The sequence below is a fragment of the Lynx canadensis genome, chromosome E1 (genome assembly GCF_007474595.2).
Source record: "Lynx canadensis isolate LIC74 chromosome E1, mLynCan4.pri.v2, whole genome shotgun sequence".
Taxonomy (NCBI): domain Eukaryota; kingdom Metazoa; phylum Chordata; class Mammalia; order Carnivora; family Felidae; genus Lynx; species Lynx canadensis.
In genome coordinates, this window is record NC_044316.2 from 39,221,706 (window position 1) to 39,355,282 (window position 133,577).

At 41.0% G+C, this 133,577-nt stretch overlaps 13 protein-coding genes across 16 annotated transcripts; all 13 read right to left on the minus strand.

Annotated features, from left to right (window-relative positions):
- Positions 1 to 10,528: 10,528 nt before the first annotated feature.
- Positions 10,529 to 10,825, minus strand: LOC115500802 (keratin-associated protein 3-3-like). The gene has a single exon (XM_030295513.1). The coding sequence runs from the start codon at positions 10,823 to 10,825 to the stop codon at positions 10,529 to 10,531; it is 297 nt and encodes a 98-aa protein (XP_030151373.1).
- A 6,072-nt stretch (positions 10,826 to 16,897) lies between these two features.
- Positions 16,898 to 17,276, minus strand: LOC115500801 (keratin-associated protein 3-3). Its single transcript, XM_030295512.1, has one exon. It carries the CDS (start codon positions 17,192 to 17,194, stop codon positions 16,898 to 16,900), a length of 297 nt encoding a protein of 98 aa, XP_030151372.1. The 5' UTR covers positions 17,195 to 17,276.
- A 10,835-nt stretch (positions 17,277 to 28,111) lies between these two features.
- LOC115500803 (keratin-associated protein 3-1) lies at positions 28,112 to 28,700 on the minus strand. The gene has a single exon (XM_030295514.2). It carries the CDS (start codon positions 28,647 to 28,649, stop codon positions 28,356 to 28,358), a length of 294 nt encoding a protein of 97 aa, XP_030151374.1. The 5' UTR covers positions 28,650 to 28,700; the 3' UTR covers positions 28,112 to 28,355.
- Positions 28,701 to 47,445: 18,745 nt separating this feature from the next.
- On the minus strand, positions 47,446 to 57,527 carry LOC115500792 (keratin-associated protein 4-6-like). The gene is made up of 4 exons (XM_032591133.1): positions 57,067 to 57,527; positions 50,598 to 50,738; positions 50,328 to 50,510; positions 47,446 to 47,836 (listed from the first exon to the last, which is right to left on the minus strand). Exons 1-4 carry the CDS (start codon positions 57,525 to 57,527, stop codon positions 47,446 to 47,448), a joined length of 1,176 nt encoding a protein of 391 aa, XP_032447024.1.
- Positions 57,528 to 62,582: 5,055 nt separating this feature from the next.
- On the minus strand, positions 62,583 to 62,996 carry LOC115500796 (keratin-associated protein 9-3-like). The gene has a single exon (XM_030295506.1). It carries the CDS (start codon positions 62,994 to 62,996, stop codon positions 62,583 to 62,585), a length of 414 nt encoding a protein of 137 aa, XP_030151366.1.
- A 3,741-nt stretch (positions 62,997 to 66,737) lies between these two features.
- LOC115500797 (keratin-associated protein 2-3-like) lies at positions 66,738 to 67,127 on the minus strand. The gene has a single exon (XM_030295508.1). It carries the CDS (start codon positions 67,125 to 67,127, stop codon positions 66,738 to 66,740), a length of 390 nt encoding a protein of 129 aa, XP_030151368.1.
- Positions 67,128 to 74,336: 7,209 nt separating this feature from the next.
- Positions 74,337 to 74,726, minus strand: LOC115500798 (keratin-associated protein 2-3-like). The gene has a single exon (XM_030295509.1). It carries the CDS (start codon positions 74,724 to 74,726, stop codon positions 74,337 to 74,339), a length of 390 nt encoding a protein of 129 aa, XP_030151369.1.
- A 4,258-nt stretch (positions 74,727 to 78,984) lies between these two features.
- Positions 78,985 to 79,371, minus strand: LOC115500800 (keratin-associated protein 2-3). Its single transcript, XM_030295511.1, has one exon. The coding sequence runs from the start codon at positions 79,369 to 79,371 to the stop codon at positions 78,985 to 78,987; it is 387 nt and encodes a 128-aa protein (XP_030151371.1).
- A 4,701-nt stretch (positions 79,372 to 84,072) lies between these two features.
- Positions 84,073 to 84,459, minus strand: LOC115500799 (keratin-associated protein 2-3). Its single transcript, XM_030295510.1, has one exon. It carries the CDS (start codon positions 84,457 to 84,459, stop codon positions 84,073 to 84,075), a length of 387 nt encoding a protein of 128 aa, XP_030151370.1.
- Positions 84,460 to 92,816: 8,357 nt separating this feature from the next.
- LOC115500304 (keratin-associated protein 4-12-like) lies at positions 92,817 to 101,417 on the minus strand. Its single transcript, XM_030294605.1, has 2 exons — positions 100,902 to 101,417; positions 92,817 to 93,365 (listed from the first exon to the last, which is right to left on the minus strand). Exons 1-2 carry the CDS (start codon positions 101,415 to 101,417, stop codon positions 92,817 to 92,819), a joined length of 1,065 nt encoding a protein of 354 aa, XP_030150465.1.
- Positions 101,418 to 107,418: 6,001 nt separating this feature from the next.
- LOC115500795 (keratin-associated protein 4-12-like) lies at positions 107,419 to 108,060 on the minus strand. Of its 3 annotated transcripts, none has more exons than XM_030295505.1 (2): positions 107,703 to 108,060; positions 107,419 to 107,540 (listed from the first exon to the last, which is right to left on the minus strand). In XM_030295505.1, the coding sequence occupies exons 1-2, from the start codon at positions 108,058 to 108,060 to the stop codon at positions 107,419 to 107,421; spliced, it is 480 nt and encodes a 159-aa protein (XP_030151365.1). The 3 variants fall into 3 exon arrangements, with proteins under 3 accessions (XP_030151365.1, XP_030151364.1, XP_030151363.1); XM_030295504.1 differs by having other exon boundaries at positions 107,419 to 107,525; positions 107,598 to 108,060; XM_030295503.1 differs by having other exon boundaries at positions 107,419 to 108,060.
- A 6,374-nt stretch (positions 108,061 to 114,434) lies between these two features.
- On the minus strand, positions 114,435 to 123,810 carry LOC115500793 (keratin-associated protein 4-7-like). 2 transcript variants are annotated; one of them, XM_030295502.1, is made up of 3 exons: positions 114,913 to 115,019; positions 114,628 to 114,852; positions 114,435 to 114,510 (listed from the first exon to the last, which is right to left on the minus strand). In XM_030295502.1, the coding sequence occupies exons 1-3, from the start codon at positions 115,017 to 115,019 to the stop codon at positions 114,435 to 114,437; spliced, it is 408 nt and encodes a 135-aa protein (XP_030151362.1). The 2 variants fall into 2 exon arrangements, with proteins under 2 accessions (XP_030151362.1, XP_030151361.1); XM_030295501.1 differs by adding an exon at positions 123,228 to 123,810 and having other exon boundaries at positions 114,435 to 114,967.
- Positions 123,811 to 131,465: 7,655 nt separating this feature from the next.
- Positions 131,466 to 132,361, minus strand: LOC115501237 (keratin-associated protein 4-3-like). Its single transcript, XM_030296213.2, has one exon. The coding sequence runs from the start codon at positions 132,308 to 132,310 to the stop codon at positions 131,831 to 131,833; it is 480 nt and encodes a 159-aa protein (XP_030152073.1). The 5' UTR covers positions 132,311 to 132,361; the 3' UTR covers positions 131,466 to 131,830.
- Positions 132,362 to 133,577: the final 1,216 nt, after the last annotated feature.

A 133,577-nucleotide genomic window follows, 5' to 3' on the forward strand; every position in this document is an offset into this window, starting at 1 on the left:
AGAGAGAGAGGGAGACACAGAATCTGAAGCAGGCTCCAGGCTCTGAGCTGTCAGCACAGAACCCAACACAGGGCTCCAGCTCATGAGCCTCGAGATCATGACATGAGCCAAAGTCAGTCACTTAGCCAACTGAGCCACCCAGGCGCCCCTTATTTACTTATTTTTTAAGGTCACAATTTCATAAAAATTTAAAATACTGGAACTGAGGAATAAAATTTTATAATGTGAGTTCCAGATCAGTGGTTCCATTGGGTGAAACCCCTGCTGCAATACCGAATGGATAGGGGTTTGAGATTTTTTGGATTCTGTCTTGAATTTCATCTCCGTTATGGAGCATAATCTCTTTCACTTTGCTTGGTGTAATTGTGGCATTTATTTCATTTTCAAAGGTGTGCAGAGCAAATTGCCTCCAGAATCGTTAACATTTTTATAAGAAAAAACCCCACTATCCTGACAAAGTGAAAATTTTCATGATCCAAAATAAACTTAATTTTTTTTTCTGTGAACACTAGGTAGCTGATAATGGAAAGACCAAAACCAAAAACAAACCAAGAGATCTTAAATAGATGGATTTAAATAGTGTCTTAGGATATATTATTCTCCCATCCAAGTACTAACCAGGCACGACCTTGCTTAGCTTCTGAGATCAGATAAGATGGGACACGTTCAAGGTGATGTGGTCATGGACTCTTAGGGTTTATTATTCATTGAGCAGAATTGGGTTTGATTTTAGGGATTCTCTTTACATTTCAATACTTAATGCTAAACGTTCTTAGAGTGCTGATGGTATGATGATGCTGTTCTGCAGAGGACATGAGCAGGGATTCAAAAACATATTTGAAAAATACAGACCTCTGAAGGAAAATTCTGATTTCCACAGTAACCTAATGAGTCAAAGGAAAAATGTGTTTGAAGAGAACCCATGTCTTGGTTGTCTGTCATTGGTTTCAGTTAATTAAAATGTAGCAATGTGCCTTTCTTTTAAAGTAACTGCAGGGGGGTGCCCTGGGTGGCTCAGCTGGTTAAGTGTCCAACTCTTGATTTCAGCTCAGGTCATGATTTCACGGTTCATGAGTTTGAGCCCCACATCGGGCTCTGTGCTGACCACACAGAGCCTGCTTGGGATTCTCACTCTCTGCATCTCTCTCTGCCCCTCCCCTGCTCATGCTCTCTCTCTCTCTCTCAAATAAACTTGAAAAAATAAAGTAACTGCAAGTAAAAATAAGTATTTCCTTTTATATTGACCTAGTTTCTATTTGTAAAATGTTGATTTCTGGTTATGGGATATATATATATATAGAGAGAGAGAGAGAGAGAGAGAGAAAGACAGAGACAGAGACAGAGACAGAGACAGAGAAAGAGACAGAGAGAGAGAGAGAGAGAGAGAGCGCATGCACAAACATGCAGGACTATTTATTTGGGGCTTGATTAATTAGATAATGTTGTATGACAATCAATAGCCTTAGTTCCCATCTTAGAATATTGAAATTGCCCAGAATTCATTTAAAAAAAATTTTTTTTAACGTTTATTTATTTTTGAGACAGAGAGAGACAGAGCATGAACGGGGGAGGGGCAGAGAGAGAGGGAGACACAGAATCGGAAGCAGGCTCCAGGCTCTGAGCCATCAGCCCAGAGCCTGACGCGGGGCTCGAACTCACGGACCGCGAGATCGTGACCTGAGCTGAAGTCGGACGCTTAACCGACTGAGCCACCCAGGCGCCCCCCAGAATTCATTTTTATGGCATATCATCCTCAAAAGAAGGGAACATTGGGAATAGAGAAAAATAAACAGATGCCATTAAAGGTCATGATACAATAGCATCATTGTTTCTTCTTGAAATATGCCCGTACCTCAGAACATCCACTTACTGCTGCCACACTCGCTGATGTAAAATACAGATCTATTTTTTTTGTCAGTCTCCACCTCTGAAATCCAAACTTCCTGCCTTGACAAATACGACCCCTTTCAGTCTGGTGCCAATTTACCCTTCTAGGCTAATTTCCTGATACTTTGTCTCACAACCCCAAACTGCAACCTTCCTTCCTGCTTTGTAGGTGGTGTTTCCTTGGTCCACTGTTCTTCTGTACCCCGCCCCCCACAAACCCACATGTTAAGACAGATGAAGTGCCACTCAACTGCCTCATGTTGAGATGGGGCTTTCCCCACAGCATTTGCACATACCTCCACTGTCACATGTGTTACATCCCTTTTAAAGGTTTCAGTATTTTTATGTTTCTTGGTCTTTTTTCCCTTTTTGGAAAATGTCTCTTTTTTTGAATATATATTTTTTAATGTTTATTTTATTTTGGAGAGAGAGAGAGAGAGCGGGAGAGAGAGAGAGAGAAAAAAAGAGAGAGCGAGCACTAGTGGGGGAGGAACAGAGAGAGAGGGAGACAGAGAATCCGAAGCTGTCAGCACAAAGCTCAACCTGGGGCTCAAACCCACAGAACACCGTGAGATCATGACCTGAGCCGAAGTCAGATGCTCAACTGACTGAGCCATCCAGGCACCCCAGAAAATGTCTAAGATAGGTATATCTTATTTGTCTTCTTCTTACCCTCAGCACTTGGGACATAATATAATAGGCCTTCAGTAAATGTTTGCTAAAAATATAAGCCTTTGGCTCAGTAGAGGTTTCTGTTTTGACACATAATTGCTTACAAAACAATTGAAAGCTAAAGGGCAAGGAAGGTTAGCAGAGGACAAAGAGCAATGTCCTGGTGGTCATAATGGTTACATTTTATTCCAGTTCCAGTGTTGTTACTAACTAGCTGTATTGTCTTCATCTAGACCTGTAACTCCTTTGAGTCTTAGTCCTTGCTGTAGGGAAAAATAGTAACCCGTCACTTCTTTTTTTTTTTTTTTAATGTTTTTATCTATTTTTGAGACAAAGAGAGACAGAGCATGAGCAGGGGAGGGGCAGAAAGAGAGGGAGACACAGAATCGGAAGCAGGCTCCAGGCTCTGAGCTGTCAGCACAGAGTCCGATGCGGCCCTCGAACTCACCGACTGTGAGATCATGACCTGAGCTGAAGTCGGACACCCAACCGACTGAGCCACCCAGGCACTCCTGTAATGTGTCACTTCTACATGGAATTGTCAAGGCATAAACAACCTGCATATCTTTCACTTTATAAAAGTAGTAAAATTTAATGTCAGTGTAAGGTCTCCAGCTGATCCATCTTGGTTCCCAATAACTCCATAATTGTTAAGTACCTATTCTTTTTGTTCCTCCAATTTTTTTCAGTTGAGATGAAATTTATATATATTGAAATGCAGTTTTGGCAAACACATGTACCTATGTAACCCTCACCCCAGTCAAGATATCTGACATTTCCAGGATACCAGAATGTTCCCGTGTGTCATTTTTCACTCAGTGCCCACCTCCCAAAGGGAAACAACGCTCTGATTCCTTTTACCAGAGATTGGTATTCACTATTCGTGGGTTTCATAAGTAAAATCACAGGGTGCATCCTTTTTGTATCTGGTTTCTTGGCTCAACATCATAGTTTTTATTTCATCCCTGTTGTCATGTGTACCAGAAGTACAGTATTTTATTTTTTTAAAGTTGCTGAGGAGTATTTCATTGTATGAATATGCTGCCATGTGTCCTTTCTCCTTTGGACAAACATTTGGAGTATTTCTTACTTGGGGCTGTCATGAATAAAACTCCCATAGATATTCTTGTATATATATTTTTGTGGATATATATTTCATTTCTTTCGGGTAAATATTTAGGAGAATCATTGTGTCATGGAATAGAAGTAGAGCTTCAAAATGTATTTACTTAGTATTTTTGTTTATATTATAAAGTGGTTTATTATTTAATTTAATTTAATTTAATTTAATTTTTTTATTTTAGATAGAGAACACAAGTAGGGGAAAGGGAGGGGGAGAGAGAGAGAGAGAGAGAGAGAGAGAGAGAGAGAGAGAGAGAGAGAGAGAGAATCCCAAGCAGGCTCCATGCTCAGTGTGGAATCCCAACACAGGGCTTGATCTCACAACTGTGAGATCACAACCTGAGCCGAAATCAAGAGTCAGACGCTTAACTGACTGAGACACCAGGCACCCCGATTTATTTATTTTTAAAGTTCAATTTATTTAAACTAAAGAACCAAAACAAAACAGTTCACCCATTTTTTTCTACTTCCCACCTCCCTACCTTTGGGAACGAATCTGTTCTCCATAACTATGAACTTGGTTTTATTTATTTATTTGTTTTTGATTCCACATATGACAGATCATATGGTATTTGTCTTTCTCCATCTGATTTTTTTTTACTTAGCATAATGCCCTCGAAGTTCATCCATGTTACTGCAATGGGAAGATTTCATTCTTTTCTTATGGCTGAATAATATGCCATATATATAGGTTGTTTCCATTTCTTGGCTATTGGAAATAACGCTGCAATTAACATGGGAGTGCATATATCTTTTTGAGTTGATGTTTTCATTTTCTTCAGACAAATACACAGAAGTGGAATTGCTGATAGTTCTGTTTTTAATTTTTTGGGGGGAACTTCCATAGTGTTTTCCAATTTACACCATTTTACATTCTCATCAAAAGTGCATGAGGTTCCCTTTTCTCCACATCTTACCACCACTTGTTATTTCTGATCTTTTTGATACCCGCCATTTTGATTGATGTGAGATGGTATCTCATTGTGGTATTGATTTGCATCTCCCACATGATTAATGATGTAAACATCTTTTCATGTACCTATTGTCCCTTTGTATGTCTTCTTTGGAAAAATATCTATTCAGATATTCTGCCCTTTTTTTTTTAATTGGATTGTGTCTTTGCCATTGAGCTGTATGAATTCTTTATACATTTTGGACATTTGCCCTTATCAGATATATGATTTGTAAATATTTTCTCCCATTCAGTAGATTGCCCTTTCATTTTGTTGCTGATTTCCTTTGCTGTGCAGAAGCTTTTTAGTTTGACGTGGTCCCACTTGTTTGCTTTTGTTCCTTTTGCTGTGGGGATCAGATTTAAAAGAAATCATAGTCAAGACCTATATCCAGGAGCTTACTGCCTATGTTTTCTTCTAGGAGTTTTGCGGTTTCAGATCTTATGTTCCAGTCTTTAATCCACTTTGTTTTATTTTATTCTTTCATTTGGAAGATATTCCTCTGTTTCTTCATCTTGCTCAACTCTCTTTGTTGGTTTCTATACAGTAGACGAAAGAACCACCTCTCCCAGTCTTGAAGGAGTGGCCTCATGTAGGAGCTGGGCCCTGTTGTTCAGCCCTGCCCAGGCTCTCGATTGTGTCTCCAACCTCTGTGCTTGTCCAAGTAGCCTATTATATTTTTAATAGCTCCCAGCAGTTGAGGATGTGCCAAGACCTGTCAGTGCCCCAAAGGGGAGGGCCTTAGCATCTAGATTCAGGCTGACTGGAACCAGACTCTTAGGCATTAGCTCTTTAAAGTATGCAAATGAATACAGTCCTGTGGGACTGTAAGCATAAGCCCCTCTGCCCACCAAAGCCAGGTGATCTGGAGGTTTCCTCTGGGTAGCGGTCACAAAAATAGGGGCTAGAGATGAGTGTATAAACCCTTTTCTGGGTCATACCACTAAGCCGAAGCAAGACAGAGGGAAACACCATGATGGTATTCATAGGCTATATTCCTGAGAGCTGCTCAGCACTAAATGTGTGACCAGCCTGGAGCCTTGCCCTCAGGCTGACGCTCCAGGATAAGCAAGCAGCCTCCTCTTCACAGAAAGACTTGGGGGTGTGCATTGTCTACGTAGTGTCCTTGGGGTGGCAACCTGCCGAGCAACATCTCCCCAGCCGCCACAGTCATGTGGGATGCAGGAACCCAACACCTCCCCCACAGCCAGGCAATCAAAGGATGTCCCTTGGACAGCAGCTACAGAAACAGGAAGGCACCAGGCAAAAACCAGGGCGCCAGACTCCCTTTCAGGAGACATTGGTGCTCTGAAGTGCAGCAGACGGTGAGGGTGAAGACAGTGCCCACCCTCTGAGGCGTCTAGACAGGATCACAGGTGTGCGTTTCATTAGAAGCCTCAGGCACAGCCATGATGATCAGCTATTAGGCCTCTTCACAGAAAGACCAAGCTCCTGGGTATGAACTCTTTCTGCTTTGTTTACAGCCCCGTGGGACACATGAGCGTTAGCCGCACTGGCTACACCAGGTGTCCTCTGGTAGCAGTCACAAAAATCGGGGTGCCAGACAGAGGTCTGAGCTCCTTCCGGGGTGACACGGATTATTACACTCCCACGTGACCAGGAACACAAATTCCCTTGGCCTCCAGAACCAGGCGATCAAAAGGCGTCCCCTAGAGGGCAGCGGCTGCAAAAACCCAGGCACCAGGTCAGTGTAAAGGCTCCCTTTTGGGAGATGCTCCTGCTCTGGAGCATGCGCGGAGGAGAGCGCCAAGATGGCGCCGGCAGCTTCGGCCTGGTGCTGCCCGGCAAGGGTGCTGGGTGTGTGTGGCAGGTCCTCGTGCCTGCCCCCCCGCCGCCCACGCTTCACTGTAAGCAGGTGAGCCCCCTTCGCCTGAAGTTTGAGCACTGTGCCAGCGCCGTTGGTTTTCGAGATTCGGTGTTTTGCAGGCTTCGTCGTTCAAGCGCGTGTCGGAACACTGGGATGCGTGAGGTGGGGGTGGAGCGCGCCACTACTGAGGCAGAGGCTCCGGGTTTTGAGTTCCCGCCTGGTTGCCGGTGGCTCCCAGGCTGGCGTTGATGGCAAGGTTGTGTCCCCGCCTCTCCTACCTGCCTCGGTGGCCTTGTGTATCACCTTTAGGTTTTTGTAAGAAGTTATTCCGAATGTCGCTGTAGGCCGGTTTTCTGTGGGTTGGAGGGGAGTTTGGGAGCCGCCCAGTCACCATCGGGGTTTGTTTTTTTTCGTTTCTTTGTTGTGTTTTGTTTTGTTTGTTTGTTATTTTATTGAGAGACAGCGAGCAAGACCATGCAGGAGCAAGGGAGGGGCAGGGGGGAGAGAGAGGGAGAACCTCGGGCAGGCTCCATGCCCAGCACAGAGCCTGACGTGGGGCTCCATATCAGGACTCTGAGGTCACCACATGAGCGGAAATCCAGACTCTGTCGCTTAACTGACTGAGCCACCCAGGCGCCCCTCAGCCACCGTCGTGAACCAAAGCTTGAAAGTGAACTTTCGTATGACACTTTTTAATCAACGTTGTTTATCCAAAAGTGTTTTCATTTTCCTTCAATTTTGGAGGTGGTTTTTGCAAACTATAGAACTCTGGGTTACTTTTTTTTTTTTTTTTTTTTTTTATTTCCAGGACGTTGAAAATGAGATTTGATTGTCCTCTGACGTCCATTTTATCTGAATAGAAGTCTGACAGTCTTTTTCTCTTTGCTGTCCTCTGTTGAATGTGTATTTACCTCTCATTTCTTTTAAGATATTCTATTTGATTTTTTTTAAGTTAATTTATTTGTCGAGAGAGAGAGACAGAGACAGAGAGAGAGAGAGAGAGAGAGAGAATCCCAAGCAGGCTCTGTGCTCACAGCCTGTGAGCCTGGGCTGTGAGCACAGAGCCTGACGGCAGGGCTCCATCCCACAAACCAGGAGATCATGACCTGAGCTGAGATCAAGAGTTGGAGGCTTATCCGACTGAGCCACCCAGGTGCTGCCCTATTAATCTTTTTTATTACATCAGTTTGATTATGATATATCTAGGTGGTGTGTGTGTGTGTGTGTGTGTGTGTGTGTGTGTGTGTATGTATGTAGGTTGTGTAACCTGCTTGGGATTTGTAGGTTAATAAAATATATCACTAAATTCAGACAGTTTTTAGCCTTTGTCTATCCCAGTTTTCTACCTCAGTTTCCTATCACTGTGGAACTTCTATTTCATAATTGTTGGGTCACTTGGTACCGTCCAACAGGAGGCTGCTCAGGTTCTGTTCATTTTTTTTCAATCCCTTTTTTTCTCTGTTTGAGTGTTGATAATTTTGATCTATTGTAACATTATTTAAGTTATCTTTATGCACTGACCTCACTTCTAGTTGGCAGTTTCCAATCTGATATTAAGGCCATCTATTGAATTCTTTATTTCAGACGGTACTCTGTAGTTCTAGAATTTTTATTTGCATCTCTGTAATTTAAATAATTAAAATTTAGTTTGTTATTATTAAATAAAAATTAAAAATTTGCTTTTCTGTTGAGTTTCTTCATCTTGTTCACTTAAAAGTTTTTTTAATGTTTGTTTATTTTTGAGAGAGAGAGAGAGAGAGCAAGTGCAGGATGAGCAGAGAGAGAGGAAGACACAGAATCTGAAGCAGGCTGCAGGCTCTGAGCTGTCAGCACAGAGCCTGATGTGGGGCTCGAACTCACAAATTATGAGATCATGACCTGAACTGAAGTCGCATGACTAACCGACTGAGCCACCCAGGCGCCCCATCTTGTTCACTTTTTCCTTTCACATTGTGTTCATCTTTCCCTATGTCCATGAAAATACTTATAATAACTGTTATAAAATTTTTGTCTGCTGATTCTAACATCTGTGTTATCTATGGACCTGTTTTTATTGGCTGCTTTTTCTCTTTATTATGGATGACATTTTCCTGTTTCTTCATGTGTCTGACAATTTTTAATTATATGTTTTTCAGTCTGGATGATGTATTTTAGGAAGTCTTGATATGTTGTAGAGTGCTGAGTGTTGAGTTTTGTTCTGACAGGAAGTTAAATCACTGGAAGATCCTCAATCCTTTAAGCCTTGGTTTTAGACTTTTTGAGAGAAAGTATAATTTGGTGTGTTCTTTACTCAAGGTTGTACTTTTTACTCTTTTGGTGTGTCCTTCTGGAACATCAGTTGAGTGCCAGAGGTACTCGGAGAGCTTTGTCATCTCTAGGTGTACTGGAATTTCAGTGTCTGTTAGAATTGACTGAATTTTGGTATCTCCATTCAGCTTTTTATCCCCCAGCAGCCACTCTGTTAGCCTCATGAAATTTCATCCTGTATGCATTCAACCAAGCTCTCTGCAAGTACTTGATAAGAACTTTTACATAGACTTCTGCACCTTCCCTTATACATCTTCTTCCTCTCTAGAACACTGTTGTGCAAATTCCAGCCATCTAAACTCTAGTTAGATATGCCACCTGTGACTCAAACTTGACATATCTAGAGCAGAATATAGTATTTCCTTTTTAAATTCTCTCTTCCTTCTCTGTTCCCATGCTCAGTTTGTGACATAATGCCACTGCCTAATCTGACAGCCTCTTCTCTTCCATATCCCTTTGACCACCCGCTTCAGTCATTTTGCCTTTGACTATGTCTTTTTCCTGTTTGTGACCATGGCAGCAATCTTAATTTCTTAATTGTTCTCAATTTTATGGTATCACAGCACTTTACTAACACTACTAATAGAGCACTTAATATTTTTATTACAATACAGTGCCTTGCTTCAATTAATAATTGTTAATTGCATGAAGGAATGAATGGGTATTGTGTTTGCATGTGCTTGACCTACTAGGCAGTCTGCTCATTTTGAGCAGGGACAATAAAATCCAAGGCACATCATTAAGTATTTAAAAATGTTTACTGAATGAATAATGACATTATGAGGTTACTAATTTTTTTTTAACATAAACAGATCAGGTCCCCTGGAGTTGATATGTTATATCTTCATATCATGTTCAGTATTTCCCAATATACCTTAAACCATTTTTGGGGAGGACAAGTCAGGGAAAGTCTATTTGCAAGTGTGCTGATATGGTGGACCATTGCGTATGTGAGGCCATTTAGTTTTTTTTTTTTTTTTTCCATTTAGTTTTTTTAAAACAACAAGAGGGGCGCCTGGGTGGCGCAGTCGGTTAAGCGTCTGACTTCAGCCAGGTCACGATCTCGCGGTCCGTGAGTTCGAGCCCCGCGTCAGGCTCTGGGCTGATGGCTCAGAGCCTGGAGCCTGTTTCCGATTCTGTATCTCCCTCTCTCTCTGCCCCTCCCCTGTTCATGCTCTGTCTCTCTCTGTCCCAAAAATAAATAAACGTTGAAAAAAAAAATTAAAAAAAAAATAAAACAACAAGAACAATGAAAGCAAGAAATATTTGTACTGTCACCATGTTTAGTTTTGCAGATTGTTCTTAGTTTTTCTTAAAATGCTGACTTTTGGAGTTAAGTACATTAATGAATTAATAAGAATAAACAAAAGTAATTGTAGACATTTGTGCTATGCCAGAGATGTAAAATTTATTAGCGTGATCATGAAGAAGCTCCTCTGTTTCCAGAAAGATGCTACCCAGCACTGGAAACAGAATTCCCGAAGCACCCAAAGAAAGAGAAACTTTAGTATGGAGGAGATGAAAAACTTTGGGAAGCCTGTAGCATCCACCTGTTCACATTGCCCTGGGTCACTGATATCTACCATATGGCCATCAAAAGTCTCTTGATTTCTTTTTGAGGGAGAGTTGTCAGTGATAACATCATCCTTGTTCCAACTTGGAAAGCAGAGTCAGTTAGTTGCAGGTAACGAGACAGGTGAACACGAAAGCTTCTGGGTTGACTCTTCCAGCATCAGGCACGGAGCAAAGCAGCCATCGCTCAGCAGCAGCTTGAGATGCAGGGCTCACAGCTGGGCTGGGTATAGGTTGTGAGGTTGATGGTCTCCAGGCACGGCGTGGGCTGGCAGGAGTTGAGCAGGAAGCAGGTGGGCACACAGGGCTGGGGAATGTGGCAGGGTGGGGGGCAGTTGTCACAGCAGGTTGGCTCCAGTAACCAAGTCGTGTGTGGGCAGGTGCTGGGCAGGCAGACTCCGCACCGGCAGCATCTGTCAGAGGAGCAGATGGTGGTGGCGGGGCCGGTGGGGATGCTGCAGCAGCAGGGGACACAGCAAGCCATGGCGCTGGGAATCTGTGTTTTTAATTGATTTGGTTGTAACGATAGATGAAACTTCTGAGTTGTGACTGTCTCTCCTTTCTTTGAGGCCCTTATATACCCTTCCCAGTGGGTGTTGGTCCAACCAGAAGGCTTCTTTCCTGGTTCTTGTTTATATTAGTGTACCCATTATCCTTTGATTGGTTTGACATTTAGATGCTTGTAAAGAGTCTGTATTCTCCTAATTAACATTTATTTGAGTTCCTTGCTAAATCGGCACTGATTACTCTTGCTATTTGTGACTGGAACACAAGCTTTATGATGTGTCACCAAAAACTTCTGCTATTATAATTCTGACACCAGCCTTGCTGGGAAATATTGCGTGATACTACACCCATAGTATGTAGGTCTTATCTCTGGTGCTAGTCTAGTGTTCATTCTCTTTACCTTTATCTGTATCAGTTGTTCTGATGATGTTTTAAAAAGTCGAACTTAAGTTAGTAACTTTTCTTTTTTTTTTTGCTTTGGGACTTTTAAGAAAATTACATAATTTTTTGTTGAGATGTAACTAGCACATAACATTGTGTTAGTTAAGCTTTGGGACTTTTGAAGATCAAACTTACATTAATATGAAGAAATATGCTATTGAGAAATATGGGCAGACTTTTAAAAAACACCTATTATTTCATTTTTGACTATACATATTTTATATTTATTTAAAAATTTGGACAGATAGTAAAGTATAAAGAAAACTCACTCATAATCTTATCATCAAGAGAAATTCTGTATTCATACTTGTGTATATCCCTCTAGTCATTTTTTTTTAATGTTTTTATTTATTTTTGAGACACAGAGAGACAGAGCATGAGCAGGAGAGGGGCAGAGATAGAGGGAGACACAGAATCTGAAGCAGGCTCCAGGCTCTGAGCTGTCAGCACAGAGCCGGAGGTGGGGCTCAAACTCACGGACTGTGAGATCATGACCTGAGCTGACGTCGGACGCTTAACTGACTGAGCCACCCAGGCACCCCTAGTCATTTTTTTTAATACATTTGTTTATCACTTTAGTACTGGAATCATTTTACCTATGGTTCTATAACTTGCCTTTTTTCTTAAACATACATATTTTCATTATCTTGTATTCTTAAATATATTTGATAATGTTATTTAAAAATTTTTTTAATGTTTATTTATTCTTAGAGAAAGAGAGAGAGAGACAGAGCATGAGCGAGGGAAGGGCAGAGCGAGAGAGGGACACAGAATCTGAAGCAGGCTCCAGGCTCTGAATTGTCAGCACAGAGCCCAATGCATCGTGACCTGAGCTGAAGTTGGATGCTTAACCGACTGAGCCACCCAGGTGCCCGATAATGTTATTTTTAATATTTCCTAGCATTCATTATATAATTCTACTTCAAAGTTACTTAAAATTTTTACATTATTAATCATTTAGGTTATTTTCAAGATGATAATTGTGGCAATAGTTAACAACTGTGGACCACATTAGGAGTCAGAAGAGCTCTTTACTGGATCCAGTCCTTCTCATTGCCTTCCTTGTTATGCCAAATCATTCATTTTTTTAAAACCTTGTCTTTCTCCTCTTCAAAGTAAGGATCATAATATCTATATTCTTCCATTCAGAAGATTTTTGTCCATAGACAATCATAAAGTGCTATACAGAGATAAATTATTACCATCATTATCCAAGTAAGTTGCAGATCAAACAAACTCAAGGTAAGGAATAGGGGAGAGAAGCAGTCTAAAGAAGAAAAAAATAGCTGCAGAAAAGCAAAAGAGCAACCTTACAGGAAGTAGCAAACATTTATCTGAAGGTTCACACCTACAGTTAGAGAAAACAGCTTGGATAGAAATTAATAACCTTCAAATTTTAACAAAGTTCTCTATGGCTCTGCTTGGAAGAAAGGATTTGTAATCTCTGTTGGTATCCCTGGACTTCACCCAGATTTATCTTTGAGTGAATACCTGCCAGATTTCTCACTCTTTTACTGAGGACTGATTTATATTTTCAGTATTTTTAAAATTTTGTTTTAAAACCTTTTTTTAAAGTTTATTTATTTATTTATTTATTTATTTATTTATTTAGAGCATGTGCGCTAGGGAGGGGCAGAGACAGAGGGAGAGAGAGAATCCCAAGCAGGCTCCACCTGTCAGTGCCGAGCCCGATGTGGGGCTTGATCTCACAAGCCATGAGGTCATGACCTGAGTGAAACCAAGAATTGGGTCCTTAACCAACTGAGCCACCCCGGCACCCTTATATTTTCAGTATTTTAAAAATAATTTAATAAACATATATCCAGCAGTTGCCATGTGCCAAACACTGTGATAAATGTTGGATATAAGAGAGTGAACAAAATAGACATCATTCTTGGTCTCATGGAACTTGGAGTCTGATGGAAGGTTTATTGTGAATATATTATTATAAGTTACTGTTATTGTATGTTATGATAGGAAGGGCTCTAAAATCATAAAAATTATAAGCAAAAGGAAATTATTTTGAGATTTTAAGAAAAACATTGCAGAGAGGTTTGCAGTTTCTCGCAGAAGTTCATGGCAAAAAGAGAGTGTTGTCTTACTTAGAATGCAATACTACTTTAAGTCAAGCTTATGAGGATAAAGAAATTGGTACTGTTCTGTGTAGAATGTTACGTTTCTATAATTATAAATAAGATTTAAAGTTATAGATTAGAAACTTATAAAATAAAAAGTTTATGATAAACTCATCTCTTTTATTGAAAAGACATACAGTACTTTAATAAAATTTCTTTTCTTTGCCAATGGTCTAAGTGACCTGGGGATAACTATCCTTTATTTGTAAATTATGACTGTGAATCCTAGAGAGGTGAGCTAATTTGCCTTAGATGGTCTGGTGACTGACTTGTTAAAAGACTAAATATAGGACTTAATTGAGATTGAGCTACCTTTTTTGTGGTTTAAGTTTAGTATGTGTCAGAGATACTAAACATTCTATTTTTAGAAATAAAGGGTACCCTTTTCCTTTGAGCGAATGCAGGAAAAACATGGTTATTCTTGATTAGATAGATTTTCAAATTGCTGAAAGTCTACACACACACACACACACACACACACACACACACACACACTTGCCCAGTTTTAATTATACCGTCTATAATCATAGGGGGTGTGGGGAAGGAAAAATTTTTCTACCCTTGACGGTCCTTCAACTGACCGAAGAATTAGAGTTACATGAGACAGATTAACAGGAAAAAACACCAAAGTTTATTATGTGCACACAGAAGCCCAATAATGGAATTGAGACCCAAAGAAATGACAAGGCAAGCAGTTTTTATACTTTTTAGACAAAGAGACAATATATGAGGAATTGACAGGTCAAAGAAAACTTAACTTTGGGAGCTTCAAATAGTAAGGAATTGTAAACAGACTTAGGGCTGTGGTAGTAAATTAGTAAAAGGTAGCAAGGTTTCTTTATACAGCCTTCTCAGCTCTAAATTTCCTCTCTGGTGATAATAAGGATGTCTCTACCTCATTGTGCAGGGAGGGTACCTTTCCCATGGGAAATTTATTTCCTGCTTTCTCATGGACAGAGGAGGATCTGAATGTGCTTGCATAGGCTGTTTCTTACGTAATTTTTAGTTACAATAATCAGTATGCCAAGGTGGCACATTTTGGGGTGGCTTTCCCTTGACCCCTACAGGGCTGTCTGTGATAGTGAAGACATAAACTAAAGGTTGATAATAAAAAGAAGCAAAATATGATTGTTAGTTTCTTGCTTCAGAACTCTTTGCTTGGAGGTTTCAGGCTTAAAACCCTTTGCTTAAGGAGCCCCAACCTCAGAAGTCTTTGTATTTCTTCTCTCCTTATCCTCTCCTCCTCTTCTCCCCATCTTCAGTGCATTCAATTCATGAGTTAGTAAGGTGCTGTTCTGTCTGGAGCAGCTGCTCCTCACCTCTCCTGCCTGGTCATCTTTTAACACTTAGCCTGGATAGCTTGGTGGCTTTCCATAACTATCCCTCACCTGACGCTGAATCACCAAATCTGGGTTTTAGTTACTCTTTCTGTGTGCTTGCATGCTGTGCTGCTCACATCTCAGTCACAGCAGGAACCACATGGCATCATAAATATACCCATCCGCCATATGTAGGCCACATGTATTGTGATTACAGTAACTTGTCTGTTTCCCTCACCAGATCTGAGAGAAACTTGAGAGCACTTGAGGTAATAACATTTCTTTTATCTTTACATCCTTAGCATGGACATGATGCCTGGCACAAGGGAAGCACTCATGAAATATTGGCCAAATGAATGAGTGAATGAACTAAATCACTTGTTGGCAGTATTCTAGGTTGTGCCCCATGTACCCCATGGCTGCTAAATTCTGTTCATTTAAACCACTAATGAGCCTATAAGATCCTGTGAGCAATCTCATTCTTGAGGGACTGACACGCACACTAAGGGTATTTAGAAACATGTTTATGTGTTTAAAAATGTTTTTTTAATGTTTGTTTATTTTTTGAGAGAGAGAGCATGAGCAAGGGAGGAGCAGAGGAAGAGGGAGAGAGAGAATCCCAAGCAGGCTCCACACTGTCAGCCTGGACCTGGATGCAGGGCTCAAACCCACAAACTGTGAGATCATGACCTGAGCTGAAGTTGGATGCTCAACTGACTGAGCCACCCAGTGCCCCTAGAAACTTGTATATTTATAGGCACTTGCTGCTTCCCTTCCCTGCCTTTTTCTTTTTCACAAATATTCTTTTGGTTTTAGCTCAATACTTTTCAGATTTTGACTTGTGCCTTTATATATTAATGATACTTACATACATTATACATGCATCATACATACATACATCGTAATATGTGTTGTATATGTATTCTATGTGTGTTATCTTTCTAAGGCAGGGCAAAGGATAATCTGCTTAAGATAAAATGAAGTAGGCTGGTAAAAAGAAGTACAGTTAAGTCATAGATTAAATCATGTTTAATCAAGTTTTTAGCTCCAGTTCTCAGCCCATTTCCTAAAGAGTTTTGGCATTCTGTTGATGGTGGCCAGTAGAAATATATTCCTAGTGCCCTGCTACTGGAGTTGACCACTTAAGTTTTCTCTAAGGGAAATGAAGTTGAAATTGATAGTCCTACTAAGTGACTCGGTCTTAGAACTGAATACCTGCCACTTTTAATCTGTGAGCCACTAGATCCTTTTCTATTAAAATTGGATGTGATGATTTTGTCAAAGATTCTTACATTTTATATTTCTCTTCCATGTTGTAAGTTGAGGCCATAACTGTCAGTTCAGCTTCTGGTCCTTAGAGTTGGAGGCTCTGTGATATGGCAGAAAGAATAGGGCTTTAAAGTCAGACATACGAGGAGCTGAATTCTGGCTTTCTTACTAAGTAACTTTGAGAATGTTGAGTAACTCTTACAGCTTCATTTTTCTCATCTATTAGTGATGTTTTAAGGATTGTGTGAGTTAATAATGTGATTTCTTCAGCAAAGTGTAGGTTAAGTAAATGTTGGCTCACTTCAAATTGCATTTGTCTGAGGAAAAGGGGAGAATGGAAAAGCTAACCAGTTTGAAGTTAGCAGCCTAGAAGCTAGCTAGTTCCAGTCATTCTTTTAGAAGGTTGTTCTGTTTTTTTTTGTTAAATACAATAATCATCTTATCTTTTACCTTTTTTTTTTTTAAATTAAGGAAATATACCAAAAACTCTAACATAAACAAGCAACATATCTTGCCAGAGAAATAAAGTTTATTGGAAAACCCATCAAGAATTTTTTTTTTTTTTTTACTCTGTGAAAATATCCACTATAAGAAATGGGATCCAAGAAGCAACATGACCAAGAAAATATAGTCTGGGTTCTTACAGATTTCAATAGAATTTCAATAATAGGTGATGTTCACCTGCCCAAATGAACCAAATGGTTATTCAGGCAAATAACCATAAAGAAATTCTTGATTTTCTTTCCATTAAAATCAAAGGTAGGTTTTCCATATCTGGGCCATCTGGTCTGCCTCAACATCATGATCAACTACTGAGGCAAATGAATACTGAGTAGACAGCTTCTGGGTTCTTCATTGTCAGGCACAGAGCAAAGCAGCCATCGCTCAGCAGCAGCTTGAGATGCAGGGCTCACAGCTGGGCTGGGTATAGGTTGTGAGGTTGATGGTCTCCAGGCACGGCGTGGGCTGGCAGGAGTTGAGCAGGAAGCAGGTGGGCACACAGGGCTGGGGAATGTGGCAGGGTGGGGGGCAGTTGTCACAGCAGGTTGGCTCCAGTAACCAAGTCGTGTGTGGGCAGGTGCTGGGCAGGCAGACTCCGCACCGGCAGCATCTGTCAGAGGAGCAGATGGTGGTGGCGGGGCCGGTGGGGACGCTGCAGCAGCAGGGGACACAGCAAGCCATGGCGCTGGGAATCTGGTTTGCTTTTGGTTTCTTGGAAAGATGAGGTTTCTGAGATACAAATGTCTCCTCTTGCTTTGGGGCTCTTATATATGGTCCTCAGTGGGTGTTGGTCCAACCAGAAGGCTTCCTGTCATTTTTGTTTATCCCACCCCTCTTCGCTAAGATTCTCTAATCAGTTTGGTATTTACTTGTCCATTAAGAGTCGTGCCCTTACTAAGATACATCATGTTTTTGACTCATTGACTTGTCATTTTTGTCATAAGATGATTGCATTTTATCTTCACAGGGTCTTGGAATGCCAAACCTTACATGAAATATGGATAATCAGTCTGAGTGACTGAATTCAGCTATAGTTTCAGAGGCTGTATTCTTTTCCTTGTTTTTCTCCCCCTTAATTTAAAATAATATGCATAACATACAATTTTTAATTACTAATATCAGAACATACAACTCAAATGGTTAATTGGACCATTTTCTCAGTGAAGTCAACAAGGACATGACACTTATAGATGAATGTTGCATATGACGATATGAATCTCAGACATAGTTACCTTGTTTATTGAGGATAGAATTCAGGTTCTATTGAGCAAGCAGGGTGACAGCCAAAATGGAATACGATGAAACCCCTTTAATCTACAATGAGTCTATTTTTAATCTATAATGAGTCTTAAAAGGTTGTATTATTCTATGTTTTTTTCTTAAAACAGTCTTTATTCTCAAAGCTATGCCAATCTTGTAGTGAGTTAAAATGTAAATTCACTGGGAAGAAAGATCCACCCAGCTGCTGGCTTTTTTTAAACAAGTTTTTAGTGTTTATTTATTTTTTAGAGAGAGAGAGAGACAGACAGAATGTGAGTGGGGGAGGGGAAGAGAGAGAGGGAGACCCCCCCAATCTGAAGCAGGCTCCAGGCTCTGAGCTGTCAGCACAGCGTCTGATGCAGGGCTCAAACTCAGGAACCCTGAGATCATGACCTGAGCCAAAGTCAGCCTTTTAACCAGCTGAGCCACCCAGGCGCCCCCCAGCTGCTGAGTTTTGTTAAATGTACCATTAAAAGAAATCACCTCGTCTTCATTCATTTTCAAACTAATGCTTCATTTAAAATAAGTTGAACCAAGAACAAAAAGGAGAAGTCATAAGATTTACAAAACAACAGTGGGTTCTGGGAGGGTTATCTGATCTGATGTGGTTTAGAACTATAGGAGTCCTTATTTTCACTGACTTATTCCCTACTCTGCATGATTATTTGTTTTCATATCTTGGGTCTTCAATTAGGTTGTAAATTCCTTTGAGGGATGCCTTATACAACGTTCTTCACCTCGGTTGACCTTGATCTGCTGTACTGTAGGATGGCAGATGAGGAAGTTGGACTGAATAATTATCTCTAGTGTGTAATATCCTGATTCCAGCATCTTCACATACTTCCTTCCCCTTGATCAGCACAAAACTATTCAGCCAGTACAATCTAAATTATGTAATTCGTTGGTTGGATGGCAAATTGTTGTTGAGTAAACATGAAGGACAGATTCTTTCCTTGGGTGTTTCTGAGGGGACATGACTGAAAACCAACTTGGCCTGTTTAGTAGAGAAGAAACCTGGCTGAAGCAAATCAGTGGGAAATACTCAATGTCATTGGTAAATAAGCCTCATGCATTTTATGAGAAGAAGAACCTGTTAGTGAAGTTGGCTTGGTTTTTGGTTAAATATGGATATGTATCACAAAGCATATCAAGTAAAAATGAAGGTTAGTGCCTCCAAGGCACTTTACATCTCTCTGGGTGTGGCCACACTGTTGCTTGCAGTGTCCTTCCCTGATTCTGTACTTCTCAAATCCTGCTCATTCCTCAAGCATCAACTCCAGTATCTCCTTCACGTGAACCTTTAGGTGGTTCTTCTAGATGTTTTCATCCTTTGCTTTCGCAAAGTGTATCTCCTATCTCTTCATTTAGACCTCATTTCAGTCTGTTATATATTATGGTTCATCATTTATTTGTCTTCCTCACTCCAGTGTGCAAACTCTCTGAAAAAGTGGGGATTGTGTCTTCATCTTCTTAGTCTCTGTCAAGCACCTAGGCGAGTGCCTGGAACACAGTAGGCGCTTGATAAATGTGTATGGAATTGGGTTAAATTACAAATTAGAAGGAAAAAAAACCTATGTATTTATTTTTAGAATTACCTCTTATAATAACAATTGCCATAAGCAGAGCTATTTCATCTGTGAAGTGCTTTACAGATGTTGAAACAGTTTTACATTCAGAGCTTCACCTAAACGAGTAATGAAAAAAATGTGGCTCAGCTCAGTCTTTGGGGTCTCTTCAGTGAGTATGTTGATGTTTCTCAGAATCTTTATTTTTATTTTTAGAGAGAGAGAGAAAATGCTCACGCACGTGCACGTTGGGGGTAGGGTCAGAGGGACAGAGAGAGAGAGTTTTTTTTTTTTTTTTTTAATTTTTAATGTTTGTTTATTTTGAGAGAGAGACAGACAGAAAGTGAATGGGGAAGGGCAGAGAGCGAGGGAGACACAGAACCTGAAGCAGGCTCCAGGCTCTGCACAGAGTCCGATGCAGGGCTGGAACTCACGAACCATGAGAACATGACTTGAGCTGAAGTTGACGTTTAACCAACTGAGCCACTCAGGTGCCCCAAGAGAGAGAGAATCTTAAGCAAATTCCATGCTGAGCATGGGGCCCGATGAAGGGCTCAATCCCACAACCCTGGGATCATGACCTGAGTTGAAATCAAAAGTCAGATGCTTAACCGACTGAGCCACCTGGGTGTGCCTCTCAGAATCTTCAAAAGAAGGTGTGTGAGGTAGTTACTTAAAGAGGCAGGGAAAACATTAAAATTAAAAGTAGGTGCTGACCTTGGAATTGAAAATGACTTTAAGCTTAGAGCTTAATATATTTTACTATTTAGGCAATTTTTGTCAGGTGTTTACATATCCTTGTGAGGCCTTCTTTTGCCTATGAGATTTATGTTGATGTCATCAGTTAGTGTAATTCTGCTGGACATATTTATAGGTTTATCATGTGCACACGTGTCAAGAGTTGTTTGGCAATTATATCACTGAGACAGCACATGGTTTGGGGTACAGTGGTGTTTGTTTATTTTTAAAGTGAGGAGGTCCATGACAGCATTTACTCAACTTCTCACTGGAAACCATCATTCAGAACATTGAACAATTCTGCAAAGCTGAGGGCACAGGCTCAGAACATTTTCTTCCAGAGCTGCTTCTTTTTTTTTTTTTTTTTAATGTTTATTTATTTTTGAGAGACAGAGAGAGACAGCGTGAATGGGGGAGGAGCAGCGAGAGAGGGAGATACAGAATCTGAAGCAGGCTCCAGGCTCCAAGCTGTCAGCACCGAGCCTGATGTGGGGCTTGAACTCACGAACCGTGAGATCATGACCTGAGCCGAAGTTGGAAGCTCAACCAAGAGCCACCCTCTTCCAGAGCTTCTAATTAAAGACCATTTGCTGAGCGTCTCTTAAGGACTGTGATGGTCCGTCAGGGTGACGTGGCCAGGCTCTTGGAAGTCTCTTTGGCTAGCAGCGCGGTGCTCCACACTCACAGGGCTGGACACAGGTTGTGACAGAGATCCCACTCAGGTTTGGAGCAGGGTGGCCCCTGCTGAGCAGCCAACATGATGGCACGTAGGAGTCAGGCACACAGCAGGGTGGGGGGCAGGTGTCACAGCAGGTGGGCTGAAGGAGGCTGATGGCGTGTGGGCAGGTGCTGGGCAGGCCGACTCCGCACCGGCAGCATACATCAGAGGAGCAGGTGGTGGTGGCGGGGCCGGTGGGGACGCTGCTGCGGCAGCCTTGGAGACAAGACTCACAGCCAGACATTTTGGTGCAAAGGAAGATCTTCTTGTACGAAGCTGTCCTCTGTGAGTCTTTTATATCCACCAGAAGCCTCAGGGAACACGGCTTCTGTCCACCAGAATGTTTCCCTGTTGTTGTTTGTATAATCCCATACAAATAACTCACTGACTTATTTACCAGATGCGAGAGGAGCTCTCCTTCACTTTTATTTGGTTGTGTTGCGACATTCAAACGTGCTTTCTGTTGCAGTTTCAAAGTGGTACCAGCGAAGGCTCTCCACTTAACTCCATCACCGGTAAATACTTCAGGGTTTCTTCTGCATTTCCTCTTTTTTACCGACCAGAATTTGTCCTTACAAATGATCACTGCTGAGTGTAAAGAATCAAGAGTGATTTCTCTGAGAAGTAAGAAATGATCCTTCTCGGGGCGCCTGGGTGGCGTAGTCGGTTAAGCGTCCGACTTCAGCCAGGTCACGATCTCGCGGTCCGTGAGTTCGAGCCCCGCATCGGGCTCTGGGCTGATGGCTCAGAGCCTGGAGCCTGTTTCCGATTCTGTGTCTCCCTCTCTCTCTGCCCCTCCCACGTTCATGCTCTGTCTCTCTCTGTCCCCAAAATAAATAAACGTTGAAAAAAAAAATTAAAAAAAAAAAAAAAAAAAAAAGAAATGATCCTTCTCAAAATGTGTGATCTGGATGTATTTGGGAAGTCAAAACCTGTGGTGGGACTTTTTCCCTACCAGAGTCACCTTGCTGTCTTTTCGAGGATGTGAAGATGTAAATGAGTACCGAAGATAGAAAACATGATCTTGACTGGGAAGTTCAGAGGCTGCTAGATGTTTTCTGTACCGATCTGCTGCATTGTCTATATATGCAATTATGTATAAACATTTAAATAAGCTCTCAGTTTTACAGAGGACATTGGCTTTTTTAACCAGAAGCCTGAACATATTAAAACATAGGTTCATAAGACTATGTATGGTCTGAAAAATGAGCTTGCATCTCTTTGCAAAACAGCATGAAAAGTTTTCTTTTCAGAATGACCAAACTGCTGACCTGCCTATTTCATTTTTCAGTAGTCACCTTTTACCATTTTTAAAATTCCTTCCACTTTAATTCAGTGATAGTGTTAACATGTCATGGCCAAAGCTAGTACATAACTACAGTAAAGGATACTGGTCAGCAAATCCATTCATTATAAGCCAAATATTTATTCAGTCTCTAATATAGTCTGAAGAGTGTGGTAGAGTCTGAAGAGTGTCGAGCCTGGGTGGCTTAGTCGGTTGAGTGTCTGACTTCAGCTCAGGTCATGAGATCACAGTCTGTGGGTTCAAGCCCCGCGTCGGGCTCTGGGCTGACAGCTCAGAGCCCAGAGCCTCCTTCGGATTCTGTGTCTCCCTCTCTGTCTCTCTGCCCCTCCCTCGCTCTCTCTCAATAAATAAATAAACATTAAAAAAAAAAGAGTGTGGTAGAGATAGAAAAAGAGAAGGCATGGTGCCTGTCCGCCAGGAGTGCTTGGTCTAATGGAAAAGGTTAGAAATCCCTTTGCGTATGATTTAAATGATGTACAATTAAATTACAAGACTAGTAATGGGAGGAGTTCTGGAGTTAGGTTTGAATCCCTTATAAGGTACATGTTGTGAGACCTAGATCAAGTGATTTGAGCTTTGGTTTTCGACCGCAAATTTCGGTTTTCAACCACAGAAATATTCACCTACTGTAGTCTTATTGCAAGCACTGAATAAAAATTAAATGAGAATTGCTTATGCAAATCATTCAGCCTTGTGTGTGGCGTGGTAGAGTTCTCTCATCAGTGAAGTTTCTCCCTTGGGTGCTGTTAGAATGCCCACAAGAGGAAATACAGCGGAGAGGCTTAGTGATCAGAGACGCCTGCCTGGAGGGTTTGGAGCAAATTGTTTTGACCAGACAAAGCTTAGAAAAGAGGTAAGTGCCTTTGCGCAAGGAAAACAGTGACTTCTGTGGCACTGTTCTGGCCTTGTGCTCTGTCCCTGCCCCTGGTAGGGTTGGCCACGCCTCTTGTGCTTCGATTGCACCCCTTCACTACCCATAAAACTTGGCTGCAGTTTTTGTACACATGTTGCTTCTTAACTAGAATGTACTCTCCTTCAAAGCAGAGGCAATGTCTTATTTTTCTTGGTTTCTGCAGTGCCTAACCCTGGGGCCTGGGTCATGGAAGAGAGTCTCGGGGCTGGAACACATAGAATGAATGTTTGAGGAAGAAAGGTTGGAAAACAATGACAGCTAGCATTTATCAAAATGCTTCTGTGTCAAGTTTTGTCAGGAAAACAAGCAAACAAGAAAACCTCACAAAAAGTGTTTCAACAGAGAGCATTTGAGGGCGGGGGCTTGGTTAAATAGGTATCGGAGGACTGAAAAAGCCAAAAAGGAAAACTGAGGTAACAAACACAAGAAACAGGCTACCAGCCTTTAGGCCTGGGAACAGAGAGAAGAGGTTGGGGGTGACGACCCAGGTGCGTGGGAGAGTGGGCCTGCAGAGCTGGGTGCAGACCCCGGGGGTTGCCCAGCCGGTGCTCAGAGGAGGGGTCCCAGGGGGCCTTCGTGGGTGGGGGGCCGGAGTCACCCGCTGGTGCTGGTGTTCCTGAGGAGGTGCCATGATGCCGTTTTTGGAACCTGGAAAGAAGCTGGAGACTAGAATCCACTGTAGCTGCCAACAAAGGACTGTTGCTGGGGCCACAAGACCCTCTCTTCCCCAGGCCTTGTAGGCTCCTTCCAGTGCCCTCTATTGGTGGAATCTACTAGAAAATCAGGTGAGGGATGTAAGAGTCCTCACCCCAGTATCACAGAGTATAAAAAGATGTTCCTAGAGGTTTGACAGTAGGCATACACTGTTCTAAGGGCTGCACGTGTTTTAATTAATTTAATCTTCCCTACAGTTTTAGGAGATGTATACTTTTTTAAAACTTGTTTTTAAATTAAAATATAGGTAACACACAGTGTTACATTAGTTTTCAGGCATACAACATAGTGATTTGACGAATCTGTACTTAAGGCTGTGCTCACCACGGTGTAGTCCCCACTTGTCACCGTACAACGCTATTATAACACCATTGACTATATTCCCTGTGCTGTACCTCCCATCCCCATGTGAACCAGAAGCCTGTACCTCCCACCCCCCTTCACCCCTTTTGTCTACCCCCCCACCCCCCTCCGCTCTGGAAATCACCACTTCTCTGTATTTATGGATCTGTTTCTGGTACATACTTTTTAGAAATTAGCTTTTTATTTTTGAATAATTCTAGATCCACAGAAAGTTTGCAAAGACTGTACAGCATTCCTATCTACCCCTCACTCAATTTCCCTGAATGGTAATATCTTTACAGCATCATTGTGCATTTGTCACAACTAGGAAGCCAACATTGGTAACTTGCTGTTAATTAAATTTCAGACGTTATTCAGATATCACTACTGTTTTTTCCACTAACGTCCTTTTTCTGTTCCAGGATCCAGTCTGAGATCCCACATTACATTTAGTCCTCACACCCCCTTAGTTCCCTCTGGCCAGTGACAGTTTTCTCTCAGCCTTTCGTAGTTTTTCACAACCTGAACTGTACTGCTTAGGAAGGGTAAGAGGTAATTTTAATCTTTTATTTTTTTAAGTAAAGAATTTTTTTTTTAATCTTATGTATTTTTTATTTTTTATTTTTTTTAAATTATTAAAAAAAATTTTTTTTCAACGTTTATTTATTTTTGAGACAGAGAGAGATAGAGCATGAACGGGGGAGGGGCAGAGAGAGGGAGACACAGAATCAGAAGCAGGCTCCAGGCTCTGAGCCATCAGCCCAGAGCCCGACGCGGGGCTCGAACTCACGGACTGCGAGATCGTGACCTGAGCTGAAGTCGGACGCTTAACCGACTGAGCCACCCAGGTGCCCCAACATCTTATGTATTTTTGAGAGAGAGAGAGAGCACAAGTGGGGGAGAGGCAGAGAAAGAGGGAGACACAGAATCTGAAGCAAGCTCCAGGCTCTGAGCTGTCAGCAAACTGTCAGATCATGACCTGAGCTGAAGTCAGATGCCCAACAAACTGAGCCACCCAGGGGCCCAGAGCTAGTTTTAATCTTATTTGATGATGGTTGAGGAGCCTGAGGCAGGGAGAAGTTAGATAACATGACCAAGGACACCTAACTAGTAAGTGATAGAGGTACGATTTAAAGCAAGACAGTCTGGTTGCAGAGACTCCTGTCTTGACTGTCGTAGAGGGGGCATTGCTCTGATGAGAGTGGAGGCCTCACATTGTCCCAAGATTAGTAGCAGGTAAGATTTGGTAGAAAAGACTATATCAGGTTATTGAGGGTCTCGACAGCCACACTGAAGAGTTTAGCCTTGATTCAGTAAAAAACAACAACCAAAAAACAACTTGACTTTCCCAGAGTTTTGAGCAATTCAATTTAACCAATATTTATAGAGAGATAGAAGCCTGGTCTGACAGGGATAGTTTGGATGAAGGGAGAGGCATAGGATTATTGAGCCAAGATTAACTAGGAGGCTGTGATCAGGGGTCTGGTGATCAGTGTCTAAATTAGGCTGCCGTCAGTGAGGATGGAAAGGAAGGGCTGTAGGCCAGCAACAATTTGAAAGAAAAATGAAATGACTTCGTTTTTGGTTCTATTATCAAGGATGAACAATTATTAACTTTACAGGTAGGTTTTCACCATGAACTAGGTTATTGATACCTGAAAATGTGTTATGTTGCCAAACGTTCTGCATTTCAATGCAAGGTTAATGACCCAGTCAATACTCCTCCCCCCCACCTGCTGAGGTTGCTAATCAGTATTTAAAGTCTGACTTTAAAAAAAAAAGATGATTTGTTTTCACTTTAGAAACATAAACAGTTTTTTCTAGACTTACTGTAGACACTCATTTTGTCTTCAACTATATCACCCCAGAGAAAGCTGAGTTACTGCACACAACCAAATACACAGTTTAGAGAGATAGTAGATGGGGCGCCTGGGTGGCGCAGTCGGTTAAGCGTCCGACTTCAGCCAGGTCACGATCTCGCGCTCCGTGAGTTCGAGCCCCGCGTCGGGCTCTGGGCTGATGGCTCAGAGCCTGGAGCCTGTTTCCGATTCTGTGTCTCCCTCTCTCTCTGCCCCTCCCCCGTTCATGCTCTGTCTCTCTCTGTCCCAAAAATAAATAAATGTTGAAAAAAAAAAAAAAAGAAATAGAGAGATAGTAGACAGTGTACTGTTAAGAGGCATATACTTTCTTCTGATAAAGAGAGCCACATGCAATCATATTTCTCTTGGACATACTGCTGTCTGCAAAGGAGGTGTGTGCTTTGGTGTAGCGGGAAGAGAAGCGACCTTTAGATTCGGGCAGTTTCAGGTTTAATCCCTCCCTCTGTCACTTACTATTTGTGCAACTTTTGTAAGTCCCTTCTGCGGTTTGTTTTCTCTCCTGTAAAGTGGAGACAATGAAGGTAGCTACCTGTCAGTGTTTTTTCTTAGAAATGAATGAAATAGTGTGCATGAATCACATATTAGAATGGCCAGTAGATATTCACCAAATGTTAGTTCTTAGGAGTAAAAACAGCAAAAGTGGTAAGGTGAGATGGGGTTGGTTAGTGGCATGGAGTACTTGTTACTCGCTTCTGGATAACCTAGAACCATAGACAAGCTGGAAGTGTCTTTAGAGTGTGTCTGGTCAGCCAGCTCATTTTACTGATTTAAGACCTGAGACCCACAGAGCTCAAGTGACTGGCTCTGGGCCACAGAGGCAGCTCAAGTGCAGAGCCACACATCTCCTGGGTTATATCTGGGGCTTTTTAACTAGTGCCAAGGGTCTTTGAATGCCTGAAGATCCGCAGTGGTAGTACTAGGACACTCACAGTTATTTCCAGTATTAAAAATTAAGTCTAAATATTTATCCCTTACAATTGTGTATAAAAACCTTAAGCTTTGATTTTGACTAAAAAAGAGTTAACTTGGTTATTTTAAACCTAAAATTCTCTCTGATGCTTATAAATGTATTTATGAACAAACATGAATTATTATGTTAAAAAGTTACATGGGAAAAGTAATATTTTTCAAGAAATAAAAGGATGCCTTTTGGTGAGAAAGCTGGAAACCATCATGTGGCAGTAATGGTGAGCATCTCTCACCATCCAGAGTGCAGCTGTTGACATGTTAGGTCATTTGACTCTCACAACAATCCTGAGACATAAACAGAGACAAGGGTATTATGTCTGCTGTGACAACAAGGAAACTGAGGCAGAGAGGGAAGTAAATGGCTCAAAGGCCCAAGGCAAGTCCAAGAATATATACGAGATTGCACTTTGGGTACTTTCTGTAAAGACCTTATGTGCTTGGATTTTTCCAGGACAACAGGGAGATGAATTAATACATGATATGGCCATCGTATAAGTTTTGTTCTAAGAGGAACAGAATTGTGTGCCTATTTCTGGTGGATGGAGAATACTGCACTTCAACCTGATATTTTCAGTTTATTTCAATGCCATGATATAATATGTCACTTAGGCTAGTAAACTTCTAAAGATAATTCTGACTAATGTAAACCAATTCTCACTTGAGGGAGCAAGGAATACCCAATAAATGCTAGTATTTTTTCAGAATTGATTTTTCTAGAAGACAGCATATATCAAAATGAATATATATTCTTCCCCAGATTGCATTGCATGTTGAGCTTAGAATTTCACCAGTGATGAGTTAAGGAGTCAGAATTATTTCTACATGACAGCAAAGTGACCAATTTGTTTAGTCAGTTAAGGAAGAAAGAAAAATCAATTTCAGGGGCAATGGAAATTAAAATAAATAAAACATTTAAAAAATATTACATTAATCTTTAGTTTCCAGTGTAGGGCTTGGTATAGTGGCTTGTCTTCAAAAAACACCTATTGAGTAAAATGACCTAGTGAATTTTTTACTTTTCAGCCTGTCACAAAGAGCCAGTATCTAATTATTCAATGATTCCACCACACGTGCTCTCCTTCTGCTGGTGTAAATCGTGGATATGTTGATCTGCTGTTCAGGTTCAGCTAGACATTCCACTTCCCCTAAGAGGAAACATGAGAGTAAATCATCACAAGGCCATATTTGCTAAGCCAGAATAAAGTTTATTAAGGAATAGTCAAAATGGTTATTTCTCAAAGAGCAGTGAAATAGCCTAAAAGACAGGGAGAAGGTCTCCAACTTCACTCAAAGGAGGAGAGGATTAAGAAGTTGGGCACATTCATGAAAACATGGCCCAGGGACTCGGGATTGATTGAGCCTGATGTAGGTGGTAGCGAGTGTTGAAGACCAGGTGATGAGCAGCACATCACCGAACCTGTGCAGAGACGTGGCTGCTTAGCAGGGCTCGCAGGGATTCTGACAGCCAGGCTGAACGTAGGTTGTCAGGTTGATCCCACTCATTCCGGGAGTTGGGTGGCAAGAATTGAGCAGCCAGCAAGTTGGCACGTAGGTGTCGGGCTCACAACAGGGTGGGGGGCAGGTGTCACAGCAGATGGGCTGAAGGAGGCTGATGTCATGGGGGCAGGTGCTGGGCAGGCAGACTCCGCACCGGCAGCATTTGTCAGAGGAGCAGATGGTGGTGGCGGGGCCGGTGGGGACGCTGCAGCAGCAGGGGACACAGCAAGCCATGGTGTTAGGAGTTGGGTTTTTGTTGGGTTGAGAAGAGAAGTCTGTTGGTGTCTCGATGCTTCTCTCTTTTGCCCTGGCTCTTATATATCCACCTCGCCAGGGCGTCAGCCTATTACCAAGAGTTTTTTTCCCCATGTTTCAGTTTATAGCTATCTCCATTAAAACCATCTAATTACTTATGTGTTTATTACCAAAGACACACTCTTTACCTCATAAAAGGGGATTAGATTGTTTTGTTGTCAAATTAGGACTCTTCACGTTGGCTCTTTGTCACCTTAAGGACATTTCATTTCAGTCTTCAAAGGTGCCGAGTCATTATCTTCTAATCATTACCCGTCATTAGTGACGGCCTGGTATGCCAGGTATCTGCAAATCATCCCCACATTTTTTTGTCTACTTTTCAGATGAAGAAATAACTAGGCATTTTGATTGCTATTCTACTAGCAACCAAAAATTCTATGTGATAATTTAGGTCTTCTGGCTGAAAAAGTGCTAAAAATTTTAGATTTATTCTTTGTGGCTCCAAGAAGCTGAATTAGGATGAACGGATGGGATCTATAGAGGAGATTCTGATTGTGTGTAATGAAACACTTTCTTAGCTGTAAAAATCATTTGCTTTCTGTTCCCTCCATGTGTGCAGTGAACGATAACTTGTTAGGGGCAGGCGAATGGGAGTCAGGACCTGCACAGTGATAGTGACAAATGTCCTTTAAAACTCCATCCAACAATGTTACGAATTTAGATTATTCATGACCTAAAGAACAGTTGTATGGGGCCATTTAGAGACCAAACAGTGCAGTATTTCCCAGAATGAGTTCCATGAACACCTATTCCAAGGAACATTAAAAGGTTCTCTGGTAAACACATTTGGGAAATAGAATTCTTCGTTGGTGGACCTTTCAGAACCTTTAATATGCTGAAGTGCTCTGTGACTTTCCAATAAAGAGATATAACATGTATTTTTCTCCAAACTTACTTGACTGCAGAGTCATTTTGTTTGTTAGTTTCCACAGGTTAGCTTTGTAGATTAATGTTCTATGGAGCATACTAGGGGAGATTTCTGAGTTACATTTAAACTACTAAACTCCTAATGATGGAATTATTTAAATAAATAAAGGCATAAAACTTACTCTGATGCTCTAGCATTGCTTTAGAGTAGGAAAATATTAAACTAGTAAACATTTAGAAATACTTTACTTTGAAAGTCTTAAAGAATGTATGTATTTTCTTGACCCATCTTCATGTAAAATGTCTCAGGCTCTAAAAAATAAGTAGAAAATTATACAACATCAAGGAGTCAGGAGCCAAAATCAACAAGCTGATGGATTCAAAAGATGCTTTTAACATTAAAACTGCTTTCGTTTTGGGGCGCCTGGGTGGCGCAGTCGGTTAAGCGTCCGACTTCAGCCAGGTCACGATCTCGCGGTCTGTGAGTTCGAGCCCCGCGTCAGGCTCTGGGCTGATGGCTCAGAGCCTGGAGACTGTTTCTGATTCTGTGTCTCCCTCTCTCTCTGCCCCTCCCCCGTTCATGCTCTGTCTCTCTCTGTCAAAAATAAATAAACGTTGAAAAAAAAAAACTGCTTTTGTTTTAGCCATCTTCTCACTACTAGAATGGTTTTGTGCTTTGGGATCCCTCTGCTAGAATTTTCTTGTTGTCCATATTACTTCCATAGATCTCTTAGTTCAGTCAAACTCTCATTGGTTATATCCCTACTGCAAGTCAGACATTATGCAAAAAAGAAGTAAATAGGTACCTGCCCTTGAGGAGGTTGTAGAGAAGAGACACGAAGTCAACTGGCAAAAGACAGCACAGGGTTTTACATTCAGGTTTTCTAGGTGAGATGTAGGAGTTTAGAAGTAGGTTTATCTGGAAGATTCGGAAAGTACTTCACGAAAAGGGAACAATTGCATGGGTAGCGAAGCATGATTAGGAGCTTAGCAGGTAGAAAGGAACATGAAGGGAATTTCAGCAAGCAAAGCAAGGAAATAAAATTTCATGGGATGGCAAAAGTGTCGATTGGGAGAAGCACAAAACCCAGACTCCAGACCCTCTTACTGGAGGCTGTGGAGGAAAAGAGTGGGAGACAAGTTGGAACAGGTGGGTTAGAGCCACAATAGGAAGAATTTGCACTGTACTTAGTTTAGTATGCCACACTCAGGATTTTGAACTTCATCTTCTTGGCAATGGACACTAATTAAAGGTTTTGGAACAGATACGTGAAATGATTGGATTTGTATTTAGAAAGAGGACTAGTTTTTGAGTGAGGCTCAGCAGCATCACCACTTACTAAGTATTAGACTTGTGCTGGGTGCTTTATATGTGTTATACAATTCTCACCACAAGCTTGTGATGTATGCAGGGTTGCTATCCTTGCCATTTTACAGATGAGGAGGCTGAGGCATAGACAGGCTAAGTAACTAGTAAGTGAGTAAGTAATGGAGCTGGCTTGCAAAGCCAAGCATTCTGGCTCCAGATTCTGTGCTCTTAGCCACTGTACCATATTCCTTCTTCCTAGGGAGGGTGTTGTTGAAGACAACCCTTAAGACGAATTGGTGTAAGATTGGTGGGGAGGATGGGATCAGATTATTGAAGGTCTTGAGACCATTAAAAGGGAGCTGATGTTAGAACCTATTTTCTTAACCGAAATGCTAGCAGTAGAAAGGAGATAATTTGAAGGCAGGGACAGTGGGTGGGAAACTATTTGGGTGTTCTGTGGGGGTGCTGAGGAGGGTGTGATTTCTGTTTTAGAGGGTATCATAGAGAAGAGGGGATGTATCTGGGATTTCTCATCACATCATTCAATTTCCTGGGAACCACTGGTAGCATACCAGTTTCCACAATAAAGCCAATATTCTTGTTTTTTTTAAAAGTTTATTTATTTACTTTTTTGAGAGAGAGAGAGAGAAAGAGAAAGAAAGCACACAAGTAGGGGAGGAACAGAGAGAGAAGGTGGGAGAAGGAATCCCAAGCATGGTCCGTGCTGTTAGCACAGAGCCAGATGTGGGACTTGAACTTAGAAACCGTGAGATCCTGACCTGCGCTGAAATCAAGAGTTGGATGCTTAACCAACTGAGCCACCCAGGCACCCCTCTAATAGTCTTGTTGTTAAGGTGTCCAGAATATTATCTTATCCTTTGCTAATAGGTAGCATTTATTAAATATATACCATGTGCCAGGCACAGCGCTGGGTATTTTATACACATCTTATTCCTTATTTCTTACAACCCTATAAGATCAGGACTGTCACTATGCCCAGGTCCCAGATAACAAAACTGAGAGTAAGGATATTGTTTTTATGTATATATACATATATTTTTAAATTTAATTTATTTTTTAAATTTATATCCAAGTTAGTTAGCATATAGTGCAACAATGATTTCAGGAGTAGATTCCTTAATGCCTCTTACCCATTTAGCCCATGGCCCCTCCCACAACCCCTCCAGTAACCCTCTGTTTGTTCTCCTTATTTAAGAGTCCCTTATGTTTTGTCCCCCTCCCTGTTTTTATATTAGTTTTGCTTCCCTTCCCTTATGTTCATCTGTTTTGTATCTTAAAGTCCTCAGATGAGTGAAGTCATACGATATTTGTCTTTCTCTTTTGCTTAGCATAATATCCTCTAGTTCCACCCACATAGTTGTGAATGGCAAGATTTCATTCTTTTTGATTTCTGAGTAATACTCCATTATATAAATATACATATATATATGCATACACATATATGTGCATATATATACATATATGTAAACATATATATATATACGTATGTGTGTATATATATATATATATATATATATATATATAGACACACACACACACCCCACATCTTATTTATCCATTCATCTGTTGATGGACATTTGGGCTCTTTCCATACTTTGGCTATTGTTGATAGTGCTACTATAAACATTGGGGTGCATGTGCCCCTTCGAAACAGCATACCTGTATCCTTTGGATAAATACCTAGTAGTGCAATTGCTGGGTCATAGGATAGTTCTATTTTTAATTTGTTGAGGAACCTCTATACTGTTTTCCAGAGTGGCTGCACCAGTTTGCATTCCCACCAGCAGTGCAAAAGCGATCCTCTTTTTCCACATCCTCACCGACATCTGTTGTTGCCTGAGTTGTTAGTGTTAGCCATTCTGACAGGTGTGAGGTGGTATCTCATGGTGGTTTTGATTTGTATTTTCCAGATGATGAGTGATGTTGAGCATTTTTTCATGTGTCAGTTGGCCATCTGGATGTCTTTGGATGAGTGTCTACTCATGTCTTTTGCCCATTTCTTCACTGGATTATGTGTTTTATGGGTGTTGAGTTGATAAGTTCTTTATAGATTTTGGATACTAACCCTTTATCTGATTTGTCATTTGCAAATATCTTCTCCCATTCCGTCGGTTGCCTTTTAGTTTTGCTGGTTGTTTCCTTCGTTGTGCAGAAGCTTATTTCGATGAGATCCCGGTAGTTCATTTTTGCTTTTGTTTCTCTTGCTTCCAGAGACATGTTGAGTAAGAAGTTGCTGTGGCCAAGGTCAAAGGCATTTTTGCCTGCTTTCTCCTTGAGGATTTTGATGGCTTCCTGTCTTACATTTAGGTCTTTCATCCATTTTGGGTTTATTTTTGTGTATGGTGTAAAAAAGTGGTCCAGGTTCATTTTTCTGCATGTCGCTGTCCAGTTTTCTCAGCACCACTTGCTGAAGAGATTGTCTTTATTCCATTGAATATTCTTTTTTGCTTTGTCAAAGATTAGTTGGCCATATGTTTGTGGGTCCATTTCTGGGTTCTCTGTTCTGTTCCATTGATCTGCGTGTCTGTTCTTATGCCAGTACCATACTGTCTTGATGATTACAGCTTTGTAATACAGCTTGAAGTCCAAAGGATATATTTGTTAAAATATTTTTTAATGTTTATTTACTTTTGAGAGAAATAGAGCATGAGCAGGAGAGGGGCAGAGAAAGAGGGAGACACAGAATCCAAAGCAGGTTCCAGGCTCTGAGCTGTCAGCACAGAACCCGGTGCAGGGCTTGATCTCAAGAGCAGTGAGACCATGACCTGAGCCGAAGTTGGATGCCCAAATGACTGAGCCACCCAGGTTCCCTGAGAGTAAGGATATTAAATAATGATTTAAAGTCATACAGCTGGTGAATGACAGCTTGCCTAACAGCTATTCCTCATACCTACTAATAAAAATCAGCATTTTTCTGGAACTAAATTTTACATAACTGTAAATTGTGTTCATTCATTTTTTAAAATTGGTTAATTTGTCCATCAGAATGCCCGGCACCATGCTAGCTGCTCTGCATACAGAAGTTAACAGGTCAGATGAGGTCCTTGTTGTCAAGGTGTGCATGCTAGTAGGGGAGGACAGACACTGAAAAGATAAAGGAGTGGCAGTGACAAGTGCCAGAAGAAAATAAAACAGGGTGAAGTGATAGAGAGTGGTTGGGAGGTGAAGCAGGGAGTGCACCTCCGTTGGTCAGGGCAGTCGGCTTCAGCCCTTGCCAGGTGCTGGAGTGTGGTGAAAGAGGAGCGTGAAAGGAGATGAGGTCGCAGAGGTAGTCAGGTGCTGGACCAAGTAGGACTTTGTAGGTTGTTCAACAGAATTTAGGTTGTATTCTAAAGGCAGTGAGAAGGCACTGGATGCTTTGCAGTGGCGGCGGGTTGGGGGAGGATAACCTGTGTTATGTTCTCTGGAAAGTGAAATGGAACCAGGCCAAAGTGGAAACAGGCAGAACAATCAGTGGACCAGGCGAGAGGATGAAAAGTGAGGCCAGTGGTTGATGAACCGGAAAGAGGTGGAAGTGTCTGGGACACATTTTTGAAAGGAGAGATGATAGGTCATGCTGATCAAGACGATGCCTGGAGAGAGAGGTCAGGGACCACGTTGAGGTCTCAGATTTACTCAGAGGTGAGAGGAGACCTGAGCCATATAGCTGCCATCTGGGATGGTGGGAAGCAGTGGATGATGAGGTCACCGTGAGACCTGCAGGGTGAGCGGCCTAAAGCCCGTGAGAGAAAGCAGGGCTGAAGACAGGGAGGCTCCAACACCTAGATGCAGAATGTGCTTACTGCCAAGTTCCTGGCCTGAGATGAAAGCTCGCTTTTATGTGTGTTAATCACAGTTTGCTGTGAACCTCTGTGTGCCTTACCAGCAGCCTGGATTTCTAGGGTGCTGTTGGGAAAACCCTCCCATGACGGCACCTCCCTAGTCAGCAGGAACATCAGTGTTGGGAGGCTTCACACTTCGCCACAAGCAACTCGGTTGTCTTTAAGCCTGATGGAGTGCTTCAACCCTTCACAAAAGCAGGCTATAGGAGGCTTTTCAGTTTGTCATCCTAATAAAAATGCCTGTAAGTAAAAACATTTGGTCTTTGTTTTCTGAATTGCATGATCTTTTAAATTTCTGGGGAACTCCTTTACGGTATCGATTGGAACTAAAAATGGCTGGCGTCAGGACTGCCATTGACATTAACCCTTTACTCTTTGCTGAGCAAGCAGGCAAAGGATTCTGGGTTTGGGTTAAACGGTGGCCTTTGGGGGCCTTTCCCAGTTATCTTCCAGTGTGTGGGTATAGCCAAGACAGACGTTTGCCAGCTTTATTAGCCTGTGCTGAAAATTACTCTCACATTGGGTTTCTTTCAAATGGAAGTAATGTTTTGTGACTTAAATACGGCTGATACTGGCTTCAAGGGGATGAGCCCTTCCGCTCTGTCTCATGCAGACATGTCTGATCCCAATGCAACATGCCAGAGCAGGCCTCACAGTACTGCAACACAGCATGCGCAAGCCCATCTGCGGGCTGGCAGTGTTGGCTGTTTCTCTTGGGGGGTTAATTCTCATGTGTTATTGTGAGCTGTAGAATGTGTGGATAGTAACAGGAAATTACACACAGTTAAGGAAGATATAAAATATATGTGTTCGCTAAAACTAACCCAGTTGGTAAATATATGTCCAGTAAAATTTGGATGCCTAATACATGCCAGGCACTGGGAAAATAAAATTTACAGCTGTTTACTGTGTGAAATCTAATCCTGAGATAGTTAACCACAATTATTCTACAGTAAACTTAGGGTTTTTCTTACATGGAATTACTTGTTAACAATAGTTATATCTTACAATTTTAATTTGAATCAGATGTTTTTGTCCATTGGTTAGACAGATATGATTGCTGGATTGAATTAAATAGCTACTGGATTTCTAGAGAGTTCCTGTAGGTAGTTGACATTTTTTAAAATCAAGGTAAATAAATGTTTATGTATTTAAATATTAACTGACACGATGACTTTAAAATATATTTTGAGTTGTTCACTTACTAAATATACAGCTGATTTTATAAGAGCAGCAAACCCTTATATAGCATTTGCTGTATAACAGATATGGTTCTATGCTTTATGTACACTATGTTATTTAATTCTTTTTTTTTAATGTTTATTTATTTTGAGAGAGAGAGAGAGAATGAGAGAGACAGAAACAGAGAGTTTGAGCAGGGGAGGGGAAGAGAGAGAGGAAGAGAGGATCCCAAGCAGGTTCTGTGCTGTCAGTGCAGAGCCTGACATGGGGCTCAATCCCAGGAACTGTGAGATCATGACCTGAGCCGAGGTTCAGAGTCAGATGCTTAACTGACTGAGCCACCCAGGTGCCCCTATGTCATTTAATTCTCACAATAGCCCTATGTGGTTGGTATTGAAGTTATCCTTTGTTTTACAGATAAGGGAAACTGAGGCATAGAGAGGATAAACAAGTTGCCCAAGGTCAGCAGCGGGTTAGTAATGGAGTTGGGATCTGAAGCAAGGCTGTCTGGCTCCAGAGCCTGTGTTCTTAATCACTGTATACTTATCCACAATCTCTCCATTATTGATTATTATGTTTTTCAAGAGAAAATAATGCAATTTAGTTTATTTCAGCCAATCTTTGTTGAGCTCCTCCAGTTTGCCTGGCACTGTGCTAGAAGATTTGGGGGACTCAAGGATGGTCAGGACACAGGTGTACTTTCAAGTATTTTAAATTAAAAAAATTTTTTTTCATGTTTATTTATTTTTGAGAGAGACAGAGACAGAATGCAAGTGGGTTAGGGGCAGAGAGAAAGGGAGACACAGAATCCGAAGCAGGCTCTAGGCTCTGAGCTGTCAGCAGAGTCTGACACGGGGCCCAAACTCATGAGCTGTGAGATCATGACCTGAACCAAAGTTGGACGCTCAACCGACTGAGCCACCCAGGTGCACCTCAAGTATTTTAGATTCTACTGGGGTTTGTTGGGTACACAGGACTTGAACACAAGGCAGAGTAGGAAAGTCGTTCCAGCCGTAGTGAATAGTTGCAATAAATGCACAGATGTGGAAAAGAACTAATTGTCATTATGAAGCAGTGAATAGTGTACTGTGTCTAGAAAACAATCATGTGAGATAAAAGCTAGACGGGGAGTCTTGACTCCCAGGCTGAGGAGTTTGAACTTGAGTAGGTAGACCATTGAGAGCCACCAGTATGTTTTTCTAAAGCAGAGAAATTACTTCATTAATCCCCTCATCTGTAAAATACCACATTGATAGAATGTTTAAGGAATAAATTAAATAACGCGTTAAAAATGTTTAACACAGTGTCTGGAACATAGCGAGTGCTCAATAAATGGTTCTAAGTAAATGGTAGTTATTATTAAGTAAGCTAAGGAAAGGTGGAGTTCCTTTTCCATTGTTTATAGGTGTTCTTTTTATCTAGCAATGCAGTGAACTAGGGGTAAATCCAGGAATATAGCTTTCCACTCTCTCGAGGTCTGAAAAGTCTTCTGCCTGTTCATAGGCTTCACTATACCTTTGCAACCAGTAGGGGCTCCACCTCTACAAAGTAAGGACTGGTGGCTTTCAGCCTTGCTTTGCCAGAACCCTGTGAGGCTATTGGGAAGCAGTGTCTGTTTTCTCTAGTACCTTCTTCCATGTTGCAATTTTGTGGAGGTAGTCACAACAAACCCTCAGTAAGATTTATTACTTAGAGGAGAATTGAAGCCAATCTCTGTCACTTTGAATGTGGATTTCTCCATTCTGCATTTCTTATTAATATCTATGGCTTATGTGAAATTCATGTTGAAATTCAGCTTGAAATTTTAGCTGGAGAATCAAGATGTACTAGGACAGCTTATTGATCATAGTTGGTCAGCATTCCTCACTGGGAATTTGGCTTCTTGATCAGTAGGGAAAAAGTATGTGAAGAAAGAAAAGAACAGAAAGGAAAGGAGCATCATCATATGTGGGGGAAAAATTCCCATAAACATTAAGAGCATTCTGATTTTTTAGAGTGCAGATGAGTTGGATAAAAAAGGACCAATTATCCAAATGGAGTCAAATATCACCCTGGACATCCCTCTTCCTAGTTTTTCTCAGCTTTATCCCCCATTCTTGTGCATCTGGGTATTATTAGCCTCTTAATAGTCAACAGGGTTTTGTGTTTCTAAAGATGTACAATTGAATGCAGAGGAGAAAGAGAAAAAAATTGTTTATTATTATTTTTTTACATGCCAGGTATATTGCTGTTGACAAACATACTTGATACAGGGACACTGAGATATTAGAACCCCCATTTGAAGGATAAGATAAAAGTGGGTAGATTTGGGGTTTTCATCTTAGGTCTTCTGATTCCTTTTCTCATCCTACTCTCTGTTTCTTCCTATAGTTCAAAATATCTTTAGAGCGATTGAATTGTACGTTCTATACTCAAATGCAATGAAACCAGATACTTTTTTGGCTTAGTGTTAAGTGTTACTTCCAGCCTCAGTCCGTGGTCCACACTAATTTCTATGCCTAACCTTTGTGTGCTTCTCTCTCATTTTTGTCTTGTCTGTTCAATAAAACATTAGGTGTTGGGGTGAAGTTTCAAAATGGTAACCTCAGAGTTTCCTGAATTCTATTTTTAGGATTCATTATATTCTCCCCACCACACCTCCTGGGGGAGAACCATGAAATCCTCCTGCTTCGTGATCTTCTTGGCTATTACTCTAGATACACCTCTGTCATTTTGACTTGTCAAACTCTCATGGTTCATGACGTCAGTGGCTCAAAAAATCCCGAGTTCCTTCACTTAGTTATCCCGCAATATTATAAATCTACTAGGATCTTTTTTGATTTTTTTTTTCAACGTTTATTTATTTTTGGGACAGAGAGAGACAGAGCATGAACGGGGGAGGGGCAGAGAGAGAGGGAGACACAGAATCGGAAACAGGCTCCAGGCTCTGAGCCATCAGCCCAGAGCCTGACGCGGGGCTCGAACTCACGGACCGCGAGATCGTGACCTGGCTGAAGTCGGACGCTTAACCGACTGTGCCACCCAGGCGCCCCAACTAGGATCTTTTTTGTCCAGGTCTACAGGTCTCTTCATTTGAATAAAGAATACTACCTTATATTATCATATCGATATTATTTAATTCTGCCTCCATTTAGATCAAGATTCCTCCCATCTTTTCGGGAAAAGATTTAGTTTGTCTCTTCCACCTAAGATACATACCATATTGAAATATTGAGAGACCAAAAGTCTTGACATTTTTTAATATTAGCCTAGTAAAAGCCAGGATTTTTTATTTTGGGGTCATGCAGTATATCAGTTGTTTCTCTGTCATGTATTTGTAATGCAGGAATCAAGAAGAGGAAAAAGGAATGTGCTTAGAAATGAATAGCCCCAATGTGAACAAATATTTGGTGCTTTGGATTAGTCTCTCTGAACCTCACAAGAACAATTTTACTTAACTCTCAAATCCACAGTCTCACCTAAGGCTTTCATGCTTCGATTGAAATGATGATTCAACATTCTCTGCCTTGAAGTTTCTCAAAATCCTTTTGTATCCTTGGGCTTTTAAAACTAAATTTGCCTATTAGCGTTTAATAGAATAGTCATGATGGAAAGCAGGTTTCTCAAGTCAGAGTTATGGCTTTAGGAATAAGTCAGTAGTAATTAACAAAGGGCCATCTACTGTCAGGTACCCAAGGCACAGCCCATTTTGCATGGAAGCTTTTTAATAGAAATGATACAGATTTCTTAACTACAGACCTAAACGGTGCTGAGTAATCTTTCTAGTTCCTCAGTCAGATTCTGTCAGGCCTATAATGTTGTAATTCCCTGGCTGCCACCTCCTAAGCTCAGAGACTAAATTTTTCCTGTAGTCAGCTCCTATGATTAACCAAGGTAAGTGGAACATCTGAACAAATGGTTCAGTAAACTGAATTTTTAAAGGCAGTAAGAGTACAGCAGTAAGAGGCCCTTGAAGAACCATACCCATTATGTGAATCAAGTGAATGTTGTATGAAGAATTTTAAACTCAGTTGATAGGTAACTAACAGGGTAAAAAGGGATACTGAGATACTACAAATGTAGGAACTGCAGAAAACCCTGGGAAAGATAGTTTCTTTCAAAGGAAGAGGGAGCGGGGCGCCTGGGTGGCTCAGTTGGTTAAGCGGCCGACTTCGGCTCAGGTCATGATCTCGCGGTCCGTGAGTTCGAGCCCCGCGTCGGGCTCTGTGCTGACAGCTCAGAGCCTGGAGCCTGTTTCGGATTCTGTGTCTCCCTCTCTCTGACCCTCCCCTGTTCATGCTCTGTCTCTTCCTGTCTCAAAAATAAATAAAACGTTAAAAAAAAATTAAAACAACAACAACAACAACAACAAAAAAAAAAACAAAGGAAGAGGGAGGGAATTAACATTTAGAAATTTAGAGAAGGGGTTTGTCCTATAGAGCCCAAACTCAGATGTTGTAGGAAAACTGTCTGGCTGGTGACTCTGAGTAGGGTGTGCAATAAAGCAGGTTCTACACATGTTGAGAAAGCTGCACACTGAAGTTAGGTGTGTCTCTGGAAAGGATCTGCAGCTGCTGGAGTGAGCAGGTGTTAACTGGGAGAGGATCCTGGGAAGTGCTGGCATACAGGAAGTCCCAATTAAGTGGAAGGAAGTAAAATGGAAGGAAGGAGCCAGTGCCTCCTTCCTCTTCAGCTTTGTAGTTTTCCTTTGTCACCCCCTAGTGGCAAAGCCAGACAGAGTGGTTTGCAGAGGGTCCCAAAGCTGGCCACAGGAGGGAGGGTGTGAAGTTGGGACAGTAACTTAACAGCCTGCCACAGAGGAGCTTACTCTGAAAGCCCACGGCTTCCCAAACAGGCATCTTTAAACCAGCTCCTCCCCATATCCTTTCCAGTTCCTTAATATCATTGTCTCTTCACGAGTTTTGGAGTCACACTTAAGAGCTGTGACTACAAGCAAGTTAACTTTCTTTATTTGTAAAAAACAAACAAAACAAAACAAAACAAAACTATTGAGATAGGATTGACATACAAAAGTCTGTTCATATTTAATATAAATAACTTGATGAGTTTGGAGATAAGTATGTATACGCATGAAATAGTTACCACAATCAATGCCATAAACTCCAAAAGTTTCCTCCTTTTTTTTTTTTTTTTTTTTTTTTTTGGTGATAGGAACACTTGATACATATTTTTCTAGCAAATTTTTAAGTATACAATGCAGTATTAACTATAGACACCGTGGTACACAGTAGATCTCTAAGACTTATTCATCTTGCATAATTGAAGCTTTGTACCCTTTGGCCGTCACGTCCTTATATCCCCCCCCCCCCCCCCCCCCCCCAGCCTCAGGTAACCACCATTCTACTCTCTGCTTCTATCAGTTGACTATTTTAGATTCCTCATATAAGTGGTGTCATGTAGGATTTGTTCTGTGTATGGCCTATTTATTTTAGCATAATGTCCTCCAGGTTTATCTATATTGTTGTAAATAGCATGAATTCCTTCTTTCTTAAAGCTGAATAATATTTCATTGTATGTAAATACCACATTTTCTTTATCCATCACCCATCGTTGGACCCTTGTTTTGCTTCCATGTCTTGTCTATTGTGGATAATGCTGTAGTGAACATGGGAGTGCCCGTATCTCTTTGAGATCCTGATTCCAGTTCGTTTTGATGAGGGAGTGTAAGGCAAGCTGACAGGCCACAAACACTGCTGTCCGCCCCCCCCCCCCACCAGGTGGGATATGTGTGATATTCCTCCAGCATTCCTGGCTGCCCAAGAACAAAGGAAAGGGGAAAAACAAATGGTGGTTAACTGATAAGAGATCGTAGTCTTGCAGGACTTAAGTCTCCATCACCCCTCCACTGTGATGTGGGAACAAAGGCAGAAGGAAGTGGCAGATAGAACTCAATTTCCTTATAATCTGCAGCCCATTGACAAACACTTGAGGCTGGCACAGTAAAATGTTTCTCCCTAACTCCCTACTGTCTTAATGCTAATGCTTTGCTAGAGGAAAAACAACCTTAGCTTGACAATAGCTAGGCCTCCACTATCCCGGGAGTCTTCTTTAGCATATGAAAATCTCACTAGAAAACTTCCCCTGGACTTTACCTCCCTTAACCCCATAGTATATAAACAATCTCTTCTCTTGGTTCTGGGGACAGCTCTTCCTGCTCACAGGTCCTGTTGCCATGCTTCAATAAAATCACCTTTTTGTACCAAAGATATCTTCAAGAATTCTTTCTTGGCCTTTAGCTCCAGACCCCATGAAACGAACTGTCACCCCCCAAAAAGCCTCTTTTAGATTTAATTTACTCATTCCACGAAACTAAGATAACTATTTCACAGAACTGATGGGATATTAAATGAAATTGGGTTCATTTTAAGTTTATTTAGTCTGGGTACAGCATATGGCATTAAACAAGGGAAGGAGAAAGGAGAAGGAAAATAAATAAGGAAGAAAATACACAGTTTCTGTAATCATTCCAATTGATCACAATGCTGTAGTTGATATTTATGACTCACTTCCTCCACTACCCATTTCATGTTTTCTTTATGCTCAATTAGGACCTCAGATGGGGTTTTTTACTTTGTGGGGGTGATTTAAATCTTCATGTCTGAGAAGTCTTGAATCCATAGTGGTCTTGTCTTTTTCAATTTGTCAGTAGATGGGTTATAGTAGCACACAAATATAGTATAGATTGACTTCAAAACCTCAAGGAGCCCGCCAACTGTTGTGCTTTTCCTAGCTGAAGATAGTTCAAAGGACAGCAATGTTTCTTTTGCCTTAGAAAGGAGATCTCAACATGTTCTAGACAATTTGACTCCAAGAAATTTCACTGAGGTGATGACCTCCTTCATTTTTGTGGGGTTTACCTCCTACCCTGAGGTTCACATATGTTTACTAAGACATCTAAAGTACTTGCTACTTCCTATTCATCAGAAACAATTAGCAGTGTAGTGGATTGATACGATGATGTGTGGAATGTCAAGATGATTAAGATCTCTTCTGAGTGTATTATGACAGAAAGCAGGAGAGTTGACACAGCCCAGAAGCAATACTTGTAAAGTTACTGTTAGTCATACCAGTTAAAAGCAAACTACTTCTGATTGTCCTTGCAAACTGATATGGAGAAAAAGGTATTTTCATATCAAAAGCTGCATACTTCCAGTTGCCAGGGGCTATGTTGATTTGTTCCATTAAAGATACTCCATCCCTTGAAGCTTGGGTGGCTCAGTCTGTTAAGCATGCCTCTTGATTTCAGCTGTGGTCAGGATTCCTTGGTTTGTGAGATCACATCAGGCTCTGTGCTGGGCGTGGAGCCAGCCTAAGATTCTTTCTCCCTTTGTCCTTGCCTTGCTTGCTTGGGCTCTCTCTCTCTCTCTCTTAAAAAAGAAAAAAGATACTCTATATGCTCCATCTGGAACGTCAGCTCCAATTGGGACCATTTACCAAAATTATTTCAAAATAATAGTAGATAATTACTTTGTTATACTCTTAAGATTTTTCTGCTTTTTCTGCAGGACAAAGAAGTAAGTGGGGAGATGCTAGGTATCACCACCAGGCTGTATGCAAGTCTTTGAAAATGGCACTCATTTTCACAATTCACTAGGGATATAGTATCTTTTTTCCCTTGTAATGAGGGGAATTTCCAGTGGCTTCTACTTGGCTCTTCCTACCATGGGAGTTTTATTCCTTAAGCCAGAGTGTGAATGTGGGGGTTATGCCGGTTGTCAAACAGATTATTCCAGTTGGGGAATTGGTCTCTGGACCTACTGGGTCCACTGTGATTTAAATGTGTGATAAAATGCCAGCTGTGACTGGGCCACCATAAGCCACCACTTTCATTGGTGTACTGGAGTGACGTCTTGGGTCTTCAGGAATTAGTGTCAACACAGTGTCTGATAATCCATGTAGTAGGCAGAATTTGGGGACCCATGACCTCTGAGCCCTGGCGTCATGTCCATGAATATATTATGTTTGGGGACCAAAGGGACTTTGCAGATATAATTAAGGTTACTAATGAGTTGACTCTAAAATATGGAGAATGTCCTGGACTATCCAGGTGGACTGAAAGACAGTAACCTAACACCTGACACAAAGAGGAACTTAATCTGATTTCCACAGCTTCCAAAGTAGCCATTTTTAAACCTGCAGAAACTTGTTGCACCTCCTTCATGTCTAGTTCATTAATTTCATTCTCTATGAGTTTTGGACTCAGATTTGGGCTCAGATGTGGGTTTCAGGGTTTTTTTGTTTGTTTGTTTTGTTTTGTTTTGTTTTTGTTTACTTACAAGAATATGTGACTTAAGGGACACTTGGGTGGCTCAGTTGGTTAAGCGTCCGGCTCTTGATTTTGGTTCAGGTCATGATCTTGCAGTTTGTGGGACGGAGCCCTGCATCAGGCTCTGTGCTGAATGTGCAGAGCCTGCTTGGGATTCTCCCTCTCCCTCTCTTTCTGCCCCACTCATGCTAACGCTCTTTCTCTCTCTCAAAATAAATGATTAAACTTAAAAAAAAAAAAAAAAGAATATGTGACTTAAGCAAGCTATTTAGCTTCATTTAGACTTACTTTCCTCATCTATAAGCCAGGATAACAATATCCATTTCAAGGATTAATGTAAGTGTTAAATGAAAAATAAAGCATGCATGGAGTATAATTAGCATGCGACACAGTGTGTGGTACTAAACGAGGTCATACTGGTTCTCGTCTCTTTTATGCGGGTCTTACCCATCATTCTTCCCCCTTTTCTTTTCTGCCTCTTGTCCCTAGTCTTTTTCATTGTGTCTTCTGTCTTTTCTCTTCTATTTCGTACTTTTCCTTTCCTTTTCATTCTTTTCTCCATCATTTATTACCATAATCAATCACCATCCCCCCCACACTCCCGCCAGCCTGATTTTGTTCTTTACTTTTTGTTATTCATCTACTCATAGTTATGGTCAGTGAACCTCAATTAAAAATGCTCCCCACTTTTGCTCTAGAATTTGCAGTCCATGTGCTTTTCCTGTCACTGAACTGCTTCTACATCTCCAATCCTCTTAGGTGTCATATATAGAAAGTTTTCCATTTTTGAGACCTCACTGCAGTCTATTGCATAGTGTAGTGGTTAGGAATATTCTCGGTTTCCAGTTTTGCAAAAGCCAACAAGTAATGGCTTGATCAAAGGACTTATTCTTCTCATAGGTAGGCAGCTGCTAGCAATGGTTCAGAGACTCGGCCGTGTCAGGACCAGTGTTCCTTGAGTTCTCTTGGGATTCTGTAGCTCTAGGAATCCTGTCTGTATTTAAAGTGAAAAGAACAGTCACAGTGAGGAGGAAGTAGAAGCACCAGCAGTGTGTGTCCCTTTTATCAATAAAAGAAAGCTTTCTCAAAAGTCCTTAACTGGCTTCTACTTATATTTCACAGGCTAGTCTTGTGTCTCTCTATAACTTTTATTTATTTTTTTAATTCATAAGCTTATTATTTTAGTGTCAGACTACAGGCATCTGTGGGACATAGTAGGTCAGACACTTTGGCAATATTGTAATGTCTCTATGGTTTTGCCTTTTTTAGAACGTTATGTAATTGGGATAATATAGTACGTAGCCTTTTCAAATTGGCTTCTTTCATTTAGTAATATGCATTTAAGATTCTTCCATGTCTTTTTGTGGTTTGATAAATCATTTCTTTTTATCACAGGATAGTATTCCATTGTATAGATATAATATAGTTTGTTTTTCCATTCCCCTATTGAAGGATATCTTTGCAGCTTCCAGTTTTTGGCAGTTAGGAATAAAACTGCTGTAAGCATTGATGTGCAGGTTTTTGTGTGGACATAAGTTTTCATCTTTGGATAAATACATGGGAACACGATTGGTGAATTGTACAGTAAGCCTATGTTTAGCTTGGTAAGAAATAGCCCAGCTGTCTTTCAAAGTGGCCCTACCATTTAGCTTTCCCACCAGCAGTGACAATTCTTGTTGCTCTGTTAACATTTCCCAGCATTTGGTATTGTCATTGCTTTGGATTTAGCCACTCTAATAGGTGTGCATATTGGACCTTTTTTACTCTTTTCCTTCCATTTAGAATGACCTTTAAGGCCTCAAAGATTACCTCCTTTGTGAAACTTTCCCAGATGCTGCCCCCAACATGGTCCCTGCTGGTCCCAAATGATCTTTTCCTTTTTGAAATCCTGTTTCTGTCTCTTTTGTCTTCTTCTTTGTAGTCTACATAACCAAGATACTACTTTCCACAGCAGTGGCCATCTAAAGCCTCTCCAAAATTTCTGAGAGTTCCTGAGGTATTACTTACTTGTAGGTCCCCCTGCTCTGAGTTCTGGGTTGTCTCCAACTCCTTTGAGTCAACCCAGACATAAAACTCAGCTCTTTCCTTGGTGTTCACAGGAAAGTTGACCTACTCTAACAGGGATTGTATGAGTTTAGTAACTTATTGGGGATGAAACATGGAGTAATACTCATGACTTCCTTACTGGGTCTCTCCTCTGTTCTTTCATCTCCTCACTCCCTTTCTGGAATAAAAAAAGAATTCTTCCCTCTGTCTCGTTTGTAATTATTTAACATCCTTGTTTCTCAGCACCCATTGTAAGTTGGACTACCAAGGCTTATTGGCCACAAAAGCATCCCCCTAAGACAGGGAGATTTTTTTTTTTTCTACCAACTACTAAGAGAACGCAGTTTATTTGTTATATTGTTTGTAGCTATTTTCACACATATACTTTTTATTTCTGGATAGTAAAGTCCTCAGGGATAAGAATTAAGTCTTCATCTTCCTGATCTTCATAGTTCCTCCATACACTTTATATGACTTCAGTTTCTTTTAAAACGAAACAAATGTACTTCTTTGAAGGAGGCATTAACACATTATCACGTTTTATTTACAAGTAGAAACACAGACTATGGTTTGTTTGCCCAGTTATAATATTTATTAAGAAATGACAGAAAACACTATATCACAGATGTAAACGAAATAGCCAACAGGCAAGATCCTTATGATTCCCCCTCCCCCCCCCAAAATAAGGATGAAATCAGATGTTGAAATATGAAAAAGTCTAGCCTACTTCTTAGAAGCTGAATGTTGGGTGAAGGGCTTCCATTCTCTCTGGTGACATCTGAGGAAAGTCACGTGGCTGTACCCAGGTTTGATGTTAGAAAAAATGTTATTAAATATAGCAAAAAGTAGATTATAAGGCAGGGAAGAATTAGACTTGTGGGTAGTTCTAAAGGATTAATTCCACAATATGTCAGTTATTTTAGACCCTGAAGAAAAATCAGAAATAGTATATCCAAAGCATTTTGATAATCAGCTGGTATGTTTGCAGCATTTCTGTGTTCGTAGTGGGGAATCAATGTATTCAGTGGAGAATCAATGTATTCATTGCAGAATGATATCAGGTAGAGCCCATATACTTGGCAGCCCCCATTACAAAAACCCAAATGGAAGTCGTAGAACTTGTGGTGGTCCAGGGGTGGTTGAGGAGATACACTGTTCAGAGATACTGTGTCCTGGGCAACTGGAAATCAACAACCTGGTTTTTTAACAGGTGGGCTCACAGCAGGTGGGCTGGCAGCAGCTGGGCTGGCAGCAGTAGCAGCAGCAGGCAGGGCGGCAGCAGGACTGTCCACAGTAGGACGGGCGGCAGCAGGAGGCCTGGGCGTGGTGCAGCTGGCAGCAGGTGGGGGGTATGCAGCTCACCACACAGCAGGGGGGCAGGCAGGTGTCCTCCACGCGGCAGTCAGGGCGGCACCACCTGACGCGGCAGCTCACGGCTCCGCAGCCACCCTCCTGGCCGCCGCCAGTGCCACAGCCGGTCCCGCAGCAGCTGTTCTGGCAGCAGGTGGGCTGGCAGCAGGTGGGCTGGCAGCAGCTGTTCTGGCAGCAGCTGGGCTGGCAGCAGCTGTCCTGGCAGCAGTTGGGCCGGCAGCAGCTGGAGCCACAGTTCCCGCTGGTGGAGCAGGTGGGAAATCCACAGAAGCTAGTGGAGCAGCAGGCCATGGTGTCAGGAGCTCGGCTGAGAGTTGGGTTGCTTAGAGGTGTTTTGGTGGTAAGGTCTGTGTCAGGCCTTTTATATATCTGAGCCAGCTTCTATTTATAAAAATGTTAACATATCTTCCTTGTTTTTGTTTTAAATTTGTTCCTCATTGGACCTCTGATTGGCTTACATTGAAATACTTATGACCTATTATGAGCAGCAGTTTAGAAATTGGTTTGTTTTGTAGTTTCATTTGGACTGCTCGTGTTGGTCCTTTGCTCTTTGGAATACATTTGTGGTTTTCCATGTTCAAAGAGTCCTTCCATTTTAGCCCTTGCCAACGCCCTCATTTTGTAGAGGTGGTTATTCCACGTGACGTTTTATCCATATCTCTAAGATAATTGTGCTCTTAGTTTAAACTATTATTTTTTTCTTCTGACTATATAGACTGAATTCTTTTGCATTTAGGATATCAGAACATCCACTGAACTGAAAAGAGTACTCTTTGTGTATAATTCAAATCTTCCTACTGGGGTACCTGGGTGGCTCAGTTGGTTAAGCATCCGACTCTTGATTTCAGTTCAGGTCATGATCTCACGATTCGTGAAATCAAACCCCATGTTGGGGCTCTGCGCTGACAGTGTGAAGCCTACTTGGGATTCTCTCTCTCTCCCTCTCTCTGCGCCTTCTTGCTTTTGCGTGTGCATGCTCTCTCTGTCTCTGTCTCTGTCTCTCTCAAATAAATAAACATTAAAAAAACTTCAAACTAATTTACTCCAACATAAAGTCAAATGACTACTATAGTTCCTTTGATTTCAATCAATTTGAAATGTGTAACTATTATTCATATTCTAGGCCAGAAATCTTTTCTTGTGAACAAGTGACATAGTATATATAAAGATAGCAGAGTGCTAAGCGTCAGGTAGGACTTTAATAAATGCTTACTAAATCTGATTTTGAATGGGTGGAGTAAAAGACATGATTCATGGATGCATGTACCACTTGTAAATGATTTAATAGAACTTTCAAGCTGTAGTGCCTCTCGTGGAGGAGTCCTTATTATTGTCAAAAGACATTAGGAAGTGCTGAAATATTTTTCTGTGTTTAATAGTTGAACCAAGTCTCAGGGAAAAACATCTGGGAGTTGTGACATTTTGAAGGACATTCTTCCTTGAAACGCATAATCTTGTGTTTGATCTATCATTGCTACCAATTAAATGATAGAGGTAAGTGCTGGCAGCTTATAAAAAACTTGGAAAATATTTTTCTTAAAATATCCTATATTTTGTTGTATTGTATTTTGTATTGCACTGAAATACTTAATAAGGAGTTAAAAAATTAAAAGATTTTTTTTTTTTTTTGCTCTAGATTTGTCTTAAGTTTCCAAGAGAACATCTTTCAAATTGGGTTGCAAAGTACAACCTAAATAGTTGTTTGAGATTTCTAATACATGTGTCTGACAAATGATGTTGGTAGAACTCACGGGGTATCTCCCAGGCTGTTTGTTCTATCCTTGTTTAGGTCAGAGATACACTTTCTATGTACTTCCAGTAAAGTGTTGGGAGTTGAAACTTGGAGGGCAATTTGGAGACCAGTGGGAAGAATATAATAGCCTAAGACATAGGAATTAAGCCTAAATGCTCTTGGAAAACAGTATCTAATAGATAGTATCTGGTAGATATTTTACAATCTATTTAATAAGTAATATAATTTCTAGATATTAGGTACACATGAAGGAGAACATCTAGTATATAAACTGGAGGGGGATTAAAATGGTAGAGCTACATGTAGGTAGAAATCCCATAGATTTGATCAACCTGAAAATTTTAGCCAAAAGTTGCTTTACTGGTTTAGACCTAATTATTACAGGTTAGAGCATTTAACTATTTGAATAACTGTAAAGATTATTTAATGCATGGAGCATTTTGTTAACTGATGGATTCAAGCATAGTGTGATTAGTATTCAGCCTGTCTGGTTTAGACCTCATGTGTATGCTTTAGGATTATTATAAAAATGCAAATCCACTCTCCTTGAATTCCAGCTAAAGATGGACAAGCTTAGAGGTAGAAGAAAGAAAATAACCCAGTTTGCTTCACACATTTAAACATTTTATTTGAAATTAACAGGGGATATTCAAGGAGAAAGCCAGTCTAAAACATGTGGGGATCAAGAGATAGGGAGGAGACCAGAGATGTCACTGAAATAAAGTGACCCTGGAGCCTTCTCAAGCAAGGCAGGATATCTAGATACTCTGATTGATACATGTTTTCAGTATGCTAATTCAGCACATCCAAGAGGGTCCTGACTAAACTCATTTCTGAGCGGCTTAGAAACATCATGGTACTTAGCATGGGAGTAAAATTGAACACTTCTTCTGAGATCAGAGCGGTTTGCTTAGTTTCCCCTTTCATTCTTAATCAGCAACCCTGCTTTTAACAGGTGGACTGGCAGGAGGTGGGCTCACAGCAGGTGGGCTGGCAGCAGCTGGGCTGGCAGCAGTAGCAGCAGCAGGCGGGGCGGCAGCAGGACTGTCCACAGTAGGACGGGCGGCAGCAGGAGGCCTGGGCGTGGTGCAGCTGGCAGCAGGTGGGGGGTATGCAGCTCACCACACAGCAGGGGGGCAGGCAGGTGTCCTCCACGCGGCAGTCAGGGCGGCACCACCTGACGCGGCAGCTCACGGCTCCGCAGCCACCCTCCTGGCCGCCACCAGTGCCACAGCCGGTCCTGCAGCAGCTGTTCTGGCAGCAGGTGGGCTGGCAGCAGGTGGGCTGGCAGCAGCTGTTCTGGCAGCAGCTGGGCTGGCAGCAGCTGTCCTGGCAGCAGTTGGGCCGGCAGCAGCTGGAGCCACAGTTCCCGCTGGTGGAGCAGGTGGGAAATCCACAGAAGCTAGTGGAGCAGCAGGCCATGGTGTCAGGAGCTCGGCTGAGAGTTGGGTTGCTAAGAGAAGTTTTTGAGTTTTGACTGCACCTTCTACTTCTGGCCTTTTATATCTATCCTAGAGCTGCATATTGTCCTAGCATTCAGCATTGTTCCTTGATACCCTTTGCAAAGTCAGTCTCTGATTGGCTGATACCTGAGTTGTTTAGAAAGTTATAAATAGCATTTCAATAGCCTGCTTGGTGATTATTCAATTAAGTCCTATTTTGTTTCTTCTTTGCCCTCTGGATCAAGTGAATGCTTTTTATGGAAGCCAATCAGAGCAACACCTCTTTATGCAAATCATATGACAGACTAGATGTGGGCCACTCCTGGCTTGCTTCGTCATACCTGCCCTTTGTTGATCTTTAGACAGTTTATCTAAACTGAGCATTTTCTTCCTAAGTGGTCACTAAATTAAGGATCAGGACTTCATAAAAGAAAATTTGTTCAGATTTCGAATGACTAACATTAGAGTCATCAAAACATTAATCAACATCCAAAAGAACTATGCCTTTCTAGGATCTGTTTGTGCAAGTTATAGGATACTGAGAGCTCTAACCAATATTTTTGCCTTCCACCAACCATGTACATATTCCCAACTGAAACTGTTTTTTTTTTAAAATTTTTTAATCTTTATTTATTTTTGAGAGAGAGAGAGAGAGAGAGAGACAGCATGAGCAGGGGAGGGGCAGAGAGAGAGGGAGACACAGAATCTGAAGCAGACTCCAGGCTCTGAGCTGTCAACACAGAGCCCGACATGAGGCTCAAACTCACGGACTGTGAGATCATGACCTGAGCCAAAGTTGGACACCTAACTGACTGAGTCACCCAGGTGCCCCCACAGCTGAAACTGTTAAGACTTTTGCCGGTAGATGGTTTTTATGACTCTACTAAATGAAAAATGTATGCTAGTAATGAATACACCTTTTAACAAGTCAAACAGTACACAGACATATAAACAAATTTAATAATTTTCCTGTTTTCCCCCAAACACCCATCCCCTCCAAAACCAGTACTTCAGAAATAATCAATATTAACAATTTGGTATATATTCTTTGACACCTTTCTTCCTGCTTTTGCAGACATAAACCAGCATATACATAAGTAAAAGTAAAATATTAATAAAAAGTAAAAGTTGGGATCTATACATACTTATTTTTAAAAATTTTTAATTGTAATAAAATACACATAAAATTTGCCATCTTAATCATTTTAAGTGCACAGTTCACTACTGTGAAGAGCATTCACACTGGTGTGTAATCAATCTCCAGAATTCTTATCTTGTAAAACTGAAGCTCTATGTCCATTAAAGAGCAACTTTTCCATTCTCTCCTCCCTAAGCCTTTGTAACCACCTTTCCACTTTTTGTATTGATGAATTTGACCAACCTAGATGCCTCATGTAAGTGGAATCATACAGTATGTCTTTTTCACTTAGCATAATGTCTTCAAGATTCATCCATGCTATCAATGTGTCAGAATGTTTTTCCTTTTTAAGGCTGAATAATATTCTGTTGTATGTATACACCACAGTTTGTTTATGTATTTGTCCATCAGTGAACACTTGGGTTGCTTCCAACCTTTTGGCTATTGTGATTAATGTTGCCATGAACACGGATGTAGAAATATCTTTTCAAGATACTACTGTCACTTCTTTTGGGTGGATACCTAGAAGTGGAATTGCTGGATCACATGGCAGTTCTATTTTTAGTTTTTTGAGTACCTGCCATACTGTTTCCCATAGCGGCTGCACCATTTTACATTTCTACCAACAGTGCACAAGGGTTCCAATTTCTTCACATCCTTGCCAACACTTTTTGGGCTTTTTGAGAGTAGACATTCTAGTGGGTATGACATGGTATGTCCTTGTGGTTTTGATTTGTATTTTTGTAATGATTAGTGAGATGGAACATCTTTCATATGCTTGTTGGACATTTGTATATCTTTTTTTTTAAAGATTAACTTAATTTTTTTTCTTTAAAGTTTAGTTATTTATTTTGAGAGAGAGAGAGAGAGAGAGAGAGAGAGAGAGAGAGTGTGTGTGTGTGTGTGTGTATGTGATTGGGGGAGGGGCATAGAGAGAGAGAGAGGGAGAGAGAGAGAATCCCAAGCAGGCTCCACACTGTCAGTGCGGAATCTGACTCGGGGCTCAAACTCACAAACCATGAGATCATGACCTGAGCCAAAATCAGGAGTCAGATGCTTAACCCACCGAGCCATCCAAGTGCCCCCATTTGTATATCTTCTTTGAAGAAATGTCCATTCATGTACTTGCCCAATTTATAATTGTTTTTGAGTTGTAGAAGTTCTTCATATAGTCTAGATAATTTGCTTCTTATTAGATATATGATTTGCAAATGTTTCTCCCATTCTATAGATTGAATTTTCATTTTGTTCATTGATCCTTTAACGCACAGAAGTTTTTAATTTTGATGTAGTTCAGTTTATCCACTTTTTTACTTTTGTATGCTTTTTGTGTCATATCCAAGAAATCACTGACAAATTCAATGTCATGAAGCTTTCCTCCTGTGTTTTCTTCTAAGAGTTTTATAGTTTTAGTTCTTAACTTTAGGGTTTTTTTTTTATCCATCTTCAGTTAATTTTTGTATATGGTATAATGCAAGGATCTACCTTCATTCTTTTGCATGTGGATACCCAGTTTTCCAAGCACCATGTTTTGAAAAGACTGCCCTTCCCTTTTAATGGTCTTGACACCCTTATTGAAAATTATTTGACCATATTTGTAAAGGTTTCTCTCTGGGCTGTCTCTTATATTCCATTTGTCCATATGACTGCCTTTATGCCAGTATCATACTCTTTTGATTACTATAGCTTTGTAATATAGTTTGAAATCAGGAAATGTGTTGTCTCTAGCTTTGTTCCTTTTTCTCAAGATTGATTTGGCTATTCTGAGTCTTTTGTGGTTCCACACAAATTTTAGGAGTTTTTTTTTCCTCTTTCTGTGAAAAATAATCTTGATAAGGATTGCATTGAATCTGTAGATTGCTTTGAGTAGTATGGGCATTTTAACAGTATTAATTCTCCTCATTCATGAGCATGTAATACCTTTCCACTTACTTGTGTCTTCTTTAACTCTTTCATCAGTGACTTCTAGTGTTTGGTACACAGATCTTTCATCTCCTTGGTTAAATTTATTCCTAACTATTTTATTCTTTTTGATGCTATTGTAAATGGGATTGTTTTCTTAATTTCTCTTTGTGGTAGATTGTTGTTAGTGTGTAGAAATGCAACTGGTTTGGTGTATTGATTTTGTGTCCTGCAACCTCCAACTGTACTGGTTTTGTTGACTGGTTCTAACTGTTTTTTTCTTATTGTATTTTTGGGGGTAAGGTGGAGTCTTTAGGATTTTCTATATATCATATCATGTCATCTGCAAGTAGAGACAATTTTATTTTTTTCTTTCTTATTTGGATGCCTTTTATTTCTTTTTCTTGTCTAATTTCTCTAGCTAGGACTTTTAGTACTACGATAAATAGAATAGGTAAAAGTGGGCACCCTTCTCTTTTTCCTGATCTTAGAAGAAAAGCTTTCAGTCTTTTATCACTGAGTATTAGGTTAGTGTGGGCTTTCATATATGGCTTTTATTAGGCTGACATAGTGTCCTTTTATTCCTAGTTTGTTGAGTATTTTTGTTTTTGTTGAAAGAGTGTTGAATTTCATCAAATTCCTTTTCTCCATCTATTAACCATGTGTTTTCCCTTCTTTATTCTGTTATGCAGTGTATTACATTCAATGATTTTTGCATGTTGAACCATCCATGCATTCTAGGATAAAATCCCACTAGGTCACGGTGTATAATCCTTTTAATGTGCTGTTGTATTCTGTTTGATACTATTTGAGGAATCTTGCATCAATATTCATCACAGATATTGGTCTCTAGTTTTCTCCTCTTGTAGTGTCTTTGGCTTTGGTATCAGAGTAATGCTAGACTCACAGAGTAAGTTTGGAAGTATTCCTTTCCCTTTAATTTGTTGGAAGAGTTGGAGGATGATTGTTTTTAACTTTTCTTTAAATGTTTGGTAGAATTCACCAGTGAAGCGTATGGTACTGGGATTTTATTTGTTGGGAGGTTTTTTATTACTAATTCAGTCTCCTTGCTGGTTATAGATCTGTTCAGATTTTCTATTTCTTCATGATTTGGTTTGGATAGGTTATGTGATTTTAGGAATTTATTCATTTTATCTAAGTCATCTAATTTTTTGCCCTATCCCATACCTATTAGTCATTCTTTTAAATAGCTATGCAGTTTTCCAGAGTGTGATCATACCACACTATATTCAGTCATACCCTATTGATATATCCTCTGTTGTTTTTAGTTTGTGCTTTTGAATTAAAAAAAAAAATGATAGAATTTCAAGCTAAAGAGAATTTAAAGGAATCCAGCTTTTGGTGATTATGGGTGGGTCACATGATACAGCGATCTGAGCCCTTAACTGAGAACTAAATTAAGCTAATTAAACTAAATAAGCTTCTCAAACTGGTTCTGCCATTATGTGATTCTGCAACTTCAAAAAAGTGACTTACTCTCTCTGAACATTGGTTTATTCATCTGTAAAATGAGGTGATCTTTCAGACACCTCCAGGGCTAAAATTGTGGAATTGCTTTCCCCGCTCGTTCATTCCTTAAGGGTATGATCTACCATGTCTAATTCACCTTGGAATCCTATGTAGTGCTTTCTGCACCATCTTCAACGTAGGCACTCAGGAAATGCTGTCGAATAAAGGAGGGAAGGAATGATTGGCTGTGTATGGTACTGATAAACAGCCAAATTTGCATCTTACCCAAGTCACATGTCATTTATTTTATACTTTTTTTCTCAGCAGGAGCTCTTAGGTAGTGACACCTGAAAGTGGTCAGAAGTTAAAATCGAAGGAAAAAGAGGACAAAACACGTTGCCATTTCTATTCTATTCAAGGGTGTCTTCTGGGTTTGATCAGGTCTCTAGAAGATATGTCGGGGAAATTGATTCCTTGCTTACATGTTATCCTTTATTCATGCTTTCTAATTTCTTGATTTTCTTTAACCCTTGCATGAATAAAGTGTTATAATTTTAACCCAAGTAATATTTTTAATAAAAAGGAGTATCTTCAGCTCCCTCCAGTTCTAAGTCCAAGAAACCACAAATTAATCCTGAGCCTTGTCCAAAAACTACCAAGATTTATAAAACATTTCCTGATGCTTGTGTTTAAATATGTATAAATTCATTGTATGTTATGTATATACATCCATTGTGTATTATGTATGAGTGCATGTGTATGCATAATAAATGTATTTCTAAGTGAAAATTTTAAACCAAAGTAGATATGTTATTATCCTCACTTTCAGTTTAGAAACTGAGATGGAAATTAGAGTAAAGTTCTCCATCTGACCAAAAGCGAATTTCCTCAGAGAGGCTTTCCCAATGTGTGGTTCTCTTGCTTTATTAGGCAAGACTACATGTGAATGGAAGAGTGTATTATATTAGCATATGTTACCATGGTTTGAAGATTGCCTGAAAGAGCATTCCTCTAAGAGACTTGAAAAAAAAAATACATCATATCTGGCTTTGGATTCAGAGTTCCTGACTGCTATACTTTTCTGGTTGTGAAAACTCTTTGTGAGGTCAGGATATGGAAATAGAGCTTGTGCCACTGCTGAGGCCCTGTATGACTGCCTTTGCTGTACTTTTTATGGCATTAACCTTTAGTAGATCTAATCAAATTTCCTAGCATGATACAAGAAAAGCAGTGTGGGATATCAAAAACAGATTAAAATCTTTTGTGACTTTATATGAAATACATATCATGAATAAACTCAATAAAGAAAAAAAGAGATATTTGCTGCACCAAATAGATATAGTTTAATAGACCTTGGTATATTATTCCCCTTTCATAAAAAGTGCAGTTTGCAGGATGGTGGAGTATAGGAGGTGAACATATCTGAGGACAGATGGTTCTTCCGTGGCATTGGTGGCAGAATCACAGAGAGTAGATTCAAATGTGTCCTGAAAGCAAATTGGTTGTCCCATTTCTTGAGTCAAATTTGTATTTTGGCGGCCTCACTGGGAGAGATCAAAGTCTTTCCAGAATTGAATGGAATCAGATAGATCTGTGAGGCCTAAATAGCCCCCACCACAAAAAACAAATAACAGTTCAAGAATTTGTTAGTGGTCCAGGCGTGGTGGAGGAAATAGTTAGCTCATGAATTGATTTGGAAGTTGAAACTTCAACGTGAAAATCAGCAACCCTGCTTTTAACAGGTGGACTGGCAGGAGGTGGGCTCACAGCAGGTGGGCTGGCAGCAGCTGGGCTGGCAGCAGTAGCAGCAGCAGGCGGGGCGGCAGCAGGACTGTCCACAGTAGGACGGGCGGCAGCAGGAGGCCTGGGCGTGGTGCAGCTGGCAGCAGGTGGGGGGTATGCAGCTCACCACACAGCAGGGGGGCAGGCAGGTGTCCTCCACGCGGCAGTCAGGGCGGCACCACCTGACGCGGCAGCTCACGGCTCCGCAGCCACCCTCCTGGCCGCCGCCAGTGCCACAGCCGGTCCCGCAGCAGCTGTTCTGGCAGCAGGTGGGCTGGCAGCAGGTGGGCTGGCAGCAGCTGTTCTGGCAGCAGCTGGGCTGGCAGCAGCTGTCCTGGCAGCAGTTGGGCCGGCAGCAGCTGGAGCCACAGTTCCCGCTGGTGGAGCAGGTGGGAAATCCACAGAAGCTAGTGGAGCAGCAGGCCATGGTGTCAGGAGCTCGGCTGAGAGTTGGGTTGCTAAGAGGAGTTTTTTGTGTTTTGCTGGTCACTTCCACGTTGGGCCTTTTATAGGCCTTGGCCAGCTATTATTTACATAATTCTCAAAATGCCTTCCTTGTTTGTATATAAATAATCTGTCTCTGAATAATAATTGCCCTATTCCTGAGTTATTTGTTCAACCTCTGAAAGCCTTTAAAAGTTCATTTTATTGGTCTTCAATTAGGATTCTTTACCACAGTCAGGTAGTCATTGGCGTTCATTGGGTACATAACCCATAATCCCCCATATTTGTTAAAATTTGCTCATTGCCCTAAGAATAATTGATGCCGCACCTTTACAGAGTGTCAGTATTACTCATTGGTGACCCTGATAATGGAGCTCTTGGGTCTCACATGACGGTTTAATTCCCAGCAACATGTCTCCAGTGTCAACTGCTGCCCCTTTATCTTTCTCATCTTCAATTTGACTGTGAAGCAAAGTGATCCAGCTGGCCAGAAAGGGATGCTTTTTGGGGGGGCTGAGAAGTGTGGATGAATTGTTACTGATCACAGATTCTGGAGCACGTATGTGCCCAAGTGGTTCTGACCACTTTATATCTGTTGCTGAGGTTCACACCAACAAGTGGTGAATCTGAAATTTGAACCTATGCCATCTGACTCCAAACTAAACTCTTCAACCACTACAGTCAATACCCTGTTTTCCATGTCAGCAATTGTTCCAGAGAAACTCAAAGGGTAAAGGAAAGATGTAAAAATTTGCCCACTCTTAACTGTTTTTCAAGTCAAGGGAAGAAATGCAGAGCTTAAGGTGAATAATAACACTATTAGAAACTTCTCTGAAAAAAAATTTTTTTTGACTACATAACAAGCTTCAAGAAAATTTTGTGTGCTAAAATGGTTGACCTCCTTGACTTGTGACTTCATTCAATCTTTGATATTAGGATGTCCTATAGATCTAAATGTCCTTAACTGCATAAAAATCACACTCAGTATATTAACACTGGAACATGTGACATACCATACTACATTAGATCAGCATGCAGTTTACTGTAGATATTAGCAAACTATAATATAGTTTGAATGAGGCAGCAGATGAGGTTGAAGATGAAGGTTTTGTACAGGTACAATGAAAGGTGACCTGGCCTTCATTGAGTATGGACTCTGTTACAGGCAAATGGATGTTAAAATGCCACTTACATAGTTTGAACCAGAATACTGGGTGTTAGTTTCTGCTTCTTCAGGAATGACAGTTTTGAGTTTAGACCATAATTCTTCCCAAATCAGAATGAAGGCATTTACAAATCCCACATCAAATTTGAATTCAAAGGTATGTGATTTTTTTACTTGCTCTCCTTAAGCAAGTCTACATCATGGATTCTTCGATTAGCTAATTTTCCCACTGTGGATGTTTGGAGTATGTAGATTTGTCCCTATTATAATCTCAGGAGCTATTTAATTCATATCTAAATTCAGTATCTTTGATACTAAAAGCATTTATCTCCCCTTGCAAAAAATTCAGATATTTGAGGAGTTGAAATACCTACTGACTAGGGCACCAGGGATAGGTAGTGTTATCTGTTGGGTCTCCATTTTTATGCTTTTCTGCTGTGGCACTGTTTTCAACATCTCCCTTGGTGCAAAATTTAACTCAATTTTCATTTTTCTGGTCTTTAGCTGCCCTCAGAGAATTACTAATAATAAGTGTTTTTAGGCAGAGTTCTCCAGAGAAACAGAACCAGTAGGATATATATATATATATCTCCATAGAAAGAGATTTATTGTGAGGGATTGGTTCACACAAATGTGGAGGCCCTCACCAGGAGCACTGAAGTATGAGGGCAGGAGAAGATGGCTGTCCCAACTTAAGCCATAGAACAATTCGCCCTTCCTCTCCCTTTCTGTTCTATTTGGGGTCTCAATGATTTCAATGATCCACATTGTCCATCCACATTGGTGAAGGCAATCTAATTTACTCATTCTACAGACTCATATGCTAATTCCTTCCATGAACACCCTCACAGACACACCCAGGAATAATGTTTTACTAGCTGTTTGGGGATCCCTTAGCCCAGTCAAGTTGATACATAAAATTAACCATGACATAAGGTATGACACTTAAAATTTGAGAATTCTCCTCTTTTGCCACAGACTAATCTGAACATTCCCTCATCTCTCCTAAAGAAATCAAGAAAATAAAATTATTTACTCCATTTCTTCTTGATTGGTTTTCATACAAATAGAGTAAGAAGTTATAATCAATTTGTGATATTTCCCTGTGTAGATTTTATGACCGTTTAAATGCTGGAAATCACTATCTATTGTCTTCTTGGAGAAAAGAATGCCAGTAACTTTACATTTAAAATGATTTTATTACAAGGCTTATTCTCTTTGGTTTTCATTACTTCATTTAAGCGATGGGGTCCAGATCCAATAGTATCATAAGAAGAAAGGATGTGTTTGTCTCTTATTGAATGTCTGCCTTCTGTTTATAGATATTAATATATTGAGTTATTTTTCTTTAAGGTGCCATGGTTCTAGGTTTCTTATTGTAAGTTTGGGGGTTCTTTCAATTCCTTAAGCTCCATTTTACTAGTTCTCTAGTTCAGTTGCATCTGCCATAGATTCCTGAGTGATAAGACATGGTTGATATAGGAACCAGTTGAACATCCCCAACTTTTTACTCTAAATCAAGTAATAAGATCTTTTTCTCTTCTGAATGCCAACCTGGCTCTTTTGGTGCTTTGAGATAAAGCCATTCTAAGTAAAAGTAAGTACCTCCTAACCCATTGAAAGACAAGAGAGTGGTATTTGAGGGACATCGAGCATTAAACATGTTTTAGACACATTGTGTATGAATGTGTGGGTTGTGCCCTGATGGGGGAGGCTCTGTCCACTCAGAAGAAGGAGAATCTTTCTCATATAAAGATGATGTAGGCTCAGTAAGCTGTGTATTCTTCAAACTGTTTCTACCTAAAGGTGATGTCTTTTTCTAATTCTGGTAAGGTTGTGCTAGTGAAGACCCCATCCCTTTGACTTACTTCTTTTTCTTTTTTTTAAGTGTTTATTTATATTTGAGGAGGGGAGGGGCAGAGAGAGAGGGAGACAGAGGATCTGAAGCAGGCATGAGGATGCTGAAGCAGAGAGCCCAACGTGGGACTCAAACTCACAAACCATGAGATCATGACTGAGCCGAAGTTGGATGCTGAGCCAACTGAGCCACCCAGGTGCCCCTGACTTACTTACTTTTTAAATCGAGGTGAAATTCACATAATATACACTAAACCATTTTAAAATGTACAGTTGAGTGGCCTTTAGTGCATTCACCTTGTTATGCAGCTACCATTCCTCTGTCTGGTTTAAAACCTTTTTCATCACCGAGAATACCACCTGATAATCTTTAGTAATTACTCCCCATTCCCCCTTTCTCTCCAGCCAGTGATTTACCACTTTGATTTTATAATCAAAGATTTTATCCGTCAAAATGGAAGTTCTTATTATGTATTTTTTATTTGATCCTTGCTTCATTCTAGAACTTTCTCTGGAGATTAGAATAAGAATGGGCACAGTGTATGCCAGTATCATGCTCGTTTAAATCCATTCTTGTGATGAATATCTATTTTCTAGTTCACGGTACATGAACGAATTGTATAGATGTTGTAGAAGCACCAGTTGAAATTCCCTTTCATCATTTTCCAAAGTATATTTTGAGGAACACTAGTGTTACAGGATGCTAGTTGGTAATGAATGGAGTATTCCCCAACTAAATCAGTTTGGGAGTAATAGTTATAGAGCTTTCTTTAATATTCTGATGTGTTTTATAAACCTTCAACATGGTGCAAATGCATGCAACATTACTTGACCATTGAATAATTTTTCCTCATTGGGCGTCTGAAGAGACTAACTGTCAGTGCATCACCTGTTTAGGAAATAATCCATCCTGTGCCTGGGAGAGAAGCTGTAAGCAATGAGTGTCAATTCTTTTGTTTTCCAGTTTTTCTAACCTGGTGCCCAGGTGGGTGAAGGGCCTTGCTCCAGAATCCATGGGTCCGGGGCTCCTAAGTGGCTCAGTTGGTTAAGCCTGCAACTCTTGGTTTCAGCTCATGTCATGCTCTCATAGTGTCTGGGTTCGAGTTCCACATGGGGTTCTGCACTGACAGTATAGAGCCTGCTTGGGATTTTCTCTCTCTCTCCTCTCTCCCCCGCTCTCTCTCCCTCTCAAAATAAATAAATAAACTTAAAAAAAAATAAGAATGCTTGGGTTCTTAGTTATAAAGTGGGGATTAGAACTTGAGATGTCTTTATATCTTATGCTAGTACTTTGAAATCTTATGCTTCCTGTCTTTCCAATTATGTATTATCCTTTTATATCCCAGATAGTTGAAAGACTTGTACACAGAATTGTATATGAAGGAAGTGAATAAATTTGGCAATATCTCAAGAAACTAAATAACATAAAAATTCCTTTTTGTAAAATTGATCTTCTGGAACACCTAGCCTGTCAATTTGCACATGTGAGGACCTCGGAGAATAGTTCCTTAATACTGATATATTCTTTTACCATAGATTTTGGCTGTAGAATATTGGACCATTTAATGGTAAAACAAAGGAAAACCATTTTTTAAAGACCTTTAAAAAAGGGAAAAATAAAAAAACACCATAGTGCCATACCACAGTTACTGAGATTTTGAAAAATCCAACCCCAATATCAATAACAAATTCCAAAGAAAAGAAAGCTCCAACAATGACTTTGTCATTGAAGAATAAAAATTTTATTAAATCCCAAATCCAATGAGCTGTTGAACTATTTCAGGTGGTATTTATAGTAAAAATTTTATACATTCCTCTTAACCTTGTAGGACTTCTGTTCGTGTCCAGGTTTATGAAGTATTTTTGGTTTTCGATTATAAATTAATTTACATCTTAGGAAATTTTGTAGCCATTTGCAAGCTGTGTTATGAGTATTGGAGCTCAGAAGTTCATCGGGACTCTACATTGCCTCATTGTGAAGTGCCAGTTTCTTAGGATTCCTTTCGAAAGAGATTTTCAACAGGTGGACTGGCAGGAGGTGGGCTCACAGCAGCTGGGCTGGCAGCAGTAGCAGCAGCAGGCGGGGCGGCAGCAGGACTGTCCACAGTAGGACGGGCGGCAGCAGGAGGCCTGGGCGTGGTGCAGCTGGCAGCAGGTGGGGGGTATGCAGCTCACCACACAGCAGGGGGGCAGGCAGGTGTCCTCCACGCGGCAGTCAGGGCGGCACCACCTGACGCGGCAGCTCACGGCTCCGCAGCCACCCTCCTGGCCGCCGCCAGTGCCACGGCCGGTCCCGCAGCAGCTGTTCTGGCAGCAGCTGGGCTGGCAGCAGCTGTCCTGGCAGCAGTTGGGCCGGCAGCAGCTGGAGCCACAGTTCCCGCTGGTGGAGCAGGTGGGAAATCCACAGAAGCTAGTGGAGCAGCAGGCCATGGTGTCAGGAGCTCGGCTGAGAGTTGGGTTGCTAAGAGGAGTTTTTTGTGTTTTGCTGGTCACTTCCACGTTGGGCCTTTTATAGGCCTTGGCCAGTTCCTGTTTTGTGATGGACAGCATTTTTATCCTGTTACTCCTTAAACAAGCTTTTCCAGAGCCCTTTGATTGTTCAAATACTGTTATTTTAACTACATCCCCAAATTAGTTTTTCCTTTATTGCTAAGCTAATACTCACTAAACGTGTCCATCCTTGGTAGAAATGTTGTTGTTTCATTTCCACGCAATGCTGTAATTTTTCCTCAAGTCTCAGCTTCCATTCTGCATTTATGGTCACATCACCTGACCAAGTGACTCTCACTGATAAGATGACACAATTTGGGGGTCATATTTACCAAAATTCAAGTCTCCGGGAAAAAATGTTAACAATTGACTGCTATTTATGTAAGACTATTTTCCATTATATATGATTAATAAGATTATAGTCTCTATAATCAGGCAGATAGAAACTCTGATAAACTTCACATTAATAGAAATGCATTTAGTTTCCAGAAAATGGTCTCCAATTTCAGTGATCTCTCCTGAACTCCACACATTCATACTTGAGAAAACACCACTCAGGAGGATACATAGAACAAAAACTGTTCCATTGCAACTTACTGTGGATATTTTATTAGCCTGAATTTAAAAGAAGGGCTAAAATTGATAACCAGCAATTAGGAAAATATCTCGCAAAATTTTAAAAGTAATTTATATTTTTCTATGAAAGATAAAAATCACTGGTCTGTGGATTATCTAGACTGTATTTATTTCTCAAAGGTGGGATTTGTCTTCAGTTTATGTCATTTTATGTAACTACACTCTGTGTCCTATGAAAGGATGTTAGACCAAAGAGCATGACAATCCAATTTATGAAGGGGAATCACTAAGAGAAAAAGTAGAAGTTAAGAAATGCTTCTTCTGGATCACAGTGTTTATAAGGCAAGGTAGGAAATGGATGGTCAGATATCATCCAATAGGTATAAGTGAAAAGAGATTAAGTGTACTTTGCACTTAAGGTATAAGTGTAAATGGGTTGATGTTGTGGTATGGACCACTTTTAATTTCCCCTCAGCATGAGTTGATGTTAGAATACTGTTGAGTCTAGGAATGGCTATATTTTGGAGAAGTTAGTGACTTGCTCCATTTGCACAGTACACAGCCAGAGAACTGGGTATAAATTTCAGCAAAACAAATTTGAAATAATTTTGGTGGTTGCCAAAATAAAGAATATCATTTTCCATTTGCTGTTTAGGGTTATATTGGGGGAATGAAAAAAAAAGTGGTGGCCAAAGAGCCTATTATTGTTACTTGTGGTAGGTTTGTCCCTTCCTTCCAATCTTGAATAAAAACATCACATCTTGAATAAAAACTAACACTCACATAGTTAGCTTTTTATGAGATGGAGGTATTGGTTTGTACAGCGAGAGAATTACATTAGAATGTGATTCATGCCAGTGTCAAGAAAGATGTTCATGTCATGTGATAACCATGACTGTAGGTATGAAGTTGAAAAATGGTTGAAGGAATCCTCAAATGTCAGAGATCAAAAACTTAGTAAATCATCTGTCCAAACATTTAATTGTATAGGTACTGACATCATTGTTTTTATAAATAGCAAATGTTTATTAAGTCATCATATTTTACCCAGAGCACTAAAGGGTTGTGCAGAAAGCCAGATTCAGTCTGTCTGCTTCATATCTTGCTCCAGTTTATGAATCATTATAATACTGATAGGGGGGCTGAATCAAGGAAAAGAGTCAAATATATTACCATCCATCCTCATAGTTTTAAATTGGAACACTGATGTTGTAATACGGACTGCTTTTTTGAAAGTGTTTATTTATTCTGAGAGAGAAAGAGAGGGAGAGGCCTATGAGCACAAGCAGGTGAGGGGCAGAGGGAAAGAGAAAGAGAATCCTCAGCAGGCTCTGCATTGTGAGTGCAGAGCCCAATGAGGGGTTTGATCTCATGAACTGTGAGATCATGACCTGAGCTGAAATCGAGAGTGGGACGCTTAACCAACTGAGCCACCCAGGTGCCCCCAGACTGGTTTTTATTTCCTTTCAGCATTTGCTGATGTTAGAATACTACTGAGTCTAGGAGTGGCTGCCTTTTGGAAATTTTAATGACTTGCTTTAGTCAGACAGTACACAGCCAGCAGAGCAGGGTATAAAACTCCTGTCTCTCCTTCCTACATCAGTTATAGCTGTTTTACTTTATTTTATACAATGCTATTTTCCAGGAGCAATTAATTCTTAAAACTCTTTGTCTCAGGGTGCCTGGATGGCTCAATTGGTTAAGTTTTTGACTCTTGATTTCAGGTTGGGTCATGATCTCAGTGTCGTGGAATTGAGCCCCACATTGGGCTCTGTGCTGACAGCATGGATCCTACTTGGGATTCTCTCTGTCCCTCTTTCTATCTCTGCCCCTTGCCTGTGCTCTCTCTCTCTCAAAATAAGTAAATAAACATTAAAAAAAAAACCCTCTTTGTCTCCTTTTTCAAAAAATGTTCTATAATAGTCCAAGAATAGAAATAGTAGCTACAGGCAGAAATGCTATGGAGTAGTAACTTTAAACACACAGTAAATAAGTATAAATATGTTAAGATTCTTTTAAGTGTCTTCTGATCAGAGGAGTTTTCCCTAGAGCTGCAATAACACATTTGATTCTTAATTGTTTTTTGTTTCCCACATTCATATTAGGTAATATGCCTTCTGGGTTTCTATGTCTGACATACTCTTTGTGTCTTCTTTATTCCATGGCTATCGTCCTAGTTCAGCTCGTACTGTGTATCGCTTGGACCAGTTCAGTGGCCTCTTGACTTGTTTCTGTATAGCCATTATATTGTCTAGCCTTTGGCCTTCCTTTTTGATAAACAACTACCATAGGAATCATCCTGATGCCCAATGCCTGTCATGCCATTCAGTTGCCCCAAGGGTTTCAACAACTCCTTAGTATTTACTGCATTAAGGGCATACTACTTTGGTTACTATTCAAAGCACACACACTTCCCAAATTTATCTTCCGCTGTTATTCTACATGTATCCTGTGTTCCCAGCCAAAGTATCCTCTGAACAAGCCCTCTTTCTATACCTTAGTGCATACCGTTACCAGTGAAAATGACATCTTCCTTTAGATCTGCATGCTGAAATCTTAACTTCTGTAAAATGCTAGCTTCCTTTTTGGTCTTTCTTGTTCTCCCCAGTCAGTAGTGATATTTTGATACACCGAAGTATGTTGTACTTTTTTTTTCATTTTCTAATTTTTAGGTGCATTATCGTGAATTTCATTTATCTCCCTAGAAGTTTCTTGAAGAGGGGAATATTTTTAACTCACTTTAATTTCTATTGTATACCATACAGTCTGTGACTTGCAGATGGTAGGCAGTACATTTCGTTATATTTAAAATTAGTGAAAAACGTTAGAATAAATAAGAAAAACGAAATATGGGTTTGCTAGGCCAAAGAAGAGAAGTTTATTAGAAAACAAACATGCCACAAGACCTAAGATCTAAGGTGGGAAGAAGGGAGTTGATACTGTTACAAAGACTTGAGAACACCCCAAGTCTTAACAGGTAAGCCTGGATCTCCATTCAAACCCTGGTTGACTTGGGGTCTTGATGATTTAGGGCAGGAGGTTTCTTAGGTAGAGAAAGGAGTATGACTCTTTCAGAAGGTTGATTGCTTGTTCTAGACCGTGCACTTAGTAGCAGCAGGAGGTCCTGCAGGTGGTGCGGCAGGGGGCAGGCTGGCAGCAGGGGGGGCGGCAGCAGGGCGCCTGCACAGAGATGGGCTGGCAGCAGGTGGAGGCCCAGCAGCAGGGGCGGCAGACCACGGCCGTGCAGGACGTGGGGCAGCAGCTGATGGGGCGGCAGCAGCCCTCCTGCAGGGAGCAGGGGTCACAGCAGACGGGGCGGCGGCAGGGCTCGCAGATGGGGCGCGTGCAGCGGCAGGTGCAGGTCACGGGGCGGCACACGGTGGTCTGGCAGCTCACGGGGCGGCAGCAGCAGGGGTCGCGGCAGCAGCAGGGCTGGCAGCAGCCTCCCCCGCAGCCCAGGGAGGAGCAGGTGGAGCCGCAGCAGGAGCCGGACATGGTGGTGTCTGGGGCTGGTTTGGGTCGGAGGGGTGAGAGGATCCGGGTGTTGTCAGGTGTGAATGCCTCCCTCCTGCTCTGGGGCCTTTATATACCCTGAGCGGGTCCTGATGACCCCCACCCCCATTTATCTTTTGGCCAATTGAGTACAGTTTTGTTTTGACTAATGATTGCATTGCTTGTGACATACTCATGATCTCATTAAAGAACTCTGTTGCATTCCTAAATACGGATATATTCATGCTGTTCATCATCAAAATCTAAGCACTCAGTCATTTGAGGTGATAGCAACTCTTGATGCTTATTTTGGGTAGATAGCACCTGATGAATCCTGGGCAAAATGGTCCTAAAGGAACCGCAAGTTTTAAAAGAAATGAAAGAAATTAAACATACAGCGGTTTCTAGAGAACTGAGTGGATCCTGTCCTTGACCCCTAGGAGATGCCCTGAGAAACCTACATGTTAATCAGACGGGTGTTAGACATGTCTTCACATGTGGACTCCTTGGGACTTTATTTACATATCACTTGATACAATGGAATGCATGTACTTTGAATAAGACTGTAGCTCTGATATTTGTATGGGAAAGATAAAAGGTTATTTTTGTAAACCAAGTAAGTATTGGAATAAAACACCCAAGGCTGCCTTCCATTTTTTTCTTCAGCTCAGCTTTGAGCAGCTATGGGCCTTCTGCTCATAGCATATTGATTTTTCATCTCTGACACATGACATTTTCTATATTTGCCTTTCTTGTGTGTAAGCTAGAGAATCATATAATGGGAAGTTTTTTCTTAATATACCTTGACATGGGTACTGTGACTAAGAAGTGATAAGATGGAGGTTTTTAACCAGCATTGCAGACATACACAACACATTGATCAGAGGAGGTATGTGGGAGGCTGCCCAGCTGTTCGGTGGCAGCACTGCTGGAAATGTGAGGGACATGCTTCTTAGGGAAGGGTCACCAGAAGCGTTTGGGGAAATGCATGGGGGGAACAGTCTCATTACTTTACAGCTTTTCTCCTGTTGCTATGCACCAGATAGGGTTTTGGGTCACTTAGGATCATTCCCATCGTTCAGAAGAATGTGCCTCAGGCCCCAGGAGCTAAAGCTCCCCAAGTGGAATTTTGAACATAATTTCAAAACCTTAAAAGGAATGTAAACCGACTGAACATATAGTCATAATCAGGGAAACAGAGGAGGGAGAAATGAAGCACAGTCACATCATGAGGACATTCGACTCTCTCATGTTTCACGTTCTTTCTCTGGTCCATAGACACATGATTTTTTTCAAAGCAGTAACCAGAGCCTAGATAAAAACTTGTGTATTCTGCCCTTTTTTTGTTCTTTTTCCCAGCTTCATTGAGATAAAAGTGACCTACAACATAGTGTAAGCTTCAAGTGTGCATTGTGATGACGTGATGCATTATATATTGCACAGTGCTTGCTGCAGTAAGGCTACACATCCTTCTCCCACCTTGCATAATTATCATCTTATTATTGTTTTCATGGTGAGAACATTAGAGCCCTACTCGACTGGCAGCTTTTTTTTTTTATTTAAAAAAAAATTTTTTTTAAATGTTTATTTTTTTTGAGACAGAGAGAGACAGAGAATGCACGGGGGAGGGTCAGAGAGAAAGGGAGACCCAGAATCGGAAGCAGGCTCCAGGCTCTGAGCTGTCAGCACAGAGCCCGACGCGGGGCTTGAACTCACAGACCATGAGATCATGACCTGAGCCGAAGTCGGACGCTCAACCAACTGAGCCACCCAGGTGCCCCATCTCCTAGCAGCTTTCAAATATACAATATATTATTAACTGTAGTCTCCGTGCTGTACATTAGATCCCTGGAAATTATTCATCTTATAACGGACAATTTATATCCTTTGACCAAAATCTTCCCATTTCTTCTACCTCTCAGCCCCTGACAAACACTTTTCTACTCTGTATGAGTTCGATATTTTTGACTCCAAATATAAGTGACATCATGCAATATTTGTGTTTTTATGATTTACTGCACTCAGTATAGTTCCTCAAGGTCCATCTGTGTTGTTGGAATTGGTAAGGTTTTAGTCTTTTTTTATGGTTAATACTTCACTATATATTTTTATATATATTTATATATATTTACATATACTTATATACATATTTACATATATATTTATATATTTACATATATATTTATATACTTACATATATATTTATATACTTACATATATATTTATATATTTACATATATATTTATATAAATATATATGCAAAACACAACTATTGCAAGACTTCTCTTGGAATACACACATGCATCATATATATCATTCATATATATGTATGCTCTGTGTGTATACACATATAATCACATTTTTTTTATCCATTCATGTGTCATTGGACATTTAGGTTGTTTTAATACCCTGGTTATTGTGAACTAATGCTTTAGTGAACATGGGAGTGCAGATATCTCTTTGAGATCATGAATTTATGTCCTTTGGATGTATACCCTGAAGTGGGATTGCTGGGTCATATGGTAGTTCTATTTCTAATTCTTTGAGGAATCTCTGTACCCTTTTCCACTGTAGCTGTGCCAAACTATATTCTTACCAACAGTGCACCAGGGTTCGCTTTTCTCCCTCACCAGTATTCTCTCTTATCTTTTTGATATTAGCCATTCTAACAGGTTGAGGTGATACCTCATTGTGGTTTTGATTTGCATTTCCCTGATGATTACTGATGTCAAGCACTCTGTTGGCCATCTGTATGTTTTCTTTGGGAAAATGTCTGTTCAGGTCCTCTGCCTATTTTTCAATCAAATTGTTTTTTTTGTTTGTTTGTTTGTTTTGCTTTCTGTTTTTGTTTTTATTATTGGGTTATAGGAGTTCCTTGCGTATTCTGGATATTAACCCCTTATTGGATATATACTTGGTTTGCAAATGCTTTCTCCCATTTGCCTTTCCATTTTGTTCATTGTTTCTTTTGCTCTGCAGAAGCTTGTTAGTTCAATGTAGTCCCACTTGCTGATTTTTACTTTCGTTACTTATGCTTAGCTCTTTTCAAGCCATACTGTCTCAGTCAACTTTTCATGTTGTTGGGGGTATTCATGATGATAACATTTTGTGCAAAGGGGGCCTCTTTGAGACATACATAAAACCTCAACTTAGTTAACGAGACTAATTTCTCTAAACATTTCTTTTTTTTAATGTTTATTTATTTTGAGAGAGAGAGAGCGCGAGCAAAAGCACACATGAGTGGGGGAGGGGCAGAGAGAGAGAGAATCCCAAGCAGGGTCTGTGCTATCAGCACAGAGTCTGACACGGGGCTCGATCTCATGAGCCATGAGGTCATGACCTGAGCCAATATCAAGAGTCAGACACAGCTGACTGAGCCACCCATGCACCCCTACTCTGAACACTTCTGATTCCAAATTGTTCCAAAGAGATTTTTTTTTCCTCTTCGTAAAGATCCACAAAGAGTGCGTGAGTCCCTCAATAAGCAGTTCTGGTGCTATTCAGTCTAAGATGCTCATCCTCAGCCCATAAACTTCATCTCTAGGCAGAGAAAATAGGGGTTGTGTTTCTGTAATTCGTGCCACAGAGCTCTGTGATTTGACATTGGTGGCAAGTCCTATGGTATTTTTTTAATGCTACTTATTCTAAAATCAGACAACATTCATTGAAAACTTTGCCATTTACTGGCTGTGTGTCCTTGGGCCATGAGTAATGATAGTACACACCCAGGTTGTTGTGAACAGTAAATAAGCTAATATTTGTAAGCACTAAGAACAGTGCCTGGCACTTAGCAACTGCCTTGTGTTTGTTAAGTAAATAAATATATTTTGGGGCGCCTGGGTGGCGCAGTCGGTTAAGCGTCCGACTTCAGCCAGGTCACGATCTCGCGGTCCGTGAGTTCGAGCCCCGCGTCAGGCTCTGGGCTGATGGCTCGGAGCCTGGAGCCTGTTTCCGATGCTGTGTCTCCCTCTCTCTCTGCCCCTCCCCCGTTCATGCTCTGTCTCTCTCTGTCCCAAAAATAAATAAAAAACGTTGAAAAAAAAATAAAAAAAAAATATATATTTTAAAAAGTCCTGTTATGTGGATGCCTTGTAAACTCTAAATTTTGAACTTAGAATAAAGATGAACATATATGGCAAATGGCTTTCTCTGCCAAGTAACCACAGACTGTACACTAAATAAGATTATCCAGTGGAGAGTTTCACTAATAACATTAAATAAAATAAAAATACCTGGAAGGGAGTTATACAGCTCCCTCTTTTGAACACCAATTTCTGGGAAGGGGAGTTAGGTTATTGTTGAAGAAACTATAAGGAGAATACGTGTCGGATTTGTGGCCTGAACCTTACCGAGAACCCCACAGTCTTTGCATCACACAGTGAGTTCTTAGAAAAACATCCTTTTTAAAAAAAGCCTTGGGGCGCCTGGGTGGCGCAGTCGGTTAAGCGTCCGACTTCAGCCAGGTCACGATCTCGCGGTCCGTGAGTTCGAGCCCCGCGTCAGGCTCTGGGCTGGTGGCTCGGAGCCTGGAGCCTGTTTCCGATTCTGTGTCTCCCTCTCTCTCTGCCCCTCCCCCGTTCATGCTCTGTCTCTCTCTGTCCCAAAAATAAATAAATGTTGGAAAAAAAAAAAAAAAAAAAAAAAAAAAAAAAAAAAAAAAAAAAAAAAAAAATAAAAAAAGCCTTAAAACTGATTTAGACAGGTTCCTGGTGGTGATGGGCAACGTATTTTGTATTACTAATGCTAGGGCTTTATTTAACACTATCATTCAACAATAACGTTATGAACAAATTTTAACATGGAAAATAGTGTCTTATGTTCTTAATTATCAATTCTTCATACAAAGGGAGAAAATTAATAATACCTATAATTTGAAACAGCTAACAATTTTTTAAAGTTCTTAATTTGGAACATATCAAATTGCATACCTTATTTTATGCAATTGAGATGATCCTGAAAAGTTAAAATATGAATCAGTGTTTTTTTTTTTAAATTTTTTTTTTCAACGTTTATTTATTTTTGGGACAGAGAGAGACAGAGCATGAACGGGGGAGGGGCAGAGAGAGAGGGAGACACAGAATCGGAAACAGGCTCCAGGCTCTGAGCCATCAGCCCAGAGCCTGACGCGGGGCTCGAACTCCCGGACCGCGAGATCATGACCTGGCTGAAGTCGGACGCTTAACCGACTGCGCCACCCAGGCGCCCCTGAATCAGTGTTTAATAATTTGATCAGAGTTTGGAGGTATCAGAGAAGTCCACTATATATAGCATAGTGGTACACTCTTCTATAGATAATAAAATACTTCATATGAGTACAGTTGGCTGCTGTGTAATTATCTGCTTTAAATCCACTTAGATTCTCATAGGTAGGTTTTTAAAAGCAGAGCACAATCAAGAGTAAGGTTTAAATGTTTTTCCCAAAATAAATACAGGTTTTGGATAGTACATTCCACTAAAAATAAAATATATGTTCATTTTAAATGATATAATTAAGAAAAATACCAAGAAGCAAATGAGTATTATCCCCAATTACTCTTAGATTTTGTTGCATTTTGTTTATTTTATTTTTTAAATTTTTCTTTTAATGTTTACTTATTTTGAGAGAGAGAGAAAGAGTGCACATGTGAGTTGGGGAGGGACACGGAGAGAGAGGGAGAGAGAGAATCCCAAGCAGGCTCCACGCCACCAGCTCAGAGCCCAGTGCAGGGCTCGACCCCACAAACCATGAGATCATGACCTGAGCCAAAATCAAGAGTCAGTCACTTAACCAACTGAGCCATCCAGGCACTCCCACATAATGTTTTAAATACGTTTTAGGCATAAGCACACATAGACATGCAGAATACATTTTTTCTCACAAAATAGTTTAATATTTTACAACTTGCTTAATTTTAACTTAAATATGGGACAAGACAATTGCATCATGTTTCCTAGTAAGTTTATAATCTTAAACTATTTTTAACTACTTATGGCATTTCTTCTATATTTATGTTGCTTATATTATGTTTGACTTTTTTTTTCTTATTTATACCTTATCTCCCTAAATGGATTATAACCTCTTTGAAGCATATTTTATTCTTTTATTCTTTCATGTTTCCTCAGGATGGTCTCCACTCAGTGTCTTATTCATAGATGTTCAACAAACAGGTGAAGATTGACAGTGATTGATTAATTTTCTTGGAAAATGCCATTACTGCCCAGTTGCTGAGTACAAAGATAATCAGCTCTTGAGAGCCAGTGTGGATTAAATACCCACAAGAGTTGACACCGCAAATAACATTCTAAATAAATAACAGTCATAATAAAATAACTGCCAGATGTTTAATGCATAGAAAGGAGCGCATTATCTGAAGCTGCAGTTACTCTTGGCCAGAGAAGACCTGAGTTCTTCTGGGCAGAAGAACATGTCTCCTACCATATTAAGATGAAGTGTTTGACTTAAGGGCTTAATGTCAGGGGGTTCGCATTCTCCTAGGTCTTTTCTAAACATCAGCGATTATAACTATATTAGGAAGAAACTTATTTTAATCATCCATTACTCATTGCTCTTCAGCTTTAAAAACATGGGTTTGGCCAGATGTTGCCTAAGGTTATTTCCACGTCTAACATACTGAGTTTCCTAAATTGTGCTTAGAACAGGTGTCAGGTCAGTGAATGAACCCTTGGACCAGGGGTGGGTGTGTCAGCTCAGATGCAGCCTCCTCACTGGGTGTTGTTAAAGGACATCTCTCAGATGTTTGGCATGTCTGGAATTGTGAGCACATGTGATGAAGATACAGCCATGTCCACTTTTCTCACTTGGCAACTATGCCTTATAAATGCCACTTACAAGGATAATAAGGAAACTACCCAGAGTTAGGTTATTTCAGAGAACAATTTGAGAGGATCATTCTGCATCTTGCTTTGAATATCTCTGGACAAAACAGAAAGAACCTACTGGGAGGAAGTATCACAAAGACCATGATTTCTATGCTGGAAATACTAAGTTTATTAGAAAACAGAAGACATAATTGAGGAGTTAGACTGGGGTCCTGAGAGGACAAGGTACTCTTCCTCGGTAGTCAGTCTGAAAAGGGGGCTCCAAGGCCTACTCTGAGCCAGACTGAAGAGATGAGAAATGGGCTTCTCAGGAAAAGGCATGTTGTTCTGTCTTGAAGTTAAGAGCAGAATGGACCCCACACCATCTACTGGGGACCCTTAGTGATGATGCACTTAGTAGCAGCAGGAGGTCCTGCAGGTGGTGCGGCAGGGGGCAGGCTGGCAGCAGGGGGGGCGGCAGCAGGGCGCCTGCACAGAGATGGGCTGGCAGCAGGTGGAGGCCCAGCAGCAGGGGCGGCAGACCACGGCCGTGCAGGACGTGGGGCAGCAGCTGATGGGGCGGCAGCAGCCCTCCTGCAGGGAGCAGGGGTCACAGCAGACGGGGCGGCGGCAGGGCTCGCAGATGGGGCGCGTGCAGCGGCAGGTGCAGGTCACGGGGCGGCACACGGTGGTCTGGCAGCTCACGGGGCGGCAGCAGCAGGGGTCGCGGCAGCAGCAGGGCTGGCAGCAGCCTCCCCCGCAGCCCAGGGAGGAGCAGGTGGAGCCGCAGCAGGAGCCGGACATGGTGGTGTCTGGGGCTGGTTTGGGTCGGAGGGGTGAGAGGATCCGGGTGTTGTCAGGTGTGAATGCCTCCCTCCTGCTCTGGGGCCTTTATATACCCTGAGCGGGTCCTGATGACCTCCACGACACAGGTGATTGCCTTATTTGTGTTTATTCTTTCTGAAATGGCACTGGTAAATTAGTAAGCTCCCTAGACATTTTTTTTTAGGTGCTCAGGGACTCATGAAAGACCATTTGCTTTCCTTATTTGAGGGAAACCCATTATATTTTGCTATTTATGGTTCAAATATGAACTTAATGACCCTAACTTCAGAGTTTCCAATTATCTTCAGAATTCAGTGATGTTTTGCCAATTGATGTTTCGATAGCACAGAATAGCTGTCATGCCCTTAGGTTCACTTACTGATAGTGGAAGTGAATTCCCCAAGTTGTGAGTGTCCATTTCTACCACTAAGCTTCCTGGACAAAACAAGTTCAGAAAAGTAATGTGAGACTATTTGCAAAGGCATGGTCTGTGAATAAAAGAAGAGTTTTGCTGTGTACTTTTTGTAGCTACAGGAATGCATCTTATCATCTTATCAGTGGGTTGTTTTTCCAATTTTTAAAATTTTGGTAAAATACATATAATGTAAAATTTACTATCTTATCATTTTTAAGTGTACAGTCAGGGTATTAAGTCCATTCATATTATTGTGAACCATCAGCACCATCTATCTCTAGAACTCTTTTCATCTTGCAAAACTGAATTCTGTGCCCATTAAACCACAACTCCCCATGTACCCTTCTTTTCAGTCCCTGGCAACCACCACTGTAATTTCTTTTTTTTTTTTTTTCTTAATTATCTCCTTCCGCCCTCACATACCCCATTAGTATTGGCTCCAACATTATTAGGCATATGACTTTAGGCAAGTCACTTACCTGGTTCCTTATGTACAAAATGTAGAATATAAAACCAGCCTCTGGTAACTACTGTTCTGCTCTCTGTTACTGTGAGTTAAGCTTTCTAAACCATGATGAATTTCATTTTTAATCTTCATGATGACCAGTATCACTGAGTTCTAGTATCTAAGTACTTTGCTAAAAGAAATAAATGTACTAACTTACTCTTCACAATAATCCTATGAGATAGGTATTGTTGAATTCCTCATTTTACACATAAGGGATCAGAGAAGTGACTTGCCTAAGGTCATACACCTACTACTGTTGGAGCCAATACTGACTGCAAAAACAACCTGTGGGAACATTATTAGTAAGCCCAAGGAGCTGAAGAATGGAACTGTGGTTACCATATTCCCTGTCATTAAGGAATGTCTGTTTTATTTAGGAATTTTAACAGTGAATTTATGTTTAAAATAAATGGTATTTGTGAAATGGCTGATTTTTAGAGTTATCTGAAAAGACTCTGTGTCTTCCCAGTATCCTCAGGAATTCAAAGAATTATCTCCCAAAGAGCCTTCTAAAAATTCCAAAACATACCATAAGGAGATAACATCAAAGTTGGACATAATTGAGTGGTTATGGAGCACTATGAACAAAGCCACTGTTGAGAAAGAAGAATTTACTCTACCCTTTAAGGTCCTTCTACCTGGACTAAGAAAAAAAAATGACATGAGACAGATTAACAGGAGAAAATAAAATTCAGTAGAATACTTATGGGGAATCCATATAGCTATGGAAATTTCAAAGATAGTGAGGCAACATGATACTTATATGAGCTAAGGAGAGGGGTGAGGGTCTGAGGATACAAAGGGGAGAAAGACCATTAGCAGGAAGGTGGGAGATGTTTAGAAAGCGAAGGTTGCCCTATTATGCAGATAAGTTTTTTAGATAAAGAGGAATCTCTGTTAATAGCTTTCTTCCTGGTAGAGACAGGTAGTTGAGGGAGAGGTAAAGAATGTTTCTTGAATCTGTTGGGTTTTGATTGGATTTAACTCAAAAGAATGTTTACACCAAAGTGGCCCATTTGGGGGCAGCCTGCCCTTGGTCCCTACCCTACCATCTGGATAAAGGTTGTGGTCGGCCAGCATAACAGAGCCCCCAGGTAGTGATCCCAGCCAAAGGTGACCTCCAGGCCCACGTTGTCTTATCCCAGTGTCTTGCTCCATTGTTTCCCCATGTACTACACTTGAGCATATTCCTGCTTACAGAGCCAGTTGTGATTCTCAGTTGTTGTGATTCTCAGGACTGTAGGAAAATCATGTCACATGGCCATTTTATAGACTCTGCCTTTGGATTTCCTTGGTTCTGACCTTTTGCTTTACAACTAAGTCTGTTCTAGATCTGTGATTGAAGACTGTAGTGCAGGCCTCCTTCTTGATCATTCTACTTGCATAGTCCCTTGCTGGCTTACCCAGATCTTCACCAGCCACTGTGGCTAACCATGGCATGGAATTACTGGGGAAACAAACACAATCTCATAATAATGAGGAGCTTGGGAGTACACAAAGCATTCCACATCTGAGAATATATTATAAGAATAGGAATTTTCTAGAAGGCTAACCAGGAAAATTCTGAGAGGAGGAAAACAATGTAGTTAGAGACTTTTAAAAATGGTGTTCAAGAACATGTAGAAAGAAACTGGATTTGTGAGCCCATCTACCAGTAAACCATCAAACCCTTACTAAAGAGAAAACCATTGTGTATGCAGATGTTTTGAACACAATGGGATTCTTGTTGAGAAATTTTTACTGTATTTCAAGAAAAGTACTTTCCTTCATGAGAAAGCTTATTTATTTTATTGTAAGAATGCACGAGTCCAGCATGAGGAGAGAATCAATGAGGGATGAAGATGTTTTTCTCTCCTCTAACCCTGTAGAACTTATTCAGTCATTCAGCAAATTTTGATTAAAATCCTGCGTGCCAAACATGGTGCAGGTCAGTGGGAATCCAGTGGTGGACAAAGTCAGTCAAGTTCCAGGACTTCACAAAGCTTACCTGGCTTGCCTCCTCTCTCTGGGCAGGTAGATATGCCCAAGCAGACAAGCAACACATTCCAAAAACCCCTTTAGATTATATGCTGGGAACTCAATGTGTATTTCTCAGAAAAACACCAGTGGTTGGTTTACTGACCAGCCTAAGTGTTTAACAACAACAAAAGCATATCTAGTGTGGATTAATGTTTAATCTTTCAACTACATTGGCATTGTTTTAATGGTAAAATGATTTGGAGTTCTAATTTAGAATTGTTCCAGCTAAGCTACATATCTCCTTCTCTTCCCAGCAGCAGTGACCTTATTATAATCAGAATTGGCCAGGGGTACCTGGGTGGCTCAGTCAGTTAAGCGTCTGACTCTTGATTTTGGCTCAGGTCATGATCTCATGGTTTGTGAGATCAAGCCCCACATCAAGCTCTCTCTTGAAATAAATAAGTAAGCATTTAAAAAAAGAATTGACCATAGTGGTGCTGGAGGGGAGCCTTGGGAAAGATGGGAGAGTGGTTCTTCCAGCCTAGGCCTTCAGTGGTTCAGCATTCCCAGGTACCAACTAATATTAATCATGGTACAGTTTCCTAAATCAGGGTATAAACATAGCTCTGACTTAGGCTTCCTCCCCCTTATCACATGTATGGGGATGATTCATGGGTCAAGTTCATGATTAGAGAAACCGCTGTAGTCTTATTTCCTCAGCATCACCACAAAACTTGTGACTTCAGATATGAAGGTGCCTCCCATGAGATATTCTGTATTATTTGAACTACTATTAAAATTATAGACCTTGCACCTGAATTGTTCCTAAAGAAAAAAAAAAAAAAAAAAAAAAAAAAAAGGCCCTTGAAAAAATCCTTCTTCCTTTGGTTCTTCTGATTCTGCATACCATACCTTAAGCTAAAAAAAGCTTTTGAAGATTAATAAACAATAAAGAGAAACACGTTTGCTTCCCAGAGATAAAATTTTTATTATTTTACCATGTGAAACCCCAGCACAAATGTAATGATATCCTGGAAAATTATCCCATCTTGAAATAGTAGAGATGTGATGATGAGTCAGTGGAATAGAGCTTCATTCAAGAAGAACTTTGATCTTTGTTCACTCATTTTCTTTCAGGCCAGGAATTCAAATGAGGAAAGCTGGGATGTTTCTAAAGATTGTCAAAGAGGGCCAGGATTAACTGGGTAATTATGTGGGAAAAAGGATAGACAGCTACTGTTGTTAGTTGTTGAAGAGCAGGTAGTTTGCAAGGGACGTATCTCATCTGATCCCTTGGGGTGGGAAAGAGTGTTCACATGTTTCTGAACACCTGGGAACGCTTCTCAATGGGTGGTTCAGCAGCAGGAGGTCCTGCAGGTGGTGCGGCAGGGGGCAGGCTGGCAGCAGGGGGGGCGGCAGCAGGGCGCCTGCACAGAGATGGGCTGGCAGCAGGTGGAGGCCCAGCAGCAGGGGCGGCAGACCACGGCCGTGCAGGACGTGGGGCAGCAGCTGATGGGGCGGCAGCAGCCCTCCTGCAGGGAGCAGGGGTCACAGCAGACGGGGCGGCGGCAGGGCTCGCAGATGGGGCGCGTGCAGCGGCAGGTGCAGGTCACGGGGCGGCACACGGTGGTCTGGCAGCTCACGGGGCGGCAGCAGCAGGGGTCGCGGCAGCAGCAGGGCTGGCAGCAGCCTCCCCCGCAGCCCAGGGAGGAGCAGGTGGAGCCGCAGCAGGAGCCGGACATGGTGGTGTCTGGGGCTGGTTTGGGTCGGAGGGGTGAGAGGATCCGGGTGTTGTCAGGTGTGAATGCCTCCCTCCTGCTCTGGGGCCTTTATATACCCTGAGCGGGTCCTGATGACCTCCATGACACTGGTTGTTTCCTGGAGTTGTGGCTGCCCATTGATCTCTAGATTGGTGGATTCAGTTGCTGAGGCAGCAGTTCCCATCATGGAAGGATGCTTTCCTTTCCACCTGTCTGCTTTCTTCCTTGAAATGAATACTTGATGAATTATATCATCCAAAAAATTACCCATGGAATAACCAAACCTTCCAGACCATGCCACGTGACAAGTTGAAAGTGTGAAGAATCCAGTGTTGACGCCATCACACTTTCCTCTTGTTTGTCTTGTTCACCACCCATGACTCAGTGCAAGACTGTAGTGTTCCTGAGGTCACAGGCCTGGTTTCTGATTGACCTTGAGATGAAGCAAGAATTTCTAAAACACCAAATGACTCATGAAAGGAGATGTGTACTCATTGTGCTATGGGAAGAATGGTCCAGTGCTTCTGGAAAACAACACAGTGCTTCACTTCGCTTGTAAGAAAATAATCACCAGAGCCACTGGCGTGATATTGTTTAGTAACTCACTTGGCTTATAAATCAGAGTCACTTCTAAAGACTCTTACTATGTAAACAGTACTATTTATGAGTGGAGAGGGAAAGGGAAGAAGAAGATTAAGTTCCAAGTAGATTCTTATCACACAGCAATTACAAATTTTAGGAGGGTAAGACAAAGGCAGATAAAGTAATCAAAGCAGAAGACTTTTCATAGGACAAAAAGTTCAAATTAAGTGAGGATTTTATTCATATTATGCATTTTGAATGCCCCTCCCTGAGTATGGTCTTAGAAATAAAATTGAAATTGGGATCCCTCTTTCTTTCTAGGTGTTACCATAAGCACTTGTATTGAGTTCTACAAAACACGTTGAAAATATTTATAAAGGAACCAGTTATCTTTTCGTAGTAGATACTTTGGTCTGTTGGCCGAGGATTTGTTTGCTTATGAAGTGTGAAATTGGCTTCAGAAAAAAACAGGGGAATTAAATGTACTGGTAGCTGATAAAATAACCTTGTCTTTTTCAGCCACAGCTAAGGAAAATGGGGGTATAGAAAATAATTTATAGTTGGAAGGTAGTTTAAGGATGACACTATCCAAGGGTTGCTGATGACTCTCAGACCAAGTGTTCTCCAAAGTGTGGTTTATTTAAAAATTTTTTTTAAATGTTTATTCATTTTTTGAGAGAGGGACAGAGCACAAGTGGGAGAGGGGCAGAGAGAGGGAGACACAGAATCTGAAGCAGGCTCCAAGCTCTGAGCTTTCAGCCCAGAGTCTGACGTGGGGCTCAGATCCATGAACCATGAGATCATGAACCTGAACTGAAGTCGGATGCCCAACTGACTGAACCACAGGTGCCCTGATATAATCATTTTTTAATACACTCCTTGGTCTGCCTAGCTGTGGTCCTTGAAGGCCTTTGAATTTGTGACCCATCATGGTCCTTCAAAGTTTTTGGAAGGCCAGGTTTGTGAAATGATTTCTCTAAAGATATACAGATAAGAGAGTGGCAAAGCATAGATAGTACTGTGGTCTTCCTTTGAGTGTAAACACTGATGAGTGACATAGTCTTTTCCAACTCTTACTTCAAACCAGTGAACAGGTAGTAGTAGTTATCAAAACTTCTATCCCATCTAGTGAAATATAATGGGAACTTGCTTGATTTATGGTTTAGTGTATTGTTATTTGGCTTAGAATATATACAGTGACTAAATTGTCAGGAATAGAAATATGTCTGTAAACTCACTGCATTTCTTAACTAACAAAAAGGAAAGAATACTAAGAAATTCTGTGTCCTGAAATCATAGACTGTCAGAAACTTTGCTATTTGAAGCCACATCAGTAAGAAGTGAAGATCCCACTATTTCCTGGACAGGATCTTAGTCACCTTAACACAGAGAAGCAGCTTCAATATCCAGCCCAGAGGCAGAGTTTCAGATCAGAGGTTTTCAGAAACAACATTCCTCATTTATCTTAACTATGTAGTTTTCAAAGAAAGAGGACTTAAGTCCTTGTGACAGCCCAGTCCTCATGTGAATTCTTGTGTTTTTACTTAAACTCTGCCATTCTTCAAAATCCTATAAAAATAGCTTTTCCTTTGTTTTGTGGGATGCCTCTGGTCCTATGCTGTGTGGTCTCCTTTGCACATTAATAGGCCTAAGCTTTTTGGACAACAGATTGTCCCTAGTCTTTGTCACATGGGCTTTTTTAGTCCTGTTATTTGAATTCCAGATGTTCTGCAAGAGCATAACCACAAGGGTGGGAGTAAGTAAATGTTAATCACAATGGTGATAATTTGTGGGATTTTGTGGTTGGACTGACAGTATGCAATGCTGATGACTTTTTCTGATGGTGAACCACACACCCTCTTCTTCATAGTTTCATGGGTTGTGTTGTTAGGAGCTAGTTTGGGGGCCACTGGATGTTAGGAAGATTTTAAAATTCTGAAAACAGAATATCTGTTCCCTGTTCTGCAAAATGACCTTTGAAATATCCTCCAATCGTAAGAGACACGAGGATAGGAAAGAGTGAGGGAGAAAGGGCAGGGGGAGGATGGGGAGACAAAGAGGGATTCAGATCTAAGAGGGCTTAGAGCTAATACCTGTCCTCTGCCAGGGCCAGTCTCCTCAGCTGTAAAAGGGGCTGAGTCTTCTGTCCATGATGTTCTTCATAGGCTAGGTTTATCATAAAACCTGTACAGTGGGGAAGACAAAAGAAATGGATATCATTCATTGAAAAGAGAGAATGTTTTAGATGGAAAAATTCTAGATGATCAGGGAACGGGTGGAATTTTTTTTCTGGAATTTAACAAATACATATCTTTTCTGCCTAATAAATACCATCTTCCTAAAGCCAGGGAAGACTAACCCAAGTAATCTTACAGCTTAAGTTGTTTGCCTTCTTTGGGTGGTTCAGGGTGGAATGAAAAGTCCATCAGATACATGTATTATCTCCATTGCTCCTGATGCCAAACCCTTATTCATAAATCCTGTAAGCTAGGACTCTCTCCTATGCATTAGCCCTTTCATTCTGAGACAGCTTCAATTTGCTGATGGATTTTTTCTTCCTTCTTTGTTATACTTACTAAACCTTAGGAGTGTGCTTTGTTATGTTAGGAAATCTGTTTCTGCCAATGGATGTGGACTGTCTTGAAAAAACAAGAAGCCTTCCCCTCAATCCTCTCCCACTTTCAGTGACATGATATGTCATAAATAGCACATCTTTTGAGCCTGTTTGATACAGTAATGTTCCAATGTGTAACAAGGACTATCAGTGAATGGTGCTTGGTAAATACTGTGTGCCAATCACATTACATACATAAGGTCATTTAACTTTCCTAGCAACCAACATTGGTGAGAATTAACTTTCCCGTTTGGCAGATGAAGAAACCTGAAGGTCAGAGAAGTTAAGTTATACTGATGCTGAGGATTCTGCCTTAAGTAAAATACCTACCTTTTAGAGTTCTTGTCATAAAGACAATTGCCTTCTAATTTTGTTTGATTCAATAGAAATCAAGTACCAACCATATTCTAAACATTGAGCTCAGTACTGAAGCCATTATAAATTGTGTCCCCTTTGTTGGAGGCAGAAAAATAGATCATCTCAATACAATGCCTTGTGGGGAGGGAGATGAGTATAGGATCGCTTTTGGAACATGTTAGGGGCACCTGACCTAGCGTGTGTGTGTGTGTGTGTGTGTGTGTGTGTGTGTACATGTATGCGGACATGCATGCCTGTGAGTACATGAATATGTGCAGGTGTGTGTATGCGGTAGAGGGGTTAGGACAGAACTGTTAGAGAAGACTGAGCTGAATCTTGGAAATGACTGAGTGTTAGGTGGATGAAGAATGTGGAGGGTAGGAGTAGATGAAAAAAATATTCCAGATAAATGCAAGAATATGACAAAAGCAAAGACATAGGGAACTGCTTGGCATGTGCCAGTTACTGTGAGTTCAGTGTTACTTGAAGTGAAACTTAGTGGGGGGTGTCGAGACATGAACGTGGACATCTGGGCAAAGGACAGGCCCTGGAGAACCTTGTGTGCACAGATTTCCTACCCACATAAGCAGTCTGAGGACTAGCCTGGCCATCCTGCAGCACCTTCCAAAACTCCATTCCTAACACCTCTCCCTTTTCTCTTCTGTCTTCCTCACCTTCTCCATCTTGTCTTCCTTCTTCCTTGTCCTCCTTCCTTCCTTCTTCCTATTCCTTGTCTGCTCAGCTATGTACACTAATAAACAGGCACTACTGAATGAATCAGGTAGCAGGGAGGTTTACGGGAAAAATTAGTTTATTGAAAATAAGTGAGCAGCACATTACAAAGGATGATGAGGAGGGTTTGGGCAGCCTTCAGAGTTCAGGATGGGTTTGCAAAGTCCACTCCAAGGACTTTTAAGAGAGATCTACCATCCATGGTGTCTTCTGCTGATGGAGACACCTGGGTATTTGGCTGAGGGTGGTGATGGACATCTGCTTGTGTATCCAACTGGTAGGATGTAAAAATGGCTATTGTCACCTTATGAAAAATATCTTCTTTTCTTTCCACTTTCTTAAAATGGGGAATAGGTGCTTAGGCTCCAGTGTGTTGCTATTTAGGGATGGTAGGGGTCTCAGCAGCAGGAGGTCCTGCAGGTGGTGCGGCAGGGGGCAGGCTGGCAGCAGGGGGGGCGGCAGCAGGGCGCCTGCACAGAGATGGGCTGGCAGCAGGTGGAGGCCCAGCAGCAGGGGCGGCAGACCACGGCCGTGCAGGACGTGGGGCAGCAGCTGATGGGGCGGCAGCAGCCCTCCTGCAGGGAGCAGGGGTCACAGCAGACGGGGCGGCGGCAGGGCTCGCAGATGGGGCGCGTGCAGCGGCAGGTGCAGGTCACGGGGCGGCACACGGTGGTCTGGCAGCTCACGGGGCGGCAGCAGCAGGGGTCGCGGCAGCAGCAGGGCTGGCAGCAGCCTCCCCCGCAGCCCAGGGAGGAGCAGGTGGAGCCGCAGCAGGAGCCGGACATGGTGGTGTCTGGGGCTGGTTTGGGTCGGAGGGGTGAGAGGATCCGGGTGTTGTCAGGTGTGAATGCCTCCCTCCTGCTCTGGGGCCTTTATATACCCTGAGCGGGTCCTGATGACCCCCATGACACAGGTCATTTCTTGTTAATCTTCTGGCCAATTAAGTGAGGATTTAGCATTGAGTAAACCATGTTTGTTAACACTTTACCTTATACACATTCATGCACACAACCACAAACATTCCTTTGTTTTCTCATATTGTTTATTCTCACCAAATCTAGACATTGGATTCAATTCTGATGAATTTCCTTTTGAAACATTCCTAACTCATAAGAGAGAAAAGAATGTGTTTTCTAAACGAGATTAGTATCTAATTACTCTGCCCTTTGGCCTTGAAGTCAGCATTTTATTCCTGGACTTCAAGGACTCAATTACCACCCAAACATGACCTGTCTTATTTTCACTCATGCCCCTGACCGTAACAGGTTAATAGCAGCACTCTTGTGTAGGCCATTCGTGTGAGCTGTGGACTCACCACAACTCTGGGAGAGGCAGGTTTGTAGTTTTCAGATGAGGGGGGAACCACATGGCACCCTGGACCTGTGGTCTGGTTGCTCTTCCTCAGTAGGATCTGGGCTGTCCTGCCCTGGTTGTTGTTTCCCTATTCTCTTGGAATGCCTTCATCTTCCTTCCAAACCAAACTCAACTTCTACCGTGACTGTAACATTTTTATCAAGGATCCACTGCAATTTTTATCTTCGTAATAATTTATTCAGAATTATCATTGCATGTGTAGATTCTGGGAAGGGACTATAGAGAATATATAGCCCTATCCCCTCACCTTACAGGAGGGGTCATGTGGATTCACGCAGTCACAATGGGGTCTAGGTCTCCTCATTCCTCAGTAAGCAGCCTCTACCATGAGTATTATGTTTATCAGGTTCAGTAGACCATAGCCTTCAGACAGGAGAGAGAACATCTCAAGCATTCCCCCTACCGCATTTTTATCTCAAGTCTTTAAAGTGAGTAAGCATTGTTAAAAGTGATACTGGAAGAGAATTAGGGAAATGTCTTGTCCCAATGACAGATACTTCGAAAGGGGCTTGGGACTTGCGTGCTGGGTAAGATCTTTGTACCAGTGCAGAGGTTTCTCTGAGGACTGATCAACAGAGCTTGGCTTATTGGTGGATAGGAGTGTGAGGGTTGCCTGTTCCCAGGATGTTCTAAGTATAGTCTAGTTTCCTTTGGTAATACATTGTGGCACTGTGAGATAACGTGCTTGCCTAATTCCTTTTATTGTTTTTCATTTGTACTTCACCCCATACCTTAGCCTTTGTGATGAGTTCCATAAATTTATTCTTACTTAATGGAGTAGAACTGTACTTTTCCTTTGGATTTGAGGGGGAAAAAGAATTCTGTCCAGTCAACCCCACTTACTTTCTTTGAGCACTAAATGAAAGAAAGGGCCAAGAACTTGCAAACCACCAATCAAATGTCCTAAAATTACTATCTTGAGCTTAAAGGGGGAGGCTTTTTGTTGTTTTCATGGGAGAATTAGTTTTATTTTTGCTTCAGTGATATCATGGAAGATATCATCAATGCTGAATTAGATGAAATTCATTCTCTATATCTCTTCATCCCAAGATTCCCTCTTGGCTCCTTTTACAATAGTTGATTTTTAGTGTGCAGACTAGGTAATTGAGATAATGTGGCTAGAATTACATGCAAGCTAGTTTCCCATTGCCACCATGGTTGAATTAGTCAGCTATGATGCATAACAAGCAACCACAAGCTCTCAGAACATGCAATAACAAATATTTATTTCTTGGTCACATGTCTGCAGGTCAGTTGGGTTTTGGTGGATTACGGCTGGTCTTGGCTCCGGCAGCGAGTTGGTTTGGGACTTGCTTCTGAATTAGAGTTGCCAGATTTAGCAAATAAAAATACAGGTGCCCAGTTAAAATCGGATTTCAGATAAACAAATATATCTTTAGTATAAGCATGTCTGAGTATGCATGGGGCATTCTTACATTAAAAATTTACTGTCATTTAACTGAAATTCTGATTTAATGAGGTGTCTTGTATTTTAATTGGCAACCCTATTTCTAATGGCAGAAGCACAAGGGAGCAATCCAGTCATGCAGGCATATTTAAAGTCTTTGCTTGGATCATGTCCTCTAACATCCCATTGGCCAAAGCAAGTTACATGGTGAATTCCAAGTCACAGGGTGCGAGAGTGGGAGAGGATACTTCTCCCAGAGGGGTGGGAAGGGGAAGAGAGTAAATATTAATGAAGAATGATCTAATCTTCCAGAGTAGTAAATAAATTATTTTAGTAATCTTTGTTGTGAAGCTTGGACAAAGATTGTAGAAAGCCAAATTAGATTATGGTTACTGCATTTCCATTCATTTGAGTAAATTTACTTCTCTTCCTCCTTCCCTTCCTGGTCAACCAGGAAATTTCATTGATTTAAAAAGAGACCTCCTTATCTACATATTTAATGCAATCCCTATCAAAATACCAACAGCATTTTTCACAGAACTAGAACAAACAATCTTAAAATTTGTATGTAACCACAAAAGACCCCAAATAGCCAAAGCAATCTTGAAAAAGCAAAGCAAAGCTGGAGACATCACAATTCTGGACTTCAAGTTATATTGCAAAGCTGTAATAATCAAAATGGTATGGTATTGGCACAAAAATCGACACATAGTTCAATAGAACAGAATAGAAAATCCAGAAGTAAACCCACAATGATATGGTCAATTAATCTTCAACAATGCAGGAAAGAATATCCAGTGGGGAAAAGACAGTCTGTTCAACAAATGGTGTTGGGAAAACTGGACAGCAACATGGAAAAGAATGAAACTGAACTTTTTTCTTACACCACACGTGAAAATAAATTCAGAATGGATTAAAGACCTAAAAGTGAGACGTGGAATCAAAAATCATAGAAGGGAACACAGGCAGTAACTTCTTTGACATCGGCCATAGCAGCTTCTTTCTAGAAATTTTCCTGAGACAAGAAAAACAAACAATTGAGACTACATCAAAATAAAAACCTTCTGCATAGCAAAGGAAACAATCAACAAAACTAAAAGGCAACTTACAGAATGGGAGAAGATATTTGCAAGTGACATATCTGATAAAGGGTTAGTATCCAAAATTATATAAATACCTTATAAAACTCAACACACAAAAAGCAAATAACCCAATTAAAAAATGGGCAGAAGGCAAGAACAGACATTTCTCCAAAGAAGACATACAGATGGCCAACAGACATGAAAAAATGTTCATCACTTACTATCAGGGAAATGCAAATCAAAACTATAATGAGATATCACCTCACACCTGCTGGAATGGCTGAAATCAACAACACAAGAAACAAATGGCATTGGTGAGGATGTGGGGAAAAAGGAACCCTCATGTACTATTAGTGGGAATGCAAACTGGTGCAGCCATTGTGGAAAACAGTGTAGAAGTTCCTCAAAAAGTTAAAAATAGAACTACCCTATGATCCATCAATCGCACTACAAAAACACTAATTCAAAGGTACATGCACCCCTACGTTTATAGCAGCATTATTTACAATAGCCAAGATGTAGAAGCAGCCCAAGTATCCACTGATAGAGCAATGGATAAAGAAGATGTAGTGTGTATATACAATGGACTATTATTAAACCATAAAAAGAATGAAATCTTGCCATTTGCAATGATGTGGATGGAGCTAGAGAGTATTATGCTAAGTGAAATAAGTCAATCAGAGAAAGACAAAAACCGTATGATTTCACTCAGTATGTAGAATTTAAGAAACAAAACAGATGAACATAGGGAGGAAAGAAAAAGAGAGGCAAACCAGAAAACAGACTCTTAACTATAGAAGACAAACTGAGGGTTGCTGGAGGGGAGGCGGGAGGAGGATGGGTTAAATGGGTGATGCGTATTAAGCAGTGCACTTGTGATGAGCACTGGGTGATGTATGGAAGTGGTTAATCACTAAATTCTACTCCTGAAACTAATATTACACTGTATGTTAAATAATTGGAATTGAAATAAAAACTTGAAGAAAAAAAACGCTTCCCAATAATAAACCGGACATTAACTATTTATATACAGATTTCCAAAGAATATTTTCAACTTTTCTTCATAAATATTGCATTGTTTTATTAGACCTATTTTGAAACAGTTTATAATATTTGTAGCTCTTGTGAATGGAATCTTCATTTCTATTAAATTAGAATTACTAATTGATTCTTTTCAGGTTATAAAAATGTTACTGAGTTTTTTGTTTGTCAATACTCTATATAGTGACTTCCCTAAACTCTCTTTTTAGCACAAGTTTGTAGGTTTTCTTGGATTTCCTATGTTAACAACAGTATTGTCTACAGGTATCAACAATTTTGTTTTTTTTTTTTTTTCTGTAATGCTTTTTCTCTTAATCAGATTGAATTGAGTAGGATCTCAAATACAACAATGAATGATAGGAGTGGTATCAGTTATCCTTGTCTTATTTAGATTCTACTAGGAATACTTCTAAAATTTGTTAACTATTATGTTTTGCTATGAAGTTTTGATAAATAGCATTCATCAGGATAAAAATGTCCTCTTTTAGCCCTGTTTTGCTTAGAGTGTTTTAAATAGTAAATGGCTGTTGTGATGGTCAATTTTATGTGTCAACTTGACTGGGCCATAGTATGCTCAGACATTTGGACAAACATTCTGGGTGTGTCTGTGAAACTGTTTCTGGGTAAGATTAACCTTTGAATTAGTAGACTGAATAAAGCAGATGACCCTCTCCTGTGTGGGTGGACCTCACAGATCTGAATAGAAAAAAAAGGCTGACTTCCCCTTCAACTTTGATTAAAAGAGAACTCCTCCTTCTGACTCCCTTGACATCAGTCTTCCTGACTTCAGAGTTGAACTGAAACATTGGCTCTTCTTGGGTCTTGAGTCTGCTGGCTTTTGAACTGGAATTTACATTATCAGCACTTCTGGGTCTCCAGCTTGTCAATTGCAGATTTTAGGACTTCTCAGATTCTGTAATCTGCAATTCTATATAATCTCAGATTCTATAATCCGTCCTTTCCCCCTCCTCTCTCTCTCTCTTATGTTTGTGTGTGCATGTGCGTATTTATGTATATAAACATGTGTCTATATCTACATCAGTCTCCCACTGGTTCTGTTTCTCTGGAGAACCCTGACTAATATAGTTGTTATATATTACTGAATTATTTTCCCACAGCTATTGATATAATCCTGAAGGTTTTTTTTGTTTGTTTTTGTTTTTTGTTTTTTTTTTTTTTACCTTTAATGTACTAGTATCAACAAGCTTATTTAAATACTTTCTAATTTTGAAACATTCTTGAATGTCTAGGACAAACTAGTTAGTTGTGATGTGTTATTCCTTTTATATATATTGCTAAATTTCACTTACTAATATTTACTGGCTTTTTGCATCTATGATCTTCAATAACATAGGCCTGTAATTTTTCCTTTATCACTTTGTTCTTGTCTGTGTCTGATGTTACTGTTATACTTAAAATGAATTGGGAACATTTTCCTTTCTTCTGTTCTCCCATCCAAGTACCAATGAGGACTGACTCTGCTTAGCTTCTGAGATGAGATGAGTTTGGGCACATTTAAGGTGGTATGGCTGTAGACCTTTTCTTCTGTTCTTTTTCCCAGTTTGAATGGGAAAGAACTTTAAGGTTTAGTAAACTTACTTGTAAACCAACGTGGGTCTGGCATTTTTAATATCAATATATGTAGAGGATAGATTTTGGATCATAGTTATAGTTTCTTTAATGGTTATTGGCTTATTTATATTTTGTATATCTTCTGGAATTAATATCTATTTTTCTAGACATAGTCAATTCAATCATAATTTTCAAACATATTGGTATAAACTTATGCATAATGTTCTTTTTTAAAAAATTTTATTAGTGTTTATTATTTTTGAGAGAGAGAGAGAGAGAGAGAGAGAGAGAGAGAGAGAGATAGGGCATGAGCGGGGGGAGGGGCAGAAAGAGGGAGACAGAATCCAAAGCAGGCTCTAGGCTCGGAGCTGTAAGCACAGAGCCCAATGCGGGGCTTGAACTCACAATCTGTGAGATCATGACCTGAGCTGAAGTCGGACGCTTAACTGACTGAGCCACCCAGGGACCCCTAAACTTATACATAATGTTCTAATTGTTTTTAAAAGTTTCCACTCTCTTGGAAGCTGATTATTCTGCTTTTCAAGTATAAAGTTATTTGCCAGTCTTTCAGACATTCTCCTTTTTCTCTCTCTCTTGGTCTTTGATCAGTTTTACCAGACTTTTTCTATTTCATTAGTTTTTTTTGTCTTTGTTGTGTTTATATAATTAATTTTAGTAAACATTTCTTATTGTGTTTATGTAATTTTATTAAGCTTTTCATTTAAAAATATGTTATTAATGTTTAAATTTGTCATTCTTTCCACATTGGGTTTACTGATTGATGCGGGTTGTGGGATGGAGATGTAATAGAAGGTGAGAATTTCAATGTGTGATTCCAAAGCATGGCTTCAAGAAAGGGAACCCTATGCATTGTTGGTGGGCATGTAAATTGGTGCAGTCTCTCTGGAAAACAGTATGGAGGTTTCTCAACAAATTAAAAATACAACTGCCATATGATCCAGCAATTCAACTTCTGGGTATTTATCCAAAGAAAATGAAGACATTTTTTTTTAATTCAAAAAGATATATTCAATCCTATGTTCATTGCAGCATTATTTACAATAGCCACGATACAGGGGTGCCTGGGAGACTCAGTCGGTTGAGTGTCTGACTTTGGGTCAGGTCATGATCTTGCGGTCTGTGAGTTCGAGCCCTGCGTTGGGGTCTGGGCTGACAACTCAGAGCCTGGAGCCTGCTTCAGATTCTGTGTCTCCCTCTCTTTCTGCCCCTTCCCCACTCATGCTTTGTCTCTCTCTGTCAAAAATAAATAAACATTAAAAAAATTAAAAAAAAATAGTCAAGATACAGAAACAACCTAAGTGCCCATCAGTGGATGAATGGGTAAAGAAGATGTGGTGTATATATACAATGTATATATAAATGTATATATAAATACAATTTTACCCAGCCATAAAAAAGAATGAAATCTTGCCATTTGCAACCACATGGATGGGTCTTGAAGGTATTATGCTACGTGAAATGAGTCAAAAACAGATACTGAATGATTTCACTTATACGTAGAATATAAACAAATGAAAAACAAATGAACAAAACAAAACTCATAGATACAGAGAACAGATTGGTGGTTGCCAGAGGTGAGTGGGGTTAGGGGATGGGTGAACTGGGTGAAAGTGGTCGAGAGGTATAAACTTCTAGTTATAAAATAAATGTCACGGGGATATAATGTATAGGATGGTGACTATAGTCAATAATGTATCACACACCTTAAAGTTGCTAAGAGAGTAAATCTTAAAATTTTTTGTTACAAGAAGAAAAATTTTGTACCTTTATACAGTGACAGATTGTAGCTAGACTTACTGTGGCAATCATTTCTTATAGTACACAAATATTGAATTATTGTGTACACCTGAAACTAATATGATGTTATATGTCAATTATATCTCAATAAAAAAACAAATTAAAATTTAAAAAATAAGAGCTAAAGACATGAATGAAATCTGCCCTAATTTAGGATATTAAGATGTATATACATGTGCATATACATGTACACATGTGCCACCTTTGTTCTAATATTTTAAATGATCTATATTTCGTATATATAGCACTTATTCTCAAAGTGATTTCAACATGAGTGTTCTTCCTGTATCATCATGTAAAATATAGTTACCTAATACTAAGTAAAATGATCACGAAAACAATAAGGAACAATGCCAAAAAATTTTTATGTGTAGAAAAGTTTATTAGAAAGAGAAGCAACGAAACATAAAAAAAAATTTACTCTGTTAGAAAATCTATAACTGGATCCCTAGGTCTGAGGGTATAACTGAACCCCAGGTCAGAGGGTGTCAAATCAGTACTGCACAAAGGTTGCAGATAATATTCACTTTGTTAGGAAGGGTAATCTAGAGCCCTAAAATGATAAGGAAGAATGAGAAATTTAGAGGAGTGGGATTTTTTTTAGCTGATGGACCACATATTAATATCCATATTTGATGCCAATATTGAAAGGAAAAGATAGTCATGGAAGGAGCTTAACATGAACCACAATGTGCTCGCAGAGCCAGTGGCACATTGGTGTTCATTAGAATGGCGAGGCTCAACCTGTTGAATGATGTCAGTCAGATTCCATGTGTCCCACAACACCAAAGAGTCTATATCTGAGGGGGCAGAAGTGAGTGGAGATAGTGGTCACAGGGCAGGGGGCTCAGCAGCAAGAGGAGGCACAGCACATGGGGCGGGGGCAGGTGGAGATGACACAGGTGGGGCGATAGCAAGTGGTGTGGCAGGAGACCCGGCCACAGACTGGGCGCAGGCAGCAGGAGGGGCAGCAGGAGGGGCGGCAGCAGCTGGAGCCACAGCAGCTGGAGCCACAGCAGTTGGAACCACAGCAAGAGGGGCGGCAGCAGCTAGAAATGCAGCAGGAGGGGCGGCAGCAGCTGGAGCCACAGCAGCTGGGGCAGCAGCAGGTGGTCTGGCAGCAGGAGGGGCGGCAGCAGCTGGACACACAGCAGGAGGGGCGGCAGCAGCTGGAGCCACAGCAGCTGGAGCCACAGCAGGAGGGGCGGCAGCAGCTGGACACACAGCAGGTGGGCCGGCAGCAGGTGGTCCTGCAGCAGGTGGTCTGGCAGCAGGTGGGGCGGCAGCAAGGCTGGCAGCAGCTGGAGCCACAGCAGCGGGAGCCACAGCCCTGGTCAGAGCAGACAGAGCCACAACAGGAGCTGACCATGGTGTCAGAGGAAGGATTGGGGTTCCACTAGTAGGTATGAGTGGGTTTCCACAAGGGTGGTTTCTTGAGTTTGAATGTCTCCTTACCTCTGTCCCCTTTTATACCCTGCTGAGGGTTACTATGACCATGTGCAGGACTCTTCTTGTTGTTTATCCTAATAGAAAATCAGTTAGTTTTAGTAAATTAGATAATTATATTTATCTGGTGAATATTCCTATATATAGAAAAGGGCCCCACTTCCTTCTCCTGTTGTATTGTGAGCTATCTGATTTGGTTAAAATCAAGTGAATCAGCTCCCATATGTCTTCCCTTGTCTGATGTGTCTTCCAAAGTAGACCTATCCCATGACATTGTTTCATTGAATGTCACAAGTGTTAGTTCTTCATTTATGTATTTAACTCCAGGATAATATGTTGAGAATGGATATTATGGTGACTAAATCTGCTGTCAAAGAGGTTAACAACAAGTCATATGAAATGCTGGTAGGAAAATAACATGAAAGAGGCATCCGGGAGGGGGGGACAGTCCCTAGTGTGCAGCGGGGAATACTGATTCGTTTGGATTTTATGGATAGTCATTGAGGTATAAAGGATCCTAACAACGTTTCTATCTCTTCTATCTTACTGAATCTATTCAATTGAAAGTTCTAATGCAGTGTTTCACTACTTACAAATAGTAAAAAATCCATTGGCGTGAATGGGTCCTTTTAAAAATTATTAAATTATTATTGACATGTTCTTCAGAGACAGGGTATCATAAGGGTGTATTTTTCCTCTTATTTTGATGGTTAAGCATACTCAACAGAATACGTATAATTGAATATTTTCTTGTATTCTGAGATTTTTTATCTCTCAGAAATATGTTTGAGGTGTTTTTCTTGATACAAATGAGATCTCAGGGGTTAAGCTTTAATCTGTGTCCTATCGGCACTTGAATAAGACAAACAAGACACATTATGTAGGGGTTTGGCAAGCATGTAGAACATTGTATGATAAATAAAAATTATGTATTTAAATTTGTACATGTATGAAATGCGAGATAATACTAATGGTTACTATTTTTGAGTGCCTAATATGTGTCAGGAATTTTCTGAGTCTTGTGTAATTGTTCTCTTGTTTATACTTCAGAAGGACTCTAGGAGGTGGACACAATTTTTCTTAATTCTTTAGACATGAAGTAATTGAGGTTTAGATAGAGTGATATCATACAGTCAGTAGGGAGTATGGTTCTCTTCTAGCATGTACAAAGAGGTATGAGGAATAATAATCCTATGTCATTTCTCATACTGTTTCATTTGTGTAAATGTGCTTTCTCCCTTGTCATTTCAGCAAACTTTTGCTCATACATAAATGTCTAGTCCAGATACCAGCTCATCTCTAATATCTTTCTTGACATCTACCACATTCAAAACTAATCATTCATTCCCTTTTGCTCCAATATACTTGTGATCTAGGGTATCACACTCTAGCATAATTGGTTTATATCTCTTTTCCCCCAATCCTTCTATATACCCCATGATGTCAGAGAATGTCTTATTCACATACATAAACATGGTGCCTAGCAATTGCTCTCACTGAATGTTAGTTGCGTGAATGTGGGGTTAATTGAAAACATAGGGCATTTATTCGCCCTTTATCATGCTATAGATAATCTAGATGGATAGAGAAAAGAAAAAAGAGCATTCAGACAGTGTGGATCTGATTGAACAGGGGTTTATTTTTGACTGATGGACTAAATGACTTGTTTGGATGGTATGTATAGGAAGGTAAAGAAAAAGAATACTGCTACAATGAGGAGAATGTAAAGATATTCCTGAATTTCTACAAAGTAAGTAGATATTGTATCATCACACTATTGGGAGAAAGGTGTGAGCAAATATCTAGGCTTTAAAAATATTATTTGGCAGTGAGTGGGTAGAGTGATGGGAAGCAGGAAGAAAGTTCAAGTGGTGGTTGCACAATAGGGATGAGAGATGAATGCCTGTCTAGGTTGGTGGCAGTGGGAGCAGTAAACAAGATGGTGATGCAATAGCATTTCAAAGAGAGTCAACCAGGAGCACTTACAAAATGGGCAATAGAGGAGGGCACTTGTTAGGATGACCACTGGGTGTTATATGTAAGTCAATTTGACAATAAAGTATATTAAAAAAATAAAACCTAAACAAACAAACAAAAACAAAAATGAGCAATAGAGGTAACAGGAGACTTCATTGTTAAAGAGGACTCTTAATATTTTTTAGTTAAGTTCTAATAGTGGAAATATAATCATTTGTAAAAACAAGAAGATGTATTTTAAAATCTTACCAGAAACAAAGTCAAAAGACAAATGACTGAATGAGAAAAAAATACTTGTAATTTATACCAGAGTAAGTGACCTTACTATATGAAGTACTTGTAAAATTCGATTAGAGAAAAGGCAAAAACCTGATGGAAAAATAAGATGAAGATCTTTCTTTATCATAAAAAGATGTCCAGTCTCATGCTTAAGAATAGAAATGAAGTTATACAGGATGCCACTTCTCACCTGTGAGAGTGTCAAAAATTCAAACATTGACAACACTCTCAAGTATCTAGAGATTATGTGGAAATTGCCATGCTCATACGTTTTTTAGTAAGATTTGGCGATAATTAGTGGCATTATTCTTTGACTCAGTTATCCTAATTGTATAAATTATTCAAAACGTACTCTGGCAAAACTATGAAAAGATGTTAGGCAAGATTATTCATAGCAGTGCTATTTGTAAAAACAAAACAACAGCAATAAGAACTAGACACAACCTGGGTGTCCTTCAGTAGGTAGTGGTGATTAAGCTATGGTGTATCCCCATAATGGAGCACTGTTCAGCTGTATAAAGGAATAAGGGATATCTCTATGCTACTGTGAAGTAATCTGCAGGATATATTGTTGAGATGACAAAGTAGACGGAGAGAAGGGTCTACAGTGTCTGTAGACACTACAATGTGTCTAAAAAAATAAGAGAACACATATAGAACATGTATTTGCTGGGGCTGCTGGGTGGCTCAGTCAGTTAAGCATCTGACTTTGGTTCAGGTCATAATTTCGTGGTTTGTGAGTTTCAGGCCCCGCATTGGGCTCTGTGCTGACAGTTCAGAGCCTAGAGTCTGCTTCAGATTCTGTGTCTCCCTTTCTCTGCCCCTCCCCTGCTTGTGCTCTATCTCTCAACAATAAATAAACATTAAAAAATTTAAAAAATAAAATGTATTTGCTTATATTACATTAATTTTTTAATATTAATGTATGTATATATAATGGAATATTATTCAGCCATAAAAAGGGATGAAATCTTGCCATTTGCAAGGACAAGGATGGAGGTAGAGAGTATTATGCTAAGCTAAATAAATCAGTCAGAGAAAGACAAATACCATATGATTTCACTCATATGTGGAATTTAAGAAACAAAACAAATAAGCAGAAGGAAAAAAAAGAGACAAGTCTAGAAACAGACTCTTAACTATAGAGAATAAACTGGTAGTTACTAGAGGGGATGGGGGGAGGGAAGATAGGCAAAATAAGGAGTGCACTTGTGATGAGCACAGGGTGATGTATGGAATTGCTGAATTGTATATTGTGCACCTGAAATTAATATAACACTGTATGTTAACTAATTGGAATGAAAATAAAAACTTAAAAAATACTATTTAGGAAATTATAAGGTAAGCCACACACTGGAGAAAATACTTAAAGCATATATCCCACAAAGGATTTGTATATAGAACATATAAAGAACTCTTACTACTCAATGATAAGATAACCCAACAAAAAAATGGGCAAAATATTTGAATAGGCATTCACCAAAGAAAATATGTAGATGGAAAGTCAACCCATGAAAGGAGTAATCATTAAGAAGGTTCACATTAAAACTACAGTGAGAATACCATACACACTCTAGAATGGTTGATATTAACAAGACTGACCTTACCAAGTTGTTGGTGATAGCATGAAGCCATTGGAATTCTCACACAAGGAAGGGATATAAAATGGCACAGTCACTTTGTAAAACAGTTTGACAGTTTTTCAAAGAGTTAAAGATACACCTACTATATGACCTTGCCGTTCCACCTCAAAGTACTTACCCGAGAGAAGTAAAATCATATGAACAAAGGGAAAATAAAAAGAGACAAACCAAAAAACAGACTCTTCATTAGAGAGAACAGAAGGGAGGTGGGCGGGGGGGATGGGTGAAATAGTGCAGGGATTAAGAGTATACTTATCTTGATGGAAACTGTTGAATCACTGTGTTGTATACTTGAAACTAATATAACACTGCATATTAACTGCACTGGAATTAAAATTAAAAAAATAAAGTTAAAATGATATGTCCATTCAAAGGCTTGTTCACAAATGTTCATGGAGACTTTATTTTTTAAGATAAAAAAAATCTAGGAACAACCGAACTGTCCGTCCACAGGTGAATGGATAAACAAATGTGGTGTCTCCATACAAGGAAAGACCTCTCGGTCATAAAAAGAAATGAACTAGTGATACACATAACAAAATGAATTTCAATATAATTATGCTGTGTGAGAAGCCAGGCAAGATAGAGTACACAATGGTAGGATTCCACGAAACTCTAGAAAATGGAAACAAACTTGTAGTGACATTGGATCTGTAGTTGTCTAGGGGTGGAGTATGGGAAGGAAATGCAGAGGGGGTGATAGATCTTCTTTATCTTGATGGTGGTGTTGATTACAGCAATATATATCAAAACATCAAATTGTACACTTAAATGCGATTTTAGTATGTCAGTTGGACCTTAATAAAGCTGAGAAGAAAAGAAAAAATAATGGAAGTATCAACCATAATTTAAGTTTATTTTTTGAGAGAGAGGGGTTGGGGTGGAGAGCAGAAGCAGGGGAGGAACAGAGAGAGAGGGAGAGAAAATCCCAAGCAGGCTCTGCACTGGCAGCACAGAGCCTGATGTGGGGCTCAAACTTACAAACTGTGAGATCATGACCTGAGCCAAAATCAAGAGTCAGACGCTTAACCGACTAAGCCACCCAGGCACCCCTCAACCATAATTTTTTTTAAGGTTGACTTAGAGAAGGTAGAGGAGATAAAGTGGGAGAACAGAGGATTGAAGCTAAATTTTTGGAATATACTCTTTCTATAGGTTTGACTTTGGATTCATGTCAATATTTTACATAATTTTAAAACAAAATTAAAAATTTTAAATCTCAAAATTATTAAAACATGGCAATAGCAAAGGACCCTAACTGTATATGCAGGCATAAAAAGCAATTATTCCAAGATCAAAAATAAATAAAACAACAGAAAAAGTCTTAAGTTTGATTTCAGTAACTATAGTGTTGGTAATGTTATTTTGAGACTGTTGGACAAACATAGAATAAAGAAAATGAATAAATACATTGGTGTCACTAAGAACTGATACTTTTGCATAGAAGAAATGAGATTTATAAGTAAGATATATGAGTTTAAGTAAAAGCTCTGTAGTTCTCAGTAGAAACTAAAGACCTGGGTATCATTTAAATATATATTTTCTAGGGATTTAGTAGTAATGAACATCACATATTTCAATTTATGGTCTCAAATACTGTTTCTACCTAAAAGGAACGGGGGATCCTTGGAGAAATGACTGATTAGAAGTTGGGGGAAAGAAATACATAAACGAGTCTGCAATATCCTGTTATATGAAAAAGCAAGGAATTTTCAAAGACTACTAGATTCATGTCAAAAGGACTTGGAGGCCAACTCAAAGTTGTTTATTTGAGCATCAATAGAGGGATATAAACTGGAATGGATTGATTCACCATCAAGTCTATTGAAATCCATGAGTTCATATTAATGCAAATTTTAAAAAACAATAAAAAAAAACTCTTTGGTCACTCTTGGAGGATGGAAACTGGGAAATAAAGGGAAAGAATCAAGCATTTATTTTGCCTCTCCTCTCCAGACTATTCCTTAGGACTACCAAATGTTGACGAGGGAAGTTTATTTTTATGGAATTATCCCAGCTAATAAATGGCAGGCAGAGGAATAATAGAATTGCAATATCATGATTTTGCTATGCCTAATGAATAATGGTCCTAGGCAATGATCATCAGTAGCTGCTTATATCAAAAAAAAAAAAAAAGGAGACAACTGGACAATATGTGCCTCCTGATTGAAAAGCACACCACGATCTGTGAAGCAGTTTTTGGGTCCTACAGATCTTTTGGGATATAAGTCTCCCATTAACAGGTTTGGCCATTGTCTGGGTGCGTTGTGTAACTTAACTGTAGTTATTGGTCTGTGACAAAATGGGGTGGGAGAAGGTAGTGAGAGGAGCTTGTGCTGTCTTCCAAGACTGAAATTTCTGCATCATCTTCAAGATGGAGGTGGCACTAAATGTCAACAAAGAAGTTGGATCACCTCTCCAAGCCGAGAGGGTTCAGGGAAATTTGGGGACTCAAGATCTTCAAATGCATCAATCCAGATGTCCCCATCTCATATCTCAGGGTCCCCATCTCTCCCAATTAGGGCCCTGATCCTGCCATGGCAGTACTGCCTAGACTGAGTGAACAACCACCTCTGGAGCTCTGCTTTTCCTGTGGTGATGTCCTAGCCTTGGTCCTCAGCTTTATCTGCCCTCTAACTGCAGAAGATGAGAGTCAGTCTCTGTGCTGCCAATGAAACTTCTGGCTTTTACATCTGTCCTTTAATCTCTGATTTATCACCCTCAGCCTTTCATTATGTTTTCCCAAATCGTCAGTTGCTCCCAGCTACATTCAACTTCACTCTCCTTATAATTACTATTAACTGCTTTCAGAGATATATAATATGGAAAAGATGTCCCAGGGAGCATTAATTGCCTACAGGTTTTCCAAAAAGGTTTTTCTCTGATGTTTATCCAAGAATTCCCAAGAATATGTCTTATCTAAGAACTGAAGAGATCTGGCAGTGAAACTGAAGCTGTGACTTTGTAAGATTGTAAGACTGACAAAGCCATGTTGTATGTCTTACATGTGTATGTACCGTATGGTTGTCCAGAGAGCATAGAACATCTTAAAGAAGAGTACCATCACACTGATTTTTCATATAGGAAAGAGGTGATTTATTTTGGCATAGAGTTATAACATAGGAAAATTGGGGGAATAAGAATTATAAAAGAGAATCCTTTGGACAATTAAATCATTTGGACAATAAAAATCTGTAATGTAGAAATACTGAAATCAGACTTCAGCTCCCTGAGCTTGATGAGCTGGTGCCCAAAAGTTAAGGATATTTTAGGGAGAAGTGGTCACTACAACAATTGGTGTGTTGTAAGAAAATTCACACTTGGGTGAAAGGGGGAGGTCCAGAAGCGGAATTTGGACTGAGGTTAGAATATGCTCACAGAGTCAGTGGGATGGTGGTAGGCTCATTGGAATAATGAGACCCAACTCAGTTGAGCAACATCAGCCCCATCCCATGTGTCCTGATGGTCAGCAGAAAAGGAGGGGCTACATCTGTGGGGCAGAGGTAGGCGGAGATGGTGGTCACCGAGAAGGGGGCTCAGCAGCAAGAGGAGGCACAGCACATGGGGCGGGGGCAGGTGGAGATGACACAGGTGGGGCGATAGCAAGTGGTGTGGCAGGAGACCCGGCCACAGACTGGGCGCAGGCAGCAGGAGGGGCAGCAGGAGGGGCGGCAGCAGCTGGAGCCACAGCAGCTGGAGCCACAGCAGTTGGAACCACAGCAAGAGGGGCGGCAGCAGCTAGAAATGCAGCAGGAGGGGCGGCAGCAGCTGGAGCCACAGCAGCTGGGGCGGCAGCAGGTGGTCTGGCAGCAAGAGGGGCGGCAGCAGCTAGAGATGCAGCAGTTGGGCCTGCAGCAGCTGGAGCCACAGCAGCTGGAACCACAGCAGGAGGGGCGGCAGCAGCTGGGCCTGCAGCAGCTGGAGCCACAGCAGCTGGAGCCACAGCAGGAGGGGCGGCAGCAGCTGGACACACAGCAGGTGGGCCGGCAGCAGGTGGTCCTGCAGCAGGTGGTCTGGCAGCAGGTGGGGCGGCAGCAAGGCTGGCAGCAGCTGGAGCCACAGCCCTGGTCAGAGCAGACGGAGCCACAACAGGAGCTGACCATGGTGTCAGAGGAAGGATTGGGGTTTCACCAGTAGGTATGAGTGGGTTTCCACAAGGGTGGTTTCTTGAGTTTGAATGTCTCCTTACCTCTGTCCCCTTTTATACCCTGCTGAGTAGCTGACATTACCATGAGCAACACTCTTGTTTTTCCTACCAGGAAATCAATTAGTAAGTTAATAATTATGTTTATCAGGTTAAATATGCTGATATCTAAGAAAAGCATCATTTCTCTTTTTCTGCAGTGTTGTGATTCATTGAATCTTGTTAAGCCACATGAAACCACTTTTGCATTTTTTTCCTAATGTGTCTTCGAAGTTGGAACTTTCATAATGATATTCTGTTACTGAGTTTCTCCGTGTCCTGTTTTCATGTGTGACTCCACAGTCATATTTTGTTTTATTATTTTAATTCCAGTATAGTTAACATATTAGTTTCAGTTGTACAATATAGTGATTTAGCAGTTTTTACATCACCCAGCGCTCATCACAAGTGCACTCTTAATCGCCATGGCCTGTTTCACCCAATGATGAGTTTTTCCTCCTATTTCCTTACCAGTACTCCACCTGACAGTGGCATGCATTTTTTTCCACTTTGACAAAAAGAAAAAAAAAAGATGGGGTGGGGAGGGGAGAGAGTTGACGTTGTGATAGCTATCTTCAAAATGTGCTCATGGATTTAATTCTTTTTTTCCCATGTCTTATTTTGAGGATGGCTATCACAATGCCAAGTCTGTCTCTCTGTCTGTCCTGTCTCTCTCTCTCTCTCTCTCTCTCTCTCTCTCTCTCTCTCTCTCTCTGGTCAAAGTGGGAAAATGCATGTCATTGTCAGGTGGAGTACTGATAAGGAAATAGGAGGAAAGACTCATCACTGAGGATGCTTATGTACAATGGATGGGGAGGGCTGGACTGTTTCCTGGTTGATTGGAGAGTCCGGGTGTCACAAAAGACATTCCAATCTCATGTGATGATTCTACCTCAAGACTAAGCTTTCACCCATTCCTTTTTGATGAAAGAACCATTTTCAGAAATGAACTTTTTCCTTCAGGAATCTTCTCCACATATGCTAAAAGTGAGGGGGTTTGAGCTATCTTTTGATTGGCCAACATATGCAATGGATTCTGCATTACATTGGAGTTTTTATTTAAAGCATCTTTTTCTTGTGCTCTTTCAATAATTCAAATTCAAGTCTTTCTGCTTAAAGAGGATATAAACAGATAAGACTTGTTTGTCCTGCAGGCATTTAAATACGCTATATTGAAAGGCAAGATTTTGGCACATACTCAAAGCATCAAAGGAATTAGTGTCCAAAACAATCATTATGTATTTAGGATTCACGTACTTACAGTGAAAAATGAGATACTACAGGGAGATATTATTTGTGAGTGTTTGCTGTGTGCCAGATGGTCTGCTGAATGCTTTGTAATTATTATGTTGATTTTTCTTCTCCAAGAACCCACGAGGCACTCATCATTCTCTAAGAGTTCACATAGACTTGTGTTAAGGTTATTAAGTTACAGTGTAAACAATACTAATTCCATACCTTTGATTGTGCTGTTACACCTCCTTAGAAGTTCATTCTCCCCTATCAACTCAGCAATTTCTTGTTCTCGAAGTTCCAGCCCAGATGGCTCCTCCTCTCTTATGTTTGCTTTGACATTTTTTTTTTTAAACTTCATCTGCTCCTCCTTTATGCTTGCTATCACATTGCGGAACCCTCAAACTTCGCACATCTACTGTAACCTGAATGTGATTCTCTGTCTCCAGCTGGATGATAAACACCTGAGGTGGACACTTGAACCGTAGGTTTCTTTTCATCATGCATGGAACAGAGCACATCATCAGTGGCTTAAAAAAAAACATCTCTAGGAATCACTTTTTAAATTTAAATGTTTTGCAATTCTGTAAAGTATTTATGGTACCAAAATAAATTCTACAAAGTGAGGCATGTTTAAGGAAGTCCTGCTATTTATTTCTATTCCTTCCCCCCCCCCCCCTTAGAGAATCATTTTTATAATCTAAGGTTTTCCCTCTCATTGCTATTTTAAATGCAAGTGTGTTTGCATTTGCATAGTTGTAACTCCTTTGTTTCTTTTTTTTCTTTTTTTAATGTTTATTTTTGAGACGGAGACAGAGCATGAACGGGGAAGGGGGCAGAGAGAGAGGGAGACACAGAATCTGAAGTAGGCTCCAGGCTCTGAGCTGTCAGCACAGCGCCTGATGCGGGGCTTGAACCCACGAACCGTGAGATCATGACCTGAGCCGAAGTTGGACGCTTATTAACCAACTGAGCCACCCAGGTGCCCCGAATCTCCTTTGTTTCTTAAACGGTTGTACACTGATAGGCTTAGCTCCAACTTGCTTTTGCTTCACTTAACAATTTATCTCAGATTATTTCAGACTAGTAGGTATGTTCTGATGGTCTTCATTTCATTTTCAGCCACAAAGTATCCCATTCTGTTGCCATAATAAGATTTATTTAGCCAGTCCCTTATTGATGGGCATGTGGGTTGTTTTCAGGCTTTCACTATTAAAATAATACTGTGCACTTGAAAACAGGAAGTGTCTTTTTTATCTTGGGGGTTGTGAATTTAATGCATATCTGTAAGATCTACCTTATTAATTACCTATAATTATTTTCACATTCTGATTGATTTTTCTTCACGTGTTCTCTCTTTAAGTACACAGTGTGTTAGTCTTTGATGATTGGACTGTGTCTTTTTTACTCTGGCATTGCCTTCTGTTTCTGAAATTTAGCTTTGTAGTTATATTTTCATTGTAGCCTTTACCATAGTAAAGTTATCCCACTTTGTCTCCTCTAATGCTTTTTGGTATAAATCTAATTTGTTTGGTATTAAAATTGCAGCTTTTATATCTTCATTTTTCAAAATTGCTTTAGAAATTCTAGGTTCTTTATGTTGCCACATAAATTTTAAAAATCAGCTTCTAAGCATCTATTAAAAAGTCTCCTGAAATTTTGATTGGTATTGCATTGAAATTTTGGATCGACTGCAGGAGAATCAACATTTTTTCCCCTTTTCAGCTGTGCTTAATATATATTTAATTCATCCATTGACTTGTTAATTTCAATGATGCTGTCTTTCATTTATTTTTTATAATTAAAAAATTCATTTTATTCAATTATTTATTTAAATTCAAGTTTAATAACATACAGTGTAGTATTGGTTTCAGGAGGAGAACCCAGTGATTCATCACTTACGTGTAACATCCAGTGCTCATCACAACAAGTGCCCTCCCAACAGATGCCCATGACCCATTTAGCCCATCCCCCAACCCACTTCCTCTCCAACAACCCCTGTTTGTTCTCTGTTTTTAGTAACAAAAACATGGAAGAGCTCTTCCCACAGCTGCATAACTTTGCAAAGAGAAATTAGAGAAGGTCTAGATAAATGGAGATACATGTCACGTCCCTGGATTGGAAGGAGGAACCTCCTTCCAGAACTCTTCCATATTTTTGTTACTTTTTTGTCTCAGCATCTTACGTTGTTGATACTTTTGAAAACTGAATTGTTCTTATTTAATTTTAATTCCATAATCATTGATAGTATATAAAATACAATTAATAAGAAATAAAATTACTATCTTTTTTTAATGTTTAGTTTTTGAGAGAGAGAGAGAGAGACAGAGTGTGAGTGGGGGAGGGGCAGAGAGAGAGAGGGAGACACAGAATCCAAAGCAGGCTCCAAGCTCCAAGCTGTCAGCACAGAGCCCGATGTGGGGCTTGAACTCACGAACTGTGAGATCATGAGCTGAGCTGAAATCGGATGCTTAACCGACTGAGCCATGCAGGCACCCCAAAATAAAATTATTTTTTAATGTTTATTTATTTTTGCAAGAGAGAGAATGTTTATGCAAGTGGGGGAGAGGCAGAAAGAGAGGGAGAGGAGAGAGAATCACAAGCAGGCCCTATGCTGTTATCACAGAGCCCGATGTGGGGCTCAGTATCACAAACTGTGAGATCATGACCTGAACCAAAATCAGGAGTTGGACATTTAACCAACTGAGCCACCCAGGCACCCCTAAAATAAAGTTAATTTATACTGATAGAAATCTTATATCCTCGTCAAATTTACTTACTAGTTTCAGGAGTTGTTGTAGTCTGGGAGCCCAACCTCCTGTCAGTTCCCACCCCAAGTGAGTAACTGATGATCAGCTCCATTCTGTTCCTCATCCGTGAACCTGTCCCTCTATCTTCCTCTCCTAACCGGGCGGCTTTAGTGTGGCTCTAGGTTTGAAGGGTGGGGTACATCATTAGTAAAACTGTCCTTTTGGGAATCATGTTCCCATTTGTATTACAAATATTTTCATCTAAAGAGGGGCTTCGGGGGCGCCTGGGTGGCGCAGTTGGTTAAGCGTCCGACTTCAGCCAGGTCACGATCTCGCGGTCCGTGAGTTCGAGCCCCGCGTCAGGCTCTGGGCTGATGGCTCCGAGCCTGGAGCCTGTTTCCGATTCTGTGTCTCCCTCTCTTTCTGCCCCTCCCCCGTTCATGCTCTGTCTCTCTCTGTCCCAAAAATAAATAAAAACGTTGAAAAAAAAATTTATAAAAAAAAAAGAGGGGCTTCGAAGCCCAGTCTTATTTGTAAAAATAAAAGTACAGAGAAAAGATACTGTGTAGAAACCTGAGCAGGCAATGTATTGAAAAACATTTAAAAGTAAATACATCAACTTTATTAGAATATCTGCTCCATTACTATAGAGAGCTTTCTGTGTGTTGGTCTCTGACATTACTCTAGTATCTTTTTAAAAAAAAAATATTTTTATTTATTTTTGAGAGAAAGATGGAGGAGCAGAGAGAGGGGGTGACAGAGTTTCTGAAGCAGGCTCTGCACTGACAACAGAGAGCCTGATGGAGGACTTGAACTCACAAACCATGAGATCATGACCTGAGTTGAAATTGGACACTTAACCGACTGAGCCACCCAGGCACCCCTCTAGTATCTTTAGCAGTGCCTCCCATGTAATAAATGCTTGATAAATACTATTTGGATGAGTGAATGAAGAAATTGGCATTTGGAAGGGTCAGGGAAAGCAGACCCACTTTTCAGTGAAAGCACTGGGCCCCTGTTTCTCCATGGAAGCAACTGACAGGAACTCAGGAATACCCTCTTATGTGGTCATACAGTCTGTAATTCGCCGCAGTTTTCACCAAACACATCATCTTATCAAGGGCGTGCTTTACTCATCTAAGTTACCTGCCTGTCCCTTGAATGCGTGAGGATCTGAAATTTGTTTATCAATAGAAAAATGAGAAATGGCTGAGGTCCTGTTGCAAATCGAGTCAAAGTCAGTGTGCATTTGATTAGCTGCATGGATGACACTAGTGTCATCGAGTGCAAGTCTGCATACAAACTTGCATACTGTGCCAAACAACATGTTGCACAGCTACAGTGACTGGTGTGATTCATGAAACGTGTATTGTGTTCTTTTCACTTTTACGTACTTAACAGTCCTCCAAATTTCTGGTTTTCATGTTGTTATTTTCCTAGGACAGGTTCATAGTTAGGTGATTTGCTTAGGAAATAAGGAAGCATGTAAGAAAAAATAAGGGAGTGAATAATGGAACCTGACTTTTATTGAGAGGTGTCAAGACCATGTTGTGTATCTGCAGGTAGGTGTAGGTCAAATACACTTGCCTACGAGCTGAAGACAAAATCTGAAAGGAGCATCAATCACACTGAATTGTTAATGCAGGGAAGTATAACTTTATTTTGGTACAGAAATATATAAGGTTACAGAGAAGGCCCAGAAAAGGGAAGTTATGAGAATGTCACCAATTGTCAAACTGAAGGATAAAATCTGTTATTGCGTAAGTGCTCTGGGCCATATCCATCTTCTTCAACAGCATGATGTTGTTCTTCAGTAGAATCAAGGCCCGATTCAGTTGAGCAACATCATTTCTACTTCATGTGTCCTAGCAGCAGAAAAGGAGGGGCTACATCTGTGGGGCAGAGGTAGGCAGAGATGGTGGTCACCGAGAAGGGGGCTCAGCAGCAAGAGGAGGCACAGCACATGGGGCGGGGGCAGGTGGAGATGACACAGGTGGGGCGATAGCAAGTGGTGTGGCAGGAGACCCGGCCACAGACTGGGCGCAGGCAGCAGGAGGGGCAGCAGGAGGGGCGGCAGCAGCTGGAGCCACAGCAGCTGGAGCCACAGCAGTTGGAACCACAGCAAGAGGGGCGGCAGCAGCTAGAAATGCAGCAGGAGGGGCGGCAGCAGCTGGAGCCACAGCAGCTGGGGCGGCAGCAAGAGGGACGGCAGCAGCTAGAAATGCAGCAGGAGGGGCGGCAGCAGCTGGAGCCACAGCAGCTGGAGCCACAGCAGGAGGGGCGGCAGCAGCTGGACACACAGCAGGAGGGGCGGCAGCAGCTGGGCCTGCAGCAGGTGGTCTGGCAGCAGGTGGGGCGGCAGCAGCTAGAGATGCAGCAGCTGGGCCTGCAGCAGCTGGAGCCACAGCAGCTGGAGCCACAGCAGGAGGGGCGGCAGCAGCTGGACACACAGCAGGTGGGCCGGCAGCAGGTAGTCCTGCAGCAGGTGGTCTGGCAGCAGGTGGGGCGGCAGCAAGGCTGGCAGCAGCTGGAGCCACAGCCCTGGTCAGAGCAGACGGAGCCACAACAGGAGTTGACCATGGTGTCAGAGGGTGGAGGTTCTGGGTGGGTTTCCAAGAGAGTGAGGATCTCGAGTTTGGGAGTCTCCTTGCCACATGGCCCCTTTTATACCCCCCTGAGGTACTTCTGTGGTTAGGAAAAGACTATTTCCTTCTTATTGTTTATATGACTGCAAATGCAATTAGTAAATTAGATCATTATATTTTTCTAGGAAAAACTCCCAATATGTAGAAAATAGCTCTTTCCCTTTTCTCAAGTTCCTGAGTTCTCATGTGAATCACTTCTTTTTTTTTTTTTTTTTTTTTTTTTTTTTTATTTATTTTTGGGACAGAGAGAGACAGAGCATGAACGGGGGAGGGGCAGAGAGAGAGGGAGACACAGAATGGGAAACAGGCTCCAGGCTCTGAGCCATCAGCCCAGAGCCCGACGCGGGGCTCGAACTCACGGACCGCGAGATCGTGACCTGGCTGAAGTCGGACGCTTAACCGACTGCGCCACCCAGGCGCCCCTCATGTGAATCACTTCTTATTTCTTCTTTTGTTTGCAGTGTCACAAGACTTTAATCTCTGGGTATCATGTGACACAGGTGGGTCCCTATGTCTTCTCTGTTACTCACTTAGACATGATTGTGGGAGAGCTTCTGATGGAGTATGATCTCTAGTGGAAAATTAATGTTTCAGTAGATGGAATGCTGGTAGCAAAAAAATGGAAGTGAGCTTCTCTTTGAGTGTAAGAAATGAGGAAACTTTTGATTTGTCGTGTTTATTGTGGGTGGTCATCGGGTTAACGAAATTCCTACAGGATTCCAGGCTGTGTTCTCATCACTCTGAAGTTCTGTGAAACAGTTAGCAGCAACTCCAGGTTTTTAAATAGCAAAGAGTCATGTGGGGTTGATCAGAGTTGATCAGAAATGTCCTCTGGGCTGATAGTTTTTGATCTGTTGACAGCATAGCCCACCATTTTCCCCAAGGGGCTCGAAACCTTTTCCCCAAGTCTTCCCATTGGTTGAATGAGTCCTCTGGTCATGCCCATCGAGCCGAGCCATGGGTTGCCGCTCTATATCCACCCCTCTCCCCATATGAGCTGTGGCAAGACCAACATTGGTAAGACGTGAAAAGGAAACAATCTTTGGAAGGAGTGCAGGAGAAGTTGAAATGTTGCTTAGCATTGTCTTGGATAGGGAAGAAGTGGAGAGTTAAAAATCAAAGAAAAGGGGCGCCTGAGTAGCTCAGTCGGTTAAGCGGCCGACTTCGGTTCAGGTCATGATCTCGCGGTCCGTGAGTTCGAGCCCCGCGTCGGGCTCTGTGCTGACAGCTCAGAGCCTGGAGCCTGTTTCGGATTCTGTGTCTTCCTCTTTCTCTGACCCTCCCCTGTTCATGCTCTCTCTCTGTCTCAAAAATAAATAAACGTTAAAAAAAATTAAAAAAAAATAAAAGAAAAAAATAGTCTCTGCAGAAAGGTTTTTATATTTTGCATCTTTTATATTTTAATGTTTGTTTATTTTTGAGACAGAGAGAGACAGAGCATGAACGGGGGAGGGTCAGAGAGAGGGAGACACAGAATTTGAAACAGGATCCAGGCTCTGAGCTGTCAGCGCGGGGCTCAAACTCACGGACCACAAGATCATGACCTGAGCCGAAGTCGGACGCTTAACCGACTGAGCCACCCAGGCGCTCCTACATCTTTTATATTTTAAAATTTCATTTAAACATTTCGAGTATCTCGTTTTTTTTTTTCCACATGTATTCCTCCCACCTTTCTTCACAGTTCACAGGTTCCCTCCTTGAAGGCAGCCAGAGTTTCCAGCTTTTTTTGTTGCTTAACACATAAGAAACAAATAAGACTTACCCATTTCTTTCATTTATACAAATGGTAGCCTATCAGTCGTGGTCATCCTCCTTGGCGGTTTTCACATGAAGCATTCAGATAACGTATACACTGCTTGCCATTCTTTTTCTTTTACAGTAGCATCGTATTCTGATTATGAAGGTACTGTAAGGTATTGAGTCAGTCTCCCACTGTTGGATATTTACTTTGCTTTTAGTCTTTTGAGATTACTTACAATGCTACAACGAATAAGCCTGATCATACATGATTTCACATGTGTGAGTGTTTTCTATAGAATAAGCTCTTCTGGAAATAGAATAGCTGGATCAGAGTATTCATTTGTTTATAATGTTTGTTAGATAATGACAACTTCAACTTCCTTAGGGATTATACCAGTGTACCCATCTACCAGCAATGTGTGAATGTTTGGCTTTCCCTATTTTTATTAATGCAGTGATACACAGGACCTACAAGTACATAGATACATGTACAGAGATGTGTAGTTATGCATGTAGACACCTATCTATCTATCTATCTATCTATCTATCTATCTATCTTATCTGTCATCAATCTTGGTCAATATGAGATATGTAGGTGATTTTTTTTTCTTTCTCAAATTTTTATTTAAATTCTAGTTAGTTAACATATAATGTAATATTGGTTTCAGGAGTAGAATTTAGTGATTCATCACTTACATATGATGCCCAGTGCTCATTGCAACAAGTGCCCTCCTTAATACCCATCACTTATTCAGCCCATCCTCCACCCAGCCCCCTCTATATGTGATTTTAATTTGCACTTTTCTTATTGTAAGTGAGATTGAGCAGCTCTTCAGATGTTTAAGGCTATTGGTATTGCCTTTTCTGTAAGGAAAAATTATAGAAATTATATAGAAAAAATTATAGAAATTTTCTATATTGTCTGTAATTCATGTTTTTCTACTGGGTTTAGCCTTTATACATTGATTTTTTTTTTTAATTTTTTTTTCAACGTTTTTATTTATTTTTGGGACAGAGAGAGACAGAGCATGAACGGGGGAGGGGCAGAGAGAGAGGGAGACACAGAATCGGAAACAGGCTCCAGGCTCTGAGCCGTCAGCACAGAGCCCGACGCGGGGCTCGAACTCACGGACCGCGAGATTGTGACCTGGCTGAAGTCGGACGCTTAACCGACTGCGCCACCCAGGCGCCCCATACATTGATTTTTACAGGAACTCTTTGTATATTATAAAAATTAGCCTTTGTATGTGATGTGAATTTCAAATATTTTTCCTAGTTTGTCTTTTTTCTTTGACTTTGCTTATGTGGTTTTTGCCATACAGACATTTACTTCTGATATAGTCAAATTTATTAATCTTTTATACTTTTATACTTAATCTTTTATACTTCTGGGTTGGTGTCATACTTTGAAAGTCCTTTCTGATTGTGTAGACATTATCTCATAATTTCTTTTGTCCAGAGTTTCATGTTTTATTTTCAAATATTTACTCTATCAGAAATTTATGCAGCTATAAAATGTGAGGTTTAAATGTTTTAAAATCTGATAATCTGATATGACCATAACCTGCCACACTTACTAAGTAATAATTTTTTCCCCTACTGATTTAAAATGGCAACTTTTCATATACTAAATTTCCTTACATATTTGGGTCTATTCCTAGACTTGCTTTTTCAAACTCACTGATGATTTTTTCATTCATGAATGCCACAGTTATCAATGCAAAGTATTAACTTGATCTTAATAGTTATCAAGTCCAAGCCAACCTCATTAGATTATGGCAATATGCTAGTGAACTCAAACATTTGTGTAGCAAAACAGTAAATACGTACTCGATGCCTTGCCATGAGAATGTAAATTGCACCTGGCAGAACCTTGAAACTGATGTGGTAAAGAATGCATTAGCCAAGTCTGGGATGGTATTACCAGTCTTGATAGAGTTGTTTTGCCTCCTGTAAAGTTTGTTTATATTAGTTACAACTGAAGCAATCAGAGGAAGATGCTGTGTAATCACCAAGAGTCTGCTGTTAACCTCCAGGAGCTGTCTTCCCATACACTGGCCAGACAGGTCTGTTAACAGTGTTTGTGAGAATTAAAACTCTCGCTCAGGGTTGCCTGGGTGTCTCAGTTGGTTGAGCGTCTGACTTCAGCTCAGGTCATGATCTTAGGGTTACTGAATTTGAGCCCTGCATTGGGCTCTCTGCTGTCACTGCAGCTTCAGATCCTCTGTCTCCCTCTCTCTCTCTGTCCCTCCCCTGCTTGTGAGCTCTCTCACAAGCAAACAAACAAACCCTCTTGCCTCAGCTGTTTCCTTCATCAGAACAGTCATTTCTTGTTGCTCTTCTGGAATTCTATATTGCTTAGAATTTGCTACCTAGGAGGGCTTGAGCAATTCCAGTGGTACGTATTTAACGTGGCCAAATAAAACTGGATGGAGGGCAGACTTAGTCCATGCTCCATTCATTTAAGATCATCCCAACTCTGTATTCAGGTAAAGTCAGTGGGACCACAGAATAACCACTCAGTAACACTTTCCCATTCACAACTGTTTCTATCTTGAGTTTTTCTACCACAATATCTCTGGTATCACTTTTGGTTCTCTAGGAGCATTGTAACTCTCCCTGATGGAAATCACTGTCCACTGAGTGCCTGTATGAGTAATCCTAAGTAGTTTGGCATGCTGCCCTTTGACTCCTTCACCCAAATTCTCACATAGTTCTTAAGACATAGGGCACCTGCTCCTTGCTATTATGAGCCCTGGGTACTGAACTTTTCCTTGTTACTTCCCCCGAACTCTATCCACACTTTTGTAAATAGTCTTTTTATTACACAGATTTAGAATGCTGTCTTGTTTCTGCTGTGACCCAGTTCTTGTTATAAAAATGGGAAATTATAAGTCTCATATACTTTAATACTGAAAAAAGCAGTATAAAACATTCTTTGATTTAGCTCTAGCTAATAAAGTGTAATGTTGAAACCAGAGCCTGAATCCTATAATTAGTAGTTATCAAAGAGGAATATATAGGAGGATAAAAGATTGGTTAACTCTACTGTGTGAATAGACAGGGCTGTATTCTATAGAAACATTTCAAAGTAAGTTGAAAAAGTGAAGCTGAAAATATCTATAGGACATTTCTGTAATATACTAAGAACAAAATACCCAACGTGTGTTGGGGTGAACCCCATTTGATATCAACTCCTATCTGGTTTGTCTCTTATACCTTATAACTTTTTTTTTTAATTTTAGAAATTATAATTAACCCTTAATTATACTTGTTAAGGTTTTGGGAAATATAACACAGCTACTAGATAAAACTGGTGTATGTAAAATTTGAATTTAAAATATTTTTACTATACTCCAGATTGAGAACCAAAAGTTATGGACCCTTATATCTGCATAAACAGACATTTTTGTGTATATTGTGACACATTATCTCAGCTAAGGAGGATGATTCTTACCTGAGTCTGGGTGCTGGGGAAAATAGCCTCTGCATATTCTCTTAAGTAAAACCAGGCAAGGTGATAAAAGCCCAAAGTGAAAAAAAAAATCATCAAGGAGATGAGAAACTTCAATAACATGAGAATTTTCATGAGACTGAAGAAAATACGGAGTTTCAGTGTAGAAATACTAAAATGTGAGCAACTATTAATGAAAAATTTTAAATTTTTTATGGAAAAGTTGCCATGGACTTCATAATTTTCTAGAAATCTGGATTTAGAAGGTATACTTCATTTTCTAAAAGAGAGTTTTTATGCTTAGAGTGGAAAGGAGGAAGGAAGGAAGAGGAGGGAAAGAGGGAGGAAGAAAGTACTTGAGTTAGGCAGAGCACCCAAAATTTGCACAATCAGTAATGGAACATACTAGAAGTGGAAATATAGTCAAGGGAAATTTAAGTGACTAGGGTTTCAAGAAAAATAACCAAAAAAAAAAAAAAAGATATTTATTGACACCTGACATTATGTACCCCACTCTGCTAACTGTAGTGTATACATGGATTATGTCTTTGAACCTTTGAAGAACATTATATATTGTCCTCATTTCTCAGAGAAGGCAAACCGAGGCTCGGAGAGGTTATGCAATGTTGCCCATATCATACAATGAATGCCTACTAGAGTCTTGATTCCAATATAAGTAACTGCTCTTGAACACATTCTCCTGCATTTGAAGCAAGATGGGCTTTGGTGTGAGGTGATAGCTAAGGACATAGACACATACACGCATGCACACACACATGTACATGCCAAATCATTAACAGATCAGGAGATTTTAGTGTTGGGGAAATGGCTGTTTATTAAGAACACATGAAAACAATGCCATGTAAGATCATCACAATCAGTGTATACGTAGGATGAAGATATTACTGACCTAAAAATGGATGTATCAGATAAAAATCATTTGACAATTGCTTTAATCTATTATTTCCTAGAACTGAATGCCAACTCTAAATGCCAGATCAGAAGATGAAGAGTTGGCAGCTGAGAGTCCATCCCCCAGTCACTGGCTGGCTCTAACACATTTTATGTGACTTGTGGAGACATCCCTATGTCACAAAGATTATAGGCAGAGAGATTCAGCAGCAAGAGGAGGCACAGCACATGGGGCGGGGGCAGGTGGAGATGACACAGGTGGGGCGATAGCAAGTGGTGTGGCAGGAGACCCGGCCACAGACTGGGCGCAGGCAGCAGGAGGGGCAGCAGGAGGGGCGGCAGCAGCTGGAGCCACAGCAGCTGGAGCCACAGCAGTTGGAACCACAGCAAGAGGGGCGGCAGCAGCTAGAAATGCAGCAGGAGGGGCGGCAGCAGCTGGAGCCACAGCAGCTGGGGCGGCAGCAAGAGGGGCGGCAGCAGCTAGAAATGCAGCAGGAGGGGCGGCAGCAGCTGGAGCCACAGCAGCTGGAGCCACAGCAGGAGGGGCGGCAGCAGCTGGGCCTGCAGCAGGTGGTCTGGCAGCAGGTGGGGCGGCAGCAGCTAGAGATGCAGCAGCTGGGCCTGCAGCAGCTGGAGCCACAGCAGCTGGAGCCACAGCAGGAGGGGCGGCAGCAGCTGGACACACAGCAGGTGGGCCGGCAGCAGGTGGTCTGGCAGCAGGTGGGGCGGCAGCAAGGCTGGCAGCAGCTGGAGCCACAGCAGCTGGAACCACAACAGGAGTTGACCATGGTGTCAGAGGGTGAAGGTTCCGGGATGGTTTCCAGGAGAGTGAGGGGCTTGAGTTTGAAGTCTCCTTGTGCCATGGCCCCTTATATATGCCCTGAACAGGGTGATTTGTCAACACATCTTCCTTGTTTTTGTTTATCTAATAATTAAGTAATTATCACAGTACACAATAATGTTTGTCTACGTAATGGTTTAAACTTGAGGGAAACAAATTTTCTTTTCTAGATGTGATAAGTTCTATCTGGTCTGCTTTTCCTCCTGACTCATACCTGCTAGCATCTTCCAGACCACACTCTCCTCATCTTCCTTGACAGTGGGCTGTCATGTGATAGGTGGCATTTACAGTTACATTTCTTCCTGTCCCATTTCTTCTAGCAGTGATAGGATCAAGGCAGTTATATTTCTGGTTCTGCATTTCTTCCAATGATCAGTTGGGAAGAAATCCCATCTGCATAGTGTGGCATGGGACAAGAGGAAGAAGCTCTCTTTTGTGGGTCATTTTTGAACAATGAGGAAGGAGACAACTCTATGTGTGTATGACATTGCTGATTTCTGTGCCACTGGAATGGATTTTCTTGGATGTTTCTCCCTTTGGATCTTGTCCTCTACCCCCAAACCATGGCAGACAATTATCTGTGTGGTCTGCATCACTGCCATGTCCCATCGCTCATTACGTTGTTACTTTGCTGTCATATATATATTTGTGTTGTTTTTTTCCAGTTGGTCTTTAGATTCTGGAAGACATAGCCTCATTTTTATTCTTATCTCATTCTTAATTAAAATATTCTTCAATGGAGAAAAAATGGGCCCAATAATCAAAATGTGCCTCTCCTCAGAATTTACCTCTATAGCTGGGAAATCTATGGCACACATCTTTTTCCATCCACTTGAAATGTGAATGGATTTTAGTCAATTTAACTTAATTTAGTTACCATTTCTACTTATCCTCTATTTAGTGATGGTCTAACCTGAGCATGCAGCAAATCATCTGAAGGGCTTATTAAACATGGTTGGGACAAATCCCAGAGATTCTACCTTAGAGTGGAGCCTGAGGTTTGGCATTTCTAGCAAGTACCCAGATGGATGTTGATGCTGAAGACCCAAGGACCACACTTGGAGATACTCCTTTGTTTTGTTCATTCAGGCTTTGAGGAAGTGCCTCTATCAAGTTCCAGCCTGTTTATAAAGCAGATTTGTTGAGTGGGTAATCCAAGATACACATGTTGCCAGTTCCTGGGGTGACAAATATGGTTTAGGGTCTTCTCCTCGGGAATTTACAGATTACTGTGAAGATCATACGTGCGTATGCACACCCATCCCCCCCGCCGCCCCTCTCCCCCATACAACTGTGCAACATCAAAGGAACTCATAGTAGTATAATTTAACTAAAAGAAGAGTGTCTAAGACAAATTAGCCAAGGTGACAGTTTGGTAAAGACATAGATTTATTCATAAATAAATAATTCTAGTTACTGTTTCTTACTTTGTATGATTTGTTTTACATTTTAGGTAAATTTTACATACTCTGAAAGGTACAGATTCTAAGTGTACTATTTGATGAGTTTTGATGAATGGATACACATCCATGTAATCCCCATCCCTATAAGATATAGAACGTTTCCATTATATCAGAAAGTTCCCACATATCACTTTAGTGAACTCCCTGCCACCATAGAGACAACAATTGTTTTAGTATTTTTTTTCACTGTAGATTTGTTTTGATGTAGAGCTTCAAACATGATATATAGCATCATTTCTTTTCTGTCTGGCACCATTTACTTGGCATGTGAATATTGTTAATGTTGATACTTGTATCACTAGTTCATTCAGAGCTGTAGTGACAAAGTACCAAAGCTTATTGTAACTACTACCAACCATCCTTGTTTACCTGAGACTTGATGGGGGTTCCAGAACTCAAAACTTTGTTAAACAGGAAAGTCCCAGGCAAACAGAAGCATTGATCACCTTCTGATTAAATATCTTAATTGGGACCATTTGAAGACCAAGACCATTGCAATATGTTTATCACAATAACTTTCTTGGCAAACACTGATTTACATGTTTTTATTCCATAGGCTTGTGAGGCAAAGCTAGAGAACCTAAGGCATTTAAACAATTCGATTGTGAGGCAACATAGTGTCCCAAGGGGAGAGATTTTCACTTGATTTGCTGTATGGGAGATGCTGGGGAAGAAAAACCATAAAAAGAAAAAAAAGTGTTCTTAATACCAGGGGAGAGCTTTCTATATAAATCGAGAGAGATTAAGAAAACTCTTTTGTCATATATGGAAAGGCAGAGTACATTCTCATTATAGAGAAGTATGCAGAGAATCAGCCCCTAGACCAGTGGTTTGCAAAGTTGGCTGCATAATCGGATCACCTAAGGAGAGATAAAAAATACTGATGCCTGACTTCTGCCCTGAAAAATTCCGATTTTAAGTAATCTGGTGTATGGCCTGGGCATCTGAATTTTTTAAGCTCGTGAGGTATAATCTTAAATGCATGGCCAAGTTTTAGACCTCCTTAAACTGTCTATATCACACAGACTTGTGTAGTATTAGATTGGGAACAGAAGTAGCTACAATATTAAAATATAATTGGTAACACCTAATTAATAGAATTGTACCGATTTTGAATCACTGAACTTTGAGCAATATCAGACTGAAGCATCGATAATTCTCTTCACTCTTGTAAATCCGTCTTATGCCAAACAAAAGTCCTACATGGATAAGAATAAACAATGGGGCATGGACCACAAAGGGAAATTACTATAGATGCACACTGAATTTTTTAAAATTGCATATCAAAAGCAAGAGAGACATCACTCTGTGTACTCGTTGCTAAAAATTTTACCCATAGTCTGGTGAGGTAGAATTGATAATTAACATCAGGACCATGCACACAAATTATGTATGGTCTACCTAAACTTTAGTATTTTATTGCATAGAGTAGATGGAGTGTAATTTTTTTCTTCATTGTACTTAAAAATTTTAATTGTTATGTTATATAAATATATGTGAATATATATAATATAAAATAATACTTAAAATTTTTTTTGTTGTCTTTTTAGAGTTCCACAAAGTAAAATATGTTAGTTAGGTAAACATCAATGAAATTTGAATGAGGTGGACCCAACTGATGTTTGCACCACCATCGAGGAACCTGTGTTGTACCTTCCAGAGAAACTGATCACATCATATTAATATATCCTTTAAAGAATGACATGCAGGGGCGCCTGGGTGGCGCAGTCGGTTAAGCGTCCGACTTTAGCCAGGTCACGATCTCGCGGTCCGTGAGTTCGAGCCCCGCATCAGGCTCTGGGCTGATGGCTCAGAGCCTGGAGCCTGTTTCCGATTCTGTGTCTCCCTCTCTCTCTGCCCCTCCCCCATTCATGCTCTGTCTCTCTCTGTCCCAAAAATAAATAAACGTTGAAAAAAAAATTAAAAAAAAAAAAAAAAAAAAAAAGAATGACATGCAAAAAATAAAAGACTTTTCTCATCAGGTAAGACATATGTTAGTACTCATTATTATTTTAATAAATGCCCAGATACCTGGAATGTATTTTGTCTGTAGCTAAAATGTATTACCACTAGGTAATTGTAGTGACTTAGTTTGTAGAATTATTATCTAAACAGACACTTTAAAAAGGCATGGGTAATTGATAGGAAAGTTAACATATTTCAAGTCAATTAAGTTATTTTATAATAAAATAAGCTCCATTAAAATATTTAAGGATACACATTAACAATATTGCCAGTCTTGATATAAGGTAGTATGTGTAATTAAAGCAATATTTGAAACCATATAAATGCCTATATACCATTGATTGAATTTCCTTCAGTTCTCTAACTATGGTTGACCCTTGACCAACACAGGGGTTAGAGATGCCATCCCCTGTGCTGTCAAAAGTCTCCACATAACTTTTGATTCCCTGAAAACTACTAAACAAAGTAAACTTTATTTATCAAAAAAAATCTGCCTATAAATGGACTCACATGGTTCAAACCTGTATCATTCAAGGATCAACAGTATGTTCAATCAATGCTTAATCTAATATTTCTTCTTAAATTATAAATAGAGCAAACATTTCAATTCACACTGAATTTATAAAAATTTGTATTATGAAGAACACATACACTGCATGGTGTATAAAAGATACATGTATAATATAATGTATAATATAATAAATAATTATGGGGGCGCCTGGGTGGCGCAGTCGGTTAGGCGTCCGACTTCAGCCAGGTCATGATCTCGCGGTCCGTGAGTTCGAGCCCCGCGTCAGGCTCTGGGCTGATGGCTCGGAGCCTGGAGCCTGTTTCCGATTCTGTGTCTCCCTCTCTCTCTGCCCCTCCCCCATTCATGCTCTGTCTCTCTCTGTCCCAAAAATAAATAAAAAAACGTTGAAAAAAAAATTAAAAAAAAAATAAATAAATAAATAATTATGACACAAACACTATGTATCCAAAGCACAAGTCATGCAAATAGAATGTTGCCTTCACTAAGACCACACATCTCCCTCTTTCCACCCTATAAATGATCACTAACCAGATTTTTAAATTCTCTTTTCATTAACTTTCTTCATGATTTTACCACCTGGATATGCATCCCTAAACAATATAGTTTAGTTTTACTTAGTTTTGAATTTTATATAAAGGAATCTTAAATGTATTTTGATTCTTTCACTGAATATTATGCACATGTATTGAGGCATACTCCAAGAAGGCCCAATGATTTCCACGTCTTGGTGTTCAGGGTCTCATGTAAGTACCACCCCTTGAATAAATTGCTTCTAAATAACAGGATGTGACAACATCAAGTGATTGAGTTACAAAAGATTGTGACTTTCATCTTAATGCCAACTCTCTCTCTCTGTCTCTCACTGGCTTTGATGAAACCTGGTGCCATGTGGGAGAGATTCTTGCAGCAAAGAACTGAGCACAATATCCATTCAACAACAAGCAAGGCAGTGAGGTCCTCCCTCCAGGATCTGAATCCTGCCAATGACCACATAAGTGAACTTGGAAGTGGATTCTTCCACAGTTGAGACTTCAGGTGAGATCTTAGTGCCAGTTAACTAGCTGAGGACACCCTTGTGAGAGCCCCACTGAGCAGCATCGGGATTCCTGATCCACAGAAACTGTGAGCTAATAACTTTGTGTCATTTAAAGTGGCTAAATAGTGAGGTCATGTTAAGTAAATGCATATCCAGTTCAGGTTTTTCTAGCACTACATTACATACAGGTGAGGAGGAAGGGATCAAAAGGTGCAGAGAAGTACATATGCTAGAATACACGTAGTCATAAGCCCAAAAAAGCCAACTGGCAGCATATGATCCCGAGTAGGTCAAAGGGGCACTCTCTTTACCAAGGTAATAAGGAATTATCAGGTATGGGGTGCCTATTCTCTGAATACAGAGGTGGTGGAAAGGAATACTGTGAGAGAACTGGCCTCCCGAGGAATAATGGGGATGACATATCTCTGAATAGCAGAAACCAGGTGGCAGCATTTAACTCTAAGAAATAATGTGGATATAATTATGTGAAAGTCAATGACGTTGGAATGACAAAGAGGGCAGAATGACATGTGACCCTCAGGGATCTTCCAATATGGATAATAGAGCATGATGTCCCTTGAAATAGAATGTAGGCAACCAACTAGGGTATAGCTGTACTTGCACCTTAAATTTTGTGCCTTAAATTGTTTACCTTAAGCTCTGTACAGCTAGGGAATAAATGAACAAAAAGCTGAGGTCATTGTTCCCAAAGGAAACTGATGATCCCTCATGCAGTTTGCAGATCTGCGCCAATTCTCGGACCTAGAAGCCATTGACCCATCAAAACAGAGGCCAGTCCTCTAGGATAAAGGACAGCAGCAGGTGTGTATAGTAGAAATGTCTTTAGAATTTTCCCAAATGAATATAGAGCCATTTATGGTGGGGGGGGGGGCACTAGAATACTCATGTATTTGGATGCTGTTTGATATGGGATATGAGTTGACCATGAGTGCTAAATACACAAAGTGCCAGCATGGCCCCATTAGAATACATTGATCCAGATGCCATGGTTATAGGAGGGGTTCCCCACTCATCTTCATATCCAGTATTCCATTTGGGAGAATTTGCGCCTCCTTTTTCCAAAATTATGGGCTGTGTGCAGGTAGGGTCTCGGCTTTAAGAGAGAAAGCTACCTTGAGGCGACATGGTAAAGATCTGAATAAAAGCTCTAGCTGTCACCTTACCTTTTTGGGCTTCTAGTACCAGGAAATCAGTATGCAAAGTTAGGAGTTATGGGGGCCAAGAGGAATACATATAGCATTGAGATGACCCACAGGGGCATTCATGGTATTCCTGTTCCCAGGAATAACTGCAGATGGGCAAGTAGTGTCGCCTGAAGAGGACATAGAAACCATGGGCTTGGGACTCTCAGGGATGGGGATCTAGGTCACTGCACCAGACAAGTCAGCTAAAGGAGCAGAGAGCCTCCTCCTCTTGTTGGTTTTTCTAGAAATAGTGAAAAATCATATGAAGCAAGGTTACTAAGAGAAATCCATACACATGAGCAGAGGCAAGGGTAGTTATATGATATCCCATTTGATCCCTTTTGCCATAAATGCCCTTATCCACAAGCTGGTGAGAGTATGGACTAGGAGTGGCTCACACGGAACTGTAGTTAATTCTCTCAGATGAGGGAGGGGACCAGCCTGGGGATTTGTACTCTCCATCCTACATCCCACCAAGGGTTGTCCAAAAGTAGTGTTAAGTGTATAGGGGCACAAAGACCTAAACCCTCTGCCTCCAAGAGGAGCAGGTATGTGACCCAGTCCATACTTGTCAAAAGTGGGGTCACAGAATGTAAGGCTGGTATTGACCTAAAACTGCATTTTGTCTTAGCCACTTTTACTGCTTTACCCTGTTTCCCTCACTTTCTCATTGATTTCTCCAAGGAGCACTTCCTTATACATCACGTGCAAGAATACATTTTATTTTCTGATTTTTAAAGAAAAAATGCAATGTAAGAATCACATTTGGGGATGGTCTCCCTTAAACATAGCCCCCATTAAGGAAACAGTTCCTAATCTGGTGAGCTATGTTACTTGTGGCAGTGTGTCCTGTACTTCAGGATATATGGCGTTTTAAAAATAGGAGACAACTATTCTAAAACCAAGTGTGCCAAAACTGTAGAAACAGCATCCTGTCAAAATATTCAGTGGTTCAGGGGAGAGTAAGTTCAGGATTTGACCTGTCACCCTGTGACCATTCATATCATACGGAAATGTTTGAAGGCACTGTTACTGAGACTTGGAACACTGGTGTTTAGTTGACCTCAGGATCAGACCCCAAAAGAGAGGTTTGAGACGAAGTAGTTTGTCTGGGAGGTGACCCCAAGTGGTGCTCTAGGGAAACTGATGTGATCCAGGGAAGGGTGGCAACCAATCCAGGTTGATTTCAAGAGCAGATGACTCCTGTGGGCCTCTGGGGTTTGTGCAGTGCTGCTGAGACCCTCTGGTCTCACATGTCCTACTCGAGGGGAAAGAGGCTAGAGTACTTACCCACCAAGTACTGCCCACTGGTTGAGGACTTCTCCCAGAGACTTCCTTCCCTGCTCTGTCCTTTGCGATCTGCTCCTTCATGTAGACTGAGCCCTCTGCAGAGAGTTCCAGGTGCTTGCTGCAAGCCACCATCCTATACTGTTAGTGTGGGAAGTGCTGAGGTGATAGAAGTGAAAATCCTGAAATCACCTGCTATGATCTCCTCATTGTGCAGAGAATAGTAGAAAACCTGACAGCTAAGGGTGACCATCGAAGAAGGAAAAAGAACGAGACACGATTTCTTATATTTGTATGCCTGAAAAGTTAAGATTTATTTCACATATAGAAACATCTCCATATCAGAAAATCTGGCAGTAAACAGATATATCAATTAGGATGACATGTTAACAGATATCAGAGAAAATTCAACCTTTGTATTGATTTGGGATGGAGATAGTAACAAGGAGATGGGAGGGTGGCAGAGGAGGGTATATTCGGAAGCCAACTAAGTTGAAAATCACTGGGAACTGAGGTTTTACAGTTGGCCTCACATGATTCAGCTCCCAGTTGGACGACATGAAGGAGATTGGCTGATGAAAACAGCAGGGTGCAGGTCAGGGCACTCAGCAGCAGCAAGAGCCACTAGAGCAGGTTGGTGGGTGGTGGCAGGGGGTCTAGCAACAGCTGGGGCGGCAGCAGCTGGACACACAGCAGGTGGGGCGGCAGCAGGTGGTCCGGCAGCAGGTGGTCTGGCAGCAGGTGGGGCGGCAGCAAGGCTGGCAGCAGCTGGAGCCACAGCAATTCGAGCCACAGCCGCTGGAGCCCCCACAGCAGGGGCGGCAGCAGCTGGACACACAGCAGGTGGGGCGGCAGCAGGTGGTCCGGCAGCAGGTGGTCTGGCAGCAGGTGGGGCGGCAGCAAGGCTGGCAGCAGCTGGAGCCACAGCAGCTGGAACCCCCGCAGCAGGGGCGGCAGCAGCTAGAGATGCAGCAGCTGGGGCGGTAGCAGCTGGAACCACAGCAGCTGGAACCACAGCAGCTGGGGCGGCAGCAAGTGGTCCTGCAGCAGGTGGTCTGGCAGCAGGTGGGGCGGCAGCAAGGCTGGCAGCAGCTGGAGCCACAGCAGCTGGATCCCCCGCAACAGGGGTGGCAGCAGCTGGACACACAGCAGGTGGGGCGGCAGCAGGTGGTCCTGCAGCAGGTGGTCCTGCAGCAGGTGGGGCAGCAACAAGGCTGGCAGCAGCTGGAGCCACAACAGGAGTTGACCATGGTGTCAGAGGGTGGAGGTTCTGGGCTGGTTTCCAGGAGAGTGAGGGGCTGGACTTTGGAAGTCTCCTTGTGCCCTGACCTCTTATATACTGCTTGTACTGGGTGATTTGTCAACACATCTTCCTTGTTTTTGTTTACCTAATATTTAAGTAATTATGATATTTCACAGTAATGTTTGTCTTTGTAATGGTTTAAACTTGAGGGGAACAAAATTTTCTTTTCTAAATGTGATAAATTCTGTCTGGTCTGCTTTTCCTTTTGACTTATACCCACTGGCATCTTCTGGACCACTCTTTCCTCATCTTTCTCCCAGAGGGCTTCATGTGGTAGGTGGCACCTGCAATTACATCTTTCTGTCCCCTGCTACATCCCCTAGCAGGATGGGATGAAGACAATCTGGTTTTGGTTGTGCATTTCTGCCAGTGATCACATCTGCAGAGGATGGAGGTGGCATGGGACAAGAGGAAAAGTTCCAATTTTATGGGTCATTGTTGATCAATGAGGAAGGGAGCAGCTGCCAATGAGCATGTGATGTTGCTGACCTCTGCCACTGGAATGGGTTTTCTTGGATGTTTCTAACTTTGGATCATGTTCTCTACTCTAAAATCATGTAGACAACTACTTGTATGGTTCCAGTCACTGCCATGATTTGTAGTTCATTGAGTGTTTACATTTTCATCATATCTTTTTGTGTTGCATTTTTCTGTATGGTCTTTGGATTCTGGAAGACATAGCCTCTTCTTTATTCTTGCCTCATTCTTAATTAAAAATATTCTTCAATGGGACAAAAAGAATTGAGAATGTGCTTCTCCTCAGAACTTACCTCATAGGTAATCCTAGTGCACATTTGTTGGATCCATGTGAAATGTGATTAGTCAATTCAAATTCATTTTGCTACTATTTTGAATTATTGTCCATTTAGTGAGAGTCCAGTGCATTCAGATGATGCACCAAGTCATCTGAAGGGCTTATTAGAAATGGTTGGGACAAATTCCAGAGGTTCTGAATACAGGGGGATTCTGAGGTTTAGCATGTCTAACCAATCCAAGTGATGTTGATGCTAAAGGCCCAAGGATGACACTTAGAGACCTACCTCTTTTTTCTGTTCATTCAAGCTTGGAGGAACCTCTATCAAGTCCCTGCCTTTTATAAAGGAGATTGGTTGAGTGGATAATCCGAGATACACACGTTGCCAGTATTGGCGTTGTAAGCATGAGTTAGGGTCTCCTCCCCAGAAACCTACAGACTACTGAAAAACCCTCACCCACCCACACAAATACAAACAACTGTAATATAATATGGAAAGAAACATCGAAGGAGTTCACAGTACTGTAATCTAAGTAAAAGATATTGTATTTAAGCAAATCAGCTGAGTTTGTAAAGACATAGACAATTTATTCATATAATTAATTTAGTCTTGTTTACCTTTAATGTTTTATTTTATAATTTAGGTGGAATTCACACAATTGAAATTCATAAATCCATAGTCATCCATAGTGATGAGTTTTGATACACAGTAGCAGGTCCGTGTAATTCCCATATCTATCAAATGAACATTTCCATTTTACCAGAAAGTCCTTTAGTGAAGTCCCCACTACCATGGAGGCAATCACTGTTTTAATATGTTTTGCACCATGGATTTGTTTTGATCTAAACCATAAGATAATATGTAGTACATATATAATTACTATAGCGTATATAATACTCTTCTGTTTGGCACTGTTAACTTGTCTTATGTCTGTGAGAATCACTTAACGTTGATACATATATCTCTACTTTTTTCTGTGCTCTACTAGACAAGTACCAAGATTTATCTTAACTATTACCAATTAATTTCATGGTAGGGTAACCAGGCATTCCTTAAAATCATCTTTCTTTTTTTTTAACTCTAGTATTTTATTTTATAACATTTTAAAATTTTTATTTAAATCTAAGTTAGCATATAGTGTAATAATGGTTTTGGGAGTAGAATTTAATGATTCATCACTTACATATAACACCCAGTGTTCATCCCAACAAGTGCTTTCCTTAATAACCATCACCCATCTAACCCATCCCCTTACCCAACACCCCTCCAGCAACCCTCAGTTTGTTCTCTGTATTTAAGTGTCTCTCACGTTTGCCTCCCCCTCTGTTTTTATCTTATTTTCCCTTCCCTTTTCCATGTTTTTTTGTTTTGTTTCTTAAATTCCACATATGAATGAAATCATACGGTATTTATCTTTCTCTCACTGACTTATTTTGCTTAGCACAAAACACTCTAGTCTCATCCACATTGTTGCAAATGGCAAGATTTCATTTTTTTGATCACCGAGTAATAATCCATTGTATATATATATACCTTATCTTCTTTATCCATTCGTCAGTCAGTGGACATTTGGACTCTTTCCATAATTTGGAAATCTCTGTTTTTAATTTTCTGAGGAACCTCCATACTGTTTCCCAGAGTGGCTGTACCAGTTTGCAGTCCCACCAGCAGTGCAAAAGTGTTCCCCTTCTCCACATCCTCTCCATCATCTGTTGTTTCCTGAGTTGTTAATTTTTGCCATTCTGACAGGTGTGAGATGGTATCTCATTGTGGTTTTGATTTGTATTTCCCTGATGATGAGTGATGTTGAGCATCTTTCCTTGTGTCTGTTAGGCATCAGGAAGTGTCTGTTCATGTCTGTTGCCTGTTTCTTCCCTGGATTACTTGTTTTTTTTAGGTGTTGATTTTGATAAGTTCTTTATAGATTTTGGATACTAACCCCTTATCCGATAGGTCATTTGCAGATATCTTCTCCCATTCTGTCAGTTGCCATTTTGTCGATTGTTTCTTTTGCAGTGCAGAAGCTTTTTATCTTGATGAGGTCCCAATAGTTCACTTTTGCTTTTGTTTCCCTTACCTGCGGAGACATGTCCAGTAAGAAGTTGCTGTGGCCAAGGTCAAAGAAGTGTTGCTTGTTTTCTCCTCTAGGATTTTGTTGGTTTCCTGTCTTACTTTTAGGTCTTTCATCCTTTTTGAGTTTATTTTTGTGTATGATGTAAGAAAAGGGTAAGTTCATATTTCATTTTAAATCTTAAACAGAATGTGCATTTCAGTCCACCCCAAAATTTTAAAAACTCTTTCATATTATATAAAATGCACATATGCTGAAAAGCAGATGAACTATGCATGCATGGTTTAAAAAATAGTTATGAAGTAAACATCTATATACCCAAAACTTGAGTCAAGGAATAGAACATTGTTACTCCTAAGAAAGCTCTTGATATGTCTCTTCTTGTACACAATCCTTTTCCCGCCCTACAGATGATTACTGTACTCACTTTTCAAGTAACCTTTAATGTATTTTTCACAGTTTTATTACCTGGGTATTCACATCTAAAAACACAGTTTTATTTTACATGTTGCTGAATTTAAAAAATTTTTTTAACATTTATTTATTTATTTTTTTGAGAGACAGAGAGAGACAGAGTGTGAGTAGGGGAGGGGGAGAGAGAGAGAGGGGCACAGAATCTGAAGCAGGCTCCAGGCTCTGGGCTGTCAGCACAGAGCATGATGAGGGGCTTGAACCCACGAACTGTGAGATCATTACCTGAGCTGAATTCAGACGCTTAACTCACTGAGCACCCAGATGCCCCCCTGAATTTTTATATGAAGAAATTCTTAGTGTAAATGTGTTTTGATTCTTTCACTCAATATTATATAAGAGTTTTGGTAGGCAGCTTCCAAGAAGGCCCAAAGATTTACACCTCTTGGTGTTCATGGTCTCATGTAATTCCTTCTCCTTGAGTAACTTGCTTCTAAATCACAGGATATGACAACATCAAGTGATTAAGTTACAAAAGATTGTGATTTTCATTTTTTAATGTTTTTATTTATTATTGAGAGAGAGAGAGAGAGTACACACAAGTGGGGGTGGGGGGCAGAGATAGAGGGAGACCATAGAATCTGAAGCAGGCTCCAGGCTCTGAGCCATCAGCACAGAGCCCAACATGGGGCTCGAACTCATGAGTAGTGAAATCATGACCCAAGCTGAAGTCAGACGCCTAACTACTGAGCCACCCAGGAGTCCTGTGATTTTCATTTTAATGCCAACTCTTTCTCTCTCTCTCTCACTGGCTTTGATGAAGCCAGGTCCTATGTGGGAGAGATCCTTGCAGCAAAGAACTGAGCACAGTCTCATTCAACAACCATTCAACAACAAGGAAGTGAGGTCCTCCCTCCTGTGGAGTGCGAGGAATTGAATCCTGCCAATGACCATATAAGTGAGCTTGGAAGTGGATTCTTCCCCAGTCGCATCCTCAAATGAGACCCCAGTGCCAGCCAGCACCTTGGGTGCAACCTAGTGAACCTCTATGAATTGGAGAGTCTAGGTGGGCTCTGCCTGGTTTTTGATCCATGGAAATGAGATAACAAATGAGAGTCATTTTAAGCTGCTAAATTTTGAGGTAATGTTACATAACAGTAGGTAACCAGTATAGATTTATCTATGGCCACAGGACACTCAGGTGAGAAGGGAGGGATTGAAAGTGCAGAGAAGTAGAAATGCTCAAATAAGGTTATAAAGTCACAAAGCCTAACTGGCTATGTTCCCTTGGAGAGATCAGGAGGTACTCTCTTTACTAAGATATTATGGAATCATCAAGTATCACTGTCAGCTAGGTACTGAGATAGTAGTGATTATTCTCTAAAATCAGAAGTGGCTAAACTATGCTCCCTAGGAAAAACAGGGATGATATTATCCCTGAATGGCAGAATCCAGGTGGACATGTAACTTTAGGAAGTTCTGTGGATATAATTATGTGATTGCCAGCAAGGTTGGAATGACAAAGGGGGCAGAATGATGTGTCACCCTCAGGGACCTAGCAGTATGGATAAGAGAGCATGATGTCCCACATAGTAGGTAATGGGGCAGACAACTAAGGTACAATTATGTGTGTGTGTGTGTGTGTGTGTGTGTGTGTGTGTGTGTGTACATGTATTTAAAAGAGCTTAAGAATAAAAGAACAGGGGAGCCTCAGTGGCTCAGTTGGTTAGGTATCTGACTCTTGATTTTGGCCGGCTTAAGTCATTGTCTCACAGTTCGTGAGACTAAGACCTGTGTTTGCTTCCACACTGACAATGCAGAGTCTGCTTAGGATTCTTTCTCCCTCTCACTTTCTGCCCCTCCCCCATTTGTGTGCTCACTCTCTATCACTTTCTCTTTCTTAAAATCAATCAATAAATTTTTTTTTACAAAAAAATAAAAGAACAAAGGCTGAGATTATGGATCGAATGGAAAGCCATGATCAATGACAGTTTGCAGACTATGCTGTTTTCAGACCATTAACCCATCAATAGGATGGTTAGGACCAAATGGACATTGGGACTCTTTCCATAATTTGGAAATCTCTGTTTTTAATTTTTTGAGGAACCTCCATACTGTTTCCCAGAGTGGCTGTACCAGTTTGCAGTCCCACCAGCAGCGCAAAAGTGTTCCCCTTCTCCACATCCTCTCCATCATCTGTTGTTTCCTGAGTTGTTAATTTTTGCCATTCTGACAGGTGTGAGATGGTATCTCATTGTGGTTTTGATTTGTATTTCCCTGATGATGAGTGATGTCGAGCATCTTTCCTTGTGTCTGTTAGCCATCGGGTGTGAAGGACAACGGCAAGTGCATATCATAGAATTTCTCTAATCCTTGCCTGAGGAATCTACAGCCATTGTCTCAGAGCACGCTGAGATACTCAATATGTTTGCAGACTGTTGGACATGGGATCTGAGTTGAACTCCTTGCTGGATACCCACAATCCTTCATGGTCCGTTTTCGAATATTAGATTAGAATATTCTAATGATTAGAATTAGATATTCGAATGATTAGATGTGAGAGTTAAAGGAGACGTTTCCCCACTACCTTCATCCCAATGATCCCTTGGGGGGAATTTGTGCCTCCTTCTACCAGAATTGTAGGCTGTGTTCAACTAGAGATCTCGGTTCTAAGGCAGGAAAACTAACTGGAAGGGACATGGTAAAGTTCTGATTGGAATTAAACCCCTGGCTGCCACCTTATTCCATGGACTTCTAGTGCCACGAGGGCAGCAGTCAACGTTGGGAGCTACAGGGGCCACAGGGAATATTTTTAGGATTCAGGATATCTACAGGGACATTTGTGGTATTCCTATTCCTGGAATTAACTGCAGATGGGCAAATAGTATAGCCTAAAGAGGACACAGGAACCAGGGGTTCAGGACTCTCAGGAATGGGGAACTTGGTACTGAACCAGGCAAGTCAGCTAAAGGAGCGCAGAAGCTGCCCATTAACTCTCATCTTCTAGGTTTTTATAGAAACTGTGGCAAACGACCTGGAGCAAGGTTACTGAGAGAAATGCATAGATATGGGCAGAACCAGGAGTAGGTATACGATATCCCATTCTGATTCTCTTTGCCATACATGCCGTCATCCACAAGGTAGTGCGAGTGTGGGCTACGCGTGGTTCACACTGACCACGCACTATCTGCAGGTAACTGTCTCAGGCTCTGGGGTGGGGGACACCTGGAGTTCTTGCTCTCCATCCTTTCCACTCACCAAAGGATGTTGACAGGTAGCGATAGGTGACGTAGGAGCACAAAGGCCCAACCGCTTTTTCCACTAAGATGAGCAAGTCTGTGGCCCAGTACATACCCCTCAAGTGTGGGTCAGAATACGGGGCCGGAGTTGAACCAAAAGCACCCTTTGTCTTAGCTTCTTTTACTACCCTGTGCTGACTCCGCTTTACACTGGGTCTCCTGAGAGCACCTCCTTCCTTATGCAGTACTGATGCAGGAATACCCGCTGTAGGCTCTGGTGTTTTGAATGCAACGTGAGAATCGCAGTTTGGTGCGGTCCGCCTCAAGCATAGCCTCCTTGAGAGAGACACTTCCTAACATGGTGAGCTGTTTTATTCGTGGGAGTGTCTCCTGTCCCTCGGGATACATGATCTTTCAGGAATTGGACACAGGAAGTCTAAAACCAAGTGTGCACAAACTGTGAGAAGCAACAGCATCCTATGAAAAGATTCAGTGGTTCAGCGGAGAATAAGGTCGAGAGCCCACGGTGTCACCCAGTGACCGTTCATATCATAGGGACATGTTTGAAGGCACTGTTCCTGAGACTTGGAACACTGGTGTCAGGTCGACCTCAGGGTCGGCGCTCAAAACAGAGGCTTGAGAGCAAGTAGATTGTCTGGGAGGTGGTGCCAAGTAGTGCTCTAGGGATACTGTGAAGTGATCCAGGGAAGGGTGGAAACCAATCCAGGTTGATTTCAAGAGCAGGTGAGTCCTGTGGGCATCGGGGGTTCGTTCAGTGCTACTGAGGCCCTCTGGTCTCACACGCCCACTCCAGGGGCAAGAGGCTAGAGCACTTATCCACCAACTACTGGCCACCTTTCGAACGCTTCTCCCAGGCACTTGCCTTCCCTGCTCTGTCCTGTGATATACGTTTCTTCACGTAGACCGAGCCCTCCACAGAGAGTTTCAGGTGCTTGCTGCAAGCCACCATCCTACACTGTTAGCGTGGGAAGCGCCAAGGTGATAGAGGTGAAAATCCTGAAATCGCCTGCTATGATCTGCTCGTTGTGCAGAGAATAGTAGAAGACCTGACAGCTAAGGGTGACCATTGAAGAAGGAAAAAGAATGAGACACGATTTCTTATATTTATGCCTGGAAAATCAAGATTTATTTGACATACAGAAACATCTCCATATGAGAAAATCTGGCAGTAGCTGATACATCAATCAGAATGGCATGTTAACATATATCAGATAATACAATCTTTGTAGTGATTTGGGGTGGAGTTAGTAACAAGGAGGTGAGGAGGGAGTGGGCGGTAGGGAGGTATATTCCAAGGCCAACCAGTTGAAAAATCACTGGGAACTGAGGTTTTACAGTTGGCCTCACATGATTCAGCTCCCAGTTGGACGACATGAAGGAGATTGGCTGATGAAAACAGCAGGGTGCAGGTCAGGGCACTCAGCAGCAGCAAGAGCCACTAGAGCAGGTTGGTGGGTGGTGGCAGGGGGTCTAGCAACAGCTGGGGCGGCAGCAGCTGGACACACAGCAGGTGGGGCGGCAGCAGGTGGTCCGGCAGCAGGTGGTCTGGCAGCAGGTGGGGCGGCAGCAAGGCTGGCAGCAGCTGGAGCCACAGCAGCTGGAACCCCCGCAGCAGGGGCGGCAGCAGCTAGAGATGCAGCAGCTGGGGCGGCAGCAGCTGGAACCACAGCAGCTGGAACCCCCACAGCAGGGGCGGCAGCAGCTAGAGATGCAGCACCTGGGGCGGCAGCAGCTGGAACCACAGCAGCTGGAGCGGCAGCAAGTGGTCCTGCAGCAGGTGGTCTGGCAGCAGCTGGGGCGGCAGCAAGGCTGGCAGCAGCTGGAGCCACAGCAGCTGGGGCGGCAGCAAGTGGTCCTGCAGCAGGTGGTCTGGCAGCAGCTGGGGCGGCAACAAGTCTCTTGGCCACAGCCCTGGTCAGAGCAGACGGAGCCACAACAGGAGTTGACCATGGTGTCAGAGGGTGGAGGTTCTGGGATGGTTTCCAGGAGAGTGAGGGGCTTGAGTCTGACGTCTCCTCCTGCCATGGCCTCTTATATACTGCCCGTCCATGGTGAGTTGTCAACACATCTTCCTTGTGTTTGTTTACCTAATATTAACTAATTATCAGATTACACAATAATGTTTGTGCATGTAATGGTTTAAACTTGTGGGAAACAAAATTTCTCTTCTTGATGTGATGAATTCTCCCTGGTCTGTGTTTCCTCCTGATTCACACCCACTGGCATCTTCCTGACCACTTTCTCCTCATCTTCCTCCACCGTGGGCTGTCACGTGATAGGTGGCATTTGCAATTACATTTCGGACTCTCCCTCCTGTATCCCCTAGCAGGTGGGATAAGGGCAGTCCTATTTTTGGTGGTGCATTTCTTCCAATGGTCAGTGGCATGAGTAATGATCTGCGTGTGACAAGAAGAAAAGGCCCTCTTTTGTGGGGCAGTTTTGAGCAAAGGGGACAGCTGTATATTTATATGACGTTGCTGATTTCTAGCCACTGGACTGGATTTTGTTGGATGTTTCTACCTTGGATCACGTCCTCTACCCTACAACCGTGGCAGACAATTATCTGTATGGTTCCCATCACTGCCATGCTTCATAGTTCGTGAAGTGTTAACCTTGGTGTCATGTATGTTTGTTTTTATTTCTCCAGATGCTCTTATCTTGTGGAAGACATTGCTTTATTTTTGTTTCTTATTCTTTTCTTAATATGAAATTTGTTGTCAAATTGGTTTCCATCCAACACCCAGTGCTCATCCCAACAGGTGCCCTCCTCAATACCCATCACGAACCCACCCCTCCCTCCCACACCTCCCCCCCCATCAACCCTCAGTTTGTTCTCAGTTTTTAAGAGTCTCTTATCTTTTGGCTCCCTCCCTCTCTAACCTTTTTTTTTTCCCTTCCCCTCCCCCATGGTCTTCTGGTAAGTTTCTCAGGATCCACATAAGAGTGAAAACATACGGTATCTGTCTCTGTATGACTTATTTCACTTAGCATAACACTCTTTTCACTTAGCCTAATACTCTCCAGTTCCATCCATGTTACCACAAAAAGGCATATTTCGTTCTTTCTCATTGCCACGTAGTATTCCATTGTGTATACAAACCATAATTTCTTTATCCTTTCATCAGTTGGTGGACATTTAAAGGCTCTTTCCATAATTTGGCTATTGTTGAAAGTGCTGCTATAAACATTGGGGTACAAGTGCCCCTGTGCATCAGCA

What these genes read in the sequence shown, in the direction of transcription:
- LOC115500802 (XM_030295513.1), bottom strand. Translation starts at nt 10,825, where the DNA reads ATGGCTTGCTGTGTCCCCTGCTGCTGCAGCATCCCCACCGGCCCCGCC.
- LOC115500801 (XM_030295512.1), bottom strand. Translation starts at nt 17,194, where the DNA reads ATGGCTTGCTGTGTCCCCTGCTGCTGCAGCGTCCCCACCGGCCCCGCC.
- LOC115500803 (XM_030295514.2), bottom strand. Translation starts at nt 28,649, where the DNA reads ATGGCTTGCTGTGTCCCCTGCTGCTGCAGCGTCCCCACCGGCCCCGCC.
- LOC115500792 (XM_032591133.1), bottom strand. Translation starts at nt 57,527, where the DNA reads ATGGCCTGCTGCTCCACTAGCTTCTGTGGATTTCCCACCTGCTCCACC. An exon ending in AGCTGCTGCAGGACCGGCTG is followed by an intron (nt 50,511 to 50,597) that starts TGGCACTGGTGG and finishes CGTGGAGGACAC; the next exon opens with CTGCCTGCCCCCCTGCTGTG. An exon ending in TGTGAGCCCACCTCCTGCCA is followed by an intron (nt 47,837 to 50,327) that starts GTCCACCTGTTA and finishes CTGTGGCTCCAG; the next exon opens with CTGCTGCCGGCCCAACTGCT.
- LOC115500796 (XM_030295506.1), bottom strand. Translation starts at nt 62,996, where the DNA reads ATGGCCTGCTGCTCCACTAGCTTCTGTGGATTTCCCACCTGCTCCACC.
- LOC115500797 (XM_030295508.1), bottom strand. Translation starts at nt 67,127, where the DNA reads ATGTCCGGCTCCTGCTGCGGCTCCACCTGCTCCTCCCTGGGCTGCGGG.
- LOC115500798 (XM_030295509.1), bottom strand. Translation starts at nt 74,726, where the DNA reads ATGTCCGGCTCCTGCTGCGGCTCCACCTGCTCCTCCCTGGGCTGCGGG.
- LOC115500800 (XM_030295511.1), bottom strand. Translation starts at nt 79,371, where the DNA reads ATGTCCGGCTCCTGCTGCGGCTCCACCTGCTCCTCCCTGGGCTGCGGG.
- LOC115500799 (XM_030295510.1), bottom strand. Translation starts at nt 84,459, where the DNA reads ATGTCCGGCTCCTGCTGCGGCTCCACCTGCTCCTCCCTGGGCTGCGGG.
- LOC115500304 (XM_030294605.1), bottom strand. Translation starts at nt 101,417, where the DNA reads ATGGTCAGCTCCTGTTGTGGCTCCGTCTGCTCTGACCAGGGCTGTGGC. An exon ending in CTTGCTATCGCCCCACCTGT is followed by an intron (nt 93,366 to 100,901) that starts GTCATCTCCACC and finishes CATACCTACTAG; the next exon opens with TGGAACCCCAATCCTTCCTC.
- LOC115500795 (XM_030295503.1), bottom strand. Translation starts at nt 108,060, where the DNA reads ATGGTCAACTCCTGTTGTGGCTCCGTCTGCTCTGACCAGGGCTGTGGC.
- LOC115500793 (XM_030295501.1), bottom strand. Translation starts at nt 123,810, where the DNA reads ATGGTCAACTCCTGTTGTGGCTCCAGCTGCTGCCAGCCTTGTTGCTGC. An exon ending in GTCCAGCTGCTGCCGCCCCA is followed by an intron (nt 114,968 to 123,227) that starts GCTGTTGCTAGA and finishes GCTGCTGCCAGC; the next exon opens with CTTGCTGCCGCCCCACCTGC.
- LOC115501237 (XM_030296213.2), bottom strand. Translation starts at nt 132,310, where the DNA reads ATGGTCAACTCCTGTTGTGGCTCCGTCTGCTCTGACCAGGGCTGTGGC.